General features: G+C 38.5%; 1 protein-coding gene across 3 annotated transcripts; it reads right to left on the reverse strand.

Annotated features, from left to right (window-relative positions):
* Positions 1-9,909: 9,909 nt before the first annotated feature.
* Positions 9,910-110,042, reverse strand: PCTP (phosphatidylcholine transfer protein). 3 transcript variants are annotated; one of them, XM_053708200.1, is made up of 8 exons: positions 109,868-110,042; positions 80,514-80,631; positions 76,570-76,649; positions 72,958-73,129; positions 69,730-69,797; positions 15,274-15,361; positions 10,105-10,138; positions 9,910-9,939 (listed from the first exon to the last, which is right to left on the reverse strand). In XM_053708200.1, the coding sequence occupies exons 1-6, from the start codon at positions 109,994-109,996 to the stop codon at positions 15,281-15,283; spliced, it is 648 nt and encodes a 215-aa protein (XP_053564175.1). In that variant the 5' UTR covers positions 109,997-110,042; the 3' UTR covers positions 9,910-9,939; positions 10,105-10,138; positions 15,274-15,280. The 3 variants fall into 3 exon arrangements, with proteins under 3 accessions (XP_053564175.1, XP_053564183.1, XP_053564166.1); XM_053708208.1 differs by lacking the exons at positions 9,910-9,939; positions 10,105-10,138 and adding an exon at positions 13,506-14,261; XM_053708191.1 differs by lacking the exons at positions 9,910-9,939; positions 10,105-10,138 and having other exon boundaries at positions 14,308-15,361.
* Between the last annotated feature and the right edge of the window lie 34,137 nt (positions 110,043-144,179).

Raw genomic sequence — 144,179 nt, forward strand, 5'->3', positions numbered from 1 at the left:
TGGGCTGGAGCCCCATGCTCTATTTGCAACCTAGCAACTACATTAAAACACTTTTATTAACAGTAAGAAAGAACAATATTCATTAAGTTTAAATTGTAAAGACGATCTTCTAATCACCTATATTATTTTCTTCTAATACACAGACATTCAGTATTTCTACATAAAACAACAAGAACAAATTAAAAACACATGGCTTCCTCACAGGTGTCCAAAAATTACAAATTGACAATCCAGCAGACAGTTTGGCACAATCCTACATGGAAGTTATCTTATCCAGGCTTGTCAGCAAAAATGCAACAAACAGGATTTAGGAGCATGAGGTGACAAATCATAAAAATCAAAGTATTTTTTTAAATTATATGCATTTAAAGTACTAAATATCTATTTTTCTTTAAAAAAAATGTTTTAATACTCTGGGCTAGATTACGAGTGGCCCGCTAACTGTTGTGCACGAGCAAAAAGGGGTTTATCGCAGGAGATTCCACGCGTCAGAAGTAATTAATAATATAATTTATATATGTATTTATGTGTTTTACTGTATATTTTCTGTACATATTTCAGATTCCAATGTTCTTCCACTACAGGATAATGTCCTTTTTATTCTTAAATACATATTTCTATATATATATGTGTATATACCTATACCTGCATATCTATTCCTATAGATATATAAGTAAAGATGTGGTTTTTTTACATAAACGTTATCAGATATATATATATATAGAACTATATATTTATTAATAAAAAGTAAACTCTTTTCTATGTGAAGAACATAGGAAGAAAGAAGATTGAAGATGCCGTTGATAGAAGACTTCATCCGGATCATGGACCTCTTCAGCTCCCGCTTGGATGAAGACTTCAGCCGGATCATGGACCTCTTCAGCTCCCGCTTGGATGATGACTTCAGCCGGATCATGGACCTCTTCAGCCCCCCGCTTGGGCTTGGATCAGGACATCGGAGGAGCTCTTCTGGACCGATCGGTGAACCTGTTATGGTGAAGATAAGGTAGGAAGATCTTCAGGGGCTTAGTGTTAGGTTTATTTAAGGGGGGTTTGGGTTAGATTAGGGGTATGTGGGTGGTGGGTTGTAATGTTGGGGGGGGTATTGTATGTTTTTTTTTTACAGGCAAAAGAGCTGAACTTCTTGGGGCATGCCCCGCAAAGGGCCCTGTTCAGGGCTGGTAAGGTAAAAGAGCTTTGAACTAGTAATTTAGAATAGGGTAGGGCATTTTTTTTATTTTGGGGGGCTTTGTTATTTTATTAGGGGGCTTAGAGTAGGTGTAATTAGTTTAAAATTGTTGTAATATGTTTCTTATGTTTGTAAATATTTTTTTATTTTTTGTAACTTAGTTCTTTTTTATTTTTTGTACTTTAGTTAGTTTATTTCATTGTAGTTATTTGTAGGTATTGTATTTAATTAATTTATTGATAGTGTAGTGTTAGGTTTAATTGTAGGTAATTGTAGGTATTTTATTTAATTTATTTATTGCTAGTGTAGTGTTAGGTTTAATTGTAACTTAGGTTAGGATTTATTTAACAGGTAAATTTGTAATTATTTTAACTAGGTAGCTATTAAATAGTTCTTAACTATTTAATAGCTATTGTACCTGGTTAAAATAAATACAAAGTTACCTGTAAAATAAATATAAATCCTAAAATAGCTATAATATAATTATAATTTATATTGTAGCTATATTAGGATTTATTTAACAGGTAAGTATTTAGCTTTAAATAGGAATAATTTATTTAATAAAAGTTAATTAATTTCGTTAGATTTAAATTATATTTAACTTAGGGGGTGTTAGTGTTAGGGTTAGACTTAGCTTTAGGGGTTAATACATTTATTAGAATAGCGGTGAGCTCCGGTCGGCAGATTAGGGGTTAATGTTTGAAGTTAGGTGTCGGCGATGTTAGGGAGGGCAGATAAGGGGTTAATACTATTTATTATAGGGTTAGTGAGGCGGTTTAGGGGTTAATAACTTTATTATAATAGCGGTGCGGTCCGGTGAGCAGATTAGGGGTTAATAAGTGTAGGCAGGTGGAGGCGACGTTGTGGGGGGCAGATTAGGGGTTAATAAATATAATATAGGGGTCGGCGGTGTTAGGGGCAGCAGATTAGGGGTACATAGCTATAATGTAGGTGGCGGCACTTTGCGGTCGGCAGATTAGGGGTTAATTATTGTAGGTAGCTGGCGGCGACGTTGAGGGGGGCAGGTTAGGGGTTCATAAATATAATACAGGGGTCGGCGGTGTTAGGGGCAGCAGATTAGGGGTACATAGGGATAACTTAGCTGGCGGCGCTTTGCGGTCGGCAGATTAGGGGTTAATTATTGTAGGTAGCTGGTGGCGACGTTGAGGGGGCAGGTTAGGGGTTAATAAATATAATACAGGGGTCGGCGGTGTTAGGGGCAGCAGATTAGGGGTACAAAAGTATAACGTAGGTGGTGGTCGGCAGATTAGGGGTTAAAAAAATTTAATCGAGTGGCGGCGATGTGGGGGGACCTCGGTTTAGGTGTACATAGGTAGTTTATGGGTGTTAGTGTACTTTAGAGCACAGTAGTTAAGAGCTTTATGAACCGGCGTTAGCCCAGAAAGCTCTTAACTACTGACTTTTTTCTGCGGCTGGAGTTTTGTCGTTAGATTTCTAACGCTCACTTCAGACACGACTCTAAATACCGGAGTTAGAAAGATCCCATTGAAAAGATAGGATACGCAAATGACGTAAGGGGATCTGCGGTATGGAAAAGTTGCGGCTGAAAAGTGAGCGTTAGACCCTTTTTTGAGTGACTCCAAATACCGGCGGTAGCCTAAAACCAGCGTTAGGAGCCTCTAACGCTGGTTTTCACGGCTACCGCCAAACTCCAAATCTAGGCCTAAGTGTTTTTTATTTTTCATAATTTAGTGTTTATTATTTTTTGTAATTTTAGATTTTTTATTTTTTTTTCGTAATGTTAGTTTTTTTTAAATTTGTAATTTTGATTTTTTAATTGGTAGTATTTATTTTATTTTATTAGAATAGTAATGTTAGTTTAATTTATAGTTTAATGTTAGGTTTATTTTTATTTCACAGGTAAGTTTTTATTTATTTAAATATAGTTATATTGTAATAAGGGGGGGGTGTTAGGTTTACGGGTTAATAGTTTAATTTAGTGTTTTGCAATGTGGGGGGCCGGCGGTTTAGGGGTTAATAGGTTTATTTAGTGGCGGCGGTGTGGGAGGCCAGAGGTTTAGAAGTTAATAGGTTTATTTAGTGGCGGTGATGTGGGAGGCCGGAGGTTTAGGGGTTAATAACTTTATTATAGTGGTGGCGATGCGGGAGGCCGGAGGTTTAGGGGTTAATAACTTTATTATAGTGGTGGCGATGTCGGGGAGCGGCAGATTAGGGGTTAATATATTTAAATTGTGTTGGCTGTAGTTATTAAAAATGTATATCTAGATTTTTAAATTTAAACTAAATATAATTCTAATTTAGTACTAAATCTAATTCTATGGTAAAACCACTAAACCAATACAAGTAAGTTGTGAAATAAACACTATAAAAGGATCTCCATTGTTTCCAAAGAATTTATTAGGAATCAATATATGTTAATAATAAGAGAAATATATTTACAGATATATATATATATATATATATATATATATATATATATATATATATATATATACACACACACATATATTTTACAGCAAAACAGTCCAAATAATTATTACAGGGCAACTACCACAACCCCAATTTGTGCAACACTGCTTAAATGATCACATAATTTTATCCCAGAAATACTTAGCCAAATTCTTTAATGTGTCCAGCATCATCCATCTTTTCAGCAGGAGCATAAGACAGAGAGCAAGAAAGAAAGTGTTTCCCAATTTCCCTAATACATGCCAGTCAAGGCTAATGGGAGTGTCTTTAATTAAACACCTAGCTCAGACAAGGTGTATCTGGGTGGAAGGGATTTTAAAATCAGCTATGTGAATATGCCAGGGAATAAAATCTGTGAGTTTATGTCACCACATTGGGGATGTGGGTGGGCGGCAGATTAGGGGTTATTAGGTTTATTTAATAGTCGCAATGTAGGTGGGCGGCAGATGAGGGGTAATAAGTTTGAAATAGTGTTTGCGATGCAGGAGGGCGGCGGTTTAGGGGTTAATAGGTAGTTTATGGGTGTTAGTGTACTTTGTAAAAGTTTAGTTATGAGTTTTGTGAAACATTTTTGTTTTCACAAAATCCATAACTACTGGTCTCAGATGGCGGTACGGATCGTGTCGGTATAGGCTATAATACAAGCTTTTTAGCCTCAACGCACAACCTGTAATACCAGCGCTATGAAAATTCCACACAAACATCATTTTTGGAGTGTGAAATGGACGTTGCGTTACAGGCTAAAATGCTTGCGGTATAGCTATAGCAACACGACTCGTAATATGCGTTACAGGCCATTACACTGGAATGGCCATTTTTTCAGCGTTAAAAGTCATACCAAAACATTTGTAATCTAGCTGTATATGTTTTGTCCATCACCCATATTCTAAACTTTAGTGATGATATCTCTTTAAGCGAAATGAAGCTAAGTCAATAGTCCTAACAATAGGCTAACCCATATAAAACGGAAGAAGTATGCCTCAGCACTAGTATATATTTAGGTATTATAACCATATATGTTGAACCTGTTCAAAATGTGCCATACTATTCAGCTTATGATAAAGTGACAGGATATACTCTCTGTTCTTAATAAGAATCCAATGACATGTTCATCTTACGTCTACATCATACGCATGCTCTGTTTTTGATAATGAATGTCATGACATATTCAGCTTATGTTTATTTATTTATGCTTGCTTATACATGGGGCAAGATATAGCAAAGTGAGAATAAGAAAATTCTCACATTTGTCTTAAAAAAAAACGCCTCACAAATGATATCACCATATTTATGAAAGGCAATGCGCCAATAAAGTCACAGCTTTTCATATGTGCAAACAAATTGACTCATAACCATTCGCAAGTCTTAAGTATATGCGAATAAGTTGTCTGGAAATGCCTAATTCTTGTATTAATCTCTATTGGCATTTTAAAATGCCTGTATATATTTGCAGTTCTCATATATTTTTGAAAAGTGGTGCATGCAATATTCACTGCTTTTAATCTCGCCAATTTGTAGGTTGCGAGGAGTGAAAAATAAAGAGCGATATTGTTGTTTGTCTGGAGGGAAAATGGAAATATGTCTTTTTCTTGCTGTATCTAGGGTTAGAAATTGCACACAACAAGGCGCAGATCCTGAATAATAATATATATTATAAAAAAGTAAAATAATGTAAGTGCAATTGAAATAAGTGTATTAAAAAGAACGAAGATGAGGTCCAAAAAACAGGCAACCTTTCTTAATGAAAGAGAGCCAAAGAAGGGGCAAAATAAAAATAACTTTAATATATAAGAAATACTATTCTTACAAACGATCACTTGATTAAAACAATAAACCACTTACTGGTATCTAAAATTAAGATTGATAAATAAAGTGAAAATTAAATTTTCGCAAGCAAACTAGAATCAGCCATTCGCTTGACATCGCAAAAAAGGTTTGCCCCAAAAATGTCTCTAGAATTTTGATAAATACTGGCGAAATTTGAAAAAAAATTGCGAACTATTACGAAAATAATCGCAACTTTTTAGGCGCATTTTTTCGGGGATTGATAAATTTTGTCCATGATGTAAGTAGGTAACCATAGTCTAGGTTATCACCTGTGAACCTTCTAGTAATTATTAAAGTGAATAAATTCGGGTAGGGAAAATGGATACTAGCTATGCTCTTTAAATGTGTCCATCCAATAGGGAACATATATCATACAGACTAATTATATCATATTAATTGTAAATGTAGATGCCTTGCTCTGTGATACTGTCTGTTTAACAGGCAACATACAGAGATCGGTCATATTACCACATAGATTTGTTATATCACACTGATTGTAGATGTCGATGATTTCAAAGACTATCCGTCATAGACAATTAAGACACAACCATAACAGATACTGTCAGATCAGAAAGTAGAGAAAAATATACATTGTAACAATGATCTAAGGAGATTCTGCCGTAATAAGCAAGTTATAATTTAGTAAATACGCCCTTCAACACAGTCAATCTATGACCGTTCACCATTGATAACCAATGCTTGAGTAGGGGAGTGACCTGTGAACTGATAAAAAGACTGAATCTATGACCGGCGTGTATCCCCTCTGAGGAAGCGTGACAGTGAAACACGTGTCAGGGGACCAGCTTTTAAGAATTTTTACTTGTGTGTGTACTTAATCTGCTTGTTTAGTACATCGTAATATTCACCAGCTAATAGGGCTAAGTTTAATCTTTAAATTAACTCCCACTATAGAAGGAGTTTGGTTGAGGGCTGATTGCAGGGTTATATGAGTGACTGTGAACGTTCAGTTTTAATTTACACGCTCTTATATTAGGAGTAATGAGAGATATATATACAAACTATTACAGTGTTATCATATTATCTCCTATGGCTCTCTAACGGTATACCAATTGTGTGTCTTTAATTTAACTGGAGCTTAAGCAGGCTCTCACTATTATACGTTTGATCACATGCACCACAAATATATGACATGTACACAAGAATTAAGCTATTACTCCGAATCTGTCATATAATATATGGTGTTTACGATTAACACTCAATCTAGCCACTGACACTGATTATAGTCTGAATTTATCCTTAACCCTTCACACACTGTATCAAGCCAGTGTGTCTTTACTTATGATCCTGTATATTGTATCAGACAATTACACTATGGGGCCTATTTATTAATGTGTGAGCGGACATGATCCGATATTGAGGATCATGTCCGCCACACATCGATAAATGCCGACAGCATACACTGTCAGTATTTATCATTGCACCAGCAGTTCTTGTGAACTGCTGGTGCAACACCGCCCCCTGCAGATTCGGCCGCCAGCAAGGGCTGTCAATCAACTCAATCGTATTGGATCGGGTTGATTTCCGGCGATGTCTGTCCGCGGCTTAGACCGCTGCTCCATACAGAGCTTGATAAATATGCCCCTATGTCACACCACTTTATTTAATTAGCGGTTGACTTTAAGTAATTTTAAAAGTTGTGTGTCTGTATTCTGTGTTAATAAAGTGAAATTATGAATTATTATATTTAATTCACATGTACATACATTAAATCTATAATTAATTCTAGGGGCTAGCACTTTTTCTTGTTGCTTGCTCTTGCAACTAATATTTGAATGATTTAAATATTGTCCCTAAAAAATGGATCCTCATGGACTTAGTCTGTATGTTGTATTACTAAATATAGATGAAATACTCATATATATTGAAAAAGAATCAATGTTCATAAGGTCCGTACGGAGTATCCAATGACCAAATGTATAGCTGTTAATACTGAGCAAAACAATTAGAAAATAATTATATTTGTTTGGTTCTTTTAGTCTTTTTTTTATATATCTAAAACATATATGTAGATTATATTAAAAAAAAATAACTTCTTAAAGAAAAACAAGGAAATTAATTGGCAAAAAAACAGCACAATGTTTGCTTACCTGATAAATTAATTTATTTCATGATGGTAAGAGTCCACAAGCCATCATATGTGGGATTGAAGTCCAGTACTACAGGAAGACGCAAAACACCACACACAAACAAGCTTTAATCTTTCCCACATTCCCATGATTCCTTAGTCATACATAACCTGATACATTAATTTATTTCATGAAAGTAAGAGTTCACGAGAAATCACATGTGGGATTGAAGTCCAGTACTACAGGAATAAGTAAAACACCCCACACAAATGAGCCTTTATCTTTCCCATAATCCCTTAGTCATACATATGGCCAAGAGAAAGAAGAAAATAGTAGGAAAGCAAAAGCAGGGCAAAAGGAGTGCAACTGTTATGGAAAAAAACAAGAATGGGCCTTGTGGACTATAACTAGCATGGAAGAAATAAATTTATCAGGTAAACATAAATTTTGTTTTCAGAGTCCACAAGTCATCACATGTGGGAACCTATACCCAAGACGTGAATTCCACAAAACACCATTAAATAGGGAGGGGAAAACAGGTCTAGAGAGACACTGTGGCCTGCAGAACTTTCCTACCAAAAACAGCCTCAGAAGAGGCAAACGTGTGAAATTTTAGAATTGGTAAAGGTATGAAAGAATGGCCAAGTAGGTGCCTTGCACATGTGTTCAATGGAAGCTTAATTTCTAAAAACACAAGAAGTGGTGACTACTCTAGAAGAATGAGCAGCAATTCATTCAGCGATAGACTTCTCTGCGACTAGGTACACTACGTGAATCAAAACTTTAAGCCACGTTGCAATGGTAATTGCAGTAGGTTTTTGTCCTTTGTGGGGGACCTGAGAAATGGATAAACAAGGAAGAAGAAATTGTGAATTATTTAGTGGCTTGAAGATAAAATTTCAAGTCCCATTCATCCAAGATAAGAAGACCACTCTTTAGCATATTTCCTAATTGATGTTTTTATAAGAAACAAATTTAGGAAGGAAAGTATAGTTCATTCTTAATACTGCTTTAATCACAAGGTTGCTCTTGCTCTTCTGGTGAGTAAATGGCAAAGAGAACCTTTCAAGACAACAGTTGAATGTCCACACTATAAATAGGTTTAAATGGCTGAGCCTGAGAAAATCCTCAAAACCAAGTTAAGCTTGGTTTTAATAGATGAATCATAACTAATAGTTTAAGCTACAGAGGAATCTCAGTAGGCTGCTTTTTCTTCTCCCCTTATTTCTTCACTCTCTCCTCCCCCCACTCTTCCTCCTCCTTTTTTTCTCTCTCTCTCTCTCTCTCTCTCTCTCGGAGGGCCTCCTGACTAGATGTCATATAGCCCTACTACACTCATAATCTGAGACGTATTCCAAGACTTACAATTCCAGGAAGCACAATAGTTAGTACTTTTTGAGTGGTCATGCTACTATAGTAACTTATATGACGTGATGGAAAGTTTCAAAAGGTATTCTATGTCTAAGACTCCTGATATGTACTTAGCTTTACAGAGTGTCAGATTGGGGCTGTTATTACAGAAGTTATCCTTCCACAATATACCAGTAGTATTTCCCATCCTCTTCACCTCCGCAGTAGAATAATGTAATATTATCTAATGTTTCTGATAATTACCTTAAAATTATTTGAAAAATGGAGGTGTTAATAGCATTTGTGATTGACTCATTTTTCTATCATAGACACAGAATTTGGCTTACGCGTCTACAATATCATGTATTTCAGCAATCTGTGTATCCGACCTTTTGCAAACTATTTATATTGTATTTATGTTCCTGACCCAATAATTGTTTACTGTGTATAATACCTCAATAAAGAAAATATTAAAACAAAAAAAAACAACAAGTTAAGCTTCCACAGAGGGTAATCAGGCTTGTTAAAAGGTCTTATCCTGACCAAATTTTGAACAAAGGCTTGAATGTCAGGAAGTCTCGAAATCTGGTTAAAAAAGTTGGCCAACAGCTAGTGGTCCAATGAAATTTCTTAGTGGTCCCACTTTTTCAACTCCAAATTTTAACAGTGTCATACGTAAACATGTAATATGCAGTTAGACACTTTTATTACACATTTGTTTTAAGAATAAAATACTTTGTATATAGTTATAAACCTATTAAAGGGACAGTATACACTAATTTTCATAGAACTGCATGTAATAGACACCACTATAAGGAATCAGATGCACAGATACTGATATAAAATCCAGTATAAAACTGTTTAAAAACTTACTTAGTAGTTTTCACTTTAGCTCTGTTGAAAAGGTAGCTGGAAAGCCCACTGCAAGTGGGAAATAAGACACTCCCCCCCCTTCTTTTGCATATGAAAAGACCCTTTACACTAACAGGAGCAAGCTGGAGTAGGTATCTGTCGGTATTCTCATAAAACAGGAGTCTGAAAATCAGAACAATGTTATTTAAAAATAAGCAAAAGTATACATTTTAAAAAAACAAACAACTTTATGGGCTATATAAATAGATCATCTACAAAACATTTCTGCAAAGAAAAAATTAGTGTATAATGTCCCTTTAATTATTTAAAAAAAACGTATTATCTTACCTAAAGAGTCATTCCTGCCTCAGCTTTATGGCATCTGAAAAAATAAACAGGCACACAGTCAGGGACAGACACACACCCCTCACCCCCCCCCCCTCACACCCCTCACTCACACACACCCCTCACTCACACACACTACTTTGTATATAGTTATGTGCAGTAAATGCTGCTATGTCCCTTTAAGGTATAAATGTTTTAGGGGACACTACTATTAAGAATAATATGCACATATACTGATATAAAAATTCATTATGAAACCTTTTAAAAACTTACATAAAAGCTCCCAGTTTAGGCTGGGACACCCACAAAAAGGGGCTGAGAGCAGACACTCCCTCCTCCCTTGCATATGAAAAGACCCATTACACAAACAGAAGCAGTCTGAAGTTTGTATACATCAGTATACATCTAAAACTTTGGGGCTTGGTTAGAAGTCTGAAATCAGCACAAACACACCCAGATGAGCTATATAAATTGATCATCTACAACACACATATGAAAAGAAAAATCTGGGGCAAGATTATATATGCAGCGCAGGCTTCAGCGTAACTGCTGAAACCCACGTCGCAGCCTAAACCTGCCTGCCTAACTTCGTTATGGAGAGTCACAGTCTATAAAATTATCATCACTAGTTACACATAACTTTTTGAAGCACCAAAAAGGTCTTGTCCTCAAACTGTTTATTTTATTTTCTGGGAACAGGATGCTTTATAAATACGTAAAATATTTTGCGTTCATAACTCTTATAAAATGAAAAATAGCTACCCCTTCTTGTCATAGGTAGATAGACCCCATGTATCTCTAGTTGTGTAAGCAGTGCTACATAGTGAAACTATAATTAATATGATCATCTTATAAAAAAAATATATAAACAAACCTGAGTAAAACATATCTTCATATCTGTGAATCAATAAATGATGTGCTCACGTGATCCAATCATCATACACCATTGATCCTTCACAGATCAAACTTATAACAGACTGTCAGTAAATTGTGATGCACATATTATCATATAATACATATACACAAGAAAAACATTTTACTCCATCATTAAAACATTTAAGTATATTGTAGCTCCAAACTTAGCTGAAAAACTCATTACCTTTATTATCGTGTAGAGAGACCGATGTGTATATTACCAACAGCGGTGGTAAAACTGTCTACCGTGCATCAGTGACGTGACTGTCAAAATACCTATATAAATATATATTGTATAAACGTAGTCACATCACACCCGACATGCCACATTGCAACACAAATGCAACGTGATGCAATATACCTTCCCACGACGGGTTAGCGGTGCTGATCACACGCAGAGGCCACAGCCCACCCGGATCGCCTCCTTCACTGAAGCAGAGCTCCTATTTGCTGCAGGGACGCCCTGCCCTGCCAACCAACTCTTTTGCGTCTCAGAATGCTGCGTGTGGGAAATACATAGAACGGCAGTTAAATAGCAGGAAAAAAAACATTTGAAATAATTTTAAAAATTATATTAGCACAGAAAAATGGCTTTCCTGTGCCCAAGTAGCCCGGCCTAATTTTATAGTCGTACCGGACGACTGGGTTTTTCAACACCTGGTTATACATAACTGAAATGACAGAAATTTGGACTTTAAGGGAACTGGCTTATAAACCCTTATCCAGATCATCCTGCAAGAAAAACAAAGATTCAAGAAATCTGAAACAGTTCCAAGGTTAATTCTTAGTCTCACACCAGGACAGGAAAACTACGGCACTTTGAGAACCACCTTGGTGATTGATGTAATCCACTACTGTGATATTGTCTAACTGAAATCTCAGAAAAGATTCATGACTTAACATGGGGCAACTCTTGATTGCCCTGAAGATGGCATGGAGCTCTAAGAAGTTGATCGGAAAACTCCCTGAACTTTCTGAGAACCCCAGGCTGCATCCCAACCAAGCAGGTTGGTGTCCGCAGTAAATACTACCCAATTCAGATGGAGCAAAGAGGCTCCCTAAATCAAGATTAGTGAGTCTGCCACCAAGTTAAAGAAAGTCTTGTCTTGAACTCTAAAGAGATCTTCTGAGACAGACTGTTGAAATCTCCATTCCAATGTTGCAAAATTTGAAGCTGCAAAGAATGCAAGTGGAATCTGGCAAAAGGAACGGCATCTGAAGCCGCTATCAACTTCTTCCATGTATTAAAGAAGTATAGGACAAAGTTTGATGGAGAAGAGCACAGGGCTTCTAGAATTTGAGTTTGCAAGCATCTGTGATAGTCTCATTGTTACAGAGTTTATGATAAAGCCCCAAAAGGGGACTGGTATGTGGCAGTGGAAAGCTGTTCGGGGGGGTTGATTTTCCAACCATGGGAACGAAGGAACTGATCAAACTGTGTTTGTATGTTTTTGAGACATCTGAAAGAAGTATCCTGTACCAGAAAGGTAGTCTTGATAAGGAGTTACTGTCGAGCCCTGAGCACCGAGAATAATTGAGAAGTTTATTGGTTCTGGTACCATACCAAATGGGAGCAGCACGCATTGGTAATGCCTGTTAAGAAAGACAAATCTGAAAAATTTAGTATGATTTCTGTTAATCGGGATATGCAAATAGGAATCTTTCAAGTCTATGGTAAACATAAATTTACTCTTCTGCACTAAACATCTCCATTTTAAAGTTAGAAATATCAGAAATTAGTTCTGAGTTTTGAGATACAAGATGGGCCCTTAAGCCACTTCTTCCTTGAATCTGTTCCCCCACGGGGACTGAAGTTATCATTCCCATGGCTTTTAGGTCTGTTACACTAGCCAAGAAAGCACTGGCCTTTAAATGATATATTGGAACATAAGAAAGGATGAATCTTCCTTGAGGAGGGCCAGGCCAAAAGCCCATGCTGTACCTTTAGGAAATTATGTTCAGTACCCAAGAAACAGAATTTTCTCCTAAAAAAAAGTAAGGGGACACACCTTCATGCTGATTTGGAAGAAGGGACAGGCTTTTTTTGTTTGGTCTGTTTAGACTTCTGAGACACCGAAGAGGAGGATCTTTGCATCTTAGAATGACAAAAGGAGTGAAATCGTCTAGCAGACTTAACCCTGCCCTTAGCTTTTTTGCCTTGCGTCAGGAAAGCTCCTTTACCTCCAGTGACTGTAGCAATTCAGTGCAGGTCCAAACAAGATACTTTACTGGAATGGAAGGAAAATAAGTATATTATAAATAAAATCTAATAATGACAATTCTGTTTGATCAATTGGCATGTTTATATTGTTCATTCTGTCTACTACTGACACCTTAGAAACAATGGTTGGTGCCTTTAGCCTATATGACTGGGAACCGTTCTTGTCTAACCTTTATATAAAGTTGGGTTCATAAGGTTTGGGACAGTGACATCATTTTCATAATTTCTGGCTATGTATGGATTTGAAATTAAGCAATTAACATGAAACTGAGGTGCAGAATTTCAGCTTTAATTCAAATAATTTAAGAAATATATTGTATAAACCTTTAAGAATTATAGCATTTTTCATAGAAGTTTATTATAATCTATCAGAGATTTTCTCCAGAAATTACTTTTTGCTTTCCCCTCGAATTGGTCAAGTTTCTCGAGTGACCACAATGCAAAATGGATTAATTTGTTAAAAGCCCACAGCAAGAGAAGAGCTCCCAAAATGTTCTTTTTGTGTGTAAAGCACCTGTTTTTAAAACAGAAAATGGTGAGTCACCCAAAACTGACATATACAATAGCCTATTGAATCCTCCTGAGGTTACAGTACAGTTCTTTTGAATTAACTCCTTTCTTCCCTGTAGAAGGGAAGTACTCATTTGCATGTGTGAGGTTAACCTATTGTAATCCAAATCCCTCCTCACCACTGCTTAAAAATCTGAATGCTATTTGTATCCTGGCATGATTGGCATACTGGAAAAGTCAAATGAGTATCCCAACATCTACAAATGGCATGTAGTAATCTTTTAATGTGAAAGTTCAATTCTAAGTCACACTTGCGCTGTGGTATTTGTCGCTAGCAGTACAGGCATCTTCACAACCGGCTTTAGAACAGGATCACTTAATTGTGAGTTTCTTAGAAATCTACTGCAATCTGTTTCCATCCTCACCGCTACAAAACCATTTGGATGCCGATTGTATGTTGCAGGAGGGGCATACTGTACATTTTATATACATCCAGAATAGCCCCAAAATAGTTCTAAAACAAGAAAGGAACAGTTCCATGACACATGCCAAATCGGCTGTTTCTTAAAGATCATTTATATATTTTCAAATTTACATTGCATTTATTTAAATGCATACATTTTATTACATTAAAAAACCCATGCACTGTAATGCCCCATTAAAAGAAATTAATAGTCAGAAACTTTGCCAGAGCAGGTTATTTTTTGGCTAAAAACTCCATGCTCTAAGGGTAAAGCCTCAGTAGAAATACATAATACTTTAGCTAGCCTGCCACTAGCATGCCATAGTAATAACCCTCAGAAGTTCATCTGAGCTTATGCCTTCTTTGCGGTGGCAACAGACTAAGCGCACAAATTTTCAGCATTTGTTTTAAACTTTAGCAGTGGTTACATACATGGTGCAAGGAGAGATTAGTCAGAAAAAAAACCTGCTCTACTATTATGAAGCATTTAATTAATTATTTGATCATTATGTTCCTTTTAGTCATGTAGTGTTCTCCCCAGGACATTTTTAGCAGGTGTAAATTCAATTTTCCTGAACTCCGCTCCTGGCTCTATTGAGCAGATCTTTTTTTTCCGTAAGCGCTTTGCGGGCACACTGTCTAGTCACATCGCGCCATTAAACAGAATGTAGCTCGCTTCCGCTCTGGTCTGGTAAAATATCTGGAATCCTTTGATTTGTAAAGTTAGTGCAAACCTAATGTTATATAATTCTACACTATGTGCAGAATTATATAAGATTATTTTGTAGGTTTACTGTCCCTTTAAGCTATCATCAGCTTATATTAAAAAAGTAAAATTTTTATTGCACAAACTATCACTAAACACATTTATGTTAAAATATGCAATTCATTTGTGCTTTTGATAGCAGTACATGATATAATATTAGAAATTATTACACTGTCCCCACCCGGCTACTTCATAATGGCACCCGGCTAGCAAAATGTTCTGTGGAGAACACTGGTCATGCATAAAAATGGCAGTCAGATCAAATTTAAACCATTTATAATGAAGATAAGTCTTTACTCTTCTGTCAACTTGATGCCTTCCTTCTGGATGCTTCGTATCCGTTGCAGGCCTTCTGCATGTCTGTTAAAAAGGATGGTACTCCACTCTGTACAAAAACAGACATTAAGTGACTATAAGACCTAACATGCTGGCAGAAAAATACATTGAAATGTAGAACAAAAATTGTAATTATTACAGCAAAACACACATCGGAATAGATGTTTAATATGGGGCTGTTTCTGTGTCTTTTTTCTGGCACCAATTTGTAACTCTATAATTTTGTGTCAGAGCATTGGATGTATATTTATGCTATCAGTGGCTAACCTAAACTATCTGCAGTAGATGTTTTATAGTATAGTGGAGCATCGGGCTCTGATATTATATTGCTCCCCCGAGCTCCCAACTGTCACATCTTGAGGACAGTCACAGTTTGGAAGCTCTGTCCCACTGTCCTACCCTATAAATATTGCTTTGTGAAACCAGGGACTGACGTGTTATGTCCAATACACCCCTAACACCACATATTGCCAACCAAAACCTCCCTATCGAATAACTGACAATGCCAATGCCTGACTCCACCTCCAGACCTCCATTATTCAACCTGCTGGCAGTCCGGACTTTGTATCAAACCCATCAGTTCAGCATAATAGTCGAACAATGATGGGAGGTATGCTTTTCCCATGCACATCTACTAACTGACTCATTTATTTATATGACCAATAAAGTCAGGGAGACGCTTGTACCTATTCCATATACTTGGTTAATTCTGCCCCCACACATATGCATATCAATAAACAAAATGAATAGTGAGTGAACAGAAGAAAAACCTAAATCAAATCAATATTTGGTGAGGCCACCCTTCCTTGAAAACAGCATCAATTCTTCTAGGTACACTTGCACATAGTGTTTTAAGGAACTTGGGAGGTAGGTTGTTCCAAGCATCTTGGAGAACTAATCATAATTATTTTATGGCTTTAGGCAGCCTTGTTTGCTTCTGTCTCTTCATCTAATTCCAGGCACACTTGATGATGTGGAGAACAGGGCTCTGTGGGGGCCATACCATCACTTCTAAGACTCCTTGTTCTTTATGCTAAAGATAGTTCCTAATGACTTTGGCTGCATGTTTGGGCTCATTGTCATGCTGCAGAATAAATTCAGGGCCAATCAGATGCCTCCCTGATGTTATTACATGACGGATAAGTATCTGCCTGTACATCGAGACCATTCATTCTGATCAAGTCCCCAACTCCATTTGCAGAAATGAGGCCCCAAACTTGCTAACTGCCTTCTGCTACTGCCAAATATTTAAAATTTTGACTCATTAGTCCAGAGCACCTGCTATTTTTCAGCAACCCAGTTCCTGTATTTTTATGGATAGTTAAGTTCCTTGGCCTTGTTTCCATGTCAGAGGTATGGCTTTTTGGCCATAAGTTTCCATGAAGACCACTTCTGACCAGATTACTTCAGACAGTGAATGGGTGTACCAGGGTCCCAATAGTTTCTGCCAATTTTGAGCTGATGGAACCGCTGGACATCTTCCGATTGCATTATAACTACCTTGTGACTTACCATGGTGTATGACTTTTGACATTAAACTGTCTTCAGCATCCTCATCTTCTTAGCAGAATTTGGCTGTTCCTCATCCAGTTTTAATCCTCATAGCTGTTTTGATTGTTATTGTGTAAAACCTACATATTAAATTGATGATCATTAGCACCTGTATGGTATAGTTGTTCAATCAGGCACCTGACCTACAAAATCCCTGACTTTGTGCATGTGCACCTAGATAAATTGATGCTGTTTTGAAGGCAAAGGGTGGTCACAGCAAATATTGATTTGATTACATAGTTTGCGCGCCTAAACCTTTTCTTTAGTGATTTATTTTTAGAGTGCACTGTTTATCTTTCATTTGATGCTCTGCTGAGCCAGGGAGGAGCTATAGGCATGAGCTTTATAATTAATGCAATGCAGTTTACATATTTTGTATGTGCGTGTCTGGGTTTTTGTGTGTGTATCTGAGTGTTTCTGTGTGTGTGCCTAATTGTTTTTGTGTGTGTGCCTGAGTGTTTTTGTGTGTGTGTCTGAGTGTTTTGTGTGTTTTTGTTTTTGTGTGTGTGTCTAAGTGTGTTTCTGAGTGTTTGTGTGTGCATCTGAGTGAGTTTTTAAGTGTGTCTGAGTGTGTGTGTGTGTCTGAGTGTTTGTATGTGTGTGTGCCTGTGTATTTGTGTTTGTGTGTGTCTGCTTTCTGGGGGGTGGGGGGGGTAACCCCATAACTTACCGCACCGGGTGACACCAACCCTAGTAACGCCACTGGGCGGATAAAACATTTTTTCTTATTTATTTAAATCAGATCTTTTTTTATTTAAATAGGATTTTTTTTTAAATAAAATGCTTTTTGAAAAAAAAAAAAAAATCTATCTAAAGGTAGTTTCTATTTAAGATACATTATAATGTAAAGGTTATTGATCCTGAAAGATAGATTTTTTTTTAATTATATAGCAAGAAGATGCTGTATATTCATGGATATAATGTTTACTTTTTTGGTAAATTAATTCCATTAATCAATTTACAAAGTCATGCTCTCCTAGAGGTTTCTGTACAATTATTTTGGTCATTTTTTCTATCTTGAAGATATTATCACATATTTTTGCTTTCGTAATTCTCAAAACTGTGAATTTGTGTCTGCAGAAATAATATGGACCTTCTTCACAGCAAAGAAAGTAATAAAATAAGCATACAGAGCTGAGAAATAGATTTTAAAGGGCCAAAATTTCTGATAGAACATATACAGTTTTAAAATGTACTTCTATTATCAAATTTGCTTAATTCTCTTGGTATCCTTTGTTGACGGAGAGAAACGTTCTACAGTGGCCTAGCTGAACACATTGGGCGAGACAATGACAAGCAGCTAGCTCACAGTAGTGCATCGATTCTGTGCCTTCCTATGCATGCTTTTCAACAATTGATACCAAGAAAAAAACAGAATTTATGCTTACCTGATAAATTGCTTTCTCTTACAGGTGTATTCAGTCCACGGATTCATCCTTACTTGTGGGATAGTCTCATTCCCTACAGGAAATGGCAAAGAGAGCACACAGCAAAGCTGTCCATATAACTCCCCTCAGGCTCCGCCCCCCCAGTCATTCGACCGACGGTTAGGAGAAAAAGGAGAACCATAGGGTGCAGTGGTGACTGTAGTTATTGAAAAATAAATTTGAACCTGACAAACATCAGGGCGGGCCGTGGACTTAATACACCTGTAAGAGTAAGCAATTTATCAGGTAAGCATAAATTCTGTTTTCTCTTACTTGGTGTATTCAGTCCACGGATTCATCCTTACTTGTGGGATACCAATACCAAAGCAATAGGACACGGATGAAGGGAGGGAACAAGTCAGGTAACCTAAACGGAAGGCACGACTGCTTGCAAAACCTTTCTCCCAAAAACAGCCTCCGAAGAAGCAAAAGTATAGAATTTATAAAATTTGGTAAATGTATGCAGAGAAGACCAAGTCGCTGCCTTACAAATCTGTTCAATAGAAGCCTCATTCTTGAAAGCCCACGTGGAAGCCACAGCTCTGGTGGAATGAGCTGTAAGTCGTTCAGGAGGCTGCTTACCAGCAGTCTCATAAGCCAAGCGGATGATGGTTTTCAGCCAGAATGAGAGGTAGCAGTTGCTTTCTGACCTCTCCTCTTACCAGAATACACAACAAACAGGGATGATGTTTGTCTGAAATCTTTAGTTGCTTGTAAATAGAACTTTAAAGCACGAACCACATCAAGATTGTGCAACAGTCGTTCCGTCTTAGAAACTGGATTAGGACACAGAGAAGGAACAATGATTTCCTGGTTAATATTCTTATTAGAAACCACCTTTGGAAGGAAACCAGGTTTAGTACGCAAAACAACCTTATCTGCATGGAACACCAGATAGGGCGAATCGCACTGTAAAACAGATAGTTCTGAAACTCTTTGAGCAGAAGAAATGGCTACTAAAAACAAAACTTTCCAAGATAATAACTTGATATCTATGGAATGCAAAGGTTCAAACGGAACCCCTTGAAGAACTGAAAGAACTAAATTTAGACTCCATGGAGGAGACACAGGTCTATAGACAGGCTTGATTCTAACTAAGGCCTGAACAAACGCCTGAACGTCTGGTACAGCTTGTGTAACAGAATAGACAAAGCAGATATCTGTCCCTTTAAGGAACTAGCTGACAGACCTTTCTCCAACCCGTCTTGGAGAAAAGACAATATCCTTGGGATCCTAACTTTACTCCACGAGTAACCTTTGGATTCACACCAACAAAGATATTTCCGCCATATCTTGTGGTAAATTTTCCTGGTGACAGGCATTCTGGCCTGTATCAGAGTATCTATAACTGAATCAGAGAAACCCCGCTTAGCTAGGATTAAGCGTTCAATCTCCAAGCAGTCAGCTGCAGAGAAACTAGATTTGGATGCTTGAAAGGACCTTGGAGTAGAAGATCCTGCCTCGATGGCAGTTTCCATGGCGGGACCGATGACATGCCCACTAGGTCTGCATACCAAGTCCTGCATGGCCACGCAGGTGCTATCAGAATTACCGAAGCCCTCTCCTGTTTGATTCTGGCTATCAGCCGAGGTAGAAGAGGAAACGGTGGAAAGACATAAGCTAGACTGAATGACCAAGGCGCTATCAATGCATCTATCAATGCCGCCTTGGGATCCCTGGATCTGGATCCGTAAAGGGGTAGTTTGGTGTTCTGATGGGACGCCATCAGGTCCAACTCTGGAATGCCCCAAAGCTGAGTTAGTTGAGCAAAAACCTCCGGGTGGAGTTCCCACTCCCCCGGATGAAAAGTCTGACGACTTAGAAAATCCGCCTCCCAATTGTCTACTCCTGGGATGTGAATTGCAGATAGATGGCAGGAGTGATCCTCCGCCCATTTGATAATCCTGGATACTTCCTTCATCGCCAGGGAACTCTTTGTTCCCCCCGATGATTGATATACGCTACAGTCGTGATGTTGTCCGACTGAAATCTGATAAATTTGGCCTCTGCTAGTTGAGGCCACACCTGGAGCGTATTGAATATCGCTCTCAGCTCCAAAATGTTTATCGGGAGAAGAGATTCTTCCCGAGACCAAAGTCCCTGAGCCTTTAGGGAGTTCCAGACCGCCCCCCAGCCTATCAGACTGGCATCGGTCGTGACAATGATCCATTCCGGTCTGCGGAAGCTCAGCCCCTGAGACAGGTGATCTTGAGACAACCACCAGAGAGGAGAGTCTCTGGTCTTTTGGTCCATTTGAATCTGAGGAGATAAATCTGCATAATCTCCATTCCACTGTTTGAGCATGCACAGTTGCAGTGGTCTGAGATGGAATAGGGCGAAAGAGACCACGTCCATCGCCGCCACCATTAAACCAATTACTTTCATGCACTGAGCCACGGAAGGCCGAGGAATGGAATGAAGAACTCGGCAAGTATTCAACAGTTTTGACTTCCTGACCTCTGTCAGAAAGATTTTCATGTCTACCGAGTCTATTAATGTTCCCAGAAAGGGAACCTTTGTGAGCGGGGACAGAGAACTCTTTTCTACGTTCACCTTCCACCCGTGAGACCTTAGAAAGGCCAGAACGATGCCCGTATGAGCCTTGGATCTGTGAAAGGACGACGCCTGTATTAAGATGCCGTCTAGATAAGGTGCTACTGCAATGCCCCGCGGTCTTAGTACCGCCAGAAGGGACCCTAGAACCTTTGTGAAAATTCTGGGAGCGGTGGCCAGCCCGAAAGGCAGAGCCACGAACTGGTAGTGATTGTCCAGAAAGGCGAAACTTAGGAACTGATGGTGATCTTTGTGGATAGGAATATGTAGGTACGCGTCCTTGAGATCCACGGTAGTCATATATTGACCTTCCTGGATCATTGGCAAGATTGTCCGAATGGTTTCCATCTTGAAAGACGGAACTCTGAGGAATTTGTTTAGAATCTTTAGATCCAGAATTGGCCTGAAAGTTCCTTCCTTTTTGGGAACTACGAATAGATTTGAGTAAAAGCCCAGTCCTTGTTCTGCAATTGGAACTGGGTGTATCACTCCCATTTTTAGAAGATCTTCTACACAGCGTAAGAACGCCTGTTTCTTTGTTTGGTCTGAAGACAAACAAGAAATGTGGAACCTTCCCCTTGGGGGAGAATCCTTGAATTCTAGAAGGTACCCCTGAGCAACTATATCTAATGCCCAGGGGTCTGGAACATCTCTTGCCCAAGCCTGAGCGAAGAGAGAAAGTCTGCCCCCCACTAGATCCGATCCCGGATCGGGGGCTACCCCTTCATGCTGTCTTGGTAGCAGGAGCAGGCTTCTTGGCCTGTTTACCCTTATTCCAGCCCTGCAAGGGTTTCCAGGTTGCTTTGGGCTGGGAAGCGTTATCTTGCTTTGCGGCAGCAGAGGTTGCAACAGGTCCGCTCCTGAAGTTGCGAAAGGAGCGAAAATTAGCCTTGTTCTTGGCCTTGAATGGCCTATCTTGTGGAAGGGCATGGCCCTTGCCTCCAGTGATATCAGAAATAATTTCTTTCAGCTCTGGGCCGAAAAGGGTTTTCCCCTTGAAGGGAATGTTTAACAGTTTTGTCTTGGACGACACATCCGCCGACCACGATTTGAGCCAAAGTGCCCGTCGCGCCATGACGGCAAAACCAGAGGTTTTCGCCGCTAATTTAGCTGATTGGAGCGCGGCATCAGTGATAAAAGAATTAGCCAGCTTTAAAGCGTGAATTCTATCCATGACCTCATCGTATGAAGTCTCTCTCTGGAGCGACTCCTCCAGAGCCTCGAACCAAAAGGCCACTGCAGTAGTTTCAGGGATAATGCAGGCAATTGGTTGAAGCAAAAAGCCTTGCTGAACAAAAATTTTCTTTAGCAAGCCCTCCAATTTTTTATCCATAGGATCTTTGAAAGCACAACTGTCCTCTATTGGTATAGTTGTACACTTAGCCAATGTTGAAACAGCCCCCCTCTACCTTAGGGACCATCTGCCACGCGTCCCTCCTGGGGTCATTTATGGGGAACATTTTCTTAAAGATAGGTGGGGGAACAAAGGGTACACCTGGTCTCTCCCACTCCTTAGTCACAATATCCGCCACCCTTTTTGGAATCGGAAATGCCTCAGTGTATACAGGGACCTCTAAATATCTGTCCATTTTACACAATTTTTCAGGGACCACCATGGGGTCACAATCGTCCAGCGTAGCCAAAACCTCCTTAAGCAGTACGGGGAGGTGTTCCAGCTTAAATTTAAACGCTAAGGAATCTGACTCTGCCTGCTGAGAAACTTTCCCTGTGTCAGAAATTTCTCCCTCAGACAGCCCTTCCCTCACTGCTACCTCTGAGTTTTGTGAGGGTGCTACAGATACATTATCCAAAGCTTCAGATTGCTCATCCTCTATGTTTAAAACTGAGCTATCGCGCTTTCTTGGAAAAACTGGCAGTTTGGATAAAAAAGCTGCAAGGGAATTATCCATTACTGCCGCTAATTGTTGTAAGGTAACAGGGGGCAATGCGCTAGAGGTACTAGGCATCGCTTGCGTGGGCGTAACTGGTGTAGACACGTGGGCGGGGAGGAAGGAGGACTATCCTCATTAAACTCCGTTAAAGAATCATCTTGGGCAGCATTTTGTATTGTCACTGGATGATCTTTAAAATGTTTAGATGTTTGTGCACACTTTAAACATAAGTGCAATGGGGGTATTGCCATGGCTTTTGAACATAAAGAACAAGGTCTATCTGAAGACTCAGACATGTTTGACAGACTCAGAGAACACTAAAATGTTGAAAAAAATACTTTTTGAAAAAACGTTACTGTCTCTTTAAATAATAAAAAGGCACACACTTTTTACCAAATCATCAAAAAAACATCCGATCTTAATGAAATTTTCACCACATGATCCTCATGCCCTGAAATGATTGCACACAAGTTTTCAAAACGTTTAACCCCTTAATGCCCAAACCGGAGCAAAATGAGTAAAATAACCGGTTTAACCCACTACAGTACTCTGCCACAGTCTTCGCCGTGGCTTTACCTTCCTTTAGGGTTATTTGCAGGTGTAAATGAAGCCTCCCTGAAGTCCTCCTGTACTCTAAAGGCTCTGCACATGAAGCTGCGTGGAGCTGTGTTCCCAAATTAACTGCGCAATTGAGGCGCGAAAATGAGGCCTCCTCATTCTCACTCTAGAGATATGGGGCCTTTCTGAGTCAAAATAGCTGTCTATTACAATGCCAGGCGTAAAAAATACCCCAAAAGGTGTTTGCAAACGCTTAAAAACGTTCAATCACATCAGATTACCCAAATAAAGGAATCGATTAGCCCATCAAAGTGTCTGTCAGTATTAAGCCCTTAAGTGAAGCCCTCTTTCTGTACTGTGTCTGAGAAAATGGCTTACCTCCCTCATGGGATATCTGTCAGTTTTCTAGCACTACTAGGTCTTGTTAGAAATATGACTGAAACATACCTCAAGCAGAATAAGCCTGCAACTGTTCCCCCCAACTGAAGTTCTCCTGTACTCAACAGTCCTGCGTGGGAACAGCAATGGATTTTAGTTACAACATGCTAAAATCTTTTTCCTCTCAGCAGAATCTTCATCACTTTCTGCTGCAGAGTAAATAGTACAAACCGGCACTATTTTAAAATAACAAACTCTTGATTGAAGAAGTAAAACTACAAATCTAACACCACATACTCTTTACCATCCCCGTGGAGATGCTACTAGTTAGAGCGGCAAAGACAATGACTGGGGGGGGGGGCGGAGCCTGAGGGGAGCTATATGGACAGCTTTGCTGTGTGCTCTCTTTGCCATTTCCTGTAGGGAATGAGAATATCCCACAAGTAAGGATGAATCCGTGGACTGAATACACCAAGTAAGAGAAAAAGTAAATTTGATAAGAAAAGTAAGTTGGAAAATTGTTAATAATTGCAGGTTCTTTCTGAATCATGAATGTTTATTTTGACCTTACTGGTAGTGTCCCTGTTATGCCATTGCTCCCCTACAAATCTATGTACACAGAATCTGCACATACTAAGTTTCAAGAAGCTCAATAAATAGTAGATTGTTTGGAGTAAAATAGATTTGAACAAGGACCTAATAGTGAGGATGCATAATCAGGCATTAAATAATGTTATTAAGTTAAATAAAACTATTTAACTTATTATTAACCCCTTAACGACCAAAAGGACCAGCGATGTACCCTGCACGTCACTGCAGTCCTGGACTTCTCTCTGCCGCAATCTTGCTCAAAATAGCGAGATTGCGCTATTTCTGCATGCCCCACGAGCAGGGCACTGCAGAAATAGATTTGCAGAGTTATCGATGCACAACGGTGGTGCCGATCGTTGGTGGGAATGTAATGAGGGAGGCAGGAGGGTGGCCCATCGCTGGAGGAGGCGGGCGGGAGTGGGTGGGACTGCTAAGCCACGGTACAGGGAAGGCCAAAATAAAAAATAAAAACTGCATCATTGAGGGTGAAGGAGGCAGGAAGAGCAATGAGGGGGATCCCATGTGGGATCCGTTAACAGTAAGTGATCTGGGAGGGGGGCAGCTATACTACTGAAAAAAATTGGACTTTTTTTTTTTTAAATTGCCAATTTTGCAGTAAACTGGGTACTGGCAGACAGCTGCCAGTACCTAAGATGGTGGCAAATAGGTAGAGGGGGGAGGGTTAGAGAGCTTTTTTTGGGGGGGGGGGGATCAGGGAGGTTGGGGGATTAAGGGAAACCTACATGCCAGCAAATATATTTAAAAAAAATATATATTACAAAAAAAGGCTTTTATTTTAATACTGGCAGAATTTCGGCAAGTACTTAAGATGGCGGTGACAATTGTAAGGTAGGGGAGGGAATAGAGCTGTTTGAGGGGGGTCAGGGAGGGATCAGGGTGTGGGATGTGTCAGGTGGGAGGCTGATCTCTACACTAAAGCTAAAATCAACCCTACAAGCTACCTAATTAACCCCTTCACTGCTGGGCTTAATACAAGTGTGGTGCGCAGCGGCATTTTGCAGCCTTCTAATTACCAAAAAGCAATGCCAAAGCATGTATGTCTGCTATTTCTGAACAAAGAGGATCCCAGAGAAGCATTTTACAACCATTTGTGCCATAATTGCACAAGCTGTTTGTAAATAATTTCAGTGAGAAACTTGTGAAAAAGTTAAAACGTTTTTTATTTGATCGCATTTGGCGGTAAAATGATGGCATGATATATACCAAAATGGGCCTAGATCAATACTAATAGTGACCATAACTCAAATCAACAATTAAAAAAATCACCCAGTAGATAGTGTAATGGGTAAGGACAGTGAACCAGAAAACAACCCTTTTCCCACCAAACAGTAGGTTCAAATACCCAATGAACACACATAATTGTTTCTACTATATGAAATGTTAACTAGGGGAAATGTTTATTTACTTATATCCCTTCCTCTCCATTATGACAAATACTAATGAAACTTTTCTGTGAAAATCCAGAAACATCTACACGGAAAATACAGAAAATATATAAAGACAGATTCTTCTTCCAGAATCATCACGCTGTAAAAAAACTCTCATTTAGATTTTGATTTTTCAAGATATATAGATAATGGGAATAGGAATGAAGAAGTGGCCAAGTGGAATAGGAATGAAGAGGTGGCCAAGTGGTTATCATCATTCCATTTGGAAGATAAATTGTTTTTTGAACCGTAGGTTCGATTCCATCTGGAAGTAGACGTAACTTTTATACCAACATCTCGTTATTTATGTAAGTTATTTCTTTCATATTTTTATCCACACATCCACTGTAACGTATAAAATATATAAATACATATGTAACTGATTATATATATATATATATATATATATAAAATTCTCCTATGGCAAAATGAGATAACGACCCTTTATGAAGTCTTTTAAAGACAAAAAGCTGGAAAAAACTTACAAGGAAATAAAGACATATATCAACTTGATACAGAGAGGAACATAATGGAAGTTCACAACCTGCTAGAACCAATAGACACCATGGCCTCCACTCAATAACAGAGAAGATTTGGAAGCTAATTCACCTGGGTCAAATTACACCGATGAGAAATGCCTTGAAAGGGTTAAACCACACTCTACAAAAGGAGAAGCCCAACAGCCAATCAGGGACTCTTTGATAAAGGCTGACGTAGCCGAAACGCGTAGCAGGTGGACCCTGATTGGCAATCACATAGATCACACTGTGATCAGCTGGAGAAACAAGCAGGAGAAAAAAACAGACATCCAGGACAAATCTGTCTGTATCGGAAGAAGCCGACTGTAATAAGCACCTGGGAAAAGACTGGTTTGGACAAGGGAAGTAACCCTTATACACCTTAACACATTTTCACGAACTTCTATAGGATACAGAGCAACCGGCAATTAGTGTCGCAATACTCATTATTTAACGAAAAACAGTAAGTTTTAAAACAAGCTTCCTAACGCTTAACAACAGCGACCATAAAGCTAACGAGTACTTTTCATCACCACGGACTAGTCTGTCCTCACATATTCTTGATTAAGACTGTTTAGAAGCACTCCAAAAAACAACTTATACACTATATTTTTAAATATAGCAACACAGCACAAATCTAATATGTGTTGAAACCTAAGGAATAATTTAAGGAGAAACTGAAACTTAAAGACACTATTGGGAGTTAATAATCACCAGGAAGCACTAAGAAAGAAACACTGTATCACATCCCTTTTTAATTTTTTCTAATATTTTTTTCGAACCTTTTTTCATATCTTGCATCCCCCAAATTGTTTTTTCGTTTTTTCATTTTTATATTTTTTATATACATATTTTTCATTTCTTATTTTTTTATTACACATTTTTATCATTTTTATTTGTATTTCTATTGGCATTTTGATACATACATTTTTACCACTTGGTCCCATAGGAATAGCGATCTATATGTGATCAATAGGATTGTATTATCACAAAATAAGAGCTAGTGAAAGAATATCAAGAGCATCATCTTTAGTATTTACTACTTTTATAGGATTCTCATCTTATTTGTATTTTATTATTACATATATTTTTGTTATATATTGAATACTCAATAATAAATTATATATTTTAGCTTTTACCATATTTGTGTATTTATTGATATTGGTGCTATTTAGATAACCAGAAATTTATAACCATAGCTGCAGCCTATTTTTAAGCCAAGGATAATATATTCAATACTCAGCAATAAATTATATATAATAGCTTTTACTGTATTCATGTTTTTAATAATATTGGTGCTATTAAGATAACTAGACATTTATAACTATAGCTGCAGCCCACTTTTAAGCTAGGAAGAAATATCTTCACTTTTAACCCCATTTGATATATACGCTATATATTCCATAGTGGGTCCCCCAGTGGGTCCTTCAATAGCTTATCAGCGCTATCCCTAACCCTAGTTTGTTTCGCAATCATCTGTATACCGTCAGGGAGTGAGGGTTTATATTTAAGGGATCAGAAATATTGAAGTTTTGTAAATTTTCAGACCTCTTCTGTTGTATTTTACAGAAAAAAATGGGACTTATTTTTTTTTAATTGCCAATTTTGCAGCAAACTGGGTACTAGCAGACAGCTGCCAGTGCCTAAGATGGTGGCAAATAGGTAGAGTGGGGAGGGTTAGAGAGCTTTTTTGGGGGGGAATCAGGAAGGTTGGGGGGTTAGGGGAAACCTACACCCAAGCAAACATATTTAAAAAATATATATATTATAAAAAAAGGCTTTTATTTTAATACTGGCAGAATTTCGGCCAGTACTTAAGATGGCGGTGACAATTGTAAGGTGGGAATAGAGCTGTTTGAGGAGGGTCAGGGAGGGATCAGGGGGTGGGATGTGTCAGGTGGGAGGCTGATCTCTACACTAAATCTAAAATCAACCCTACAAGCTACCTAATTAACCCCTTCACTGCTGGGCATAATACAAGTGTGGTGCGCAGCAGCATTTTGCGGCCTTCTAATTACCATAAACCAATGACAAAGCATATATGTCTGCTATTTCTGAACAAAGAGGATCCCAGAGAAGCATTTTACAACCATGTGTGCCATAATTGCACAAGCTGTTTGTAAATCATTTCAGTGAAAAAGTTAACGTTTTTTATTTGATCGTATTTGGCGGTGAAATGGTGGCATGATATATACCAAAATGGGCCTAGATCAATACTTTGGGTTGTCTGCTAAAAAAATATATAGTTTTGATATGTAAATATAAAAAAGGCTCTATTTCTGTTTAAATGTAGTGATGGAAAAAATGCTAAAAATGTTCTGGTCTTTTAGGGAAGTTTTTGTCTGAAATGCCCAGTCCTTAAGGGGTCAAGGTAATCATTATTTTTCTCCTTCCAATAAAGTATGGCTGAAATTTTTTATCAAATATGAATGATTAACCTATTAAACTGGAGCTCACCTCCCAATAATTTCATTAATTACAATAATATATTTATCTATATCTAATGATATATAACCAAATCAGTAATGGTCTGATATAATTGGAAAAATAATCTGAAAAGTTATTTAAAAAAAATAAATTAAATTGATTTAAAATCTGTCTTACTGGCTAGTGATTTAAATCAAATCCACCCTGCTTGAAGGGACAGTCAACACCAAAATTGTTATTTATAGAAAATATAGATAACCCCTTTACTACCCATTTCCCAGCTTTGCACAACCAACATTGTTATATTAATAAACGTTATAACCTTTAAACCTCTAAATGTCTGCTTCTTTCTAAGCCACTACAGACAGCATCTTATCACGTTTGTTTTTTTATTAGCTTTCACAACAGGAGACTGCTAATCTATGTGGGCCATATAGATAGCATTGTGCTCTCTTCTGGGGAGTTGTGGCTGACACTGCACTAATTGGCTAAAGTGCAAGTCAAAAGATAATAAATAAATAGCCATGTGATAAGAGAGCAGGCTTAGATACAAGGTAATAACAGAGCTAAAAAGTGTAATAATATCACAGTGCTGGTTGTGTAAAACCGGGGAATGGGTAAAAAAGGGATTATCTATCTTTTTAAACAATAAAAAATTTGGAGTAGACTGTCCCTTTAATACATATGAGACAAAGGGTTAATAAAAAAAACACATAAGCAGTAATAAATTAGGCTAAAAACCAGTACACAATTATGTTTTAGATCAAATTGCGTGCAATGCATATGAATAATATTCATAGAAATTATATTTTGAAGAATGTGCAAACAATTATATTGAAACTGAAGTAAAGCTTAATTTTCACAATGTGTTTTATATTTGACCAAATAAATCTGCTGCTTTCATTATTACTTCAGGCCATAGAGCAGTTACCTCGATAAATTCTAATGTTAAAACATTCATAATATCTTGATTTTTCCACGGTCTCTTTCCCTGCTCCACCCTTCCCCTCTGAACACTGGAGACTGCCCTAATCAGATTTCGGACAATATCCTTTACTCCTTGCGTCAATCTCTTATCAAGAGAACAAGACTGCAGGATACAGAAGTTACATCAGTACGTACAATTGTTTAATTGTCACAGCATGCTTTAATCTGGCATTGCAGTGGTTTCTTATACCACTTACGCAAGACTCAGAAGGAAATTACTTTTATTACTTAAAACGGTCAGCTACAGGTTAAACTAGAAGAAACTGGGTTCTAATGAGCCATGTACAGAATATTCATAGAAAAACACTTGACTAATAAATAAAGTTTATTTCAGATTAAAGATTTAGGGGAATTATTGATGATACAGACATTTATTTCTGTATAAATATAAATACCTTGCGGGTTTGGATCCAGATCACCGCAATAAAGCAAATATAGCAATAAAGTGAGTCACACTAATTTTGTTTCCCAGTGTATATAAAAGTTATATTTACACTATACTGTAGTCTATTAAGTATGCAATAACATTATGAGGCCTATTTATCAAGCCGTCAACCGCAAATACGCTGGAATTCCGCAGCGTAATTGTGGCGAGCTTGATTCCCCTTAGTTATCAAAGCCTACAGACCAGCAAAAGTAGAAATCTGTGACGTAACATACGATCTGCTGGTCTTAGTCCGACACAGATCGATGCTTACGTCACTACAGATGTTCCGAATGCAAATTCGGCACTATCTGACTACTTTTGCTAGTTATCAAATTTCTACCAGGTACGCTCGCCACTATTTCGGCCCAGCGTACCTGGTTTTCAATCCACTGCCCTGGAGGCGGCAGATGCCATTGGAATCAATGGGAGTCTGAAAGCAGCGAAAGCTTATGTTCGCTGCTGCCCGATATCCCATTGATTCCTATGGGAGAATAAAAGTTATATTTACACCTAACACCCTAACATGTACTCCGAGTCTAAACACCCCTAATCTGCCTTCCGACACCGCCGTCCCCTACATTATACTTATTAACCCCTAATCTGCCGCCCTGACACTGCCGCCATCTACATTATACTTATTAACCCGTAATCTGCCGCCCCTACACCGCCGCCACCTACATAAAGTTATTAACCCCTATCCCGCCGCTCCCGGAGCCCACCGCAACTAAATAAATGTATTAACCCCATAACCCCTGGCCTCCCATATCACTAGCACTTACTAAACCTATTAACCCCTAAACCGCCAGCCCCCCACATCGCCATAAACTAAATTAAACTATTAACCCCTAAACCTAACAGTCCGCTAACTTTATATGAAATATTAACTCATCCCTATCTTATAATAAATTTAAACTTACCTTTAGATTTAAATAAACTAATAATTAATCTACCCTAACTGTTAGACTAAATTACATTAAACTATATTAAATTAATAATTAATCTATCCTAACTGTTATACTAAAATTACATTAAACTACAAATTAAATTAACTATATTATATATTTAAAAACCTAACCCTACTCAAATAATTTAAATATACACTAATTACTAAGTTACAAAAAAAATAAAATAAACACTGTTACACAAAATAAAAATAAATTATCAAGATTTAAACTAATTACACCAAATCTAAGGGCCCTATGAAAATAAAAAGGGCCTTTTGTGGGGCATTGCCCCAAAGAAATCAGCTCTTTTACCTGTAAATAAAAAATACAAATACCCCCCCCAACAGTAAAACCCACCACCCACACAACCAACCCCCCCAAATAAAAACCTAACTAAAAAAACCTAAGCTCCCCATTGCCCTGAAAAGGGCATTTGGATGGGCATTGCCCTTAAAAGGGCATTTAGCTCTATTGCACCCCAAACCCCTAATCTAAAATAAAACCCACCCAATACACCCTTAAAAAAATCCTAACACTGAACCCCTGAAGATTCACTTACAGTTTTGAAGATCCGACATCCATCCTCCAAGAAGCCGGCAGAAGTCTTCACCCAAGTGGCCGAAGTCTTCATCCAAGCCCGCAGAAGTCTTCACCCAGACGGCATATTCTATCTTCATCCATCCAGCGTGGAGTGGCTCCATCTTCAAGACATCCGACGCAGAACATCCTCTTCGTTCGACGTCTTCTTCTACAATGAAGGTTCCTTTAAATGACGTCATCCAAGATGGTGTCCCTTAGATTCCGATTGGCTGATATAATTCTATCAGCCAATCGGCATTAAGGTTGAAAAAATCCTATTGCCTGTTGCAATCAGCCAATAGGATTGAGCTTTCATCCTATTGGCTGATCCAATCAGCCAATAGAATGCAAGCTCAATCCTATTGGCTGATTGGATCAGTCAATAGGATGAAAGCTCAATCCTATTGGGGACGCCATCTTGGATGACATCATTTAAAGGAACCTTTATTCGGGAAGAAGACGTTGAACGAAGAGGATGCTCCGCGTTGGGTGTCTTGAAGATGGAGCCGCTCCGCACCGGATGGATGAAGATAGAAGTTGCCGTCTGGGTGAAGACTTCTGCGGGCTTGATTGAAGACTTCGGCCACTTGGATGAAGACTTCTGCTGGCTTCTTGGAGGATTGATGTCGGATCTTCAAAACTGTAAGTGAATCTTCAAGAGTTAGTGTTAGGATTTTTTAAGGGTGTATTGGGTGGGTTTTATTTTTAGATTATGGGTTTGGGCTGCAATAGAGCTAAATGCCCTTTTAAGGGCAATGCCCATCCAAATGCCCTTTTCAGGGCAATGGGGAGCTTAGGTTTTTTTAGTTAGGTTTTTATTTGGGGGGTTAGTTGTGTGGATGGTGGATTTTACTGTTGGGGGGGGGTATTTGTATTTTTTATTTACAGGTAAAAGAGTTGATCTCTTTGGGGCAATGCCCCGCAAAAGGCCCTTTTAAGGGCTATTTGTAGTTTATTGTAGGCTAGGTTTTTTTTATTTGGGGGGGATTTTTAATTTTCATAGGGCCCTTAGATTAGGTGTAATTAGTTTAAATCTTTGATAATTTATTTTTTACTTTGTGTAACTTAGTGTTTGTTATTTTTTGTAACTTATTTGTTAGTTTTTTGTAACTTAGTAATTTTTTAGTGTAGATTTAAATTATTTGAGTAGGGTTAGGTTTTTAAATATATAATATAGTTAATTTAATTTGTAGTTTAATGTAATTTTAGTATAACAGGGTAGATTAATTATTAATTTAATATAGTTTAATGTAATTTTAGTATAACAGTTAGGGTAGATTAATTATTAGTTTAATATAGTTTAATGTAATTTTAGTATAATAGGTAGGGTAGGTTAATTATTAGTTTAATATAGTTTAATTTAAATCTAAAGGTAAATTTAAATTTATTATAAGACAGGGATGAGTTAATATTTAATGTACAGTTAGCGGGTTGTTAGGTTTAGGGGTTAATAGGTTTATTTAGTTGCGGTGGGCTCCGTGAGCGGTGGGATAGGGGTTAATAACATAATGTAGGTGGTGGCAGTGTAGGGGGCGGTAGATTAGGGCTTAAAAACGTAATGTAGGTGGCGGCGGGGTCCAGGAGTGGCGGGATCGGGGTTAATACGTTTATTAGAGTTGCGGTGGGCTCAAGAAGCAGCGGTTTAGGGGTTAATAATTTTAATAATTTAGTTGCGGCGGTGTTGTGGAGCGGCGCAATAGGGGTTAATAAGTTTATTAGAGCTGCGGCGGGCTCCGGGAGGGGTTAAACAGTTTAGTATAGTGGCAGAGTTTAGTGACAGTATACAAATAAAGCTGTTAAAAAGCCGAATAGCAGCGAGATCGATGACTGTTAGTTAACAACAGTCCGCTACTCATCGCCCCGTACTTGGTGCGCAGCTTTTTGACAGCTTTTTTGTTAAATATGGAGAGCGTATTCAGGTCCGCAGCCACGATGTTAGGCGAGAGTATTGGTGCCGGCGAATGCAGCACAGTTGATGGCTTGATAAATAGGCCTCTATGTCTAAAAAAAAATAAAAAATGTACATACCTTAATTAAAAAATAATTTATAGCTAAAAATGTTAATCATCATCTCAGCCTTCAGTGAGTCATAATCTTTGTGCTGGTGGTGTGTTTATATAGGTGTGTGTATATATGTGTATTCATGTGTGTTTATATGTGTATATATGTGTTTATATAAGTATTTATGTGTATATATATATGTGTATGTACTGTATGTTTATTTATGTGTTTTTATATGTGTATATATATATATGTATTCATGTGTATTTATATGTGTATATATGTGTATTCATGTGTATTTATGTGTTTATATGTGTATTTGTGTTTAAATGTGTATTTATGTGTTTATATGTGTATATATGTGTATATATGTGTGTATATGTGTTTATATGTGTATTTATGTGTATTAATGTGTATATATATATATATGTGTGTATATGTGTTTATATGTGTATTTATGTGTATTCATGTGTATTTATGGGTTTATATGTGTATTCATGTGTATGTATGCGTTTATATGTGTATTCATATGTATTTATGTGTTTATATGTGTATTCATGTGTATTTGTGTTTATGTGTATTTATGTGTTTATATGTGTATTTATGTGTTTATATGTGTATATATGTGTATTCATGTGTATTTGTGTTTATATGTGTATTTATGTGTTTATATGTGTATATATGTGTATTCATGTGTATTTGTGTTTATATGTGTATTTATGTGTTTATATGTGTATTTATGTGTTTATATGTGTATATATGTGTATTCATGTGTATTTGTGTTTATATGTGTATTTATGTGTTTATATGTGTATTCATGTGTATTTATTATGGCCTAGATTTAGAGTTGGGCGGTAGCCGTCAAAACCAGCGTTAGAGGCTCCTAACACTGGTTTTTACCGCCCTCTGGTATTTGGAGTCAGTCATTAAAGGGTCTAACGCTCACTTTTCAGGCGCAACTTTTCCATACCGCAGATCCCCTTACGTCAATTGCGTATCCTATATTTTTAATGGGATCTTTCTAACTCCGGTATTTAGAGTCTTGGCTGAAGTGAGCGTTAGAAATCTAACGACAAAACTCCAGCCGCAGAAAAAAGTCAGTAGTTAAGAGCTTTCTGTGCTAACGCCGGTTTATAAAGCTCTTAACTACTGTGCTCTAAAGTACACTAACACCCATAAACTACCTATGTACCCCTAAACCGAGGTCCCCCCACATCGCCGCCACACGATTAAATTTTTTTACCCCTAATCTGCCGACCGCCACCTATGTTATACTTATGTACCCCTAATCTGCTGCCCCTAACACCGCTGACCCCTATATTATATTTATTAATCCCTAACCTGCCCCCCACAACGTCGCCGCCAGCTACCTACAATAATTAACCCCTAATCTGCCGACCGCCACCTACGTTATCCTTATGTACCCCTAATCTGCTGCCCCTAACACCGCCGACCCCTATATTATATTTATTAGCCCCTAATCTGCCCCCCTCAACGTTGCCTCCACCTGCCTACACTTATTAACCCCTAATCTGCAGAGCGGATCTCACCGCTACTATAATAAAGTTATTAACCCCTAATCCGCCTCACTCCCGCCTCAATAACCCTATAATAAATAGTATTAACCCCTAATCTGCCCTCCCTAACATCGCCGACACCTAACTTCAAACATTAACCCCTAATCTGCCGACTGGAGCTCACCGCTATTCTAATAAATGTATTAACCCCTAAAGCTAAGTCTAACCCTAACACTAACACCCCCCTAAATTAAATATAATTTAAATCTAACAAAAAAATTAACTCTTATTAAATAAATTATTCCTATTTAAAGCTAAATACTTACCTGTAAAATAAATCCTAATATAGCTACAATATAAATTATAATTATATTATAGCTATTTTAGGATTTATATTTATTTTACAGGTAACTTTGTATTTATTTTAACCAGGTACAATAGCTATTAAATAGTTAAGAACTATTTAATAGCTAAAATAGTTAAAATAATTACAAATTTACCTGTAAAATAAATCCTAACCTAAGTTACAATTAAACCTAACACTACACTATCAATAAATTAATTAAATACAATACCTACAATTATCTACAATTAAACCAAACACTACACTATCAATAAATTGATTAAATACAATACCTACAATTACCTACAATTAAACCTAACACTACACTATCAATAAATTATTAATAAATTATTAATAAAGTACAAAAAACAAAAAAGAACTAAGTTACAAAAAATAAAAAAATATTTACAAACATTAGAAAAATATTACAACAATTTTAAACTAATTACACCTACTCTAAGCCCCCTAATAAAATAACAAAGCCCCCCAAAATAAAAAAAAATGCCCTACCCTATTCTAAATTAAAAAAGTTCAAAGCTCTTTTACCTTACCAGCCCTGAACAGGGCCCTTTGCGGGGCATGCCCCAATGAATTCAGCTCTTTTGCCTGTAAAAAAAACACATACAATACCCCCCCCCCCAACATTACAACCCACCACCCACATACCCCTAATCTAACCCAAACCCCCCTTAAATAAACCTAACACTAAGCCCCTGAAGATCTTCCTACCTTATCTTCACCATACCAGGTTCACAGATCGATCCAGAAGAGCTCCTCCGATGTCTTGATCCAAGCCCAAGCGGGGGGCTGAAGATTTTCCATGATCCGGCTGAAGTCTTCATCCAAGCGGGAGCTGAAGAGGTCCATGATCCGGCTGAAGTCTTCATCCAAGCGGGAGCTGAAGAGGTCCATGATCCGGCTGAAGTCTTCATCCAAGCGGGAGCTGAAGAGGTCCATGATCCGGCTGAAGTCTTCTATCAACGGCATCTTCAATCTTCTTTCTTCCGGATCCATGTTCATTCCGCCGACGCGGAACATCCATCTTCACCGACGACTTCCCGACGAATGACGGTTCCTTTAAGGGACGTCATCCAAGATGGCGTCCCTCGAATTTCGATTGGCTGATAGGATTCTATCAGCCAATCGGAATTAAGGTAGGAAAATTCTGATTGGCTGATGGAATCAGCCAATCAGAATCAAGTTCAATCCGATTGGCTGATCCGATCAGCCAATCAGATTGAGCTCGCATTCTATTGGCTGATCGGAACAGCCAATAGAATGCGAGCTCAATCTGATTGGCTGATTGAATCAGCCAATCGGATTGAACTTGATTCTGATTGGCTGATTCCATCAGCCAATCAGAATTTTCCTACCTTAATTCCGATTGGCTGATAGAATCCTATCAGCCAATCGGAATTCGAGGGACGCCATCTTGGATGACGTCCCTTAAAGGAACCGTCATTCGTCGGGAAGTCGTCGGTGAAGATGGATGTTCCGCGTCGGCGGGATGAACTACATGGATACGGAAGAAGGAAGATTGAAGATGCCGTTGATAGAAGAATTCAGCCGGATCATGGACCTCTTCAGCTCCCGCTTGGATGAAGACTTCAGCCGGATCATGGACATCTTCAGCCCCCCGCTTGGGCTTGGATCAAGACATCGGAGGAGCTCTTCTGGATCGATCGGTGAACCCGGCATGGTGAAGATAAGGTAGGGAGATCTTCAGGGGCTTAGAGTTAGGTTTATTTAAGGGGGGTTGGGTTAGATTAGGGGTATGTGGGTGGTGGGTTGTAATGTTGGGGGGGTATTGTATGTGTTTTTTTTACAGGCAAAAGAGCTGAATTCTTTGGGGCATGCCCCGCAAAGGGCCCTGTTCAGGGCTGGTAAGGTTAAAATAGCTTTGAACTTTTGTAATTTAGAATAGGGTAGGACATTTTTTTATTTTGGGGGGCTTTGTTATTTTATTAGGGGGCTTAGAGTAGGTGTAATTAGTTTAAAATTCTTGTAATATTTTTCTAATGTTTATAAATATTTTTTTATTTTTTGTAACTTAGTTCTTTTTTATTTTTTGTACTTTAGTTAGTTTATTTCATTGTATTTATTTGTAGATATTGTATTTAATTAATGTATTGATAGTGTAGTGTTAGGTTTAATTGTAGGTAATTGTAGGTATTGTATTTAATTAATGTATTGATAGTGTAGTGTTAGGTTTAATTGTAGATAATTGTAGGTATTGTATTTAATTAATTTATTGATAGTGTAGTGTTAGGTTTAATTGTAACTTAGGTTAGGATTTATTTTACAGGTAATTTTGTAATTATATTAACTATTTTAGCTATTAAATAGTTCTTAACTATTTAATAGCTATTGTACCTGGTTAAAATAAATACAAAGTTACCTGTAAAATAAATATAAATCCTAAAATAGCTATAATATAATTATAATTTATATTTTAACTATATTAGGATTTATTTTACAGGTAAGTATTTAGCTTTAAATAGGAATAATTTATTTCATAAGAGTTAATTTATTTCGTTAGATTTAAATTATATTTAACTTAGGGGGTGTTAGTGTTAGGGTTAGACTTAGCTTCAGGGGTTAATACATTTATTAGAATATCGGTGAGCTCCAGTCGGCAGATTAGGGGTTAATGTTTGAAGTTAGGTGTTGGCGATGTTAGGGAGGGCAGATTAGGAGTTAATACTATTTATTATAGGGTTATTGAGGCGGGAGTGAGGCGGATTAGGGGTTAATAACTTTATTATAATAGCGGTGCGGTCCGCTCGGCAGATTAGGGGTTAATAAGTGTAGGCAGGTGGAGGCGACGTTGTGGTGGGCAGATTAGGGGTTAATAAATATAATATAGGGGTCGGCGGTGTTAGGGGCAGCAGATTAGGGGTACATAGGGATAATGTAAGTAGTGGCGGTTTACGCAGTGGCAGATTAGGGGTTAAAGAAAATATGCAGGGGTCAGCGATAGCGGGGACGGCAGATTAGGGGTTAATAAGTGTAAGGTTAGGGGTGTTTAGACTCGGGGTACATGTTAGAGTGTTAGGTGCAGACGTAGGAAGTGTTTCCCCATAGCAAACAATGGGGCTGCGTTAGGAGCTGAACGCGGCTTTTTTGCAGGTGTTAGGTTTTTTTTCAGCTCAAACAGCCCCATTGTTTCCTATGGGGGAATCGTGCACAAGCACGTTTTTGAAGCTGTCCGCGTCCGTAAGCACCGCTGGTATCGAGTGTTGAAGTTGCGGTAAATATGCTCTACGCTCCTTTTTTGGAGCCTAACGCAGCCATTCTGTGAACTCTCAATACCAGCGGTATTTAAAAGGTGCGACCAGAAAAAAGAACGCGTAGCTAACGCACCCCTTTGGCCGCAGAACTCTAAATCTAGGTGTATGTGTTTGTGTATATTTGTTGACAAAATGGCCCTGATAGACTTGCTAGACACAGGGTTGCTACAAACCTTCAATTTGTAAAAAGAGCAATATCTGCAAAGCGCAATAAAACAAGGTATTCCTGTATACAGAGTAATGCAAAAAGTCACTTGATAGTTAGACATTTATTAATGCAAGTTGAAATAAAACAGAAACTATAGTTACATTTTACATAACATTTCAGATTACCATCAGTGTTTAAACACTTCTGTAATCTGTCTCTAACAAACATGCATGAGGTCACTTGTAATGCAGACATTGTTTCCAGACACTCTGCTTAAAGTATCCATAATAGAAACAACTTTCCAGGCACTCAAGGGTTAAAGTTTGCTTCACTTAGTAAATATGAGCAAAAACGGCTGTGAAAAATTGTCTTTATTGTTTAACCTTTCAATCTTTTGTTTTAAAAAATACACAAAAATACTCTGCTCTCATGGATTTCAAACAATTCCAAACACAACACAGGTTTACAAAAAAAAAAAAAGAACTTTGTTAAGTATATGTGTGGCACAATTATTGGCACCCTAATGAATTCATATGAAAACAATATATTTGAAGTAATCCACACAGAGAGAAGCGCACTCACAGGAACGAACAACCAGCTCAATAACATTCGTCTAGATTATGAGTTTGCGGTACGGCTATTAACACTGAAAAATTGGCCAATACACTGGAATGTCCAAGAACGCATATTACGAGTTGCGGCGGTATAGCTATATCGCAAGCATTTTAGCCTGTAATGCAACGTCCATTCCGCACTCAAAACATGACGTTTGAGTGCAGGATTTCCCATAACGCCCTATTACAGGTTGTGCGGTCCAGCTAAAATGCTTGCGTTACAGTCTATACCGACACGATCCATACTGCCATCTGAGACGAGTAGTTATGGATTTTGCAAAACAAAAATGTTTCACAAAACTCATAACTAAAATGTTACAAAGTACATGAACACCCATAACCTATTAACCCCTAAACCACCACCGTTATGCTTTGCAAATACTATATTAAACCTGTTAACCCCTAATCTGCCACCTACCCACATCACGACTAATAAATAAAGCTATTAACCCCTAATCCGCTGCTCCCCGACATCGCCACCACTAAATATAATTATTAACCCCTATCCCGCCGCTCCCTGACATTACCGACACTAATAAAAGTTATTAATTACTAATCCGCCACCCCAACATCGTCGACACCTAAATAAACATATTAACCCACTAAACCGCCGGCCCCCACATTGCCAACACTATAATAAAGTATTAACCCCTAAAACTTCCAGTCCCCCACATAGTAACTACTAAACTAAATCCGTTAACCTCTAAACCGTTGCCCCTCCACATCGCAAAACACTAAATTAAACTATTAACCCCTAAACATAAAACCAACTGTAAATTAAAATTACAATATAACTATCTTAAAATAAATACAAACTTACCTGTGAAATTAAAAAAGGCTAAGTTTAAAATATAAATTAACCTAACATAACTATTCTAATAACATTAAAAAACTACCAATTCAAAAATCTAAATTACAATTTGAAAAAAGCCTAACACTACAAAAATTTTTACAAAAATTAAAAAAAAACTCTAAGCTAACAAAAAATAAAGCGAAAAGATAAAAAATAAAACCAATTACACCTAATAATAGCCCTATAAAAATAACCCCCCTAAAATAAAAACATCCCCTAACCTTCAATAAACTACCAATAGCCCTTAAAAGGGCCTTTTGTAGGGCTTTGCCCTAAGTTAAACAGCTCTTTTACCTTAAAAAAATTACCCCACTAAAAGTAAGCTCCTCCACCCAAGCAACCCCCCAAAATAAAAAAACCTAACTCTAAAAATCCTAAGCTACCTATTGCACCTAAAGGGGCATTTATATGGGCATTGCTTTTAAAAGGGCATTCAACTCTTTTACAAGTGCCCATCCCTAATCTAAAAAAACCTACCCCAAAAAAACCTCCCACTAACCCCATAAAATCTACTCACGGTTCCTGAAGTCCAGACATCCATCTTCATCCAGGCGGCGACACCTTCATCCATCTCGGGGACGTTTTCTATCTTCATCCCGGCGGCGCGGAGCTATCCTGGACAGCAAAGACATCCTGCGCAGAGCGTTTTCTTCATAGGGTCACCGCTGTACAATGAAGTTGAATGCAAGGTAGCCGTTTCAAAATGGCGTAACTTGTATTCCTATTGGCTGATTTGATTCTTCAAATTCAAATCAACCAATAGGATGAACGCTTATGAAATCATATTGGCTGTTCAAAATAGACAATATGATGAGAGCTACTGAAATCCTATTGGCTGTTCAAATACATAGGCCAAATTCCCTTTGTCATTCATCACAATGGGTAAAAACAAGGAATATAGCTGTTATGTATGGCAAAGTATTGCTGAGCTTCGCAAAATAGAAAGTAGCTATAAGAAAATAGCAAAAGCATTGAAAATGCCAATTTCCACCATCAGGGCAATAATTAAGAAGTTCCAGACACCTGGAAATGTTATGAATCAACTTGGAAGAGGAAAAGTGTCTATATTGTCTTAACGCACTGTAAAGAAGATGGTTCGAGTGGCCAAAATATCTCCAAGGATCACAGATGGAGAATTGCAGTTAGTTGCTTTTTGGGTTCAGAAAGTCTACAAAACTACAATCCGACCTCACCTTCATCACCACAATTTGTTTGGATGGTTTCAAGAAAAAAAAGCCTCTACTCTCATCCAAAACAAACTCAAGTGTCTTTAGTTTGCCAGACACTACTGGAACTTCAAATGGGATCGAGTCCTATGGTCAGATGAAACCAGAATAGAGATTTTTGGCAATAAACACCAGAGGTGAGTTCGGCACACAAGAGAGGTAGTCATATGGAAACGTACCTCATGCCCACAGTTACATTTGGTGGTGGCTCTTAAATGTTTTTAGGCTGTTTTTCTACCAGAGGACCTGGATATTTTGTTTTTTGTCAACAAAAAAATGGTTTACTGACCACAAAAGTCCTGTCATAGCCATCCCAGTCCCCTGACTTGAACCCCATAGAAAACCTGTGGGGTGAACTGAAGAGGAGAGTCCACCAGCATCGACCTCAAAATTTGAAGGATATGTAGAGATTCTGTATGAAAGAATGGTCTCAGATTGCTTTTATTCTCCAACTTCATCAGGCATTATAGGAGAATACTCAGAGCTGTTATCTTGGCAAAGGGAGGTAGCACAAAGTATTGAATAAAAGGGTGCCAATAATTGTGCCACACATATATTAAACAAAGATTTTCTTTTGATAAACTGGTACTGTGTTTGCAATAATTTAATATCCATGTGACCGGAGTATTTTATGTGTATTTTTTTAGCAAAAGTTAAAAAATTTAAACAATAAAGACAATTTTTCACAGCCTTCTTTGCTCCTATTTTTCAAGGGTGCCAATATTAGTAGAGGGCACTGTATATTAAAAACTAAACTTTAACCCTTGAGCGCCTGGATGAATGACTCAGGCCTAGATTTGGAGTTTGGCGGTAGCCGTGAAAACCAGCGTTAGAGGCTCCTAACGCTGGTTTTAGGCTACCGCCGGTATTTGGAGTCAGTCAAAAAAAGGTCTAACGCTCACTTTTCAGCCGCGATTTTTCCATACCGCAGATCACCTTACGTCATTTGCGTATCCTATCTTTTCAATGGGATCTTTCTAACTCCGGTATTTAGAGTCGTGGCTGAAGTGAGCGTTAGAAATCTAACGACAAAACTCCAGCCGCAGAAAAAAGTCAGTAGTTAAGAGCTTTCTGGGCTAACGCCGGTTCATAAAGCTCTTAACTACTGTGCCCTAAAGTACACTAACACCCATAAACTACCTATGTACCCCTAAACCGAGGTTCCCCCCACATCGTCGACACTCGATTACATTTTTTTTACCCCTAATCTGCCGACCGCCACCTACGTTATCCTTATGTACCCCTAATCTGCTGCCCCTAACATCGCCGACCCCTATATATTTATTAACTCCTAATCTGCCCCCCACAACGTCGCCGCCACCTACCTACAATAATTAACCCCTAATCTGCTGACCGCAAAGAGCCGCCACCTACATTATAGCTATGTACCCCTAATCTGCTGCCCCTAACACCGCCGACCCCTATATTATATTTATTAACCCCTAATCTGCACTCCCTAACATCGCCGACACCTAACTTCAATTATTAACCCCTAATCTGCCGACCGAATCTCGCCGCTATTCTAATAAATGTATTAACCCCTAAAGCTAAGTCTAACCCTAACACTAACACCCCCTAAGTTAAATATAATTTAAATCTAACGAAATTAATTAACTCTTATTAAATAAATTATTACTATTTAAAGCTAAATACTTACCTGTAAAATAAATCCTAATATAGCTACAATATAAATTATAATTATATTATAGCTATTTTAGGATTAATATTTATTTTACAGGTAACTTTGTATTTATTTTAACCAGGTACAATAGCTATTAAATAGTTAAGAACTATTTAATAGCTAAAATAGTTAAAATAATTACAAAATTACCTGTAAAATAAATCCTAACCTAAGTTACAATTAAACCTAACACTACACTATCAATAAATTAATTAAATAAAATACCTACAATTACCTACAATTAAACCTAACACTACACTATCAATAAATTAATTAAACACAATACCTACAAATAACTACAATGAAATAAACTAACTAAAGTACAAAAAATAAAAAAGAACTAAGTTACAAAAAATAAAAAAAAAATTACAAACATAAGAAAAATATTACAACAATTTTAAACTAATTACACCTACTCTAAGCTCCCTAATAAAATAACAAAGACCCCCAAAATAAAAAATGCCCTACCCTATTCTAAATTACAAAAGTTCAAAGCTCTTTTACCTTACCAGCCCTGAACAGGGCCCTTTGCGGGGCATGCCCCAAAGAATTCAGCTCTTTTGCCTGTAAAAAAAAACATACAATACCCCCCCAACATTACAACCCACCACCCACATACCCCTAATCTAACCCAAACCCCCCTTAAATAAACCTAACACTAAGCCCCTGAAGATCTTCCTACCTTATCTTCACCTCACCGGGTATCACCGATCGGTCCTGGCTCCAAAATCTTCATCTAAGCCCAAGTGGGGGCTAGACATCCATCATCCGACGGCTGAAGAAGTCCAGAAGAGGCTCCAAAGTCTTCATCCTATCCGGGAAGAAGAGTAGATCCGGACCGGCAACCATCATCTTCCAAGCGGCATCTTCTATCTTCATCCGATGAGAACCGGCTCCATCTTGAAGACCTCCACCGCGGACCCATCTTCTTCCGACGACGACTTCCCGACGAATGACGGTTCCTTTAAGGGACGTCATCCAAGATGGCGTCCCTCGAATTCCGATTGGCTGATAGGAACAGCCAATAGAATGTGAGCTCAATCTGATTGGCTGATTGGATCAGCCAATCGGATTGAACTAGATTCTGATTGGCTGATTCCATCAGCCAATCAGAATATTCCTACCTTAATTCCGATTGGCTGATAGAATCCTATCAGCCAATCGGAATTCGAGGGACGCCATCTTGGATGACGTCATTTAAAGGAACCGTCATTCGTCGTCTAGTCGTCGGAGAAGAAGGATGGATCCGCGATGGAGGTCTTCAAGATGGAGCCGGTCCTCATCGGATGAAGATAGAAGATGCTGCTTGGAAGAAGATGGTTGCCGGTCCGGATCTACTCTTCTTCCCGGATAGGAAGAAGACTTTGGACCCTCTTCTGGACTTCTTCAGCCGTCGGATGATGGATGTCTAGCCCCCGCTTGGGCTTGGATGAAGATTTTGGAGCCAGGATGGATCGGTGATACCTGGTGAGGTGAAGATAAGGTAGGAAGATCTTCAGGGGCTTAGTGTTAGGTTTATTTAAGGGGGGATTGGGTTAGATTAGGGGTATGTGGGTGGTGGGTTGTAATGTTGGGGGGGGGTTTTGTATGTGTTTTTTTACAGGCAAAAGAGCTGAATTTCTTGGGGCATGCCCCGCAAAGGGCCCTGTTCAGGGCTGGTAAGGTAAAAGAGCTTTGAACTTTTGTAATTTAAAATAGGGTAGGGCATTTTTTAAGTTTGGGGGGCTTTGTTATTTTATTAGGGGGCTTAGAGTAGGTGTAATTAGTTTAAAATTGTTTTAATATTTTTCTAATGTTTGTAGATATTTTTTTATTTTTTGTAACTTAGTTCTTTTTTATTTTTTGTACTTTAGTTAGTTTATTTAATTGTATTTATTTGTAGATATTGTATTTAATTCATTTATTGATAGTGTAGTGTTAGGTTTAATTGTAGGTAATTGTAGGTATTTTATTTAATTTATTTATTGATAGTGTAGTGTTAGGTTTAATTGTAACTTAGGTTAGGATTTATTTTACAGGTCATTTTGTAATTATTTTAACTATTTTAGCTATTAAATAGTTCTTAACTATTTAATAGCTATTGTACCTGGTTAAAATAAATACAAAGTTAACTGTAAAATAAATATAAATCCTAAAATAGCTATAATATAATTATAATTTATATTGTAGCTATATTAGGATTTATTTTACAGGTAAATAGCTTTAAATAGGAATAATTTATTTAATAAGAGTTAATTAATTTCGTTAGATTAAAATTATATTTAATTTAGGGGGCTGTTAGTGTTAGGGTTAGACTTAGCTTTAGGGGTTAATACATTTATTAGAATAGCGGTGAGCTCCAGTTGGCAGATTAGGGGTTAATGTTTTAAATTAGGTGTCGGCGATGTTAGGGAGGGCAGATTAGGGGTTAATACTATTTATTATAGGGTTAGTGAGGAGGATTAGGGGTTAATAACTTTATTATAATAGCGGTGCGGTCCGCTCGGCAGATTAGGGGTTAATAAGTGTAGGCAGGTGGAGGCGACGTTGTGGGGGGCAGATTAGGGGTTAATAAATATAATATAGGGGTCGGCGGTGTTAGGGGTAGCAGATTAGGGGTACATAGGGATAATGTAAGTAGCGGTGGTTTACGGAGCGGCAGATTAGGGGTTAAAAATAATATGCAGGGGTCAGCGATAGCGGGGGCGGCAGAATAGGGGTTAATAAGTGTAAGGTTAGGGGTGTTTAGACTCGGGGTACATGTTAGGGTGTTAGGTGCAGACGTAGGAAGTGTTTCCCCATAGCAAACAATGGGGCTGCGTTAGGAGCTGAACGCGGCTTTTTTGCAGGTGTTAGGTTTTTTTTCAGCTCAAACAGCCTCATTGTTTTCTATGGGGGAATCGTGCACAAGCACGTTTTTGAGGCTGGCCGCGTCCGTAAGCAACTCTGGTATCGAGAGTTGAAGTTGCGTTAAATATGCTATACGCTCCTTTTTTGGAGCCTAACGCAGCCATTCTGTGGACTCTCAATACCAGAGTTATTTTAAAGGTGCGGCCAGAAAAAAGCCAGCGTTAGCTACGCGGGTCGTTACCGACAAAACTCTAAATCTAGCCGTAAGAGAATTTGGCCCATGTGTTACCTCATATTTATACCCCTGTGAAACAGGAAGCATGGTTGAACAATTTCCTGTTTCTAGTCACCCAGGTATACAAAAAATTTAAAATTTCAATGGGAATATACTTTAAATATATTTTTCTCATATGAATTCATAGGGGTTCCAATAATTGTGTATTATTGTTCCAATAATTGTGTGTATGTATATATATATATATATATATATCATTTTTTAGAGCAGATAAAATAAAAAAAAGTTTTTCTGAATGCTTGAATTAGTTGATAACCATGGACAATAATCGTGATGCATCGCGGAATCGAATCGTTGACAGGATAATCGAAGCAAATCGAATTGTGAGACTAGTGAAGATGCGCACCCCTAATGTTTACGAAGGTTGCCAATGTCATGGAAGAGCACTGTATTCCACACTTTTAAAATAAAACTAAATTTATGCTTACCTGATAAATTTCTTTCTCTTGTGGTGTATCCAGTCCACGGGTTCATCCATTACTAATGGGATATTCTCCTTCCCAACAGGAAGTTGCAAGAGGAAACCCACAGCAGAGCTGTCTATATAGCTCCTCCCCTAACTGCCACCCCCAGTCATTCGACCGAAGACAAGCAAGAAAAAAAGGAGAAACTATAGGGTGCTGTGCTGACTGTAGTTTAAAAATAAAAAACACCTGCCTTAAAGTGACAGGGCGGGCCGTGGACTGGATACACCACAAGAGAAAGAAATTTATCAGGTAAGCATAAATTTTGTTTTCTCTTGTAAGGTGTATCCAGTCCACGGGTTCATCCATTACTTGTGCGATACCAATACCAAAGCTTTAGGACACGGATGAAGGGAGGGACAAGGCAGGAACTTAAACGGAAGGCACCACTGCCTGCAAGGCCTTTCTCCCAAAAATAGCCTCAGAGGAAGCAAAAGTACAGGGAGTGCAGAATTATTAGGCAAATGAGTATTTTGACCACATCATCCTCTTTATGCATGTTGTCTTACTCCAAGCTGTATAGGCTCGAAAGCCTACTACCAATTAAGCACATTAGGTGATGTGCATCTCTGTAATGAGAAGGGGTGTGGTCTAATGACATCAACACCCTATATCAGGTGTGCATAATTATTAGGCAACTTCCTTTCCTTTGGCAAAATGGGTCAAAAGAAGGACTTGACAGGCTCAGAAAAGTCAAAAATAGTGAGATATCTTGCAGAGGGATGCAGCACTCTTAAAATTGCAAAGCTTCTGAAGCGTGATCATTGAACAATCAAGCGTTTCATTCAAAATAGTCAACAGGGTCGCAAGAAGCGTGTGGAAAAACCAAGGCGCAAAATAACTGCCCATGAACTGAGAAAAGTCAAGCGTGCAGCTGCCAAGATGCCACTTGCCACCAGTTTGGCCATATTTCAGAGCTGCAACATCACTGGAGTGCCCAAAAGCACAAGGTGTGCAATACTCAGAGACATGGCCAAGGTAAGAAAGGCTGAAAGACGACCACCACTGAACAAGACACACAAGCTGAAACGTCAAGACTGGGCCAAGAAATATCTCAAGACTGATTTTTCTAAGGTTTTATGGACTGATGAAATGAGAGTGAGTCTTGATGGGCCAGATGGATGGGCCCGTGGCTGGATTGGTAAAGGGCAGAGAGCTCCAGTCCGACTCAGACGCCAGCAAGGTGGAGGTGGAGTACTGGTTTGGGCTGGTATCATCAAAGATGAGCTTGTGGGGCCTTTTCGGGTTGAGGATGGAGTCAAGCTCAACTCCCAGTCCTACTGCCAGTTTCTAGGAGACACCTTCTTCAAGCAGTGGTACAGGAAGAAGTCTGCATCCTTCAAGAAAAACATGATTTTCATGCAGGACAATGCTCCATCACACGCGTCCAAGTACTCCACAGCGTGGCTGGCAAGAAAGGGTATAAAAGAAGAAAATCTAATGACATGGCCTCCTTGTTCACCTGATCTGAACCCCATTGAGAACCTGTGGTCCATCATCAAATGTGAGATTTACAAGGAGGGAAAACAGTACACCTCTCTGAACAGTGTCTGGGAGGCTGTGGCTGCTGCACGCAATGTTGATGGTGAACAGATCAAAACACTGACAGAATCCATGGATGGCAGGCTTTTGAGTGTCCTTGCAAAGAAATGTGGCTATATTGGTCACTGATTTGTTTTTGTTTTGTTTTTGAATGTCAGAAATGTATATTTGTGAATGTTGAGATGTTATATTGGTTTCACTGGTAAAAATCAATAATTGAAATGGGTATATATTTGTTTTTTGTTAAGTTGCCTAATAATTATGCACAGTAATAGTCACCTGCACACACAGATATCCCCCTAAAATAGCTATAACTAAAAACAAACTAAAAACTACTTCCAAAACTATTCAGCTTTGATATTAATGAGTTTTTGGGGTTCATTGAGAACATGGTTGTTGTACAATAATAAAATTAATCCTCAAAAATACAACTTGCCTAATAATTCTGCACTCCCTGTATAAAATTTGTAGAATTTAGAAAAAGTATGAAGCGAAGACCAAGTCGCCGCCTTACAAATCTGTTCAACAGAGGCCTCATTTTTAAAAGCCCATGTGGAAGCTACCGCTCTAGTGGAAATAAGCTGTAATTCTTTCAGGAGGCTGCTGGCCAGCAGTCTCATAAGCTAAACGGATCATGCTTCTCAGCCAAAAAGAAAGAGAAGATGCCGAAGCCTTTTGGCCTCTCCTCTGTCCAGAGTAGACAACAAACAATGCAGATGTTTGACGAAAATCCTTAGTAGCTTGTAAATAAAACTTTAAAGCACGAACCACGTCAAGATTGTGTAATAGACGTTCCTTCTTTGAGGAAGGATTTGGACACAGTGACGGAACAACAATCTCCTGATTGATATTCTTATTAGATACCACCTTAGGAAGAAACCCAGGTTTGGTATGCAAAACTACGTTATCTGCATGGAAGATCAGATAAGGGGAATCACACTGTAAGGCAGATAACTCTGAAACTCTTCGAGCCGAAGAGATAGCTACCAAAACCAGAACTTTGCAAGATAAAAGCTTGATATCTATAGAATGCAGAGGTTCAAACGGAACCCCTTGAAGTACTTTAAGAACTAAATTTAAATTAAACTCCATGGCGGAGCAACAGGTTTAAACACAGGCTTGATTCTAACTAAAGCCTGACAAAACGCCTGAACGTCTGGAACATCTGCCAGACACTTGTGCAGAAGAATAGACAGAGCAGAAATCTGTCCCTTTAAGGAACTAGCTGACAATCCCTTCTCCAATCGTTCTTGGAGAAAGGATAATATCCTAGGAATCCTGACTTTACTCCATGAGTAACCCTTGGATTCACACCAATGAAGATATTTACACCATATCTTATGATAGATTTTCCTGGTGACAGGCTTTCGAGCCTGAATTAAGGTATCAATGACCGACTCGGAGAAACCACGTTTTGATAAAATCAAGCGTTCAATCTCCAAGCAGTCAGCCGCAGAGAAATTAGATTTGGATGTTTGAATGGACCTTGGAGTAGAAGGTCCTGCCTCAGCGGCAGAGTTCATGGTGGAAAGGATGACATGTCCACCAGATCTGCACACCAAGTCCTGCGTGGCCACGCAGGTGCTATCAAAATCACTGAAGCTCTCTCCTGCCTGATCTGGCAATCAGACGAGGGAGGAGAGGAAATGGTGGGAACACATAAGCCAGGCTGAAGGACCAGGGCATTGCTAGAGCATCTATTAGCGCTGCCTGGGGATCCCTTGACCTGGACCCGTAACAAGGAAGCTTGGCGTTCTGATGAGACGCCATCAAATCCAGTTCTGGTTTGCCCCATAGTTGAATCAGCTGGGCAAATACCTCCGGATAGAGCTCCCACTCCCCTGGATGAAAAGTCTGCCGACTTAGAAAATCCGCCTCCCAGTTCTCTGGGATATGGATAGCTGAGTGAACCTCTGCACATAGAATTATCTTTGAAACCTCCAACATTGCCAGGGGACTTCTTATTCACCCCTGATGGTTGATATAGGCTACAGTCGTGATATTGTCCGACTGAAATCTGATGAACCTGACCGCAGCTAGCTGTGGCCAAGCCTGAAGAGCATTGAATATCGCTCTTAGTTCCAGAATGTTTATCGGAAGGAGGGCTTCCTCCTGAGTCCACGAACCCTGAGCCTTCAGGGAGTTCCAGACTGCGCCCCAGCCCAGAAGGCTGGCATCTGTCGTCACTATAGTCCACTCTGGCTTGCGGAAACTCATTCCCCTGGACAGATGGACCCGAGATAACCACCAGAGAAGAGAATCCCTGGTTTCTTGATCCAGATTTAGCAGAAGGGACAAATCTGTATAGTCCCCATTCCACTGATTGAGCATGCAAAGTTGCAGTGGTCTGAGATGTAGGCGGGCAAACGGAACTATGTCCATTGCAGCTACCATTAGGCCGATTACTTCCACTGAGCCACTGACAACCGAGAAGTGGAATGAAGAGCACGGCAGGAAGTTTGAAGCTTTGATAACCTGACCTCTGGTGCCGTGGCTAACCCGAAGGGAAGAGCCACAAACTGGTAATGCCTGTCTAAGAAGGCGAACCTGAGGGACTGATGATGATCTCTGTGAATCGTAATATGGAGATAAGCATCCTTTAAGTCCACGGTAGTCATATATTGACCCTCCTGGATCATAGGGAGGATGGTTCGGATAGTCTCCATCTTGAAGGATGGGACCCTGAGAAATTTGTTTAGGATCTTGAGATCCAAGATTGGTCTGAAAGTTCCCTCTTTTTTGGGAACCATAAACAGATTTGAATAGAAGCCCTGCCCCTGTTCCTCCCTTGGATCTGGGTGGATCACTCCCATAATCAGTAGGTCTTGAACACAACGTAAGAATGCCTCTCTCTTTATCTGGTTTACAGATAATTGTGAGAGATGAAATCTCCCCTTTGGAGATGAAGCTTTGAAGTCCAGAAGATATCCCTGGGAAACAATCTCTAATGCCCAGGGATACTGGACGTCTCTTGCCCAAGCCTGGGCGAAGAGAGAAAGTCTGCCCCCTACTAGATCGGGGGCTACTCCTTCATGCTGTCTTAGAGGCGGCAGCAGGTTTTTTGGCCTGCTTCCCCTTGTTCCAAGCCTGGTTCGGGCTCCAGACTGGTTTGGACTGGGCGAAATTTCCCTCTTGTTTTGCATTAGCGGAAGCTGAAGCTGCGCCACTCTTGAAGTTTCGAAATGAACGAAAATTATTCTGTTTGGTCCATAATTTATTAGACCTATCCTGAGGAAGGGCATGACCTTTTCCTCCAGTAATATCAGAAATGATCTCCTTCAGGTCCGGCCCGAATAGGGTCTGTCCTTTGAAGGGGATGTTAAGAAGCTTAGACTTTGAAGTAACGTCTGCTGACCAGGACTTAAGCCATAGCGCCCTGTGCGCTAGAATGGCAAAACCTGAATTCTTAGCCGTTAGTTTGGTTAGATGAAAAACGGCGTCAGAAATAAAGGAATTAGCTAACTTGAGAGCTTTAATCCTGTCTATATATATATCATCTAACAGGGTCTCCACCTGTAGAGCCTCCTCAAGAGACTCGAACCAAAAAGCCGCTGCAGCAGTAACTGGGGCAATGCATGCAAGAGGCTGAAGAATAAAACCTTGATGGATAAAAAATTTCTTAAGGAGACCCTCCAATTTTTTATCCATAGGATCTAAGAAAGCACAACTGTCCTCGACGGGGATACTTGTACGCTTAGCTAGGGTAGAAACAGCACCCTCCACCTTAGGGACTGTCTGCCACGAGTCCCGTATAGCGATATCTATGGGAAACATATTTTTAAAAGCAGGAGGGGGAGAGAACAGAACACCTGGTCTATCCCATTCCCTAGTAATAATTTCCGAGAACCTCTTAGGGACTGGAAAGACATCAGTGTAAACAGGCACTGCAAAGTATTTGTCCATTTTACACAATTTCTCTGGAACTACAATGGGGTCACAGTCATCCAGAGTCGCTAAAACCTCCCTGAGCAATAAGCGGAGGTGTTCAAGCTTAAAATTTAAAGGCTGTCATTTCAGAATCGGACTGAAGTAACGTCTTCCCTGAATCTGAAATCTCACCCTTAAATAGCAACTCCCTTGCCGCGGCTTCGGAGCATTGTGAGGGTATATCGGACATAGCTACTAAAGCGTCAGAAAGCTCTGTATTTGTTCTAGCCCCAGAGCTGTCTCGCTTTCCTTGTAACCCTGGCAGTTTGGACAATACAAAGCAGATAAAAAGGGCGCCTCCTAGTGTAGCCAATATATCACAAATGAGGAGTATATGACAATATACATACTCACAATATAGAAAGGCAGAGATAATGCCTAGGAGAACGGTCTGGGAACTTCACAGTGTCCCAGCAAACTGTGCACTTTACTGTGGCTGCTCCTCCCAAAACAGAGTGATGATCTGTAGAAACAGAGATATAGAGAACAAGAGGGCGACCCCTAGTGCAAATCAATTATGAAGATATAGTGGATGTTAAGTTGTGGTCACAAAGGAATACTCACAGATTGTGTTGCACACTGTAGTGCAAATGGGGCGTACTAGGTATATTGCGGTGACCTAGTGCACATGTATACCAAGGCTATGCTGCTGCAGTGAGATGAATGCCCCAGGACAACTGCTGATAAACGTCAGATGAATATAGAGAAGGACTCCAGTATAAGATTAAAAGAGTTTTAATAAAATATTTAAAAACAAACACAGGTCAAACAATAGATCTGTGTGAATAATGCTACGCGTTACTAAGCGCTGACCGCGCTTTTTCCTCAGGCTGATAATACTAACAGGACTGGAGACTCCTTCTTATATACTGGTGCACCCTAAATGTTGAACAGCTGAACAATCGTTAAACAGGTGCTATACTAATTACATACGTCAGTTCCTGACAACATGTCAGAGAGATACAAAGATATTTTCTAAACATTCTAATACTAATATACAAATTCTATATACATTGTAATGCTAAACAAATTTGTCAAAGGACTGAAGCGGTGGATACCATATATATATATAGATACAATGTTAATCGTAAATATTGTAAAGCAAAAAAACCCTCTTATCTCAACATGCTTACACTAATGTGTGATATTCATACTATAAAAGCATATATAATTAACCACATTTTCATTCTATAAATTCATTTTAAAATAGACACAGTGAGAAACTAATAAGAGGATATGTCTCGATTCTAAAAGTGAATAGTTTCAACCTAATAGGAGAGGTGTGTCTGGCTACACCAATGAAATTGCTCTGTCTGTAGCCGAAAAAAGACATTAATAAAATTGAAATATTTGGAACTTATAAATAGAAAAAAATGGTTATGAATGCAAAAATAACCTAGATGAAGTGATAAAGATAATAAATGTGTTTGATCGTGAACTATATCGATACTTAGTTTAGTTCTATTGTTCCTGTACATAACACTTATATATAACATTCTTCATCACATCATCTCATAATATTCCATAATCGCACAGTCATAGCTTACATCCTATAATTCAGATAATACATTCATAGAAACACATTTCATATATCGTGATATCACGATATTTAGTTACACTCGAGAACTTCGTTGCAAGTCATAGTATCGATATAGTTCACGATCAAACACATTTATAATCTTGATCACTTCATCTAGGTCATTTTTGCATTTATATATATTCCAATTTTATCAATATCTTTTTTAGGCTACAGACAGAGCAATATCATTGGTGCAGCCAGACACACCTCTCCTATTAGGTTGAAACTATTCACTTTTAGAATCGAGACATATCCTTTTATTAGTTTCTCACTGTGTCTATCATATATCACATTAGTTTAGTTATATTCCAAAATATTGCATATACATTGTAATAACACAATACATTCCTATGTATTGCATATTATATATATATCACTATATTGTGATTTTCTAATATGGATCTTTTCCATATATATATCTATCTATCGAGTTATAGTCTCATAGTTCCCTTCACATATCACCTGAGACACGTTTACACTTAGTTTAGTTCTATTGTTCCTGTACATAACACTTATATATAACATTCTTCATCATATCATCACATAATATTCCACAATTGCACAGTCATAGCTTACATCCTATAATTCAGATAATACACCCTTAGAATCACATTTCATATATAGTGATATCGCGATATTTAGTTACACTCCAGAACTTTGTTGCATGTTATAGTATCGATATAGTTCACGATCAAACACATTTATTATCTTTATCACTTCATCTAGGTTATTTTTGCATTCATAACCATTTTTTTCTATTTATAAGTTCCAAATATTTCAATTTTATGAATGTCTTTTTCGGCTACAGACAGAGCAATTTCATTGGTGCAGCCAGACACACCTCTCCTATTAGATTGAAACTATTCACTTTTAGAATCGAGACATATCCTCTTATTAGTTTCTCACTGTGTCTATTTTAAAATGAATTTATAGAATGAAAATGTGGTTAATTATATATGCTTTTATAGTACGAATATCACACATTAGTGTAAGCACGTTGAGATAAGAGGGTTTTTTTGCTTTACAATATTTACGATTAACATTGTATCTATATATATGTTATCCACCGCTTCAGTCCTTTGACAAATTTGTTTAGCATTACAATGTATATAGAATTTGTATATTAGTATTAGAATTTTTAGAAAATATCTTTGTATCTCTCTGACATGTTGTCAGTAACTGACTATGTAATTAGTATAGCACCTGTTTAACGATTGTTCAGCTGTTCAATATTTAGGGTGCACCAGTATATAAGAAGGAGTCTCCAGTCCTGTTAGTATTATCAGCCTGAGGAAAAAGCGCGCTCAGCGCTTAGAAACGCGTAGCATTATTCACACAGATCTATTGTTTGACCTGTGTTTGTTTTTAAATATTTTATTAAAACTCTTTTAATCTTATACTGGAGTCCTTCTCTATATTCATCTGACGTTTATCAGAAGTTGTCCTGGGGCATTCATCTCACTGCAGCAGCATAGCCTTGGTATACATGTGCACTAGGTCACCGCAATATACCTAGTACGCCCCATTTGCACTACAGTGTGCAACATAATCTGTGAGTATTCCTTTGTGACCACAACTTAACATCCACTATATCTTCATAATTGATTTGCACTAGGGGTCGCCCTCTTGTTCTCTATATCTCTGTTTCTACAGATCATCACTCTGTTTTGGGAGGAGCAGCCACAGTAAAGTGCACAGTTTGCTGGGACACTGTGAAGTTCCCAGACCGTTCTCCTAGGCATTATCTCTGCCTTTCTATATTGTGAGTATTTATATTGTTATATACTCCTCATTTATGATATATTGGCTACACTAGGAGGCGCCCTTTTTCTCTGCTTTGTTTCTCTACAGTGATTTCCTCTGCATTTGGGATCATTTGTTTGGAAGGAGCTGCCTGCCTGTTTTTCCTGCTTTATCTGTGATTTGATTGAAAGACCACACCACATATCCATTATACATCGATCCTTCTCCAATTTGGATTTACACATATATTTGTGGACTCTCACTGTGGACTTTCACTACCATATACCGGGTTTGGGTGCTCTATTATTATTACTTTTTTATATATTTATATATATTCATTTTGTTTATTATCATTTATTTTCATGTTGATGATTTCATTTTAATTAACACTATTATTATTTTTTGATTTACAGTATTATAAGATTTGGCACTTTTGCAGCATTTATATATTGCACAAATATTGTGAATCATGTTGTCTGTCACTGAAAGGGCTAACAAGAGGTCTGTACATCAGCCCAATTCCCATCCTTTGAGTTCAGATCCCACCACTGTTTTATCAATTAAAAAACTCTTTTCACAACTAGAGGAATACCTCAAAACAGAGCATAGACACTGGTGGGATCTAGACTCACTAAAAACAATATAGAGATAGAAAACAGATCCCACGTGGTCTCAGAATTCTAAAGAATTGTTCATTTAAGGAAGATGAGACACAACTGGCTAAGTGGTTTTCAGCTTTAGACAATTGCTCATTTAACCTTATTGATATCCTTATTACCCATAGAGAGAAATTAGTTGAGGAAATAGCAACAAAAATTGAAAATACACAGAAACTTTTAGAACAATATAGAGATCATTCTGAATATCATTCTCTAAATGAGAGAACTATTAAAGCTACAGATGATTATCAAGATGAAATCATTTTGAGAAAGAATAAGAAAAAGGAGAGAGATGAGGGTGACTATATTAAAGGCACAGTTTACACATATAATAAGATAGACAACAAGAATGAACCTAAAGAATCTAAAGAATCAACCTGGACTAAAGTTTCATATAACAATAAAAATAAAAATAAAAATGTAAATCAATTTAACAGACAAAGATTTCCAAATTCAGGATATAGATTACACTACACTCACGAGTCACCTAATGCCTATGGATCTAATAGAAACCACGAAAGATCCTATATTTCCACTCATAATAGATATTCTCCTCTTATAGAACAAGATTACAGATATCAACATAATCAAAGAGATCAATACAGATCAAATACTTATGTTCATTATAAAGACCAACCATCACAACAATATAATACACACACAAATTCTAGAGACTTACCACAACAGTGTCATATACCAAAACCTCCTTCCAGTTCTCACCATGATAATCCAAATAACCAACAGCCTCAGAAATCCAATAGAGAACACATATCTGGTTTCTCTAACACACCAATTGACCATACTAATCATAACAGAGAAATTATATCTTTCCAAAATTCACCCACCCCTCACAATTCTGTTTCTTTTTTAGAAGAACGCATACCACTAGCACCCCTTTGGAGGAGAGAAGGTCAAAATACCCCATACCAACAACCCGGAAAAAACAAAAGAACCCACACAAACGGGGACACAGGGGAAGGGGAGTTTCCACCAAGGAAAAGAAGTTACAACAATTAAGTAAAGGGATATTCAATCTATCAGATAGAACATTGTCTAACGATGAAATTAGAATTTTAGGAAAAGGTCTTAGCTTTTGCCCCTCCAATTCTCATCAAATGTTTGAACTGTTTGTTGATTTAAACAAATACACAAGAAAATTAGCTTTACAGCGCTATTTTGCCAACAAAAAACTAAAAACACAGCACACTATAGGCCTCCCTGTCCTTACAGACAATATGATAGCACAAAGAAATATGCCAGTTCTTTATATAGACCCTGAAGATCTTTCTGAACAACTGTTTGAAGGAGTGGTTCACACTGATTTAGCCCCCCCCCCCCCCTCATCATTCTATCCAAACAGAGAAAATCTAGCTTATTTAGATGTATTTCAGAATCTGGTACTAGAGGATTTTGAGAAACTCCCTTCACAAAATAGTAAGCATAGTAATATATGGCCCAATGAACAAAGGGCTTTGCGTAATCTTACAAAAGACAATACGATTATAATTCGCCAGGCAGATAAAGGCGGCGGCTTAGTAATACAGAACTATGAGGACTACATATGTGAAGCAAATAGAATTCTATTGGATAAGGATTACTATAAAAAACTTGGAATAGACCCCACTAATCCATTTACCAAAGAACTTAAAAAATTAATTACCTATGGATATGATCATGGTATTTTGACCAATAAGGAAAGAAAATGTTTAACTCCTATTAACCCTAATACTCCATACTATTACCATTTACCAAAAATCCATAAGCAAATCCAGAACCCACCCGGTAGACCAATCATTGCAGGGATGAATAGTCTAACTGACAATCTCTCACTATATATTGATTTTTTTCTTCAAAGGTACGTCTGTCAATTAAAATCCTACATCAAAGATACTACAGATCTTTTGCTTAAATTATCCAACATCAGAAAAGAACAACAGTTGTTTTGGGTATCTTGTGACGTCAGTTCATTATATTCAAATATTACACATAGTATAGGCATTAATTCTCTCGATAGTTTCCTTAGTGATGATCCATATATGCCTGATATCCAAAAGAACTATCTGCTTGAACTTATACACTTCATATTGACTCATAATTATTTTAAGTTTTTAGATAACTTCTATCTTCAAATTAAAGGAACGGCCATGGGGACTAGATTTACTCCAAGCTTCCCAAATTTATTCATGGGAACTTTTGAATCCAATTACATCTATAATGTGAGGTGGGAGCAAAATCTGGTCTTCTATGGCCGTTACATAGATGATCTGTTGTTCATTTGGAGGGGATCATTGGAATCTCTTTCCTCTTTTCAAAATGAACTCAATAATAACAACATGGGTATCCAATTTACTTGGAACATCCAAAGAGATAAGATTGATTTTTTAGATGTCACCCTAATGTGGGGCAACGACAATTGTGTTCAGTCATGCACTTTCTTCAAGAAAGTAGATAGTAATAATTTTTTAGATTATTACAGCAATCATTACACTAGTTGGAAAACAAATATTCCATACAGTCAGTTTCGGAGAATTCGGCGTAATTACACTGATATTAAAACATATGACTCACAAAGCCTTATTCTCAAGAACAAATTTAAAGAAAAACATTACCCAAACGAATTAATAGAATTTGGTTTTCAAAAAGCACGTTCTCTTAACAGAGAAGATTTATTAAAACCCAAAGTAAAAAATATTACGACCAAAGAAGATTCAAATTATGAATCCTCATTCATAACTAGATATAATGATAATCATAAAGAAATTAAAAAAATCTTATCAAAACATTGGCCATTACTTAAACGAGACCCCATATTTAGATCTATCTTACAAGAAAAACCTAGATGTTCTTTTAAAAGAGCTCCCACAATAAAGGAGAAGTTGGCACCCAGTAAGGTTGTAATGTGTAGACGTATGTCCAATACCTCTCACCACAGCTCTCCAACTTCAATGACGTCCAATATAGGAACCTTCAGATGCAATACAAGTAGATGTCATATGTGCAGATACATCACCAATGGTGTAAAAAATATTATCTCCAATAGCACAGGGGAATCTTTTGCGATTAGTCAAAGAATAACATGTAATTCCAACTATGTAATCTACTGTATAACATGTTTGTGTGGCCTACAATATATAGGCCGCACCTGTAGAAAAATCAGACAGAGATGGTCAGAACACTTGAGATGTATTCTTAAAGGATCTGACAAATACAGCACTTCTAGACACCATTTTTCTATACATGGCAAAAATAAATGTGTAATGAATATTACCCCTTTAGAAACTATCCCCGCTGTTAGTTATCAGAACAGAATGACCAAGTTACGCCAGAGGGAAACATTTTGGATTTACAAATTCAAAACTTTATATCCTGAAGGTCTCCATGAAGTTATAGACTCTGCTGCTTTTTAATCCATCCATTTTATACATTACCAATAGCGTTCCCCCTTTTTTTAATTCCATATATCACATTTATAGTTTTACACATATGTATATATATTCCCATCATTAACACATATACCCTCATCTACACACATACACATACATTTCCTTTAAACATTGCACATATCACTTATTTTATATCACTCCCCTTCAACACCAACCACCATACAGCTATACACTCATTCACTCACATTTTTCACTTACACTTGCATTATCCCTTACACCTGTTCAACAACACCACCTTATACCCAATCAGGTACACAGACACACATGTCTCATGTCTCAAGTTAGCATAACATCAACATATAAATCAATATATGATTACAGATCACAACCTATATGTTAATGGGTTCCTTATATATATTTTTATTTTCACTGACATACTATCATTTATCACATTAGTTTAGTTTTATTTCAACACATCACATACACATTGTAATAACACAATAAATTCCTATGTATTGCATATTATATATATATCACCATATCGTGATTTTCTAATATGGATATTTTCCATATATATATCTATCGAGTTATTGTCTCTTAGTTCCTTTTACATATCACCTGAGACACGTTAACACTTAGTTTAGTTCTATTGTTCCTGTACATAACACTTATATATAACATTCTTCATCACATCATCTCATAATATTCCATAATCGCACAGTCATAGCTTACATCCTATAATTCAGATAATACATTCATAGAATCACATTTCATATATCATGATATCGCGATATTTAGTTACACTCCAGAACTTCGTTGCAAGTCATAGTATCGATATAGTTCACGATCAAACACATTTATAATCTTGATCATTTTTGCATTTATATATATTCCAATTTTATCAATATCTTTTTTAGGCTACAGACAGAGCAATATCATTGGTGCAGCCAGACACACCTCTCCTATTAGGTTGAAACTATTCACTTTTAGAATCGAGACATATCCTTTTATTAGTTTCTCACTGTGTCTATCATATATCACATTAGTTTAGTTATATTCCAAAATATTGCATATACATTGTAATAACACAATAAATTCCTATGTATTGCATATTATATATATATCACTATATTGTGATTTTTTTAATATGGATCTTTTCCATATATATATCTATCTATCGAGTTATAGTCTCAAAGTTCCCTTCACATATCACCTGAGACACGTTTACACTTAGTTTAGTTCTATTGTTCCTGTACATAACACTTAAATATAACATTCTTCATCATATCATCACATAATATTCCACAATTGCACAGTCATAGCTTACATCCTATAATTCAGATAATACACCCTTAGAATCACATTTCATATATAGTGATATCGCGATATTTAGTTACACTCTAGAACTTTGTTGCATGTAATAGTATCGATATAGTTCACGATCAAACACATTTATTATCTTTATCACTTCATCTAGGTTATTTTTGCATTCATAACCATTTTTTTCTATTTATAAGTTCCAAATATTTCAATTTTATTAATGTCTTTTTTCGGCTACAGACAGAGCAATTTCATTGGTGCAGCCAGACACACCTCTCCTATTAGGTTGAAACTATTCACTTTTAGAATCGAGACATATCCTCTTATTAGTTTCTCACTGTGTCTATTTTAAAATGAATTTATAGAATGAAAATGTGGTTAATTATATATGCTTTTATAGTACGAATATCACACATTAGTGTAAGCACGTTGAGATAAGAGGGTTTTTTGCTTTACAATATTTACGATTAACATTGTATCTATATATATGGTATCCACCGCTTCAGTCCTTTGACAAATTTGTTTAGCATTACAATGTATATAGAATTTGTATATTAGTATTAGAATTTTTAGAAAATATCTTTGTATCTCTCTGACATGTTGTCAGGAACTGACGTATGTAATTAGTATAGCACCTGTTTAACGATTGTTCAGCTGTTCAACATTTAGGGTGCACCAGTATATAAGAAGGAGTCTCCAGTCCTGTTAGTATTATCAGCCTGAGGAAAAAGCGCGCTCAGCGCTTAGAAACGCGTAGCATTATTCACACAGATCTATTGTTTGACCTGTGTTTGTTTTTAAATATTTTATTAAAACTCTTTTAATCTTATACTGGAGTCCTTCTCTATATTCATCTGACGTTTATCAGCAGTTGTCTTGGGGCATTCATCTCACTGCAGCAGCATAGCCTTGGTATACATGTGCACTAGGTCACCGCAATATACCTAGTACGCCCCATTTGCACTACAGTGTGCAACACAATCTGTGAGTATTCCTTTGTGACCACAACTTAACATCCACTATATCTTCATAATTGATTTGCACTAGGGGTCGCCCTCTTGTTCTCTATATCTCAGTTTGGACAATACCTCTGTGAGGGTATTAGTCATAACTGCCGCCATGTCTTGTAAGGCTAGATGTACTTGGCGTCACTTGAGCGGGAGTTATAGGTTCTGACATGTGGGGAGAGCTAGATGGCATAACCTCCCTTTTGTCAGTCTGAGAAACCTCTGGTGATAAATCTTTAAATGCCATAATATGGTCTTTATAATTTATAGAAATTTCAGTACATTTGGTACACATTCTAAGAGGGGGTTCAACAATGGCTTCTAAACATATTGAACAAGGAGTTTCCTCTATGTCAGACATGTTTAACAGACTAGTAATGAGACCAGCAAGCTTGGAAAACACTTTAATAAATGTAAAACTGCAATTAAACAAAAACGGTACTGTGCCTTTAAGAGAAAAAAACTATCACATAAACTGCAAAACAGTGTTAAAAAGTAGTAAACTTCGAAATTTTTACAGTGTGTATAATGGACTAAAGCAGCATTGCACCCACTTGCAAATGGATGATTAACCCTTTAGGCCCCGAACCGGATTTGAAAAACGTTAAAAAACGTTAATAAACAGTTAAACACCTTGCCACAGCTCTGCTGTGGCTCCTACCTGCCCTCAAATACAATTTAGGGAAGAAATAAGCCCTCTATAGTGGTCCTCAGATGCCAGAGGACTCCTTTAGGGAAGCTGAATGTCTCAGTCTGAATAAGAACTGCGCATCCAGAGTGCGAAAATAGGCCCCTCCCACCATGCACTTGATGTCAGAGGGCCTTAAGAAAATACTCCTAGGAGTATCTGACTAGCCATGTGGAAACTAGGCCCCAAAAAACAATTTATCACCCTCAGAGAAAAAACGTTCTTACTATATAACATGCAAACGTTTTGTCACTAAGAAATATGAGTATTAACATGAATATTACCCTTTTTTGTAAGCATGATCCCAGTCTTGTTAAATCACTGCATCAGGCTTACCTCAATTATACAAGGCTCTGTCAGCATTTTCTAGATCTTATCATCTCTCTAGAAATAAATATACTGAACATACCTCAAAGCAGTTAATCTGCAAACCGTTCCCCCAACTGAAGTCTTTCCCATACTCTTCAGTTATGCGTGAGAACAGCAATGGACCTTAGTTACAAACCGCTAAGATCATCAACCTCCAGGCAGATTCTTCTTCTAATTTCTGCCTGGGAGTAAAACAGTACGACGTCGGTACCGTTAAAAAATAACAAACTCTTGATTGAAGGTAAAAACTACACAAAGTCACCACATATCTCTTATACTTCCTATCTTGTCGAAAGTTGCAAGAGAATGACTGGGGGTGGCAGTTAGGGGAGGAGCTATATAGACAGCTCTGCTGTGGGTGTCCTCTTGCAACTTCCTCTTGGGAAGGAGAATATCCCACAAGTAATGGATGAACCCGTGGACTGGATACACCTTACAAGAGAAATAAATATTTTTTTTAAATGTACCATTTCCATATAGTTTCAGCTCTACCACAAGCATATATCAAATAGAGCAACATAAAACAAAAAGTACATTTATTTTAGTGTGGAACACATTAAAAGCAAAGTTTTAACACTTGAGTTGAGTGGCTGGAAAAGTATTTCTTCTAAGGATACTTAAACAGAGGAAACAATAATAATCTGCATATCAATGTTATCCTTGATTGACGTGGTGAATGCCGTTACAATCAAGGACAATATATATACTCATTTGTAATATGCTGGAGATAAAAGCATGAGGTTAAAATCCTATATTTCATAAGAGACATAGAATTATTGTCCAAAAAATTAACAAATTTAGGCAAGTATTCCTGCTTGCTTTTCCGAAGAGCTACTCTGTATACATCGTTACCAGTGCACCAGGGAACTAAGGGTAAAATATGCAAATTAGATATATATTTAAACCTACTTTAAAGCAGTACTTGGAAGTACTATAATATATCTCATTTGTATATCTTACTCAGAGTTCCCTGGTGCATTGGTAATGGTATATACAGAGTACTTCTGAGAAAAAGCAAGTATGGATACTTGCCTATATTTTCTATACAATAATTCTGTCTCTTATGAAATGGGGGATTTGTATCTCATGTTTTTATCTCCACCATAACTCAAATGAGCATTGCTTTTTCTCAGGAAAACTTTTGCTGATCCAGACTTTTTTTTTCTTGCTGTATACTGTAGAAATATGAGTCTCTAGCGCTGAATTAGAGTTGGTGCTGTTCCAAAGGAGAATCCATTTACACCAGTGGAGAAAAGAGATTGTTGTGTTGCTGTATTTGCACATAAAGTAACAAGGAAGAAGAAATACAAACCTGGTTGAACAATGAAACAGAATCTTTAAATGCTCCATGTATCAAACCTCATTGATAGGAGGTTTATAAAAAACCCAGAAGGGGCTATAAATCCCTGTCTGTATTAGATATGAGCTTACTTAGTATATATGTATGGAGAATTAAAAGTAACAGCTTTTTTAATAAAGTAACTTTTTGCCTCCAATTTTCTGTAAATGCTAATTTGTTTAAAAAAAAAAAAAAAAAACAACAACAAAAAACATTTATTTGATGTTTAAATTAAATTAAAAGTTGAGAAATCCCAGTACAAATTAAGGGCTAGATTACAAGTGGAGCTTTTATTTATCGGCTTGCTATTGCTACCACGAGCTGCACGACTTACCCCTTTGCTGTGGTAGGTTCTCTGCAGTATCTGACGGGATGAGAATGAGGCTCCCATTGGAGCCTATGGAAGAACGCTCTTGTAAATGTAAAACTTCCCTGCAATGCGAATGCGAGGTCGCATTGGCATTGCACCTAACTTGTAATAACAGTGCATAACATTTGTGTGTGCTGGTATTACTGAGTGGAGTTCAAATATCGCTTTGCGTAAGCGATATTTTTCGCTCCACTCATAATCTGGTCCTAAATGTTAAAAACCATGGTGGTAAAGATTGAAAGTAAAATTAAAATAAAATTACTAGTAGTATTGTGCAAAAAATATATATAAAAGGATGCTGCTAAACGGTACAATGAATATGTGTCTCCAAAAACGTTTGTAGATCATTGGTGGGTGGCAGTTAGTGTTAGCGTGATGGTCGGGTGTCCACATACTTTTAGCCATGTAGTGTGTATGTACAGTTTCTCACAAAAGTGAGTACACGCCTCACATTTTTGTAATTTTTTTACTATAGCTTTTCATGTGACAACACTGAAGAAATGACACTTTGCTACAATGTAAAGTAGTGAGTGTACAGCCTGTATAACAGTGTGAATTTGCTGTCCCCTCAAGTGGAAATGTCCAAATTGGGCCCAAAGTGTCAATATTTTGTGTGGCCACCATTATTTTCCAGCACTGCCTTAACCCTCTTGGGCATGGAGTTCACCAGAGCTACACGGGTTGCCACTGGAGTCCTCTCCCACTCCTCCATGATAACATCATGGAGCTAGTGGATGACCTTGCGCTCCCCCACCGATGCTCAATAGGGTTTAGATTAAGAAGACATGCTTGGCCAGTCCATCACCTTTACCCTCAGCTTCTTTAGCAAGGCAGTGTTCAACTTGGAGGTGTGTTTGGGGTCATTATCATGTTGGAACACTGCCCTGCGGCTCAGTCTCCGAAGGGAAGGGGTCATGCTCTGCTTCAGTATGTCACAGTACATATTGGCATTCATGGTTTCCTCAATGAACTGTAGCTACCCAGTGCCGGCAGCACTCATGCAGACCCAGACCATGACACTCACACCACCATGCTTGTCTTTATACTTTTCACCTGGTTGCCGCCACACACGCTTGACACCATCTGAATCAAATAAGTTTATCTTGGTCTCATTGGACCACAGGACATGGTTCCAGTAATCCATGTCCTTAGTCTGCTCGTCTTCAGCAAACTGTTGGTGGACTTTCTTGTGCATCATCTTTAGAAGAGGCTTCATTCTGGGACGACAGCCATGCTGACCAATTTGATGCAGTGTTCGTTGTATGGTCTAAGCACTGACAGGCTAACCCCCCACCTCTTCAACCTCTGCAGCAATGCTGGCAGCACTCATACGTCTATTTCCCAAAGACAACCTCTGTATATGACGCTGAGTGTGTGCACTCAACTTCTTTGGTCGACCATGGCGAGGCCTGTTCTGAGGGAAACCTGTCCTGTGAAAACGCTGTATGGTCTTGCCACTGTGCGGCAGCTCAGTTTCAGGGTCTTGGCAATCTTCTTATAGCCTAGGCCATCTTTATGTAAAGCAACAATTCTTTTCTTCAGATCCTCAGAGAGTTATTTGCCATTAGGTGCCATGTTGAACTTCCAGTGACCAGTATGAGTGCGAGAGCGATAACACCAAATTGAACACACCTGCTCCCCATTCACACCTGAGACCTTGTAACACCAACGAGTCACATGACACCGGGGTGGGAAAATGGCTAATTGGGCCCATTTTGGACATTTCCACTTAAGGGTGTACTCCCTTTTGTTGCCAACGGTTTAGACATTAATGGCTGTGTGTTGAGTTATTTTGAGGGACAGCAAATTTACACTGTTATACAGGCTGTACACTCACTACTTTACATTGTAGCAAAGTGTCATTTCTTCAGTGTTGTCACATGAAAAGATATAATAAAATATTTACAAAAATGTCAGTGGTGTATTCACTTTTGTGAGATACTGTATATATCTCTATGGCTCCCCTAATTTGTTGATCCCTCATTTATACAGTACCAATCATACATTACTTGAGAATTAAATCTGCAAATTATTGTTGAAGTCTACAATTAAATATGTTGTGCTTGAATAGTGCAGGGATGGACCTTGATACATTAAAAGGATGATACAACTAGGATGGATTATTTTTGACCAACAAAAAAATGCATTCGCCCCATTTCATCCCACTGGTAGTTAAATGGTTAATAACTAATTGTGAAAATCTGCATAACTAAAGATAAGATAAGCTAATGTTTAGCCACGTGAGCTATGCAAAAAGGACATAGAGGCCAATTTAACAAATGTCTGTCGGACCTGATCCGACAGTGCGGATCAGGTCCGACAGACATCGCTGAATGTGGAGAGCAATTTGCTCTCCGTATTCAGCATTGCACCAGCAGCTCACAAGAGCTGCTAGTGCAACGCCACCCCCTGCAGACTCGCGGCCAATCGGCCGTCAGCAGGGGGGTGTCAATCAACCATTTTGGCGATTCCTGTCCGCCTTTAGACTGCTGCTCCATAACTTGTATTTCTGGCGAGTCTGAAGACTCGCCAGAAACACGGGCCTTCAAGCTCCGTTCGGAGCTTGATAGATAGGCCTCATAGGCCCCAATTACAATTGATCAGGATTCCCATGTGAAGTGCATTGCAGGACTTTTCATGTGGTTCTCCAATTTTTAATCCATTCCAAATTGTTCAAAACCACTTTCATTTGAGTATAATACGTGTGTGGTGTGTGTTGTCTTTAGAGTACAGAATGTAATTTTATAACAATCCATTACTAATAGCAATGGCATGGGAAAGGGAACTCACGTCTTTCCTAAATGGTGTCTCATGTCCGTCTGTGTTCTTCATAGGAGATAATGAAACCACTTCTTTTGTCATGTTTATTCTTATTCAAAAGAGGAGATTCTCCTCTTTCAAATAAAAAAGCAAAATGAGAGGTATCCTAAAACGTCCATGTCTACCTAAAAAATTAAACTCTCTGGCGTCCAGTAGAACAGGATATTACATTCCTCATGGTGACCACCTGCATCTTATTTAAATGATTTTTAATTCAGAATAAGGGGCCTATTTATCAAATGTCTGTCCGACATGATCCGATCAGCAGATCATGTCCGACAGACATCGCTAAATGAGGACAGCAAACCCATCTCCGCATTCAGCATTGCCCAAGCACTTCTGGTGAACTGCTGGTGCAATTCCGCCCCCTGCAGATTCGCGGCCAATCAGCCGCTAGCAGGGGGTGTCAATCAACCCGATCATATCTGATCGGGTTGATTGCTGTCCGCGGCCTCAGAGCAGGCGGACAGGTTATGGCGCAGTGGTCTTTAGACCGCTGCTTCATAACTTGGTGTTTCTGGCGAGCCTGAAGGCTCGCCAGAAACACGGCGCATCAAGCTCCATACGGAGCTTGATAAATATGCCCCTAAGTATTATCCTTCTTTGAAATGAAAAGTCACTTTTCATTCTAGGACTGGGGTGGCTAACTTTTTTTTAAATAGTGTATCACTAATGTATACTTAAACTTAAGTTAAGATAAATTAACCTGTTTTATACCAACACATTTTCTAATCCATATTAACCCCTTAAGGCCAGGAATGTTAAACAAAAACTTGCCCAAAGTACCCAGGAATTGTTAGCATTTTTGCTATCACTCCATTTAAACAGAAATAGAACCTTGTTTTATATTTTTTTATTTAGCCATCAAAACTATATATTTTATTTTAGTATACAACCCAAGGTATTGATCTATGTCCATTTAGGTATAATTCATGCCACTGTTTCACCACCAAATCTGATCATATAATTAAAATTGTTAACTTTGTCACAAACTTTGGGTTTCTCACTGAAATTATTTACACACAACTACTGTAGTTATAAAACAAAAATGGTTGTAAAAGCTTCTCTGGAGTCCCCTTTATCAACCTTATGACACGGACTAGTCTTGTTGTCTGCTGACTAAAGCCCAGATTGGCTACTCCAAATAAGGAAAAATTGGGTAGAGTTCAGCTATTTAAAAAGTAAATGCAGTTAAAAAGATGTTATTTTAATTTAAAAACGTTAAGACTTGGCTGATATGTTATTCTATAGCAACACAACAGAAATGTCTTATAATTACAAGGTGTCTACTGTTCCCTTAATAAAGACGTCTCATAATAAGTCTTGAATAATATATGCAAAAAATATTCAGCAATTTGAAAATATAAAAAAACCTAACAGCCAATAAAGGGTTACATATTTAATAAATTGCATTGCTGGCAATGAGGAAAAAGTCAAACGTTACCAAATTCTGAGATCTGGGACTTCTATAGTCTTTAAACAGAGATGCATAGTTCATGTTAGTTAATACAAAGTGCATTTTTATTTTTGCTAATATTCTGACTCCAAATAAAATCTCTTTCATTTTTAAACAATAAAAAAAGACTAACAATGTTTATAAACAAAGAGTATCTGTGTTCACAACATTCAAAATCGTATTCAAGATATTGATTGTATACCGATACTCTCCCGAAAATGAATTTGAATTAAAGGGATAGTCTAATCAAAATTAAACTTTCATGATTCAAATAGAACATGCAATTTTAAGCAACTTTTTAATTTACTCCTGTTATCAATTTTTCTTCGTTCTCATGGTCTCTTTATTTGAATGTAAGCTTAGGAGCTTGCCCATTTTTGGTTCAGAACCTGGGTAGCGCTTGCTTATTGGTGGCTACATTTAGACACCAATAAGAAAGCGCTACTCAGGTGCTGAACCAGAAATGGTCAGGCTCCTATGCTTACATTCCTGCTTTTTCAAATAAAAATAGCAAGAGGACAAAGAAAAAATTATAATAGGAGTAAATTAGAAAGTTGCTTAAAATCACATGCTCTATCTGAATCATGCAAGTTTAATTTTGACTAGACTATCCCTTTAAGTAATTGGTTTTAAAAGTTAATTCAGATAATTAATTAACAAACTCTTTACAGTACCTTGGCTGCCCAGTTTATGAGCCACGATGGAATCATTCCTCCAGGATTATCAAAGTAGCACATGAAAACTACAAGGAGCAAGAAAACAGAGACTTGGTAAGTGCTGGTATTTTTGGATTACTTATTTTAATTCTTTATTAACAACTAGTCCTAAAGCCTGTGTACAGGGGCCAATTTTTGCAGTACAGCAGTTCCACCCCTTGCTCTCTCTCTCCCCCCCCCCATCTATTTGGCTCTCTCTGCCCCCTCTCTTTTGCTATCTCTCTCCCCCCTCTCTTCTGCTCTCTCCCCCTCTCTCTATTTTGCTCTCTCTCCCCTCTCTCTTTTGCTCTCTCTCCCCCTCTCTTTTGCTCTCTCCCTCTCTTTTGCTCTCTCTCTCCCCCCTCTTTTGCTCTCTCTCCCCCATTTCTTTTGTTCTCTCCCCCCTCTGTTTTGTTGTCTTTCTCCCCCCTCTGTTTTGTTGTCTCTCTCCCCTTTTCTTTTGATCTCTTTCCCCCTCTCTTTTGCCGTTTCTCTCCCCCTCTCTTTTGCTCTCTCTAACCCCCCCTCTTTCACTTTCTCTCTCCACATTTTTTTTCTCTCTACCCCCTCTCTTTTACCGTCACTCTTTCTCTCTCCCTATCCCCCTCTCTTTTGCTCTCTCTAAACCCCTCCTTCACTCTCTCTCCCCCTTTTTTTGCTCTCTCGCCCCTCTCTTTTGCTGTCTCTCTCCCCCTCTCTTTTGCTCTCCCTCTCCCCCTCTCTTTTGCTCTCCCTATCCCCCTTCTCTTTTGCTCTCTCTAACCCCCCTCTTTCAGTCCCTCTCTCCCCCCTTTTTTTGTGCTCTCTCACCCCTCTCTTTTGCTGTCTCTTCCCCTCTCTTTTGCTGTCTCTCCCCCTCTCTTTTGCTGTCTCTCCCTCTTTTGCTCTTCCTATCCCCCCTCTTTTACTCTCTCTCTCCCCCCTCTTTTTTACTCTCTCTCCCCCCTCTCTTTTGCTGTCTCAACCCCCTCTCTTTTGCTCTCTCTCCGCCCTCTTTTGCTCTCTCTATCCCCCCTCTTTTGCTCTCTCTATCCCCCCTCTTTTTCTATCTCAATCCCCCCTCTTTGCTCTCTCTCTCCCCCCTTTCTTTTGCTCTCTCCCCCTCCCTCACTTTTGCTGTCTCTCTCCCCCCTCTTTTGCGCTCTCTCTCTCTCCCCCCTCTTTTGCTCTCTCTTTACCCCCCTCTTTTGCTCTCTCTCTATCCCCCCTCTTTTGAGCTCTCTCTCTATCCCCCCTCTTTTGAGCTCTCTCTCTATCCCCCCTCTTTTGAGCTCTCTATCCCCCCTCTTTTGAGCTCTCTATCCCCCCTCTTTTAAGCTCTATCTCACCCGACCCTGCCCGCGTCACGCCCGACCCTGCCCCCTGTCAAGCCCGGTCGGCCCCAGATGCCAGGAGGTTAGTCTGCTGAAGGCTAGGTGTGTTTGTCCCTGCGCAGCCTCTACAGCGCATGACAGCTTTGGACAAACACACTTGGCCTTTTATATTATAGGATTGGAAGGGTAACATTTTATTTAGCATTTGTTTAGTTAGTGACATAAAATAAAAATGTAAAAGTTATGGTTAGGACAGTGCATGCAATTTTAAACAGACATAAAAATGGAAATATTGCTCTAATATGTTATATGCCAGCAACATTGCAGTAATAAAATGTTCTAGCTATGTGTTTAACCCCTGCAAAGAAATTAAGCACATAGTTAAATTCAGCTAAACAGCCACAATGTATTAATATGATATAGCTGAACACATATTGGGAGCCAATGACATGAGATATACGTGAGTAGCCACCAATAACCAGTTTGCTCTCAGTAGTGCACTGCTGCTCCTCATCCTATTTAAGTATGTTTTTCAACATAGGATTCCAAGAGAACAAAATAAATTTGATAATTAAATTTAAAAGTGTCTGAAAATGACACGCTCTGAATTATGAAAGTTTCTTTTTGACCTTCGTGCTCCTTTAGCAAACTTTTAAATTTACTTTTTTTTATTAAATGTACTTTGTTCTCTTAGTATCCTTTTTAAAAAAAAGGCATATCTAGGTAGGATGAGGAGCAGTGCAGCACTGAGAGCACACTGCTGATTGGTGGCTACTCACATGTGCCTGTTGTCATTGGCTCACAAGATGTGTTCAGCTAGATCCCAGTACTGCATTGCTGCTCTAAAGCTGACATTAACTATGGGCTAGCAAGTGGAGTGCAAACTATAGCACAGGGTACCTTATCTTTAGCACTACCGTGTGCAAGAATAGCGCACAAGCCGTACTACAAGTTGATGGTAAAAAGGTTTAGCAGAAAATCTTACCATGGCAGACATTTATTTAGTTCAACTTACATAACAACCCCATTTATATTATTAAAATAAAGTATTTTTACTCATATTTAGGGTTTTTTTGCCCACTTTTTTGCTCCATTGACTTCTATGGGGGAAAACATTATCGCGCACTGATATTCTAAGTTCGGCTTTTTGCGCGCATTGGGTTAAAGTGTGAGCAAATTTTTTTTATTTACAACTTGTAATACGAGCGCTACCCGACACGTGTAAAAAACTTCTAGTGGGGTTAGCGCTGAAGCGGGAGCGTTAAATACCGTTCCACTTGTAATCTGTGTCTTGAGGTTTAAACATGTTAATTATTAAAATACTCAAAATCCAATTAATTGATATTAATCGTTTTAGTGAAAAAATCTGCATCTATCATCAATATTAATATAATTAAAGGACCATAATAGTTAAAAATAAATTTACATAATTTGTCAGAGAATGTAATTTTAAGACTAATGAACCTGCGCTACTGTCCTGGTCCCAAGTGGAAACCAGCGCTGATCCAATCGACAGCGCTTGTAATTAGCTCTGCTGACTGGATTAGCGACAGATTCCTCTTGGGACCAGCAGTGCTCTGTGGGTCTTGAGCGGTACTTCTACTGTGTGTTTAACCTCTGCGCAGGGGTTAAACACATGGTGCACGGTCGCTAGTCTTAGAATTACATACATATAATGAATTAGAGCATGCAATCTGTTTATTATTCTGGCCTTTTAACTGCAGTGTTTTTCTTTACCACAGATCTTTATATTCCCCCGAAAAGTTAGTGAAAAACCTTGAAATAAACTTGCTTGAAAATTCTACGATATCCACGTTTTTAATATTTTTTATGCGTTTAACAAGTGCATTAAAAAAGTGAACTAGTAAAACATAGATTTTGTACGCTCTCTCACCTTTGCACCCATTTTTGCCATTACTCTCTATGGCTAAGCTTTGTTTGTAACTGTTGACGCGGATGATTCCAGACTTCTCTGGGCAGTGCGGAACGGTTACGCTCTTCGCCAATATCACATAGATCTTCCTTCCATCAATGTCTAAATTGCGTCTTTCACGGACATACACATACTTTGCTCAGATATAAAGAAAATGCACATAATATCGCATTTAAATACCGTTAAATCTGTATGGAACTATCGGGTGCAAACGTAAACAATGTAAATATACATACATAAAAATAATCAGCTGAAGTATAATTAAAGGGATAGGAACGTCAAACTTAAACTTGCAATACTCAGATAGAGCATGTTTTTTATAAACACTTTTGAATTCACTTCTATTTTCAAATATACTTTGTTCCCTGGGTATTCTTATGTTGAAAAAGAATATGCTAGCTAGCTAGTGATTTGTGGCTACACATATTTATCTCTTGTCATTGACTCACCATATGTGAGGTTCTGGTCATCTTTGAACCAAAAAACATTATTTCTAACGATTAGGACCCAAATTAGAATTGGAGCGCTACTGATAGTGTAGGATGTAATTAATATTACAAGTCCATTGTAAAGAAGAATCACCAAAGAACATATTACAAGTTGAAAGTTATGTGTTTAGCTCAAGCACATCACATAACAGCGCTAAAAAAAGGTAGCACAACATGAGACCTAAAACAAAGTGTTAGGGCTATAAGAAAAGTTTTACAAAACATATGGAAAACATATTAAAATAAATTATAACACATATATATACACACAGTATATATATATAATGATCAGTAGAAAGAAATCCAGGGTCAAAGTAGTAAAAAAGTACATACAGCACTCAGCACTTGTTGTTTAGCTGGAAACAACAAGTGCTGAGTGCTGTATGTTTTTGACCCCCATGGTTTTTTATCCACAAGTGGACTTCAATAAAGTTTGGATTTTATTTTTACTACTTTGACCCTGGATTTCTTTCTACTGATCATTTCATTACGCCAGTATCTGGGGTCCTTAGGCTCGGAAGCCTCTCACTTAGCAGGCTGGGTTTGGACTCGCCTGCACCTACAGCCCTGATTACGTCTGCTGGCTACCTACTGAAGACGAGACAAGGGATACACCGATTGGACACCGCATACCACGTGACCGGCTGTGCATACGTCATCGGACACGCACTGTGTGAATTGAGAAACACACTGAATCGGCACAGAGGATTCTGCAAGAAGCGGTGAGCAAAGGGGATCTGTTTGCAGCACACGGAGCCGGAAGGATTGTGACAACGCAGCACCGCATTTGATGCAGTGAGTATAGCCAGCGAATTTACTGTGGCAATGTTAATCTCATATGGCATACTCCTTTTGTGCTGTTGGTTTGTCTGAAGAGTCCGGGGCAAGAGTGTGCAAGCATTTGAACTCTGTGTTAAGTTTACTTTTTCAACGGACTGCTTAATCCCTTGTCTCTGGGCATATATTGCAATCTTGCAAGTGAGAGTTGAGAATCATTCCCACAATGGGAGCTTTCTAATATAGTGCACTTTACTAACTTTCCTTTACTCATATATATATATATACACAGTCATATGCAAAAGTTTAGGCACCCCTGACAATTTCCATGATTTTCATTTATAAATAATTGCGTGTTTGGATCAGCAATTTCATTTTGATCTATCAAATAACTGAAGGACACAGTAATATTTCAGTAGTGAAATGAGGTTTATTGGATTAACAGAAAATGTGCAATCTGCATCAAAACAAAATTAGCCAGGTGCATAAATGTGGGCACCCTTGTCATTTTGTTGATTTGAATACCTGTAACTACCTAGTGCTGATTAATTGGAATACACAATTGGTTTGGTATTATATACATACATACATATATATATACTCAGTAAACTCTCAGTTAACCAGAACTCAAGAAACCAGAAAATAAAAATTGAAGATACTGTACATTAAAATTAACACTAACTTTTATCTGCAGCTTCCTTTCTCTATAGTGGTTTCTCAAAGATGAAAGCTTGCCCTTTTAATGCCACCAGACCCTACCTAACTGCTCTTGAAAATTGTGAGCACAAGGCAGTCTGAGAATTAGACATCACGCTGCCACTGGGTGCCCGGGACTGAACGGAGGCGGCATTAATATTAATTAACAGTTTGTTTTTATTTACTGTATTTAAATATTAACATCAAGTAAATACAGCGTTTATAGTATAGTATGGGTTATAGAACCTAGTTAGGCCTATTTTTAATAGTAACTCTCAAGCAACCAGAAACTACAGTTATCCGGAATCTACCAATCCCCATGGGTGCCGGTTAGAGAGAGAGAGAGAGAGAGAGAGAGAGAGAGAGAGAGAGAGAGAGAGAGATATGTGTATATATTTGTTAATATGTTTACATATACATACATATAGACACATGTATCACCATGTATACATATATATAATATAATAATTATATATTACATATGAAGAGGAAGAGAGAGAGAGAGAGAGAGAGAGAGAGAGAGGGAGGGAGAGGGAGAGAGGGAGAGAGGGAGAGAGAGAGAGAGAGAGAGAGAGAGAGAGAGAGAGAGAGAGAGAGAGAGAGAGAGAGAGAGAGAGAGAGAGGGAGAGAGGGAGGGAGAGAGAGAGAGAGAGAGAGAGAGAGAGAGAGAGAGAGAGAGAGAGAGAGAGAGAGAGAGAGATGTGTATATATTTGTTAATATGTTTACATATACATACATATAGACACATGTATCACCATGTATACATATATATAATATAATAATTATATATTACATATGAAGAGGAAGAGAGAGAGAGAGAGAGAGAGAGAGAGAGAGAGAGAGAGAGAGAGAGAGAGAGAGAGAGAGAGAGAGAGAGAGAGAGAGAGAGAGAGAGAGAGAGAGAGAGAGAGAGAGAGAGAGAGAGAGGGAGGGAGAGGGAGAGAGGGAGAGAGGGAGAGAGAGAGAGAGAGAGAGAGAGAGAGAGAGAGAGAGAGAGAGAGAGAGAGAGAGAGAGATGTGTATATATTTGTTAATATGTTTACATATACATACATATAGACACATGTATCACCATGTATACATATATATAATATAATAATTATATATTACATATGAAGAGGAAGAGAGAGAGAGAGAGAGAGAGAGAGAGAGAGAGAGAGAGAGAGAGAGAGGGAGGGAGAGGGAGAGAGAGAGAGAGAGAGAGAGAGAGAGAGAGAGAGAGAGATGTGTATATATTTGTTAATATGTTTACATATGCATACATATAGACACATGTATCACCATGTATACATATATATAATATAATAATTATATATTACATATGAAGAGAGAGAGAGAGAGAGAGATATGTGTATATATTTGTTAATATGTTTACATATGCATACATATAGACACATGTATCACCATGTATACATATATATAATATAATAATTATATATTACATATGAAGAGAGAGAGAGAGAGAGAGAGAGAGAGAGAGAGAGAATTATTAACTTGAAGGCACTTTCGATATCTTTAAAAAACAATCTTTTATTCATATTGCATGCATAAGAGAACTAGTAAAAAAAAAAATATACTAATTCACCCATTCATGCTCAAATAGAAGGATACATCCCGGTTGGACAAAGGGAATGGATATTTCACTTCCCAGTAGATAACCTTATCCTCTCCACTTGTGTCTTCCTGTAATGCTGGAAAATGAAATATTTGTTCATTAAAAAATAAATAATAATTAATACTGTATCTACCAGACTAGCAATATATATGCATACAAACAAGAAAATATGGTGACTCTATTAGGGTTTATGACGTGTCTTTTAAAGGGTTGCAACACAAACTGCTTCTGTGTGTTTATGTTAAAATGAAATACAAAAAAAAATACTATTTACACAGATAATTTCTTTTACGTGGTGTAAGCACAAAAACAAAACCTCTAGGTAAAATCATTTGCATTGAGATGTTGTTTATTAATATATTTCAGCTGTTTGATAAAGAAGTAGCGGCATGTATAAAGAAAGCTGTCTTGTACCTGCTCTCACTAAGGCCCTGATATTCAAAACCTCTCTGCTCAGGTGAGATATTCTAAAATGATCCCCAGTACTGGTTAATTGGGTGTGTTGGGGTTACAGGTAATTTAAAGAGACATTAAACACCTATTATCTGTAGTAAAAAAATTGCAATAGACTTTTTATTATTTATTGTGACCTTTTCTTGTAAAAAAAAAAAAAAAAAAACATTGGTTACCTCTGGCCGCTCCCCCAACCCACAGTCTTCTTTCCTTATAAGCATCATCAGGGGGTACAACCAATGAGAAGCTGTACAGCCTGCTCCATAGGAAACATCAACATGAGTTCCTGGTCACCTGCTATGCGTTCTGTCTCCATATTTTGCTATTCAGGCTCCAGCAGAGGACCATGCATTCAGTTTCAGGTTTCAAATGGGTATATGCAAGTTATGTACTGAATATAAGGTCTCACTATACAACTGGAATAACAGGACAGCAAGGAATAGAAGTTCTCAGTAGGGTGTATACTTTATATAATACCTCGGAAGAGGCTGGGTATCTGTGATATTTATGGTATCTGCCTACAACTGTCACATGTGGGGTTCCTTACTCTTTTGAAACTGTTGGAAGTTAAAAGAGTGAAAGACAGTTTAGAGTTGCCCAAATCACAGGAAAGCTGAGAACAGCACAGGCTCCCTGGCAGTTTTATAACAATGATCATAGTTTGCTTTAATATTGCGGTGGAGGCTGCAGAGGAACCTTCAAAACAAGGAAGGACACTGGTAATTTATATCCAGCTAAAATGCAGTGAAGAAATATTTCATGCTGCAGTCTCAACTCTGTCAGCTGATTGTGAGTACAGCATTGTATACAAGGCTGAGGTCATGCACTTGCAAGGAGGTTCAAGAACCAAATCAGGAGACCAAAGGCAAGTCAAAGTAAAAAACAGTAAGGTATGGCAAAGCCAAATCAGGATCCCGAAGAGTAGTCAGGAAAGAGCCAACTTCATTTGGTAACCAAAAACTGACAAACTAGGAGTACGCCCTTGAACAGCAACACTAACATACGGGCAAATGAAAATGACACTCCATCATATTCAATGTTCCAAAAGTGCAAGAAGGATGACCTCCAAATTACAATGCACGTGTAAAAGACAACTGATGTATCACCACAGAAAAACAAAGGTATGTCAGAATGGAAGGCTGATATAGATGCATGGCATTAAATTATTCACTATGTCCTGTTTTGTATATATGTTTTATTTGTGTAATCAGAACTATAAAGCACTTACTATGAAAATGGTGTATTACAAGATTAAGATTATACCATATAGTTATCATAAATCTATACCATAAAGAATGATGCACAGATATGGCTGCATGATATTGTTAATATTTTTACCAGTGGTGACTGCGTTCTGTATAGAAACAAAAAAAGAAGAGGCGCTCTGGTGCAGATGATCCTTGGCTACAAATGATTCTAAACTAACAGTTCAGAGTAATACTCACAAAGATGTTTGCACATGCAGTGCAATAACAGGTGAGCCGAAGCTTCAGAGCCGCTCGGCTGACTCGCTAGAGGGTGAAATCAGCTGTTCACTGGGTAATCACTTCACCAACGATGTGGGGAAAAAAGATACCTATGACATAAAATATAGATACCGCCCTTGGTGCAGATTATCCCAGGCACAGAATACACATACAACAGATGTCGAGAAGTTATACTCACAAACGGAGTTGCACAAGCAGTGCAATATCAGGCGTGCCGAATCTTAAAGAGCCGTTCGGCTGACTCCCTGAGGCCTGTACAGCTGCTCCTGGATCGTTGGAGGAGTGGTGGAAAATAAAGGTGGATATGCCGATAGAGGTTAATCCAAGCAAGGGATCAATAAGGCAAATAGAACAATTCACCAGCAAGGTAGACAAAATAAAGTATTTATTAAAAATATAAAAATTACTTAGCAACGCGTTTCTCGGCTAACATGCCGTTTCATCAGGCTACATAATTCTAAGAGCTACCTTGCTGACTTTTTGAAATAGCATAAATTAGGCGCACCTTATTTCTGGACACACTACTTAGATATAGTAGAGCCCCATTGTTTTTTTTTACCAGTGGGACAAATGTTAATCAAAATTCTTCCACCAGAGGATGCTGCTATGCTGTCTATTTATGAATAGAACTTCTAATTATAAGCAACTTTCTTAAAATCGATATTCTAGTGCATAGTGTTTTCGTCATGAAATTTGAACCTCAATGTATACAAAAAAATAGATTTTCTCAGGACGATTTTTTTCTTTTTAATTAGAACATATTTTTTTCCAGAGTATTTTTTATGACAAAAAAGGAATAGATAAAGATTCTGAATAAATGCACCGTTTCCTTATTTGCGTGTTCACATTCCATGCTCACGCTTCATATTGTCAGTATGATCAGGAGAGAATTTCATCACACTACACATTTAGCGAGGGATGTTCTTTAAATTAATAAAGGTCAGAATAGATTTAAAACAGGAAAATGAAAACTTTCCTGATTCACAAAGAGCATGTTAAGGCACATTGAGGGCCAGATTATGAGTGGAGCGTAAAATTTTGCTTTTGTGAGTGCGCTGTAATTACTAGTTGAGCGCAATGCGAACGCAACCTTGCGATGGGCAGCAAAGTTTAAATATATATGTAATTTTTACATATATATTAATGTTTATATGTGTATATACACATATTAAAGGGACAGTCAAGTCGCAAAAAAATCTTCATGATTCAAATAGGGCATGTCATTTTAAACAATTTACTTTTATCACCAATTTTGCTTTGTTCTCTTGGTATTCTTAGTTGAAAGCTAAACCTATGATGTTCATATGCTAATTTCTTAGACCTTGAAGGCTGCCTCTTAAGTGAATGCATTTTGACAGTTTTTCACCACTAGAGGGCATTAGTTCATGTGTTTCATAAAGATAACATTGAGCTCATGCACATGAATTTATCGATGAGTGAGCACTGATTGGCTAAAATGCAAGTCTGATTTAGATACAAGGTAATCACAGAGGTAAAAAATATATTATTATAACTGTGTTGATTTTGCAAAACTGGGGAATGGGTAATAAAGGGATTATCTATCTTTTAAAACAACAAAAATGCTGGTGTTGACTGTCCCTTTAACACATAAATATATATGTATAATATCATATACAATTACATATATATATATTTATACTAAATATTTTGTTCTGGGGGACAAGTAAATCAGTGAAAAGAAAAAAGAAAATAAGCATAAAAAAACAAAAAAATAAAGTTTCATTATTCATTTCAAAATTCTCAGCTACGAAGGTACATTATCATGCGTTTGATGTCCCTTTAAGGGTTTGCTACACTATAACTGAATAAAGTATGAAAAAAGAACCTTAAACTTAGATTCTAAATAAACTCCTTGGAGGCCAAACACAGCTGCAGCAAAATGATTTCTTATAGAAAAAAAAGAAAAATATTCTAGCCTTGTGCTAAACAACCTCTTTCAGCAGTTGTAAAATGTTACTGCCCATTTCTCAAACACAAACCTTTTACGTACTGGTCCCACTGTTTCCTATAATTTAAATCCATGTAGACATCAGCGCAAAGCTCAGGAGAACAGTCCTCCAAAGCACCATAGATTTTATACTCGTACAGTCCAGATTGCTGAAAAACACAAGAGAAAATATAGCATCAACATATTAACGAGGCGAGTGATTATCACATTAATATCACAACTCGTGTGACTTCACACATCACCACGAAATACTGAAAATGCTCTTTACTTCAACTACTCAAAGGCTGAAAGAAATTTTCAGTATCTTGACAGTTTTCATAAATTCTTTTATCAAATCTGCTTTGTTCTCTCTGTGACATCTGTTGAAGAGCATACCTAGGTAGTTGGGTTTTTTTACACTCCCTTTTATTGGAGACTATTTTTATTGTTTTCTTTCTTGTTTTGTCAATTAAGTGTTAAATTGAGTATGTTCATATGATGTTTATTATCCCATAAAAGGTAAAATTATGCTATTTAAAGAAAGATGTGTTAATCGTTTGTAGGTCTTTGATGAAGGCATGAGCCGAAACGCGTCAGCCCATTTTCACCCTACTTCTTACAAGAGGGATGTTTTATCTGTGTGTTTTATGTGCCCTGAATAAAGAATAAAATCTTCATTTTTCGTGCTCAGCTACAACTTTTTTTCTATCTTGTTATACTCTTGACAGAACAAAGCAAATCTTATAAGAGGTAAATTGAAAATTGTTTAAAATTGTACAATCTATCTAAATCATGAACATTTCATTTTGACTTTACTGACTCTTTAAAAATGTGTTTGTTTTTTTAAGATAGAACCTTTTAGTTATTAATCGCGTGTCAATTATTATCGTGTTAACTAATTTAGAGGAAAAATGTGTGCTAAAATATATTTTAAAAACTCTGTTTTAAAAATGATCAAATTGAATTGAAAGTTACAGAGCTGTAACTATTTGATTTTGACATAAAACCAACTAAATTTCAAACTAATGACAGCACAGTCGCGGTCTCAGTGGAAATAAGCAAGAAGCGATTCCTTAGGGTTAAAAAGTTCCATTTATTGTATATATCTAAAAACATGTGCCTTTTTCGTTTTTAGATATATACAATAAATGGAACTTTTTAACCCTAAGGAATCGCTTCTTGCTTATTTCCACTGAGACCGCGACTGTGCTGTTATTTGTTTCTTTCTACTATCCTGGGGGCGTGGAGGGTCCCGGCGGTCTCATTGGAGGAGCCATTGCTGGTTTGACTTTGCCGGCATCAGAACGAGGCTATGTGCTGCATGTAAGTTTGGCGATACACACCGCATACCAGGAACAAGCAGTCACCATGTATATACGGAGGATTCCATTTGGAAAAGGACTTTGCCTGTCATACTCCAACCGGACTGCAGCTAGTGTGGTAAGCCTCTTATTTCTAACTACTGTATATCTTGGGAGAACTGTTGTGAACATTTCACTAACCCTGTGAAAACCGCATTAGTGGGGCTCTGAGTTGAGTAGTATTCACGGGGAGAGCTGTTTAAAGGCTGTTACACATGCACAGTTTACAATATTGTTGGGCTGTTTAAATTTCAAACTAAACTGAGGTGCAAAGATTCAAGACAGTGGCGGAACAGGTTAAAGGACACTGAGTATTTGCGGTTAAAGGGACAGTCTGCACCAGAAGTTTTATTGTTTTAAAGGATAGATAATCCCTTTATTACCATTCCCCAGTTTTGCACAACCAACACAGTTATATTAAAACACTTTTTACCTCTTTGATTACCTTGTATCTAAGCATCTTCGGACAGTCCCCTGATCACATGACTTTTTAGTTATGATCTATTGATTTGCATTTTAGCCAATTAGTGCAGTGTCTGCCACAAGCCATGGCCGTGATCATAATGTTATCTATATGGCTCACATGAACTAGCAATCCCCTGTTGTGAAAAGCAAATAAAAAGCATGTGATAAGAGGCTGTCTGTAGTGGCTTAGAAACAGGCAGACATTTAGAGGTTTCAATGTTATAAAGTATATTAATCCTTTGAGTGCTAGCGACGGCTCTGAGCCGTTGCAAATTTTTCCAGTCAGGTGCTGACGACGGCTCAGAGCCATCGCTAGCACTCACCCACCTCAAGGGCAATCTGGGGGCTCCCATCGACTCCCACCCCGGTTATCGGGCCTGTATAGTGACAGGCATCGCCGGGGCTTCATGTTTTGCGCAGTGACGTCACGCGCAATGACGTGATGACGTCACCGCGCAACTTTATTGAAATATTACAATGGACAGTATAGGGAAATGAGGACAAGCTGCTAAGAAGCCTGTATCTCAGGCATCTAAGCAACTACGGACCCCCAAGACCCACCGTTGGAAAGGTAATCGCTAAATAAGAAAATTGTTATAGCGGGAGAGGTGAAAAACCCCATGGGGGCTGATCATAGTAAACAGCCATCAGATGCCACTGTTATTTAATGACATGCAATAGTGCACACTCGCTTAATAATAACAATTTGAGTATGATTCACTCACTACTAAAGCTACTAAAAAAAAAAAAGAACAAAATCTAGTGTTGCACGATTCGCATAGGATTTAGGCCTTTAAAAACAAATTCTCTAAACCAGATCATTTCCAAAATAACAGGGATTTATTTATATTAATGGGGTACATTGCCCTAAATAAACCAGTCACGCCTCTAATAAATCAGCTGGGTGACAAACCTAATTGTGTTTATTTTACCCTCTGCTCTGATCGTCTGAAACACCCTCAGTTGGGGGCCGTGAGACTTTAAGGTGACCACAGATCCTGGCTGTAATTCATGAATTTAATAAATCCAACATAGCTCATTATTTTCCACAGATATTTCCAAGTTCATATGTAACAAAGCCAAGAGCTGTCTTTCTGGGCTTAGCATCATGAGTGACAACTATAGGTTTGTAGGGATGTATAAGTCACCAGCATGGTGTACAGTTCCAGCAAACTCTAGTAAGACAGTTTTTTATTACAGGCCAGTTTTTTTATTATAGCTGAACCAGTGCACAGGTAAAAAAAAAAATCAGTTGATGGGTGAGAGTAGGTTAGTTACCATGGTTACTGATCAGCTGAATATTTCACCTGTGCTCCAGTTCAGCTATAACGAAAACCTTTTGGGGGTAGATTTTATGTAGATTTCCAATTTACTTCTATAATCTAATTAGTTTTGTTCTCTTGTCTCTTGTTATCCTTCATTGAAAAGCATATCTAGGTAGGTTCAGGAGCAATAATGCCCTACTGGGAGCTAGCTGCTGATTGGTGGCTGCACATATATGTGTTCAGATAGCTCCCAGTAGTGTATTGCTATTCCTGAGCCTACTATTTTACAAAGATAACCATGAGAAGGAAGCATATTTGATAATAGAAGTTAATTGGAAAGTTGTTTAAAATTGTTTGCGCTATCTGAATCATGAAAGAAGAAAAAATTGAGTTTCGAGTCACTTTAAAGGGACAGTCTACTCCAGAATTGTTATTGTTTAAAAAAAGATAGATAATCCCTTTATTACCCATTCACCAGTTTTGCCAACACGGTTATATTAATATAGTTTTTACCTCTGTGATTACCTTGGGGCATATTTATCAAGGTCTGGCGGACCTGATCTGACACTGCAGATCAGGTCCGCCAGACCTAGCTGAATACGGCGAGCAATATGCTCGCCGTATTCAGCATTGCACCAGCAGCTCACAAGAGCTGCTGGTGCCACGCCCCCCCTGCAGACTCGCGGCCAATGGGCCGCCAGCAGGGAGGTGTCAATCAACCTGATCGTACTCGATCGGGTTGTATTGTGGCGATGTCTGTCCGCCTGCTCAGGCGGACAGGTTATGGAGCAGCGGTCTTTGTGACCGCTGCTTCATAACTGCTGTTTCTGGCAAGTCTGAAGACTCGCCAGAAACAGGGGCCATCAAGCTCCGTACGGAGCTTGTTAAATAGAGCCCCTTGTATCTAAGTCTCTACAGACTGCCCACTTATTTCAGTTCTTTTGACAGACTTGTATTTTAGCCAATCAATGCGGGAGAGAGCACAATGTTATTTATATGACACACATGAACTAGTGCTGTCCATCTGTGAAAAAAACTGTCAAAATGCACTGAGATAAGAGGCGGTTCAACCACTAGCATATGAGACTACCTAGGTTTAGCTTTAACAAAGAATACCATGATTACAAAGTAAATTGGAAAGTTGTTTAAAATCCCATGTTCTATCTAAATCTTAATAATGAAAAAAATTGGGGTTTCATGTCCCTTTAAAGGGTCATGAAACCCAAAAATTTTATTTTGTGATTCAGACAGAGTAAACAATTTTATCAAAGTTTCCAATTTATTTCTATAATCAAATTTGTTTTCCCCATCATATTCCTTGTTTAAGATGTACCGGTTTATCTGTGTGGAGCACAAAATGGCATGAAATAGTGCTGTAATGTAGTGCTCTTGTAAACAAATCAATAACATTATTGTAAAACTGCTAGCAAATAGTGCTCCCGACACATCCTCGCTTCTGACCTTACATACCTGTCTTTGTATATATTTTAAATATTGTAGCAAACAAAGGTTTAAATGGTGTGGGAAAAGTTCATTCTTCCAATTTCCTTTACTTCATATCAAAATGGGTTTCCTTTTAATTACGGTAATTTATCTACTAAATTTGATTCTAATCCATTGTGTGCAGTTTTGCAATCAGTATTCATATTTTCCCCATTTTCCTTCCCCAAGAAGGAAAAATAAAACATAATTTCCTTTGTGTTCACTAATAGGACTAATTCCTTTTTAATAAGAATAAAAAAATCAAAATAATTAAAATTCTGGCTATGCGTCATTATTTTCATTAATGGTATAGTTTGAGAATAAGTTTCTACATTTATAGTAGTGCAAAAATGACATGGTCTAATTTGCTAGCAATATTGACCCTGCAAGTCTATGATCCCATTTAATATTTGACGGGGTCAACATTATTCCCAGCTAGGGAACCTGTACACCTGTGTTCCCAGCAATTGGGCAGCGGGTGCTATTTGTCTGGTGCCCACAGTTTTCATTGCACAAGAAAATTCACATGGGTATTAAACACATAGATAAAAGCCGCACTCAGGAGCCCCAAGTACTGTAGTTCCCAAGCAGAACATAGCTGGTGATTGACAAACTTGTGCCACTGTAGCTGCCAATTGACCAGCATTTCTCTGAGAAAATACTTCATCTATATGATTAACCTCTTTGTGGGGGGTTCCACCGTTCTAGATTGAGTGGTGAACAAATAACAGCATAACATTTTTCCACCACTATGTCCCTTTAAGATAGAAAAAAGTGCATGCTAGATTGGCGTGCCGCATTCCAGCTTCCTAAGCAAAGTGTTAATAGTTACCATCATGTCAAACAGACTAAGGGCTTATTTCCATTGAGCCGTAATTAGGTTTCCGCGAGGTCGCAAACCAATAAATATACGGTCGGAAGCAATTTCGTGTATCAACTGCTCCCGTTGGCACATTATACTACAATATCGGCTGCCGGAAATATTTTTGCGTCCCATAGAAAGTATGAGAAGCTGTAAAGCGCAAACTTACACCAGGTTTCCAATGAATACACTGCCAGAGACTGTCGATACACGGAAAAAAATTACACCCAGCTCAACTAGGTGTAAAAGAGGAAACATAGGCCTAGATTTGGAGTTCGGCGGTAAAAGGGCTGTTAACGCTCCGCAGGTTTTTTTCTGGCCGCACCATAAATTTAACTCTGGTATCGAGAGTTCAAACAAATGCTGCGTTAGGCTCCAAAAAAGGAGCGTAGAGCATTTTTACCGCAAATGCAACTCTCGATACCAGAGCTGCTTACGGACGCGGCCGGCATCAAAAACGTGCTCGTGCACGATTCTCCCATAGGAAACAATGGGGCTGTTTGAGCTGAAAAAAAACCTAACACCTGCAAAAAAGCAGCGTTCAGCTCCTAACGCAGCCCCATTGTTTCCTATGGGGAAACACTTCCTACGTCTGCACCTAACACTCTAACATGTACCCTGAGTCTAAACACCCCTAACCTTACACTTATTAACCCCTATTCTGTCGCCTCCGCTATCGCTGACACCTGCATATTATTATTAACCCCTAATCTGCCGCTCCGTAAACCGCCGCTACTTACATTATCCCTATGTACCCCTAATCTGCTGCCCTAACATCGCCGACCCCTATGTTATATTTATTAACCCCTAATCTGCCCCCACAACGTCGCCGACACCTACCTACACTTATTAACCCCTAATCTGCCGAGCGGACCTGAGCGCTACTATAATAAAGTTATTAACCCCTAATCCGCCTCACTAACCCTATCATAAATAGTATTAACCCCTAATCTGCCCTCCCTAACATCGCCGACACCTACCTTCAATTATTAACCCCTAAACTTCCGATCGGAGCTCACCGCTATTCTAATAAATGGATTAACCCCTAAAGCTAAGTCTAACCCTAACACTAACACCCCCCTAACTTAAATATAATTTTTATCTAACGAAATAAATTAACTCTTATTAAATAACTTATTCCTATTTAAAGCTAAATACTTACCTGTAAAATAAATCCTAATATAGCTACAATATAAATTATAATTATATTATAGCTATTTTAGGATTAATATTTATTTTACAGGTAACTTTGTAATTATTTTAACCAGGTACAATAGCTATTAAATAGTTAAGAACTATTTAATAGTTACCTAGTTAAAATAATAACAAATTTACCTGTAAAATAAATCCTAACCTAAGATATAATTAAACCTAACACTAGACTATCAATAAAATAATTAAATAAACTACCTACAATTACCTACAATTAACCTAACACTACACTATCAATAAATTAATTAAACACAATTCCTACAAATAACTACAATTAAATAAACTAGCTAAAGTACAAAAAATAAAAAAGAACTAAGTTACAGAAAATAAAAAAATATTTACAAACATAATAAAAATATTACAACAATTTTAAACTAATTACACCTACTCTAAGCCCCCTAATAAAATAACAAAGCCCCCCAAAATAAAAAATTCCCTACCCTATTCTAAATTAAAAAAGTTACAAGCTCTTTTACCTTACCAGCCCTGAACAGGGCCCTTTGCGGGGCATGCCCCAAGAATTTCAGCTCTTTTGCCTGTAAAAAAAAACATACAATACCCCCCCCCAACATTACAACCCACCACCCACATACCCCTAATCTAACCCAAACCCCCCTTAAATAAACCTAACACTAATCCCCTGAAGATCTTCCTACCTTGTCTTCACCTCACCAGGTATCACCGATCCGTCCTGGCTCCAAGATCTTCATCCAACCCAAGCGGGGGTTGGCGATCCATAATCCGGTGCTCCAAAGTCTTCCTCCTATCCGGCAAGAAGAGGACATCCGGACCGGCAAACATCTTCTCCAAGCGGCATCTTCGATCTTCTTCCATCCGGTGCGGAGCGGGTCCATCTTGAAGCAGGCGACGCGGATCCATCCTCTTCTTCCGATGTCTCCCGACTAATGACTGTTCCTTTAAGGGACGTCATCCAAGATGGCGTCCCTCGAATTCCGATTGGCTGATAGGATTCTATCAGCCAATCGGAATTAAGGTAGGAATTTTCTGATTGGCTGATGGAATCAGCCAATCAGAATCTAGTTCAATCCGATTGGCCGATCCAATCAGCCAATCAGATTGAGCTCGCATTCTATTGGCTGATCGGAACAGCCAATAGAATGCAAGCTCAATCTGATTGGCTGATTGGATCAGCCAATCGGATTGAACTTGATTCTGATTGGCTGATTCCATCAGCCAATCAGAAAATTCCTACCTTAATTCCGATTGGCTGATAGAATCCTATCAGCCAATCGGAATTCGAGGGACGCCATCTTGGATGACGTCCCTTAAAGGAACAGTCATTAGTCGGGAGACATCGGAAGAAGAGGATGGATCCGCGTCGCCTGCTTCAAGATGGACCCGCTCCGCACCGGATGGAAGAAGATCGAAGATGCCGCTTGGAGAAGATGTTTGCCGGTCCGGATGTCCTCTTCTTGCCGGATAGGAGGAAGACTTTGGAGCACCGGATTATGGATCGCCAACCCCCGCTTGGGTTGGATGAAGATCTTGGAGCCAGGACGGATCGGTGATACCTGGATGGTGAAGACAAGGTAGGAAGATCTTCAGGGGATTAGTGTTAGGTTTATTTAAGGGGGGTTTGGGTTAGATTAGGGGTATGTGGGTGGTGGGTTGTAATGTTGGGGGGGGTATTGTATGTTTTTTTTTACAGGCAAAAGAGCTGAAATTCTTGGGGCATGCCCCGCAAAGGGCCCTGTTCAGGGCTGGTAAGGTAAAAGAGCTTGTAACTTTTTTAATTTAGAATAGGGTAGGGAATTTTTTATTTTGGGGGGCTGTGTTATTTTATTAGGGGGCTTAGAGTAGGTGTAATTAGTTTAAAATTGTTGTAATATTTTTATTATGTTTGTAAATATTTTTTTATTTTCTGTAACTTAGTTCTTTTTTATTTTTTGTACTTTAGCTAGTTTATTTAATTGTAGTTATTTGTAGGAATTGTGTTTAATTAATTTATTGATAGTGTAGTGTTAGGTTAATTGTAGGTAATTGTAGGTAGTTTATTTAATTATTTTATTGATAGTGTAGTGTTAGGTTTAATTATATCTTAGGGTAGGATTTATTTTACAGGTAAATTTGTTATTATTTTAACTATTTTAGCTATTAAATAGTTCTTAACTATTTAATAGCTATTGTACCTGGTTAAAATAATTACAAAGTTACCTGTAAAATAAATATTAATCCTAAAATAGCTATAATATAATTATAATTTATATTGTAGCTATATTAGGATTTATTTTACAGGTAAGTATTTAGCTTTAAATAGGAATAAGTTATTTAATAAGAGTTAATTTATTTCGTTAGATAAAAATTATATTTAACTTAGGGGGGTGTTAGTGTTAGGGTTAGACTTAGCTTTAGGGGTTAATACATTTATTAGAATAGCGGTGAGCTCCGGTCGTCAGATTAGGGGTTAATAATTGAAGTTAGGTGTCGGCGATGTTAGGGAGGGCAGATTAGGGGGTTAATACTATTTATGATAGGGTTAGTGAGGCGGGTTAGGGGTTAATAACTTTATTATAGTAGCGCTCAGGTCCGCTCGGCAGATTAGGGGTTAATAAGTGTAGGCAGGTGTCGGCGACGTTGAGGGGGGCAGATTAGGGGTTAATAAATATAATATAGGGGTCGGCAATGTTAGGGGTAGCAGATTAGGGGTACATAGGGATAACGTAGGTGGCGGCGATTTGCGGTCGGTGGATTAGGGGTTAATTATTTTAAGTAGCTTGCGGCGACGTTGTGGGGGGCAGGTTAGGGGTTAATAAATATAATACAGGGGTCGGCGGGGTTAGGGGCAGCAGATTAGGGGTACATAAGTATAACGTAGGTGGCGGTCGGCAGATTAGGGGTTAAAAATTTTAATCGAGTGGCGGCGATGTGGGGGGAGCTCGGTTTAGGGGTACATAGGTAGTTTATGGGTGTTAGTGTACTTTAGGGTACAGTAGTTAAGAGCTTTATGAACCGGCGTTAGCCAGAAAGCTCTTAACTCCTGCTATTTTCAGGCGGCTGGAATCTTGTCGTTAGAGCTCTAACGCTCACTGCAGAAACGACTCTAAATACCAGCGTTAGAAAGATCCCATTGAAAAGATAGGCTACGCAAATGGCGTAGGGGGATCTGCGGTATGGAAAAGTCGCGGCTGAAAAGTGAGCGTTAGACCCTTTAATCACTGACTCCAAATACCAGCGGGCGCCCAAAACCAGCGTTAGGAGCCTCTAACGCTGGTTTTGACGGCTACCGCCGAACTCTAAATCTAGGCCATAAGCTTTTTGAGGCCTAGTTCCCATTACAATTTTAAAACTTGTAATATGTAATATTTATTGTTTTTAATGTTAAGGAATAGTTGCACTTATATTATGGAAATATCAGAATGTATTTAAATATAAAAATACTAGTCCTAAAGCCCTGTACACGGGCTATTTTTTGCAGTACAGTGGTCCCACCCTTGCTCTCTCTCTCCCACCTCTCTTTTGCTCTCTCTCTAACCCCCTCTATTTTGCTCTCTCTCTCCACACTCTCTTTTGCTCTCTCTCTCCCCTTCTTTTGCTCTCTCTCCTCTCCCCCTCTTTTTCTTTCTCTTCACCTCTTTTGCTCTCTCTCCCCCCTCTCTTTTGCTCTCTCTCCCCTCTCTTTTGCTCTCTCTCCCCCTCTCTTTTGCTCTCTCTCCCCCTCTCTTTTGCTCTCTCTCTCCCCCTCTCTTTTGCTCTCTCTCCCCCTCTCTTTTGCTCTCTCTCCCCCTCTCTTTTGCTCTCTCTCCCCCTCTCTTTTGCTCTCTCTCCCCCTCTCTTTTGCTCTCTCTCCCCCTCTCTTTTGCTCTCTCTCCCCCTCTCTTTTGCTCTCTCTCCCCTCTCTTTTGCTCTCTCTCCCCTCTCTTTTGCTCTCTCTCTCTCTCCCCCCTCTCTTTTGCTCTCTCTCCCCCCTCTCTTTTGCTCTCTCTCCCCCCTCTCTTTTGCTCTCTCTCTCCCCTCTCTTTTGCTCTCTCTCTCCCCCCTCTCTTTTGCTCTCTCTCTCCCCTCTCTTTTGCTCTCTCTCTCCCCTCTCTTTTGCTCTCTCTCTCCCCTCTCTTTTGCTCTCTCTCTCCCCTCTCTTTTGCTCTCTCTCTCCGCCTCTCTTTTGCTCTCTCTCCCCCCTCTTTTGCTCTCTCTCCCCCCTCTTTTGCTCTCTCTCCCCCTCGTTTGCTCTCTCCTCTCTTTTCCTCTCTCTCTCGTCCCTCTTTTGCTCTCTTGACCACGCCCACTCCAGCCCAGCCACGCCCCCACCACGATTGCTCCTGTCGGACACGCCCCATCACACACATGCCTGGTCACGCCCCTCATCACGCCCACATCACTGCGCTCCCGTCTGTCCACGCTCCCCACCACGGCCACCACTCTCTGCTGCTCAAGGCCAGGTATGTTTGTCCTTGTGCAGTCTTTACTGCGTATGACTGCATCTGACAAACATACCTGGCCTTTTATTATATAGGATATGCAAGCACATATCTACAGAATGCAAACTATACCTTTAGCTAGGGCAGCAGTAAATAATACTGCACTATATGACAGGAAATAGTGCTACCATCTACTCCATTTGCTAATCTATAACATTGTTGCAAAACTGCTGCCATATAGTGCTGCAGACACGTGCACACTCCTGAGTTTATGTCACTGCTTTTCAACAAAGGATTAAAAAAAATACAAAGAAAATGTAATAATAGAAATAAATTGGAAAGTTGTTTAAAATGATATGCTCATATGCATCATAAATCATGAAATACATTTTTGGATTTTATGTCCTTTTAACCCCTTGGCTGCAGAAGGGGCTGCAACTCCTAACCCCATCCTTACCCTGTGATCATTTGATTGGTAAAATTTGAAGCACTGCACCATTATCACTGCAACATTATGAATTACTTAAAAAAATGTTACTGCTTAAAGGGATAGTAAACATTAAAATGTTATTGTTTAAAAAGCTAGATAATCCCTTTATTTACCATTCCCCAGTTTTGCATAACCAACATAGAATTATACTTTTTTCCCCTGTAATTACCTTGTATCTAAGCTTTTGCAGACTGCCTCTTTATCTCAGATCTTTTGACAGAATTGCATTTCAGGCAATTAGTGCTAACTCTTAAATAACTTCACGTGCGTGAGCGCAATGTTATTTATATGAAACACATGAGCTAACACCCTCTAGCTGTGAAAAACTGTCAAATGCATTCAGATGAGAGGCGGCTTAGAAATTAGCATATGAGCCTACCTAGGTTTAGCTTTCAACTAAGAATAACAAAAGAACAAAGCAAATTTGATTATAAAAGTACATTAGAAAGTTGTGTAAAATGGCATGCCCTATCTGAATCATGAAAGTTTAATTTGGGCTTTACTATCCCTTTAAACACTATTTCAAGTTATATTTCATTGAGTGACCCACACAAATGCATTTATTGTTGACATCATCAGGTCCAGCAGATTTAAAATATATTATTATATATTGTTATATTTATATTTCATAACGTCAATTGATTACTGTCACCACAGGCAAAATAGAATTTTTTTAAAGGAATTTGTCCACTGTAAAATAAACTTTATTGGGGGTCTATAAAAAATTCAATTTTTTTAATATGTGTCCCCAGTAAAACCTCATGTAGCGAGTTTAAAACCATTGCTAAGGGAGCTATGATCAGGGGTGGCTAAATGTAGACGCCAATCAGCAAGCGCTACCCAGATGCTGAACCAAAAATGGGCCTGCTCCTATGCTTACATTCCTGCTTTTTCAAATAAAGATAGCAAGAGAATGAAAAAACTATAAAAGGACTAAATTAGTAAATTGCTTAAAATTGCATGCTGTATCTGAATAATGAAAGAAAAAAAAAATAGTTTTGTGTCCCTTTATTTTACCAGATATATTAATGTATTAATGAACTGACACGGCAATGGTTTTTATTTTGTAGTGATAAAAATGCACAGCAGTACTACACTATACAGTGGTCGTACCAGTGCCCCGTACAGTTTAAGCATTTTGCTTTAAACACTATAATAAATCACCTATTTCCCTCCAATTTCCTTTTCACACGAACTAGGATGACCTATAATGTTTGCCTTCTTTATATTTGTTTCTCTAAGGAAAGAACAACACACGTGATATGGCACTGAGACACTGGAAGTCAAGAGGTTTTGCTTCCTTAACCTAAATCTATCCTTTGATATTGCTCTTAGCCCTAGTATAGTTAAAGGACATGAAACCAAAAAAATATTTTCACGATTCAGCTAGATCATACAATTTAAAAAAAAAAACTTTCCAATGTACTTCTACAATCTAATTTGCTTCATTCTCTTGATATCCTTTGTTGAAAGAGCAGTAATGCACTACTAGAAGTTAGCTGAAAGCCAATAACAATAGACATATATGTGCAGCCACCAATCAGCAACTTCTGAGCCTACCTAGGTATATTTTTCAACAAAGGATACAGAACACATTAGATAATAAAAATAATTTGCAGTTATATAATATTGCATGCTCTATAGGAATCGTTAAAGAAAAATGTGGGTTTCATGCCCCTTTAAGGTGAAAAAAGGCTTCTATGGTAGAATTTTGCAGATTTTGAAGCATTTGAAAATAATTTAGACCAGAATCCAGAAAGAAAATTGCATTGTATAAAAGTCTGTTGTACAAATGTAACTGCAGCATAAGTCGTATGCAGTGTTAGCCCCTCCCTTCAATTCACCTATCAAGTCTTGATACACGATACTGCTGTACAGCTGCTGATAGGATGGTCAAATTATAATCAGTTTGTAAAATTAACATGGAGCTGTTATAATTTGCCTGTGGTGCAAAAGAATATTTAAATACAGATCAAAATCTGCTCTTTTAAATATCCCTCTCGGAAAGAAGCTCTTGGTATTCTTTGTTGAAAAGCATATCCAAGTAGGTTCAGCCGCAGCAATGCACTACTGGGAACTAGCTAGTCATTGGTTGCTACACACATATGCCTCCTGTCTTTGGATCACCAGATGTGTTTATCTAGCTCCCCAGCAGTGCATTGCTGACCTTAACTATGTCTTTAACCCCTTTGCAGAAGTTTAACCCCTTTGCAGAAGTTTGATAAAACCCACATTTTTTCATTTCATAGAGATAGATCATGCAATTTTAAGTAACTTTCTAATTTACTCCTATTATCAATTTTTCTTCTTTCTCTTGGTATTTGTATTTGAAAAGCAGGAATGTAAGCTTAGGAGCCAGCCTATTTTTGGTTCAGCACCTGGGTAGTGCTTCCTGATTGGTGGCTGAATCATGAAAGAAAAAATGTGGGTTTTATATCCCTTTAAACAAATAGTTACTGTATTTGCGAGTAACAGTGCGATAATAAAAATGTTCTGACATATTTGAGCCTTTTCTTTTGCTACATGCACCCTTTAATGCTGCAGTGATGTATAAGAACTGTGCCAGCCAGGCCACATGATTTGAGGAGCTACAATGGCATCATATTTAATCATTTTATATGATTCATTCCCGCCAAAATGTGAGGTAAACTAAATTAAAACAGCTGTATCACTGAGTGCTTACTGGCAGACAAACAATTCTTATTGGCTGCTAGGTATATAAAGCCCTTGAACCAATTAGCCAATGAACACAGCAACTGATGATGTTGCATTAGTTACAGTTTACATTTAAACACATTTGACTTCTATGGAGCGCTGCCGGGGTCACTGCTAACAATACAAGTAGAAACTTTCCTTTCGCTGTGTATAATATTGATCAAAAGGTTTAACTATTTCATGCGCACGGAACAATCATTAAGGCGAACAAAATAATTGGTCCCAATGAAGCAGTTACATCAGACTCATGAAATAGTTAATTCATGCGCACAATGTAACTGTTTAACTATAGCCAAAGCTTCCTCTTCATCCGAGTCGGGTGATGTCACTAGTAGGCGGAAGTGTATCATGTGACACAAGGTTTTGCTTCAAGCGTGTGTGTGAACTTTGGGGAAGTCACTAGCACACTATACTCTTCAGCAAGTCATTGTAATCTCTAATACTGCACCCCTCATTTATCATAAAACTGCCCAATATCTCATACTGAAATTTCTGACCCAGCTGGCAGCTCCCTTGCAACCATGGTACTCAGTAGAGCCCACTTACTATAAAGTCCCCAGACCCTTAGTTATCAATTTCACTTATTTTAATGGTGGAACTCATTTATTTATAAATAAAATAGTATATATATATATATTAGTTAACAGCCTTTCTCCTACATAGATTCATTGACCCATTATAATTTTTGCATTTCAAATTCTGCCTCCATCTACTTTGTGATACTTTGTTAGGGAGCAAGAAAATTGCCTTAGGAAGTAGATGGTGGCAGCATTTGAAATGCAAAAATTATAAGAGGTCATGAAATGTATGGGGGTTTCTGAGGGGATTTTGGTTACAGAATGAGGGGTTCAGGGTTTTGGTGAGAAGTTTGGGTGCATAATGAGGGGTTCAGGGTTTCCGGTGAGGAGTTTAGGTGCATAATGAGGGGTTCGGGGGCAGGTTAAGGAGTTTGGGTGCAGAATGAGCAGTTCCCGGGTGACTGGGTGTAAGTGCTACAATATGAAGTATTTTAAGTACTGAGGCTGTAAGAACAAACAGGTTGCAGTAGAAGGAATAAAGGGTGTAAGCGTTTGGGTATGTATGTATTGGGTAATTGTAAAGCGTGGCTAATCACCCGTAAGGGTCTCAAGGTGCTGCTCATTTTATCGACCTCGGATGGATGAAAGGCTGAGTGGACCTCGCCAGGGATCGAACCTGCAACCCTTGAGTTGCTACAGAGCTCAGCGACAGTCCCTTAGCATGCTTAGCTATCTGTCTGGGTAAGAAGCAGAAAGAATAGAGTACAGAGACTGCTGTAGTGATTTACATCCCCAAGGTTCATGTACAATTGAAGCAATGCCTCTTACAGGCATAACAGCCAATCACAAAAATGCCCTTAGCCGGTAAGTGTCACGTAATACACTACTGCCTACTAGTCACATGACCCGACCCAGATAAAGAGGAAGCTGCAGCCATATTTAAACAGTTACATTAACTATTTTGTGCGCAAAATGTAACTGCATCTTTGCGACAGTATGGTCACCCATGCCAAATTCATTGCGTGGATGAAGACCACATATCGTCATTCAGACTCAAAGGGACATGAAACCTAACATTTTTCCTTTAATGATTCAGATAGAGAATACAATTTTAAACAAGGTTCCAATTTACGTATATTATCTAATTTGCTTAAAGGGACACTAAACCATGAAAAAAAGTAATCTTCAATTGCAAGTTTATTATAGATTACATATATTTGTAATAGGCTTTGTGTTTACAATTAATACCATTTCTTATAAAATCAAGATTGAAAATGTAACAAATTCCAAACCCACCGCCAGCTAGTATTTTTCAATCTTCAAATACGGACCGATAACCCAGGTTATCAAAATGGATGAAAAATGCCGCTATGCGCATGTGCGATATTCAGTCCATAGTATACGTCACCAGCAGACCCTCTGTATCGGGTAAGAACTGAGCGCTGCGCTGAGAGAATCTCCCTAACAATAACGAGCATTAGGGTTAGAAATAAGCGCATGCGTCTGGTGACGAGATAGGATATGCGAGTCAAGGAACACAAAGCGCATGCGTCTGGTGACGACATAGTCACTTAATGATATGCATGATATGCATAAAATGGGAATCGGATTGGCGATTGTGTTTGGTAGTGCACGGCCCATATTAGAGGGTTGACTGTACTGACGTCATGCTCTAAATATAAATTATAATTTTCAAGTCTTCTGAAAAATCGTTTTACTGAAAAAATAGGTAAGATATGTTATATAAACGTTTGTTGTTTGAAAACGATAGTCAGGTTGGGCTGAAAATAGTAAAGTTTTGGAATCCTTTAATTCTTTTGGAATCATTTGTTGAAGAAGCAGCAATGCACTACTGGGAGCAAGCTGACTGTGTTTGGTGAGCCAATAACATGAGGCATATATGTGCAGCCACCAACCAGCAGCTCCTGAGACTACCTAGGTATACTTTTCAACAAAGCATGTCAAAAGATCAAAACAAATGACATTATAGAAGTAAATTGGAAAGTTTATTAAAACGACATGCTCTTAACGATGAAAGGTTAAATTGCAAGCTCTTTCTGAATCAGATTTTATTTAAATTTTTAGGTCCCTTTAACAATAACACAAGGAATACATTGCTAATAGACAAATGAAAAATAGCATTACAGGACATTAAACATTTCCTGCTTTTGTGAAAAAAAACGGTGCTTGTCCCACGCTCCCTAGAGAGGCCAAAAAGTAAATTCTCTAACCTGTAAATGATTTAAACTAAAACGAGGCGCTAGCAGAAAACCCAATGCATTATCCGATTAGTTGTGCATCAGGTGACCTCACAGATATACGGACCAATCAGATCATGCATTAACGCCCCTCATTGCTTTACTTCTGTTTGGGGATTTAGGTTCTGTTTTGACTCCCGCCATCTGATTTCGTCTCTCCACATATGTGCCCATACATCTCAGCCCTGTTTACCTTTTCTGTGGTGTGACTACAAAAAAAATTGTTACGTGCATATTTGGTTTCCAAAATAGGTGTCCTGAACCTAAGTTTATCAATTTTGATAGCTTTTATTAGAAAAAATGACAAATTAATATATAAGGGTACGTATGTGAGTGATGGGAGTTACATTCTGACATAAATACAGAACGGAATGCAAGTCCCATCCAGTTTACTGTATAGTAGGGATGCCTGTAAATGATTGTAGTTACAGTGTGGCTTATCTGTATGCCACAATGCAACCTCATTCACTCACATACACGTAACATGTATGTTTAATGTATAATGGCTCATATACAGGGAGTGCAGAATTATTAGGCAAGTTGTATTTTTGAGGATTAATTTTATTATTGAACAACAACCATGTTCTCAATGAACCCAAAAAAACTCATTAATATCAAAGCTGAATAGTTTTGGAAGTAGTTTTTAGTTTGTTTTTAGTTTTAGCTATTTTAGGGGGATATCTGTGTGTGCAGGTGACTATTACTGTGCATAATTATTAGGCAACTTAACAAAAAACAAATATATACCCATTTCAATTATTTATTTTTACCAGTGAAACCAATATAACATCTCAACATTCACAAATATACATTTCTGACATTCAAAAACAAAACAAAATCAAATCAGTGACAATATAGCCACCTTTCTTTGCAAGGACACTCAAAAGCCTGTCAGTGTTTTGATCTGTTCACCATCAACATTGCGTGCAGCAGCAACCACAGCCTCCCAGACACTGTTCAGAGAGGTGTACTGTTTTCCCCTCCTTGTAAATCTCACATTTGATGATGGACCACAGGTTCTCAATGGGGTTCAGATCAGGTGAACAAGGAGGCCATGTCATTAGATTTTCTTCTTTTATACCCTTTCTTGCCAGCCACGCTGTGGAGTACTTGGACGCGTGTGATGGAGCATTGTCCTGCATGAAAATCATGTTTTTCTTGAAGGATGCAGACTTCTTCCTGTACCACTGCTTGAAGAAGGTGTCTTCCAGAAACTGGCAGTAGGACTGGGAGTTGAGCTTGACTCCATCCTCAACCCGAAAAGGACCCACAAGCTCATCTTTGATGATACCAGCCCAAACCAGTACTCCACCTCCACCTTGCTGGCGTCTGAGTCGGACTGGAGCTCTCTGCCCTTTACCAATCCAGCCACGGGCCCATCCATCTGGCCCATCAAGACTCACTCTCATTTCATCAGTCCATAAAACCTTAGAAAAATCAGTCTTGAGATATTTCTTGGCCCAGTCTTGACGTTTCAGCTTGTGTGTCTTGTTCAATGGTGGTCGTCTTTCAGCCTTTCTTACCTTGGCCATGTCTCTGAGTATTGCACACCTTGTGCTTTTGGGCACTCCAGTGATGTTGCAGCTCTGAAATATGGCCAAACTGGTGGCAAGTGGCATCTTGGCAGCTGCACGCTTGACTTTTCTCAGTTCATGGGCAGTTATTTTGCGCCTTGGGTTTTCCACACGCTTCTTGCGACCCTGTTGACTATTTTGAATGAAACGCTTGATTGTTCGATGATCACGCTTCAGAAGCTTTGCAATTTTAAGAGTGCTGCATCCCTCTGCAAGATATCTCACTATTTTTGACTTTTCTGAGCCTGTCAAGTCCTTCTTTTGACCCATTTTGCCAAAGGAAAGGAAGTTGCCTAATAATTATGCACACCTGATATAGGGTGTTGATGTCATTAGACCACACCCCTTCTCATTACAGAGATGCACATCACCTAATATGCTTAATTGGTAGCAGGCTTTCGAGCCTATACAGCTTGGAGTAAGACAACATGCATAAAGAGGATGATGTGGTCAAAAATACTCATTTGCCTAATAATTCTGCACACAGTGTACATGTTACATGTGATGGTGAAGGGGGCTGTCTTGGAGTGATGGGAGTTGCATTGTGCCTTAGTTGTACACCACTATGCAACTCTATTTGCTCGCACACGTGTAACATGTATGTGTGGTGTATAATGCCTCACATTTATGTTACATGTATGTGTACTGTGTAGGGGGGCTGCCTGGGAGTGATAGGGTTTTAGTGTGGCTTTTCTGTATGCTACAATGCAACCTCATTCACTCAAATATTAAATATCTATATCGGGTACTAGCACTCCGCAAATCTCACAGACCAATCAGATCATACATAGGAGATAGGCGTTAATGCATGATCTGATTGGCCAGTGTCTCCGTCAGGTCACCGGATGCACAAACAATCAGATAATGCATTGGGTTTGCCGCTAGAGCCTCGTAAACTAAATAGCTGGCTTAGGCAATTTGCAGCTTTTTAAAAACCTAGCTTACAGATTGCTTTCTGGCTTCTAAAGGGAGAGTGGGACAAAGCACAATTTTTATACACAAGTTTATTTAAAGGGATACTAAAAACAACCAAAGAAGCGTACAATAGCTGTGCTGCCTCTTGTAACCTGCATGCTTGATACAGTCAAGCAGATCATTCCAATTAGACAAGGGATATTAGTGGGAGATAATCCGTCTTATGGCAGATAAGCAGCTGTATTAAATCAGCAGGACACAGCTTTCTTCAAAAAAAAAAAATTATGAGCCTTACAAGTAAATGTAGGATTTCATATAATTCTACTCTTTGGGGTCCATTTATCATTGTGTGGACGAACATGATACGCTATGGCGAACAATGTCCGCCGCACATCGATAAATGCCGACAGCATACGCTGTTGGCATTTATCATTGCACCAGCAGTTCTTGGCAGTGCATGAGTTAAGGAGCAGTGGTCTTAAGACCGCTGCTTCTTAACTCCTGTTTCCGGTGAGCCTGAAGGCTCGCGCGGAAACAAGGGGAACAGGGGCCATTCGACCCTTGTTAAATAGACCCCTTTCACATTCATCTGTAAACCTGAAATACAAAGGGGCATATGTATCAAGCTCCGAATGGAGCTTGATGCCCCGTGTTTCTGGCGAGCCTGCAGACTAGCCAGAAACAGCAGTTATGAAGCAGCGGTCACAAAGACCGCTGCTCCATAACCTGTCCGCCTGCTCTGAGCAGGCGGACAGACATCGCCGGAAATCAACCCGATCGAGTACGATCGGGTTGATTGACACCCCCCTGCTGGCGGCCGATTGGCCGCGAGTCTGCAGGGGGCGGCGTTGCACCTGCAGCTCTTGTGAGCTGCTGGTGCAATGCTGAATACGGCGAGCATATTGCTCTCCGTATTCAGCGAGGTCTGGCAGTGCGGATCAGGTCCGACAGACCTTGATAACTAGAGGCCAAAGTCTTCCCCATCTGCAAAAAAAAGACAAAGAATAACCTTCACGTTTTCTCACATGCATTTGGTTAGTGTGTTTTTTGGTAAAGAGGAATTGTTTTAATCCATCAGAAAACAAATACACGTTTTATGGGTATATCTGACAAGTAAAGTGGTTAACCGTAATATGTGAAAGATACTGTGTGGCTGAAATGTGTCAGCTAAAATGAGTACTAATAATATGTGAAAACGAATATGAAGATGAAATGTGTCAAGTAAAGTGTATTACTGGGAGATGTGTATCAGATGCGTGCTCAGTAAAACATGCCAGGTAAAATGTATCCCAGTGATAAGGGCCAAATTCACCATTAGTTAATGTGTTACGGGAAATATGTCTGTTTAAATGAGTAACAGTGAAATTTGGTTTAAAAAAAATAAAAAATAAAAAGTGTATAAGGAGACATAGGCCCCTATTTATCAAGGTCTGGCGGACCTGATCCGACAGTGCGGATCAGGTCCGCCAGACCTCGCTGAATACGGCGAGCAATACGCTCGCCGTATTCAGCATTGCACCAGCAGCTCACAAGAGCTGCTGGTGGCAACGCCGCCCCCTGCAAACTCGCGGCCAATCGGCCGCCAGCAGGGGGGTATCAATCAACCCGATCGTACTCGATCGGGTTGATTTCCGGCGATGTCTGTCCGCCTGCTCAGAGCAGGCGGACAGGTTATGGAGCAGCGGTCTTTGTGACCGCTGCTTCATAACTGCTGTTTCTGGTGAGCTTGCAGGCTCGCCAGAAACACGGTGGAACATCAAGCTCTATTCGGAGCTTGATAGATAGGCCCCATAGTAAATTTGTTATGGTGCTTGGGGCTAGAGATATGCAAATATTTTGCATATTTGTTAAAAATAACTATTGCCTGTGTTCTTTTGTTCTATTTAAAAATAAATTAATTCTTCCCTTTTATCGAATGTAACATTTCAATATTCATAGCTCAGCAATTGAATGATGACTCTGATGAACCTGAAAGATAAGTCTATGGGAATCAATAGTCTATGGGAACATGGGAATAGAAAATTTGAATGTTCACATTTGATATTTTGGTGTTACCATTTGATATTTGACTATAGCATCATGCTACAAGGCTATTGAGTGAAAGATGCATATTCTTTCAAATGATCAGTCCATTGTCTCACAAAGCCGCCTTTTCCTCTGAACTAAAACCCATTCAAGGGGTCATTGACCAGATAAATTATTAATATCTCTCTCCAGATGATTATGTCCTCATCAAGCTCAACGAAATTTGTTTTCCCTAAGTGGCTTTTTTTAAATGCAATGTTTTGTTAGGACAAGACAAGAAACATTGATGTGATGTTAGGAACTTTTTTCTAACGTAATTAAAGGGATATTAAACAGTCTGTTTCCTTTTTGTAATAAAAAAGCATTAAGCAGTTGGTTATATGTAATAGAACCCATTGCAATATGTATTTTTCTTCAATTTAAAAGGATTTTAGCTTTTTTCCTATTTTTAACTTTCATTTGTGCAGTGTCCATTACTCCCTGTCACAGCCCTTCAAGGAGGCTGGGGTCTCTACAGGAAGGCTTGTCTACCTTGATGTCATTAATCTTCTAGAGTAACTTGAGCTGGTTTACTATTCTGATAATGCTAGCGATACAGTAAATTGGTTTTGCTCATGCTCAGAAGAGGCACAACACAACTTACGTTCAAAAAATGTCTTATCTCCTATTCCTGAGGGCAGTGGCTACAATGAGAAATTCTAAGCGCTTATTTTGCAAGAAGTTCAAGTAAGTTGTTTGCTGTTTTTACACAATCTGTTTCGTTTTATGTTTACTTTGATTTAACATATGTGTTTTTATAAAGCAGTATTGTTTCATATCCCTTTAACATTTTACTAATTAGACTAGAAATGTGAATCTGGATCTCAGTCTACTAAATTAAGGAATCCCAACGCAGACATTGCTTTGCTATATATCTACCCATCCCCAACTACTCCTCCACTTTATCTAATTGCAACTCATAGAATGATACTTTTATCTAGAAATGGTTTCATAGTAACAATCAAATGTATGTTTGAGGGTCTTTGAGTACAGGTAGCCCTCAGTTTACGCCGGGGTTAGGTTCCAGAAGGAATGGTTGTAAATCGAAACCGTTGTAAATTGAAACCCAGTTTATAATGTAAGTCAATGGGAAGTGAGGGAGTTAGGTTCCAGGCCCCTCTCAAAATTCTCATAAGTGACACCTAATACATTATTTTTAAAGCTTTGAAATGAAGACTTTAATGCTAAACAGCATTATAAACCTAATAAAATAATCACACAACACAGACTTCACTTGCATTTTTCTGCAAACAGTTCTTTCTATGCATTCCAATCTGGGCTGATTTATAGACAGGAAGATCTTGTTCCTTTGAAATCTGCTCAATAGCTCAGGTCTGGTTAAACTGATTAATTTCAGCTTGCATAGCTTTGCTGCAACACAAGCGGACAGCTCCACCTACTGGCTATTTTAATAAATGGACTGCTTCTCAATGCTTTTCAATAGCAGTCACATGACTGGAAAAAAAGGTTGTTATTCTGAAACGGTGTAAATTGAACCGTTGTAAAACGAGGGCCACCTGTATATGTGTGTTTTGTTACTTTTCTTGCTAAAAATTGCTAATTTATATTTCTCTTTCTTTAAAATAATTGTAATACCTGTTCATTGGCCCTGCAAGCACAAACATATTCCTATGTGTCCTATATGAAAAGGTTCCTCAGCATGTGGTACTTGTACTCTTTGTGTTATTTGGGCCACTATCAAGTGGTATTTAACCACTTCACTACCGGAATTTTTATAAAAGAACTTGCCCAAAATATCTGAGAATTTTTTACATTTTTACTATCACTCCATTTAAACAGAAATAGATGCCTTGGTTTTATCTTTATTTACCTGTCAAAACTATATATATATTTTTTAAGTAGACAACCCAGGGTATTTATCTAAGCCCCTCTTGGTATATTTCATGCCACCATTTCAACACCAAATGCAATCAAATAAAAAAAATTGTTACCTTTTTCACAAACTTTAGGTTTCTCACTGAAATTATTTACATACCGCTTGTACAATCATAAATCCAACAGCTCAGTTCTGCACATTAGCAGACCAGACCGTGCAAGCTGCCAAGAGGGAGACACTCCAAGAAATCCAAAAAGTACAAAACGGCAGCAGTGACAAGATTAAGGGTTGAATCCGGAAACGTTTTTATTTTTCTCTGTACCCCTAAATAAATGTATTTGATTTATTGGGACAAGTGCTGCTGCCTTTTAGTACTGCTTGTACAATCATGGCACAAATGGTTGTAAAGTTTCTCTGGGATCCCCTTTGTTTAGAAATAGCAGACATATCTAGCTTTGGTTTTTTGGTAATTAGAAGGCCGCTAATTGCAGCTGCACACGACACTTCTAGTTATTTGCGGCAGTGAAGGAGTTAATTAGGTAGCTTGTAAGGTTAATGTTAGCTTTAGTCTAGAGATTACCCTCCCGCCTGACACTTCCCCACCCCCTGATCTCTACCTAACCTCTCCCAAACATCTCTCTTCCCTCCCTCACCCCTCACTGGTCACTCCTATCTTAGGTAAAGGCAAACTTTCTGCCAATGTGAAAATTAAAGGCATTTTTTTAATTAAATATTTTTTAATATGTTTTAGTATGTTCCACAGTGTAGGATCCCCTAAAAACCTCCAACCTCCCTGATCCCTCCCAAACAGCTCTCTAACCTTCCCCCCTCTAACTAGTTTTGCCATCTTATGTTCTGGCAGCTGTCTGCCAGTACCTATAAAACACTTTTTTATGTAATTTTATTTTTTTCTATGGTGTAGTGGTCCCCCTTCCCGCAATCCCAAGTTAGGGACCCCCACCACACCTTTTTTTTGTAGCGAAGCGCCCCTTCCCTCCCTCTCACTTTATTTTTATTTTCTGCAGTGTAGGGCCCTCCCCTTCCTCCATCGTTTGGCCACCCACCCCCGGCCTCACGGATTCCCTCCATTGCACCAGCAGGTGATCGGTGTGCACACAGTGACACAGACAGTATAACTGTGTGTAACTATCTGGCATCTGCCCTCATATGGAACTGGAGCACCAATCACACTCCATATGCAGGCAGATCCCTGGAGCTCAGGAACTCCAGCTCTCGGCTGTAACATAACATATATGTTGTGCGGTACGATTGCCAAAGTACCGCACAACGTATATATATATATATATATATATATATATATATATATATATATATATATATATGTCTGTGTATGTATGTATGTATATGTCCAAATGGGTGAAGGGGTTAATGTAACAGTAAAATAACAATTAAACATTAATGATTCAGAGAGAACAAACAATTTTAAGCAAATTTCTATTCTTCTATTATGAAATTTGTTTTCTTCTTAGTATCCAGTGTTCTCCCAGGCACACCACCCAAACATGTTTACCGACAACCCAGCTAAAATGTATGCCAATATTAAGCTAAAATGTGCTAATATTTACAATGTCTGTTGCATAAATTATCTTTAAATCTATTTATGTGTAAACATACATTTTTAGTACTTTGAATAGCTTAAAGGGACACTGAACCCAATTTTTTTCTTTCGGGATACAGATAGAGCATGCAATTTTAAGCAACTTTCTAATTTACTCCTATTATTGTCTTCGTTCTCTTGCTATCTTTATTTGAAAAAGAAGGCACCCATGCTGTTATTTGGTTCTGAACCCTGGACAGAACTTTCTTATTGATGGATGAATTTATCCACCAATCAGCAAAGACAACCCAGGTTGTTCACCAAAAATCGGCCGGCATCGGAACTTACATTCTTGCATTTCAAATAAAAATACGAAGTAAATGATGAAAATTTGATAATAGGAGTAAATTAGAAAGTTGCTTACAATTTCATGCTCTATCTGAATCACAAAATAAAAATTTGGGTTCAGTGTCCCTTTAAGTATTACACTGTCCCCACATGGACACTTTAAAAGGCCACCTGGTATCCTTTGTTGGAGAGCATACCTAGGTAGGCTCAGGAGCAGTAATGCACTGCTATGAGTTAGCTGATGATTGGTTGCTGCACCCATATGCCTCTTGTCATTGGCTCAACAGATGTGTTCAGATAGCTCCCAGTAGTGCCTTGCTACTCCTGAGCCTACTCTTCAACAAAGATTACTGAGAGAAGAAAGACAATTATATAATATAATTAAATTGGAAAGTTGTTTAAAATTTTGTGTTCTATCTAAATCATTAATCAAGTTTAATTTTGACTTTACTTTCCCTTTAAAGGAACATGAAACCCAAAATGTTTCTTTCACGATTCAGATTGAGAATTCTAATTTGCTTCATTCCGTGAGTATCCTTTGTCAAAGAAACAGCAAGGCACTTGGGTCAGCCAAATAACATGAGGCAGCCACCAATCAGCAGCTCCTGAACCTACCTAGGTATGGTTTCCAACAAAGGAAGCCAAAAGAACAAAACAAATTTGATAATAGAAGTAAATTTGAAAGTTGTTTAAAATTGCACACTGTATCTGAATCACCATCACCATCATGTCCCTTTCGCACACTTGTTGTATAAAAAAAACCTTATCTCTCATACATACTGATACAGGGTTTATTAAACAAAAGGGGGTTCTTGTTTTCAATGTTTAATGTCCCTTTAAATTGTGTGATGAAAGTATTTTTACCCCTTTCAGGGCCAGATTACGAGTGAATCGCTATTGAACGCTTTCGCTAGAGTGCTAATTGCGCTTGAAGTAAACTTTTTGTGAGCGTCGGGTGGCGCTCTATTTTATCAGTTAAAAGTAAAAAGTTATCGCTCTCATGCTAACTCGACACGCGCAAAAAGCCTAACCTATTCCCCCTATAGAAGTTGGGGGGAAAACTAACACCCAACTCGCACGCAAACCCATGGCATATTCTTATGTGGGCTAACCCGACGTGAAAATATGAATATTCACATTCCAATGTTCCGCACATAGGCAGAATATGATCTATTTATTTATAAATACATATTTCTATTTATTGACCACAACACGAATACAGTGGCACCACTTCGGCAACCTTTTCTATTTTTATATATAAGCTGACATAGAACCGTGTTTATGTTGTGAATAATTATTAAGACAAAAAGGTGGTGCTGTGCAGTATGTAATATACTGGACAAAATTAGAGGAAAAGCCTCACAAAAGACTGCACGTATAGCACTCTGTGCCTCGACTTTGAGTGGAGAAATCGGGAATGATAAAATATAACTTTTATTACAATAATTTAAAATAGCAATCTCAAATTAAAAACAACCAAAGAACTGTAGGCCTTTTCCTTGATTTTGAATAAGCCTTTGATATGTCAAAAATAATTGTAGGAAAATGTATAGGCGGGATACTGCCTCTCAGACCACAATGGGAACCTCCTCTTGCCAAATTAAATGGTTAATAAAGAGGATTTGTGTCTCAGTATCCAGCTATGGATATCTATGTATCAACCAAATGTATTACTGGAGTAACAAAGAATCCCATGTATTTGGACTTGGTGGACAATATTGTCAACCTTATATTAATAAGGCTAGAGTTAATCATAAATGGTAGGTCAGCAATCTTGATATCAAATATAATATTATACTTTGAGTTAGATATGAAAGTGATAATACACAGTATACAGTGGAGAAATAATACTTGTAATATTATGGTTTCACTTTATTAATACATGTAGTATCGTCTTTGTGTTATACTTGGATTGATATTGGATGTTGAAGATTTCAGATCATCCAAATTACATATATCACCTTGTGATTGTTTTTATACTTGATCCATAGTATGGATTCAAATGTAACCTGAGTATAATAGTATCAGCTCTTGTATCTTGTTTTAAAGATCTTATTCTGATCCCTAATTTAGATTTGAATGTGACTTGAGTGTAATAGTATCAGTTATTGTTTCTTGTTTTAGAGAAATTCTTCTGACAAGCCTAAGTATATCTGTCTGGGATAACTTGTTATAAGTTAAATAGGTAATTCATATGTAACATATCGTTTACCCAGTAAAATACAGTTGTGTGGATACTTAATATTATGTGCTACAATAATTATTACAAGTTTGCTGCACAGTAGTATATGTAAGATATTTGCGCTGAAGACATCAATTATAATGGATTAATTACAGACCACAAGAGAGTAGGTTTATGAGAATAAACCAAGTAAAATAATCTCCAGCATGTAGCTTTAAATTCTACTGGTATAGTTAGATCTTATAAACCATAATAATGTACCAGTATGTGTTGGTTTGTAATTATCGTAATAGATATATTATAATCTTTGTTCAACTAAATATAATTGCTGTGCTTATGTTACAGGTAATCTAGTAACAGTGTCCCATGCACCTATATCTATAAAAGTAGCAGCCAAGTTATTAGATAGTAGCGATATTGTTAGGAGTTCACAAGCAGACTCAGTATCTGTTTGTGCTCGTGTGTAAATTGAAGCTGGTATTCAAATTAGCGCTCAGTAATAACTGAATAACTATATACCGCTAATAAAGCTCTTTAGTTATAGTGTGGCACTGAATGTGAGCTGAACGCTGGGACCGCACTGAGCGCTAATTTGAATACCAGAACATAGAAATATGGAATATTTACAGTAAATACACAGCATAACACTTTATTAAAAATGAATATTGCATAAATATAATTTTACATGCTTTCATCTACTTAACTGCAAAGGGCTCCAATGCGCATATATGTATACATATGTATTTATGTGTTTATGTGTAGATACACATATAAATACATATGTATAGATGTAGACATCTATATATACATACATATACATCAACATTTATGCATACATATACATCTTTAGATATGTATATGTATGTATCTCAATGTTAAAGTCCTTTGGCTGCCTTTTTTTTTCTAACACCTGAGATTTCATATAATGTTTGAGCCTTTATAACTTTTTTATGCAATATTTTTTTAGAAAACAAATTTATTAGATAATTTTATTATGAGTGTAACTTACTTTATAATGTATTGTTGATTTGTTTTGTGAGACTTTTTTGTTTTGCAAAACAGTTAACCACAGCTCTGAGGACGTGCTAACTTGTATTGCACTCAAGCGATCGCGTTTACTTTCAACTTGTAATACCAGCACAATTTAACCTGCACGCGAAGACGAAAACCTGATATTGCTTGCGTGCAAATGTTTGCGCTCCACTCATAATCTAGCCTAAAGTATTTACATAAAGTTTATACCTTAGCAGCTAAAATGGACTCTATAACACTTTAAAAATAATGTTCAGGTGGTTAAAATGAATGATAATAAACTATAATCTCAAATAAATTTGTATCATCTATAGAATTAAAGGGACAGTAAATGCTCAATGGAAAAACCTGTGATGTGCAAAGTGTGTTCATAATAAGTTATTAAAATACTTATTACAAGTAATAAATGTATCACTGGCCATACACCCCTGCCACTCTTTTTTCCCTAAATATTAGCAGTGGGAGTTTTGTTTTTGTTTTGTTTGTTTTTTGTTTTTTTGGGGGGGGTGTAAATTTATCTTGTAGCAAGTGCATTCATTTACACTTTATATATTGAAGAGCTTTTATCCGTGTACTGTCCCTTTAAGTCCATAAGAATAAATTAACTGACGCAATAGATACCTATTTGCATTATATGGTTTATTTCTACATTCCATTAGAATATGAATAGTAAATAGTAAACACCAAAATAATCCACATAACATTTATTTTGCTGTAATGGATCAGCAAAATTATTATATGTAGAATTAAAGTTTATTTAAATATTTGTCACGTTGTTTGTAACTGTCACTGTAACATACTGCAGATGACTTCTGTATTTTATGAGACTGTTTATAATTATTATTATTTTTATCAATGAACTGTTAAAGCGTAAACTGGGTAAAGTATGTACCTCATCGTATAGCCGGTAAATCTTTATCCCCATCGTTTCAGTGAATAACTGCCATGGTTCCGGTAACACCGGTTCGTCCAATTCACTCCAGGCCCCCTGAAATTGGTCATCAGAAAAGCGCAGCTCCATAACCACAGGTTAACCCAAAGAGCAACTGCTGACAGGACACTGTAAACGTCACCGATAGAACGCGCGTTATCCAATCAGCGCTTTCCGAACTATCAGCAAGCCAATCGCAGACAAGGTTTACTTCCGTGTTTGGTGCAGTGATGAGTGAAATAGTTGTTGTGTATGATGTTGCAGGTTAATACTTGTTTTAACTAGGAACCAATTACTTTAATCAGATTTTTCATCCGGTTACTTTTTTATTAATTTATAGGTTAAATTGGCGTATTAATTTACACAAAAGCAAATGTTACTGAAAACATTATATATTTATTTGTCTATATAATTGTATACTTAGCTGTTTTATGTTTAAACAGAATATTAATTGTACACGGATTGAGCATGAAGCAGGCAGCAAACAGTTGGTGACACAATCATGTAGTCAAGCTTTAACAGATAACCCATTGACTACCAGAAGTGTAATATATTTATGTTGCAAGTATTTTTAGTGACAATGCTAATGTGATGCTGAATATCTTTTGGATTCACTTCCCCTAGCTTGTGTTCTTGCATGTCACTGCTAAAATGCATTCCCTGTTGGTAACCTACATAAATACCTGCCTAAAATTCAATACATTCTGCAGCACACTGTCTAAATTGGATGTAATGGACAAACAAGTGCATTGAATGTCAATTTATGCGGAAGAGAAGGTGCCCACTTGCATAACAAGGACTGCATTCTGGCTGAGTAGCAAAACTCCTGTACTAGGGGCCCAATCCGATATGCAGCGTCGCCCGCAAAAGCCGGCGACGCCAAATTCTGCGCTGGTTTGGTATCCTATATACGGCGTAACATAGAAGTTACGCTTGTATATTTCTTCCTTCGCCCGTAGTTTTTTGCCCCATAGACTGACATACACAACAGGTGCAGTTTGGTATCCAATATACAGCGTAAGGACTTACGTGGCGAAAATGGAGAAATCTTACTCCATTTTCACCTCGCCACAAAATGCAGGCATAGCAAGCCTTACGCTGAGTTTTGGAGCACCGTAACTCCCTAAACTGCCTGCAAAATAAAACCTAACACCTAATGCATGCGCAATGTCTATATACCTGTCAACCGCAATCCCCCACCGCAATACCTAATAAAGTGTTTAAACCCTAAACCGCCGCTCCCGGACCCCGCCGCCACCTACATTAAATGTATTACCCCCTAATCTGATCCCCCTACACCGATGCCACCTACATTATATGTATTACCCCCTAATCTGATCCCCCTACACTGCCGCCACCTATATTAAATATATTACCCCCTAATCTGATCCCCCTACACCGCCGCCACCTATATTAAATATATTATCCCCTAATCTGATCCCCCTACACCGCCGCCACCTATATTAAATATATTAATCCGTAATCTGATCCCCCTACAACGTCGCCACCTATATTAAATATATTAACCCCTAATCTGATCCCCCTACACCGCCGCCACCTATATTAAATATATTAATCCCTAATCTGATCCCCCTACAACGTCGCCACCTATATTAAATATATTAACCCCTAATCTGATCCCCCTACACCGCCGCCACCTATATTAAATATATTAACCCCTAATCTGATCCCCCTACACCGCCGCCACCTATATTAAATATATTAACCCCTAATCTGATCCCCCTACACCGCCGCAACCTATATTAAATAAATTAACCCCTAATCTGATCCCCCTACACCGCCGCCACCTATATTAAATATATTAACCCCTAATCTGATCCCCCTACACTGCTACCACCTATATTAAATATATTACCCCCTAAACCTAAGTCTAACCCTAACACCCCCTAACTTAATTATTATTTAAATAAATCTAAATAATATTAATATTATTAACTAAATTATTCCTATTTAAAACTAAATACTTACCTATAAAATAAACCCTAAGATAGCTACAATATAATTAATAATTACATTGTAGCTATTTTAGGGTTTATATTTATTTTACAGGTAACTTTGTACTTATTTTAACTAGGTACAATAGCTATTAAATAGTTAATAACTATTTAATAGCTACCTAGTTAAAATAATTACAAAATTACCTGTAAAATAAATCCTAACCTAAGTTACAAATACACCTAACACTACACTATCAATAAATTAATTAAATAAACTACAATTATCTAAACTAAAATACAATTAAATAAACTAAACTATATTACAAAAAAAACAAACACTAAATTAAAAAAATTAAAAAATATTACAAGAATGTTAAGCTAATTAACCTAATCTAAGCCCCCTAATAAAATAAAAAAGCCCCCCAAAATAATAAAATTTCCCTACCCTAAACTAAATTACAAAAGTAATCAGCTCTATTACAAGCCCTTAAAAGGACCTTTTGCGGGCATTGCCCCAAAGTAATCAGCTCTTTTACCTGTAAAAGAAAGAACAATCCCCCCCTTTTACAACCCACCACCCACACACCCCTACTCTAAAACCCACCCGATCCCCCCTTAAAAAAACCTAAGTCTAACCCCTAAGTGGTCCTTACCTGTCCTGAAGACCGGCAGAGAAGGTCCTGTTCCAGGCGGTGAAGTCTTCTTCCAAGCGGCGACCTCTTCTTCTTCCAGGAACCAGCCGGAGCGGAGGAGTTGAAGACCGATGACCGTGGAGCTGAAGACCGTCGACTCTGTAACTGAAGACCGGCCACGCTGGAACTGAAGATCAGCCATGCTGGAACTGAAGACCGCGGAACCATGGAGCGTGGAGGATCCTCTTCATACGATCTCTGCCGTACACTGAATAGGAATTCAAGGTACGCGATTAAAAATGGCGTTCCTTGAATTCCTATTGGCTGATTTGAGCCTTCAAATTCAAATCAGCCAATCACATAGTGCAGAATTATATAACATTATTTAGGTGCTATAGCTATAAAACCCTTTTTTCACTTTTAATATTTAAAAAACATACCGCTTTTACAGACCCGCCTCTCTGCTGAGCGGGTCTGTTTTTTTTAGTCAGCGCATCGGGCCAGCTGTATAGTCATAAGACTAAGTGCAGCTCGCTCCTGCTCTGTCTGACAGCAGGAGCGAGCTTTACTTAATGCTATGGCGCGGTCGAGCCGGGCTGTGACTATACAGCTGGCCCGATGCGCTGACTAAAAAAAACAGACCCGCTCAGAGAGAGCGGGTCTGTAAAAGCGGTATGTTTTTTAAATATTAAAAGTGAAAAAAGGGTTTTATAGCTATAGCACCTAAATAATGTTATATAATTCTGCACTATGTGCAGAATTCTCTAACATTATTTTTTAGGTTTACTGTCCCTTTAAGTTAGGATTTATTTTACAGGTAATTTTGTAATTATTTTAACTAGGTAGCTATTAAATAGTTATTAACTATTTAATAGCTATTTACCTAGTTAAAATAAATACAAAGTTAACTGTAAAATAAATATAAACCCTTAAATAGCTACAATGTAATTACAGGGAGTGCAGAATTATTAGGCAAGTTGTCTTTTTGAGGATTAATTTTATTATTGAACAACAACCATGTTCTCAATGAACCCAAAACGTTATAGCTATTTTAGGGGGATATCTGTGTGTGCAGGTGACTATTACTGTGCATAATTATTAGGCAACTTAACAAAAAACAATATATACCCATTTCAATTATTTATTTTTACCAGTGAAACCAATATAACATGTCAACATTCACAAATATACATTTCTGACATTCAAAAACAAAACAAAAACAAATCAGTGACCAATATAGCCACCTTTCTTTGCAAGGACACTCAAAAGCCTGCCATCCATGGATTCTGTCAGTGTTTTGATCTGTTCACCATCAACATTGCGTGCAGCAGCAACCACAGCCTCCCAGACACTGTTCAGAGAGGTGTACTGTTTTCCCTCCTTGTAAATCTCACATTTGATGATGGACCACAGGTTCTCAATGGGTTCAGATCAGGTGAGCCATGTCATTAGATTTTCTTCTTTTATACCCTTTCTTGCCAGCCACGCTGTGGAGTACTTGGACGCGTGTGATGGAGCATTGTCCTGCATGAAAATCATGTTTTTCTTGAAGGATGCAGACTTCTTCCTGTACCACTGCTTGAAGAAGGTGTCTTCCAGAAACTGGCAGTAGGACTGGGAGTTGAGCTTGACTCCATCCTCAACCCGAAAAGACCCCACAAGCTCATCTTTGATGATACCAGCCCAAACCAGTACTCCACCTCCACCTTGCTGGCGTCTGAGTCGGACTGGAGCTCTCTGCCCTTTACCAATCCAGCCACGGGCCCATCCATCTGGCCCATCAAGACTCACTCTCATTTCATCAGTCCATAAAACCTTAGAAAAATCAGTCTTGAGATATTTCTTGGCCCAGTCTTGACGTTTCAGCTTGTGTGTCTTGTTCAGTGGTGGTCATCTTTCAGCCTTTCTTACCTTGGCCATGTCTCTGAGTATTGCACACCTTGTGCTTTTGGGCACTCCAGTGATGTTGCAGCTCTGAAATATGGCCAAACTGGTGGCAAGTGGCATCTTGGCAGCTGCACGCTTGACTTTTCTCAGTTCATGGGCAGTTATTTTGCGCCTTGGTTTTTCCACACGCTTCTTGCGACCCTGTTGACTATTTTGAATGAAACGCTTGATTTTTCGATGATCACGCTTCAGAAGCTTTGCAATTTTAAGAGTGCTGCATCCCTCTGCAAGATATCTCACTATTTTTGACTTTTCTGAGCCTGTCAAGTCCTTCTTTTGACCCATTTTGCCAAAGGAAAGGAAGTTGCCTAATAATTATGCACACCTGATATAGGGTGTTGATGTCATTAGACCACACCCCTTCTCATTACAGAGATGGACATCACCTAATATGCTTAATTGGTAGTAGGCGTTCGAGCCTATACAGCTTGGAGTAAGACAACATGCATAAAGAGGATGATGTGGTCAAAATACTCATTTGCCTAATAATTCTGCACTCCCTGTATTAATTATATTGTAGCTATCTTAGGGTTTATTTTATAGGTAAGTATTTAGTTTTAAATAGGAATAATTTAGTTAATATTATTAATATTATTTAGATTTATTTAAATAATAATTAAGTTAGGGGGTGTTAGGGTTAGACTTAGGTTTAGGGGTTAATATATTTAATATAGGTGGCGGCGGTGTAGGGGGATCAGATTAGGGGTTAATATATTTAATATAGGTGGCGGAGGTGTAGGGGGATCAGATTAGGGGTGATATATTAAATATAGGTGGCGGCGGTGTAGGGGGATCAGATAAGGGGGTAATACATTTAATGTAGGTGGAGGCGGGGTCCGGGAGCGGCGGTTTAAGGGTTAAACACTTTATTAGGTATTGCGGTTGACAGGTAGATAGACATTGCGCATGCGTTAGGTGTTAGGTTTAGGGAGTTACGGTGCTCCAAAACTCAGCGAAAGGCTTGCTACGCCTGCATTTTGTGGCGTCCTTACGCTGTATATTGGATACCAAACTGCGCGTGTTGTGTATGTCAGTCTATGGGGCAAAAAACTACGGGCGAAGGCAAAAATATGTGAGCGTAACTTCTATGTTACGCCGTATATAGGATACCAAACCAGTGCAGAATTTGGCGTCGCCGGCTTTTGCAGGCGACGCTTTATATCGGATCAGGCCCCTGGAACTTAGATACAATTATCCCTAACTGCATCTGGCATGCAGCCTCAATTAATTCTAACTACAACCTTCCCTAACTTGCTTGAATTAGTACATCTTACTGTGATCAACAGACTTTGTCTGAAAACCAGTGACCAGATCATTGGAGAGGTTCTCAAATAAGTAGCACCTCTACAGGGAGTGCAGAATTAGTAGGCAAGTTGTATTTTTGAGGATTAATTTTATTATTGAACAACAACCATGTTCTCAATGAACCCAAAAAACTCATTAATATCAAAGCTGAATAGTTTTGGAAGAAGTAGTTTTTAGTTTGTGTTTAGTTATAGCTATTTTAGGGGGATATCTGTGTGTGCAGGTGACTATTACTGTGCATAATTATTAGGCAACTTAACAAAAAACAAATATATACCCATTTCAATTATTTATTTTTACTAGTGAAACCAATATAACATCTCAACATTCACAAATATACATTTCTGACATTCAAAAACAAAACAAAAACAAATCAGTGACCAATATAGCCACCTTTCTTTGCAAGGACACTCAAAAGCCTGCCATCCATGGATTCTGTCAGTGTTTTTATCTGTTCACCATCAACATTGCGTGCAGCAGCAACCACAGCCTCCCAGACACTGTTCAGAGAGGTGTACTGTTTTCCCTCCTTGTAAATCTCACATTTGATGATGGACCACAGGTTCTCAATGGGGTTCAGATCAGGTGAACAAGGAGGCCATGTCATTAGATTTTCTTCTTTTATACCCTTTCTTGCCAGCCACGCTGTGGAGTACTTGGACGCGTGTGATGGAGCATTGTCCTGCATGAAAATCATGTTTTTCTTGATGATGCAGACTTCTTCCTGTACCACTGCTTGAAGAAGGTGTCTTCCAGAAACTGGCAGTAGGACTGGGAGTTGAGCTTGACTCCATCCTCAACCCGAAAAGGCCCCACAAGCTCATCTTTGATGATACCAGCCCAAACCAGTACTCCACCTCCACCTTGCTGGCGTCTGAGTCGGACTGGAGCTCTCTGCCCTTTACCAATCCAGCCACGGGCTCATCCATCTGGCCCATCAAGACTCACTCTCATTTCATCAGTCCATAAAACCTTAGAAAAATCAGTCTTGAGATATTTCTTGGCCCAGTCTTGACGTTTCAGCTTGTGTGTCTTGTTCAGTGGTGGTCGTCTTTCAGCCTTTCTTACCTTGGCCATGTCTCTGAGTATTGCACAACTTGTGCTTTTGGGCACTCCAGTAATGTTGCAGCTCTGAAATATGGCCAAACTGGTGGCAAGTGGCATCTTGGCAGCTGCACGCTTGACTTTTCTCAGTTCATGGGCAGTTATTTTGCGCCTTGGTTTTTCCACACGCTTCTTGCGACCCTGTTGACTATTTTGAATGAAACGCTTGATTGTTCGATGATCACGCTTCAGAAGCTTTGCAATTTTAAGAGTGCTGCATCCCTCTGCAAGATATCTCACTATTTTTTACTTTTCTGAGCCTGTCAAGTCCTTCTTTTGACCCATTTTGCCAAAGGAAAGGAAGTTGCCTAATAATTATGCAAACCTGATATAGGGTGTTGATGTCATTAGACCACACCCCTTCTCATTACAGAGATGCACATCACCTAATATGCTTAATTGGTAGTAGGCTTTTGAGCCTATACAGCTTGGAGTAAGACAACATGCATAAAGAGGATGATGTGGTCAAAATACTCATTTGCCTAATAATTCTGCACTCCCTGTAAGTTATATCATTGCTAGACACATCTGCTTCTGTCAATGGGCTTTTTAGGCTTACAACTAACAGGCTTACAGCTGACTGACCTTTCTGCTGTGCAGGTGCCTAGTTCTTACTGGGTTCCAGTTTGAAGAGTGTATACATATTTTTGAGTGTGAGTTTCTGTGTGTGTTATATGTTACTTGTGTGAGTAATTTATGTGTGTCTAAATGTATTTTATTTGTTTTTTAATATATATGTAGGTTTTTCCAGTAATGTATGTTCAACAAATCAAATTTAAAGGGACAGTGAGTCTACTCTAAAATATTGTTTAAAGAGATAAAGCCATTACTAAATATTCCCCAGCTTTGCACAACCAACATTGTTATATTTACTTTATAACTATGTAACCTCTAAAATGTTTGTCTGTTTCTAAGGCCCTGCAGTCTGCCTTTATCTCAGTGCATTTTTATAGCTTTTCAAAGCAAGACACTGCTCGTTCATGTGTGCTCGTTTATAGCTTTTCAAAGCAAGACACTGCTCGTTCAGCGCTAATGTTTTTTGACAAGACAGGAGGCTTCATATTTTGCATCAAATCTTTACTGAATCCAAACAGCAGCAATGAAAACATAAAGAGAAAAAAATAATAACATAGTAACAAGACTGCACCAATCAGCACATAGCAGCCTAATAAACTGTAATGAACAAATCCAGCACTTCCTCTTTTCTTTGCTGCTTCCAGACAGCAGGTCATGTATTCATTTTTTCCCTCAAATTGTAATGTATTTTGATTATCTTTGCTTAAGATCAATAATCTGTTTATCTGTGTTTTAGAATATACTATAAACCATTATATAGGTTTCTTTCCTAGGTTCTTTAGTCTATTCTGTTTATCTTGTTTTAGACTTTTCTGTAAAACTATTATATATGGGTTCTTTCCTAAGTTCTTTATATTCTTATCCCTTTATGATTCATATTCTTATCTTATATGTAATTGTTTGTCTTATATTGGAACAGGCAATAGGTTTACAGCCTGCTTGCCTGCATGATGTTTGTATATTATTTCTTTTCTTGCAAAGCTTTATTTAGTAAAGTGTGCAGAGTGTGTGGCCAGTAGCCAGGCTAAATTTTTTAATTTTTTATAGAACTTATTTGGCAGCTTGGCGGTAGTGTTTTAGGCCCTTTTTATTCATACTAGGATCTTGTATTATCTTAGTATGATGTCAGCCTTATGGTCTAAGATTATATATAGTAATTTTAGGGCCGGGTCACTCCTTTTCTAGCAGCCCCTGGCAGCACCATCTGAGTGACCTATCTATTTATATAACAATCTCTCTTAATGATATGAAAAACTTTATTCCTTGCCTTCCATAGCTTTCATATAGGGGATTTTTAGACTGATTTAATCTAAGCCCTTTCACTTCTTAGACCCAGGTTTGATGGCCCTCTGGGTCTGACAGAATTAAAAAGTATTTCTTGTTATAGATTGTAAAGTATTATAGACTCAGATGCTTATCTAAGGATCCAGTATTAACCTTTTTAAAAGCCTGCAGAAATCTGTATGTAGTTGAATATGTGTGTGTATATATAAATTATATATATATATGTATATAAATATATAGGCTTACCATACGTCCCGTTTTTACCGGGATTATACCTGTTTTGAGCCCCTGTCCCAGTGTCCCTCCCATTTTTCCATTTTGTCCCGGCCGCCGGTGTTCTATCAATCATTCTAGCGAATTCATCAGACTAGCGTAGTCTGATGAATTAGCTGGAATGATAGAACACCGGCAAATCCATGAACTTAGCTTGGTTGCGCATGTGCTGCCTTTTACAGCTGTCTCTGTCTGCTGCCTATCGGAATGTGCGACCGTGACGTCACCACATTCCTGCAACAGACGGGTTGCAGAAACCGACCAATAAATTGTGCTACGCCTCTGCTTCACACTGTTTAGGTTAGGCGCCTTCAAGGAGAAAGTATCGTGCGGCTGCACACTGTGGCTTCCTGTTACCTGAAGCATTAGAAATACATTGCAGGGCGCTGCAGCAAATAAAAAGAAAAAAAAAAACATTTTTCTTGCTGATCTTCTTGCGGATAATGACTCTGTGGATTTTATGTTCTCCCTTATCTACGGACCAGGTCATCTGTTGTTTCTCCGTTCATGGGTATCGCTGTTGCATTTTGGTCTAGGATGGATATTTTGGAGTTTGTTTTCTTAATGACTGGTTCCGCTGTCTTATGATCAAAGAAAAGAGGAAGTGCTGGACTTGTTCATTACAGTTTATTAGGTTGCTCTGTGCTGATTGGTGCAGTCTTGTTACTATGTTATTATAATTTATTTATTTTTTTAGTTTTCTTTGCTGCTGTTTGGATTCAGTAAAGATTTGATGCAAAATATTCGCCTCCTGTCTTTAATAAAATCAAGATTATTTATTCACCATAGGCTATAATAATCTGTTACCTAAAATACAAGTCTGTAAATAGCACTGAGATAAGGGTTCAGTCTGCAGAGAGGCGTAGATACAAGTTAATCAGAGAGGTAAAAAGCATATTAATATAACCATGTTGGTTGTGCAAAACTGGCGAATGGGTAATTAAGTAAGGGATTATCTATCTTCTTAAACAATAACAATTTTGGAGTAGACCATCCTTTTAACTTTTAGAATTCTTCTACATTTACTTTCTAGCAAACCGTGAACTCCTTGCCAAATTCTATGGGCATCACTCACTAGAATAACAACACAGTTAAGGTATTTCTCTCCAAACACCTCATATTACAGCACATTTAAAAGTATATACCTGATATTTGTGTATATTTTTTAAGTTACTGAAAGCCACACACATTCTCAGTGTTACACGGTTCCTGTTAACATCATTTGCTGCTTGGTTATTCATATGGTAGTCCTGACATTTTTGTCCCTGAGCTGCATTCTGACCCCTGCTTATGTCCTGGTTTATCCTCCCTGCTTGTGCTTTGAAATATGTACTAATAAACTGGTAGCTTATTATTTGAACAGAACATTTGACTATTCTTTTGCCTGCTTCTTCTGCTGTGTCTTTGGCTACTAATTGATACTCTGGATTGGCTGCTGATTATTCTTCTGGTAGGCATTTGGTGCTGTTCATTTGGTGACGACCTCGGGCCTGTTCCTGATATTCGTCTGTAACACATCTCTTGCAAGCTTGGTTCCAGATTTAATAAAATTGCATCCCTCATTAGCTTATACCATAACTTATCATACATGAGCCGCTAGCAGCGAGAAAAACATATAACATTTGTCATTGTAAAACAGAATTTCTGTTTTTGATATAGTAAAGTAGTCTTGCTGGATATAACAAGAGATGTCTCAAGGTTTTTCTGGCTGTTGACTTTTCAGGACGTTTTGGAGGCATAGTTGAGATTTCTCCAGTGAAGTATCTTGTCTCACTATTTCAAAGTAACAAGGTCGTCTAGTTTTTATTATTCCTTATCCTCTAACTTTTTTACTTCTTTTTTGTATATGTTAGCATTTAGCCACCAATCAGCGAGCGCTACCCAGGTGCTGAACCAAAGATGGGCCTGCTCATAAACTTACATTCCTTTTTCAAATAAAAATACTAAGAGAACAAAGACAAATTGATAATAGAATAAATTATAAAGTTGCTTAAAATCGCATGCTCTATCTAAATCATGAAAGAAAAAAAATGGGTTCAGTATCCCTTTAAATTACAAGTTGCTGCTGTAAGATGGGGCAGTACAAATCTTTTTTGATGACACAACTTTCAAGTTACAATGTTACAGCAAGATATTTTTCACAATATAATATTTCACAAATGGCTTTTATTGAATCTAAGCCTTTAACTGTATGAAGGCTTCAAGTAAATTTTCTGATAAAAATGATGTTGGCTTTCATTACGCATGGCCCTCTAGAAATAGTTCCTTAAAGGGACATAAATCCCAATAATTCATGATTCAGTAAGGGCACCATTTTAAAAAAAATTTAATTCTCATGCTATTCTTTGTTGAAGAGCATGCTTATGTAGGTAGCATGCATCTGTAGAGATCATTACATGGCAGCAAACACTGCTGCCATCTAGTGCTCTTGAAAATGTATAACTTTTTTGAAAGTATTCTTGCAAAACTGCTTCCATATAGTGCTCCAAACCCTTGCACGCTCCTAAACCCACCTACCTGCATTTCAACAAAAGATAAATTTGATAATAAAAGTAAGTTAGAAAAAAAAAAATTAAATGTCAGAATCATAAAAAAAAAAAATTGGGTTTAATTTTCCTTTAATTATTTTTTATATTTTCTCTTCCTATTTGAGCTAGCAGTGACATCATTTAGTACGGAGCTTTCTGGTAGGTAACCAGGATATTTTGCCACCATTGCCTATGTTTTATGAAACAATTTCTGTTTTATCTGAGTACGAGAAAAATAACAATAACGTATGCTTTTTTATCCCATAACTTATGACAAGTATCTATTTTTTAGGATGCATAACATTGTATATAATAGTAGAAATGTTCTAAATAAAAATTATTTAAAAAATGCAAGATTGGAAAAATATTTTTTGTATGTCTTGCTGGGAGCCAGAGGTTTAAGTGTCAGCTGATAAACATGCTGAACATTTAGATGCTACCTGAATAATTCTGACTTCAGTTAGTAATCCTACGCTGATGTGCGTGCTGTTGCTTATATTAGAAAATGAGTGAGCTTTCCCTCTAATGATTTATCTCTGGTGATAGACGGTATGACTTAAATGATGACCCGGGGCATAAGTGAGCTAAGGACAGTGGTATCCTGAATAGGGTAAAGGAAGCTGGCTGACTGTAAAGAGGAGATAGAAGCCCTTTGCATTTTGAATCTAACTACGAGTTACTGGAAGCAGATAAGGGCAATCTTTTTAATTTGTTGATTAAAGAAATATTAAAGGAACAGAACATTTAAAATTAAACTTTTATGGAATTTTAATCTACTTTGAAATGAATTTCTATTATTAAATTTGCTTTGTTCCTTTGGTATTTTTTGTTGAAGAGTAAATCTAGGTAGGCTGATAGGAGTTTGGGAGCGTGCACATTTCTATAGCAGTCTATGGCACCAGTGTCTTTAACTTCGTATAAGACTGCTAGAAACAATTTTACTGCTGCAAAATTGATTAAGACATGTGAAGGCTCCTGAGCTTGCCTAGGATTACGCTTTAACAAATTATACCAAGAGAACAAAGCAGAATTGATAATAGAAGTAAATTGGAAAAGTGTTTAAAATTTAATTTACTATCCAAACACACTCACTCACTCATCTTCATCCGGGTCGTAGGGGCAGCAGTTCTAGCAGGGAACCCCAAACTTCCCTTTCCCTGGCCACATTAACCAGCTCCGATTGGGGAATCCCGAGGCGTTCCCAGGCCAGTGTGGAGTTATAATCTCTCAACCTAGTCCTGGGTCTTCCCCGAGGCCTTCTCCCAGCCGGACATGCCTGGAACACCTCCCTAGGGAGACGGCCACGGGGCATCCTTACCAGATATCCGAACCACCTCATCTGGCTCCTTTCTACACGAAGGAGCAGCGACTCTACTCCGAGTTCCTCACTATCCAAAAAATGTAAGTTTAATTTTGATTTTACTGTCCCTTCAAGCTCAAAATTGTATCCCCCATAAAGGGCCAGATTATCAGTTCATCACAAAATATTGTTTCTGCGAAAGCGATATTTGCGCTTGTAATAATCTGTTTATAATTACTTAAAACTGGCAAACAGATTAAATGTAGCTGAAATGACTGAACACCAAAAGTTATGAACTTGAACAATTGGTAATCAAATCAACAGCAGTTAATACAATTAAATGTTAAGTATAGTCTCAGGGTGGAGTACAAGCAAGTTAAGTGAGACACAGGCAGGCAAGCAGACACAGTTGAAGAAAGCAGCTTAATGCAGTTAGTGGATTAGCAGATAAATATGAAACACACTGAGAGAGACAAGTATACTCCAAACATGAGCTAAAGTACTTTTGTGACAAAACCCAGGTAGGAGGTATCCAAGTAGATGCGGTTGTTCCAGAGATGAAATAGCAAACAGAGCAGCAAAGCGTGCAGGTGAGAGCTGTGTGAGCAGTATGCAGCGTGTGATCCTCAGCGTGGAAATGAGCAGAAGGATATGCCAGTAAGGTAGATCCGGATCCTTATACCAAAAATAGTCCACAGCCAGCGGAGCAAGGTGTAGTTGAAAAGCACAATGTATAGAAGAGGGCTAAGGTTACAATTAGCCACAAAGGTTCCAGTAAAGGAATCAAAGGAATATCAATTGTAACAAAAATAAGGACTTGAGACAAAGTGACTGAGTAGCCAGAGAGGAACTCAGAGTACACAAAATAATCAAGCAATGTGTACAAGGGGAAGTGGAGTTATAAAGGCTAAAGGGGTGGAGCCCAGTTAAAGGGACATTACAGATCCCCCCCCTCAAGGCATCAACTCCGGGGATGCCAAAGATGGCTTATGGGGATAGCGCTTGTGGAACGCAGCCACCCTCAGAGGGCATGCACCTGAGAATGAGGAACCCAAGAATCCTCCTCCACACCATAGCCCTTCCAACGGACCAGATACTGCAATCTCCTGCGCAATATCCTCGAGTCGAGTATACACCAACTTCGTATTCCTCATGATCATCCAGAATAACAGGAGGTGGAGGAATCTTTCCACGGGTGAACTCATTGCTAGTCCTGTAGGGTTTCAAAAGTGAAACATGGAATGATGGATGCAAACCATAAGTAGATGGAAGTTTCAAAACAACAGTTGAGGGATTGAGAATACGTGAGATTGGAAAGGGTCCGACAAATTGACTGCCCAGCTTTCTGGATGGTATTGAGAGTTTCAGATGCTTTGTGGAAAGCCAAACCTGATCACCCAACTTGTAATCAGGGCTCGGCCTATGAGTAGCATTGTAATAATATTGCTGATCAGACTTAGCCTTCTGTAAATGTTCTTTCAACAATTTCAAACTATTTTGTAGATTGGTAAGATAAGTAGTAACGGAAGGAGTATTGCTGCTGGTTTGGGTGAGTCTAAGAGATTGTGGATGATATCCATAGGTGGCATAAAATGGTGTCATCTTAGTGGAACTAGAAACTGAATTGTTATATGAATATTCGGCTAATGGAAGGTGATCAACCCAATCATCCTGCAGATGTGTAACATAGCATCTAAGGTATTGTTCCAGTATACCATTGACCCTCTCAGTAAGACCGTTTGTCTGGGGATGATAGGAGGTTGATAACCTCGGATGAATGGAGAGTGATTTACAGAGGTCTTTCCAGAAATTGGAAGTGAACTGAGACCCACGGTCTGTGATAATGGATTGTGGTAAACCATGTAACCTCACAATATGCTTTAGGAAAGCATCAGCTGTTTCGGTGGCAGTAGGTAAAGATTTCATAGCTATAAAATGAGCTAACTTAGTCAGATGGTCAACAACCACCATGATGGTATTGTGGTTCTGAGAGCTAGGTAGCTCAACAATAAAATCCATAGAAATAACACTCCAAGGAACCTCAGGAATAGATAGAGGAGTAAGGTAACCAATTGGTTTCTTTTTCTCTGTTTTATACCTTGCGCAAACATCACAAGTAGTTATATATTTCTGAATAGTTTCCCCCATGTGAGGCCACCAGAAATCTCGCTGTAAGAGTTCTTTCGTCTTAAAGATCCCTTGATGACCAGATATTGGGATATCATGGAAATGGTTAAGGAGTCTTTGCCTAAGAGTCTGAGGAACATATAATCTATTATGAAAAGTATATAAACCGGTTGGTTCTTTTATCAACTCAGTATGTGTGGGTATATTATCAGTTGTTAAAGCTGAAAGAATGTCCAGCTCTAAAGTACTCAAAGCTGCTATAATTTTGTGACTAGGTATGATTTTGAACAACAGTCTGCTAGTGGTTTATCGTCATATTGTCGGGATAAAGCATCTGCCTTACTGTTAAGTCTACCCGGTCTGTAAGTTATTTGAAAATAAATCTATCAAGAAACAAGGACCATCTTACTTGGCGGGATGATAGAGTTTTATTTTGTTTTAAGTATTGAAGATTTTTGTGGTCAGTAAATATTAAAAATGGTTTATCAACTCCCTCTAAAATATGTCTCCAGACTTCTAAGGCACACTTTATCGCTAACAGCTCTTTATCACCAACAGAGTAATGTGTTTCAGCTGGTAATAAGGTTCTCGAATAATAAGCTACAGGATGGGTATTATGTTTGTCACTGATTCTCTGAGATAAGACTGCTCCTATGCCAGTGTCAGAGGCGTCTACCTCCACAACAAATTGGCATGCATGGTCTGGTAAACATAGTATAGGAGCGGTGGTGAAGCAGTTCTTCAGATAATTAAATGAATGTTCTGCTTCTGGAGACCATTGAAATCTTATATTTTTCTTTGTTAATGATGTAAGTGGCTTTACTTTCATAGAAAAGTTCTGAATAAACTTACGATAAAAATTGGTAAAACCCAAAAATCGTTGGAGAGACCTTAAAGTTGTGGGTCTAGGCCAATTCACAATAGCTAATACCTTCTCAGGGTCCATTTCAACTTTGTCAGGTGTTATGATGTAACCTAGAAATTTTATTCTTTGTACATGGAATTGACACTTTTCAGCTTTTGCAAAAAGTCTGTGTTCACGTAAACGTGTTAAAACCCATCTCACGTGTTTAATGTGTTCAACAACTGTTTTAGAATATATCAGTATGTCGTCCAGATAGATTATGACGCATACATCTGTTAAATCTCTGAATATCTCGTTAATAAAATGCTGGAAGGTGGCAGGAGCGTTACAGAGCCCAAAAGGCATCACTCGATATTCAAAAAGACCATATCTGGTCCTGAATGCGGTTTTCCACTCATCCCCATCCTTGATCCGTATCAGATTATAGGCACCTTTTAAGTCAAGCTTCGTAAAAATATTAGCACCATTAAGGCGTTCAAGGAGTTCGGGGATGAGTGGTAAAGGATATCGGTTCTTCACTGTAACAGCATTAAGGGCTCTATAATCAATGATAGGTCTTAAGGTTTTATCTTTATTAGTAACAAAAAACAACCCTGCAGCTGCAGGGGATGTAGAGGGTACTATGAATCCTTTTCGGATATTATCATCAAGGTACTCACGTAAATACTGTAACTCTTTCTGTGAAAGTGGATAAACTCTCCCAAAAGGTACCCTAGCCCCTGGGAGTAAATCTATAGGGCAATCAAAAGACCTATGAGGTGGTAGTACCTCAGCCTCCTTTAAATCAAATACATCAAGTAAGTCTTGATAGTGAACAGGAATTTCTGTATTATTGGAGCTCAAAATCTGATGAGGGAAACAAGTTGAATTACAATAAGAGGAATTAAAAGTGATAGTGGGATTTACCCAATCGATACTGGGGTTGTGTTTCAATAACCAAGTATAGCCTAATATTACTGTATGTAGAGCAGTTGGGATTATGTCAAAACTGATATATTCTGTGTGCCCATCAGATGTAGAAATTAAAAGAGGTACTGTGTGTCGGGTAATAGGACCTTTATGTATAAGTGAACCATCAATTACTCTTATAAACACAGGATTCTGCTTAGTTACACACGGTATTTTATTGAGCTCTACATATGTAGCGTCTATAAAGCAATCAGAAGCCCCAGAATCTACTATAGCCTCAGTCTTGATTTGCTGTCGGTCCCACTGTAAAGAGAGAGAGAGTGTCAATGATTTTTGTCTTATGTGTGAGTTAGAAGATTTGATATTCAGTAGCTTGCCCTTTTTCTGTCGTTGTAAACTAGGACAGGATGATACTGCATGGTCTCTACTAGCACAGTACAAACAGAGGTTAGCTATGCGTCGTCTAGTCTTTTCCTCAGAAGTTAAGGGACCTTTAATGACTCCTATTTCCATAGGAGTCTGAGAATTAAGTGATTTTTCTGTAGGTGTCACAGGTAATCTTTTGAGTGGAGTCTCTGATGTGTATCTTTCTATAGTCTTTCCTTATTCTGCGGTCAAGTGTTGTTGCTAGTTTTATTAACCCATGTAAAGTATCAGGCATCTCCACTCTAGATATCTCATCTTTTAAAGCTTCATTTAAACCCAGTCTAAATTGATTTTTTAACGTTATATCATTCCAGAGTGAGTCAGTAGCCCACATCTGGAATTTAGTTATAAAATCTTCCACAGGCCTTTTTCCCTGTTTAAGAGCTCTTAGTTTAGTTTCAGCCTGTATTTGGGTGTTAGAATCCTCATACAGAGCACTCATAGCTGCAAAAAACTGATCTAAGGAATCCAAAATTGGGTTATTAGACTCAAAAAATCGATTTGCCCAGGACCTTGGCTCACCTGTGAGATATGAGATTGTTGCAAACTTTAATTTTTTCAGTACAATAGGTCTTTGGTTTCATTGTATACAACAGTAAACAAGCATTTTTAAAATCCCTGAAATCACTCCTTTTCCCTGAGAAAAGAGTTGGGGGATTAATCTGAGGTTCTGGTGGTTCTGGGGATCTAGTAACTGTCAGTTCTTTAACAAATTCCTTAAGGTGGTATTTTCAGTTTGTAAATCTGTGAGAGCTCTGGCAAGGTATTCCACCTTATGATTTAATGTGTCTAATTCTTTTTTCACAGCTTGTGGTTCCATACTTGCTGGTTTGTATGTTAGGCTTGATTATTATGTAATAATCTGTTTATAATTACTTAAAACTGGCAAACAGATTAATGTAGCTGAAATGACTGAACACCAAAAGTTATGAACCTGAACAATTGGTAATCAAATCAACAGCAGTTAATACAGAAAAGAACCAGCAATGGAATATATATATATAATATATATATATTATATATATTATATATATATAATATATATACTGTTTGAATATATATATAAATGGTAGAAACTGATTATAAGTAAAGTTATGTCAGAGAGCAGAGTTCTTCCAAGTTTATTCAACACTGGAGAGTAACAGGTTAATGCTTGCAAGCTGCAGTTAAATGTTAAGTATAGTCTCAGGGTGGAGTACAAGCAAGTTAAGTGAGACACAGGCAGGCAAGCAGACACAGTTGAAGAAAGCAGCTTAATGCAGTTAGTGGATTAGCAGATAAATATGAAACACACTGAGAGAGACAAGTATACTCCAAACATGAGCTAAAGTACTTCGTGACAAAACCCAGGTAGGAGGTATCCAAGTAGATGCGGTTGTTCCAGAGATGAAATAGCAAACAGAGCAGCAAAGCGTGCAGGTGAGAGCTGTGTGAGCAGTATGCAGCGTGTGATCCTCAGCGTGGAAATGAGCAGAAGGATATGCCAGTAAGGTAGATCCGGATCCTTATACCAAAAATAGTCCACAGCCAGCGGAGCAAGGTGTAGTTGAAAAGCACAATGTATAGAAAAGGGCTGAGGTTACAATTAGCCACAAAGGTTCCAGTAAAGGAATCAAAGGAATATCGATTGTAACAAAAATAAGGACTTGAGACAAAGTGACTGAGTAGCCAGAGAGGAACTCAGAGTACACAAAATAATCAAGCAATGTGTACAAGGGGAAGTGGAGTTATAAAGGCTAAAGGGGTGGAGCCCAGTTAAAGGGACATTACAGCGCTCAACTGAGTAATACCAGTGCACGCATGTGTGCGCTGGTATTACAAGTGAAGTGCAATGCGAACGTGACCTAACGTTTGCATTGCACGGAAGCATTGTGCTCAGGAGAGCGCGCTTCCATAGGCTCCAAAGGGAACCTCGTTCTCATGCTGTGCCTAGCGAAGGGGAACGTGCAATGTGCAGAGCAATTTTAAATATTTATGTTGTTAATATGTGTATAATATATATGAATTATATATGAATATATACATAACTATATATGCTATATTCATGTACATATATTTTACAGGGAGCACACAGTTCCCATAGAATGCCGTTTTTTTTTCTAATACTCCTCAGCCGCCACTTTTAGCCCCTTATAACTGCTTTTTGCAGTTACTTTATTAAAAAATAAGATGCTACCATTTTTTTTTTTTATAAACCAGCTTTATTAGATGGTTATTATAACAGAGTGGTATTCATACAAACTTAACGTGGGTGTTTGTACCCTAATACAAATGAGCATAAATCCCGTCTGAAGCAAAGTTCGATAAAGTCCAGTTCAGTTTTAGTGACGGAAGAGGGCCCTCCACGGTTATTCCATGGAGGGGGTTCTCAGCTCTGAGTGTATAATTAGCAAATTGTAAGTGAGCACATATAGGTAGGACATATTTGTTTTATGACAAAATGTTTTATCGATTATTTGAAACAAATTATACAGTCTTTCGTAATCTAAGAAAAATACAGACAATAAGGGGAGAGTAGAGTACACCGGGGGGGAAGGAGAGGAAAGTAGTTGCACAGAGGAAGAAGGGGGACCTTGCAAAAGATGAGGGAGAGGGGGACAGAAAAAAAAAAGTGCAGATGCAAACCTTTTCTCTTTTTGGCTGACTAGAAGAGGTAATCAGAGAGAGTGAGATGTAGCCATTAAGGGGTGTGTGTAGGGGGGGGGGGGTTCCAGACAGTCAGCATCATCTCATAGATGGCCAGTTGGTTGTTTTATGATAAATGTAGTTTTTCCAAGATTAGTAACTCCTCCACAGCAATATGCCAGTCGGAGACCCTAGGAATCTCCCTAGACTTCCACAGTCTAGGGATAAGTCTCTTGGCTCCAGTGAGCATAATCAGGAGAAGGGCCTGTGTATGTCTGCTTTTGGTGTCAGGGAGATGGAGGAATAAGATGTTTCGGGGAAACTGGAATGTGTGTGTTTAGCTTAGTGGAATTTCTCCAAGGACTGTTGCCCAATAATTTGTCAGCCTAGGACAATCCCACCAAATATGAATAAGAGTGCCCTGTTCACCGCACCCTCTCCAACAAGTGTCTTCGACTAAAAGGTAAATCTGGTGGAGTCTGGCTCGTTATAATACCATCTGGATACTAATTTGATTTGTATTTCTTGAACTAAGGCTGAAACCGAGGAACGCTCAATCAATCTGAACGATTTGAGCCATTCTTCGTCTTCTATGTTAGAATTAAGGGTTAGTTGATGGTATCTCAACCAAGAGGAAAGATATTTCCATACTGTTCCTGCATATCATGTTGTGCATAATGTAGAACCTCTGCTCTCAGGCTATGAGGGTATTTATACGTTTACTTAATTGTAGTATGGAATCTCAGGTTTTCCAAGATTGGAATCATTGGAGAGGTCCTAGATGAGATATGTGTGCTGGATGCAATTAATCTATCCCATTCTAGTATGGTTTCTGACGTTAGGTGGTATTTATTTAGAAGTTTTGGGTGCTTTGATACTTGAATCCATGCTAGGGTCGCTACGTTATTGGTGTGAAGTATCTGGCCGTCTATTCTGACCCATTGTTTTTGTGTTGTGTTATGAGACCACTCGGCCAGTCTCTGCAGCAAAATAGCTTTTCTATATAGTGCTAGGTCGGGAAATCCCAACCCTCCCCTGTCTCTGGGAAGATAGAGTGTTTTTTTGGGGATTCTGGGTTTACCCCGGACCAAATAAACTGTTCCAGGGATCTTTGTAGGTGAGGCAAGAACTCAGCTGGCAGGTGGATTGGTACAGTCTGCATGATATAAAGAATACGAGGCAATATGTTCATTTTAATTAGGCCTTATTTTCCCCATCGATGATAAAGATTTATTCCTCCATGAGGACATGTCGTTGATGATATCTTTGCGTAATGTGAGATAATTGTTTTTGTACAAGTCTGCTGAGTTGCTGATAAAAAGGTACCCAGGTATTTCAGTTTGGAAACGGCCAGGGGGACATTATAGTTTGTTGCTAGGAAATGGATTTGTTCGCGGGGGAGCGTTAATGTTAAGGAGCTCTGATTTTGATAGATTCAAGTGGAAATTCGAAAACTCTCCGTATTCCTTGATCTCATTCAGAAGCTCCGGTACGGACGTGTCATTGTCGGTTAGGGTATATAGAACATCATCTGCATATAATGCCTGTTTATATTCTGTGTTGCCGACTTTAATGTGTTCGATAATGTTCTGTTAATCCTGATCCGCGCGTTTGGGGCCGAATAAAGCGCAAAGGTCATATTAAGGAATGACTCCCCGAATTTCATTTCCTCATGACCTGACACAGAAAGACCAATCGACGCGGTCGAAGGCCTTCTCCGCGTCAGTCGAGAAGAGCGCCATAGGCACATCCTCGACCTGTGAAAAGTTCATTAACTGGATCACCTTATTGGTGTTATCTCGCTCCTCTCTGCAGCACGAAGCCCACTTGATCAGATGATACGAGAAGCGGTAAGTATTTGTTAAGGCGGTTGGCTAAGATTTTGGCTAAAATTTTAATATCTAAGTTTAATAACGAAATGGGGCTAAAGTTAGCTAGAGAGGTGGGAGGTTTACCCGTTTAGGGATAACTGTAATATACGCTTCGAGCATGGTGCTGGAAAGCAGAGGCTGCTCAATCAGGTTATTAAATAACTGAAGCAATAATGGTCCTAGTGAGGTGCTGAAAATTTTGTAATACTTAAGGGAAAACCCATCTGGACCCGGACTCTTCCCCGCTCGGGGAAGTCCTTGATAAGCCCTGCGCTAGTTCCTCTGCGGAGATGGGCGCGTCTAAGTTATTTCTTTGTTCGGAGTCTAGCTTTGGTAGGTCTAGCTCTGCTAATATTGGTCTAATTAGGAGATTCTTAGCGGACAAGTCCTCCGAGGTGTCGTCCGGGCGCTGAGGGGTGGGGCTATGTTATATAGTGATTGATAGTATGAATGGAAAGAACGTGCTATTTGTTTGCTACTCTTTAACACTGACCCGTCGGGGTTCCTGAATGTAGTGTACGTGTGTTTTTAGCTGCTTTCTGCGGACCTGCCCTAGCTAACAACTTGCCAGGCTTGTTGCCTCCTTCATAGTATTGTTGTTTTACATACAGGATCTTGCATTGATATGCCTCCCTAAGGTGTACATTTAAATCAGTCTTGGCCTTCTCTAGTATTTTCTTGGTGTCTATGTCTAGTGGGTTTCTTTTATGACTTTCTTCTGTGTTTGCAATAAGTTGTAATAGTTGGGTATGTTTTAGCCTATACTGTTTGTTGAGGCGCGCTTTGTGCTTGAGGAATTCTCCTCGTAGGACGCATTTGTGTGCTTCCCAGACAGTGATAGGAGATGTCTGTGAAGGGATGTTATGTACCAAATATTCATCTATTGACTTCTGAATGTCTGCTCTTACCACAGGGTTGTTTAGCAAGGTTTCATCCAGTCTCCAAGTGTATGTCATGGGGGGGAGGTCTGGCCACTGCACCGTGCATGACACGGTATCATGGTCCGACCATGTTATAGACCCAATTGAGCAGGAAGTGACCATGTCGAGGCCGTTCGAGTCAGTGTAGAGGTAGTCTATACGGGAATACTTGTTGTGTGGAGAAGAGAAAAAAGTAAAGTCTTTGCTTAAAGGATGTAATGTACGCCAGGTGTCGTGAAGTTGTAAGCTTGATAGTGTGTTTTTTATGGATTTGATTATTTTTGGTGGAGTGCTGACCGAACCATTCAATGTTTCTAATTGTGCGTCCATGGTTATGTTAAAGTCCCCGGAAAGGAAAAACCGTGCCCCTTGCAAGGTCTAAAAGCAGCTTTGAGATTTTAGTCATGAATGTATGCTGGTCAGAATTTGGGCTGTACTGAGTGGCCAGAGTTATAGGGTGTTCATATAACGAAACCCGTGATGATTAAATATCTGCCCTCTGGGTCTTTCTCAACATGTGTGATCCTAATGGGGATGGAATGATGTATCAGAATACCGACCCCACTTTTCTTAGATGAGCCGGAGGCAAAGAGGGCTGTGGGATATTGTGCATTGAACCATTTCGGTTCTCTTCCCTTGCTGAAATGCTTCTCTTGGATAAAGAGGACATGGTTGTATAAGTTTTTAAGAGCTCTAAAGGCTATGGACCTCTTACCAGGGTTGTTCAGTTCCCTTTGCGTTGACTGTAGTCAGTGTCAGGTCGTGCGAGCCAAATATGCTGGTTCGGGCGGTTCATTCTAAGAGAGAGAAAGAAAAAAAAAAAAAGGGGGAGAGAGGAAGAGGGAGGACTGCAGAGGGAAGTAAGGATAAAATGAGTTTAGAAGAGGAGAGAACAAAGTAATTAGAGGAGTAGGGGCGAAAAGAGAGTTACCCGGTGTAGGGGAATAGTTAGGAGGAGTGCAAAGTTAAAAAAGAAAGAGTATAAGAAAAAAGAAAGTTCGATTTACTGGAAATGACCAGACAAATGGATAATATAAAAAGTGGGAAAAAAGTCTCAATCGGGGTAGTAACCCCCAGGCTAGTACATATTCATGGGGAGTTTATGTCTTCCAGGGATGGGTAAACCATTCCTCTAGAGGCATTGTATATTAGGCATAGTGATTTATTGAATGTGTGAGGGGATATTGGAGGAGGGGAGGGGGGAGGTGGGGTGTAGGTGATATGAGGCGATGTGGTGATATGGGGGGGGAGGGGGGGGACAGGTGGTAAGGGGGAGGTTGACATTTGCGTTAAACAGTGACACCTTCAATTACCTTTTATAAATAAACTGGCATATAAACTGGAATCTAAACCTGTAAACATTCAATTTTGTAAAACCCCAACAAACCCAACTATGGGGTCACTATGTCACCCCTCTTTACGAATTGTGATAAAATATATTTATCTTATCACAGCAAAGTGAAAGAACTCAACAAACTATGAGACATGTAATACAGGCTTATCCTATGAAATGTCAGGATGGTTTATGTCATCTACATTCTGTGCGTGAGTCTATGTCACCCTCTGAAAGAGGGGGATCCAACAAACCTAAGGACCCTGCTCCTCTTCTCTGCCCCGCAAGGGAGCTTATGCATAGTACCGTGAAATATCCTTTTGTTGCTGGTGATAAAGCAAGCCTGATGCTTAAGAATAGAGCGTCTGTTGCACTTATCAGTCACAACCTGCTAAATTGAAAAAGGATACAACTGTAGGAAAGTTAGTCTTGGAACATCTCAGTCCCTGAAAAATAAACGGCCGGGGTGCTACTGTTCTAGATTCAAGAGGTTCAGGAGATGTTCCCAGAGGGATGTCCCTGCTGCTGCTGTTCTTCGGCAATGGAAAGGTTTGTGTAGAAGGCTTGTACATCAGATCCTGGGCTGAATATGGCTGATTTGTTCTGATGGGTGGCTATTAGTGAGACCGGGAAACCCCAGCGGTATTGGATTTTATGCGCCCTCAGTTTAGCTGTAATGTGGCCTAACTCCCTTCTCTTCTGAAGGGTAGTGGGAGACAGGTCTGAGAAGATTTGAATTTCTTCACCTGCGTGTTGGACCGGGTGTTTGAGGCGGGCGCATCTAAGAATCTCCTCCTTGTCCTTGTAATTTAAAAATCGGACAATAATGTCTCTTGGAGGTGCTTTGGGGGGTGGCTTGGCTCGGAGAGCTCTGTGTGCTCATTCAAGTATTATATCTGGGGCAGACGGAGAGTCTTTTAGGGTGTGAAATAGGCTCTGGAGGTAACCGTCTATGGCAGGAGGGTGTATGGACTCCCCTAAATCTTAAATTGATCCGATGGCCCCTGTTGTCAAGGTCCTCCATTTTGTCTGACAGTTGTTGGATTGCCTCAGTATTACTTTTAATTTCTTTGTGCATTGCCTGAGAAGAGGCCTCCTGGGTTAGTTGTTTAAGCCTCCACCTGAGTGACCCTGGTGTCTAAAATGGAGATATCTTTCCGAAGGTCATTAACCCCTTAACGACCGAGGACGTGCAGGGTACGTCCTCAAAAAAAAGGCAGTTAACGCCTGAGGACGTACCCTGCACGTCCTCGGTGTGGAAAGCAGCTGGAAGCGATGCTGCTCGCTTCCAGCTGCTTTCCGGTTATTGCAGTGATGCCTCGATATGGAGGCATCCTGCAATAACGCTAGATGGCCATCCGATGCAGAGAGAGCCACTCCGTGGCCCTCTCTGCACCGGACATCGATGGCCGGTATCGTTGGTGGGTGGGAGCCGACTTGGAGGCGGGGTGGGCGGCCATCGATGGGGCCGGGTAATGTAGAGGGGGGCGGGATCGGGGGCAGGGCCGATGGGGGCGCGCACGGGCGCGCAGCGCGTGCACGGGGGGCGGGCGCGTGCACAGGGCGGGGAGCGGGTGGGAACGCTACACTACAGAAAATCAAAGTGTGAAAAGTTTGAGAAAAGGGTATGTTAATTTAAAAAAATATATAAATCGAATGTTTCTTGGAGGGGGTGGGGGGTTGGTCTTTGGTGGGGCAGGGGAGCTACACTACAGAAAAGGGGAAAAAATGAAAAAATATAAGCAATTTTATTTGAAACTGGGTACTGGCAGACAGCTGCCAGTACCCAAGATGGCAGCCATTAAGACAGGGGGAGAGTTAGAGAGCTGTTTGGTGGGGGATCAGTCAGGTTGGGGGCTAAAGGGGGGTCCTACAGAGCAGCATATGTAAATATGCCTTTTCTTTAAAAAAAAAAAAAGCCCAAATATAGCTTTTATTTTAGTACTGGCAGAGTTTCTGCCAGTACTTAAGATGGCGGGGACAATTGTGGGGTGGGGGAGGGAAGAGAGCTGTTTGGGAGGGATCAGGGGGTCTGATGTTTCAGGTGGGAGGCTAAGCTCTACACTAAAGCTAAAATTAACCCTGCAAGCTCCCTACAAGCTACCTAATTAACCCCTTCACTGCTAGCCATAATACGTGTGATGCGCATTTAGCGGCCTAAGTACCAAAAAGCAACGCCAAAGCCATATGTGTCTGCTATTTCTGAACAAAGGGGGATCACAGAGAAAAATTTACAACCATTTATGCCATAATTGCACAAGCTGTTTGTAAATAATTTCAGTGAGAAACAAAAAGTTTGTGAAAAAGGGAACTTTTTTTTTTATTTGATCGCATTTGGCGGTGAAATGGTGGCATGTAATATACCAAAATGGGCCTAGATCAATACTTTGGGTTGTCTGCTACACTAGACTAAAGCTAAAATTAACCCTACAAGCTCCCTACAAGCTCCCTAATTAACCCCTGCACTGCTGGGCATAATACACGTGTGGTGCGCAGCGGCATTTAGCGGCCTTCTAATTACCAAAAAGCAATGCCAAAGCCATATATGTCTGCTATTTTTGAACAAAGGGGATCCCAGAGAAAATTTTACAACCATTTATGCCATAATTGCACAAGCTGTTTGTAAATAATTTCAGTGAGAAACCGAAAGTTTGTGAAAAAGTGAACGATTTTTTGTATTTGATCGCATTTGGCGGTGAAATGGTGGCATGAAATATACCAAAATTGGCCTAGATCAATACTTTGGGATGTCTTCTAAAAAAAAATATATACATGTCAAGGGATATTCAGGGATTCCTGAAAGATATCAGTGTCCCAATGTAACTAGCGCTAATCTTGAATAAAATGGTTTGGAAATAGCAAAGTGCTACTTGTATTTATGGCCCTATAACTTGTAAAAAAAGCAAAGAACATGTAAATATTGGGTATTTCTAAACTCAGGACAAAATTTAGAAAATATTTAGCATGGGTGTTTTTTGGTGGTTGTAGATGTGTAACAGATTTTGGGGGTCAAAGTTAGAAAAAGTGTGTTTTTTCCACTTTTTCTCATATTTTATAATTTTTTTTATAATAAATTATAAGATATGATGAAAATAATGGTATCTTTGGAAAGTCCATTTAATGGCGAGAAAAACGGTATATAATATGTGTGGGTACAGTAATTGAGCAAGAGGAAAATTACAGCTAAACACAAACACCGCAAAAATGTAAAAATAGCCTTGGTCCCAAACGGACAGAAAATGGAAAAGTGCTCTGGTCACTAAGGGGTTAAAGAGGTTGCACATTTCTTGGACAGCATTTTTGATATCTTCTTTTGAAGACAAGTGCCTTAAGTCCTCTTTAGTAATTGTATTGCTGTTGTTGACTTGATTGTCAATGTCCTGGTGCAGCGTGGTGTTATCTGGCCCTATGGCCTCCATATTCAGGGAGAGGGGGGCAGGGTTGGTCCACTAGCTTCAAATATTTATTTAAAGTACGTATGGGGGTATTTTTATCAGCCTTGGTTTGTTTTTTACAAGGCATTCCTCAGTTTTCCTTCTATGGAATGAAGCAGAGTCTGAAGTGTTTATTCTGGTGTGGCACTACTCTCCAGTATTAAAGCAGTGTAAATGTGTCAAGTTGTGTGATGGCTGTACATTTGGGCAATTAGATAGAGAGAGGCCCTGCTGTAACTCCTCTTGTATGTGCTATTTCAGATTGCTCTATTATATGCCGGGGTAAATTGTCTAGGTCCTGTGATATGTAGTGCGAGCTTAATAAAAGTATTATAGGAGACCTTGCATGGGAATGCTTATATTAGTGTGAGAAGCTCTCAATAATTTGCCCCAACAAAGTCTCTGCAGCTGGTACGTTAATTACAGTTCACACTCGTGAGTTTACTACCTCTTTTACATATAGCTTATTGTGCCGTTGTAAGATCGTTGCTGTTTGCGGCTTACAGGGAGTAAGGCTTCAGCTAACCCCTAGAGATAGGCTAGGTGCTAGAGAGGTTTCCCTGAGCGCTAAAGCGTGGTGCCTGTGAGTTGCATATGAATGGCTATGTCGCACTTAGGCCTTATCCTGTTTGGCGCGGCTCTGCCGCGGGCACTGCTAGAGGTCTTACCCTGATGCGAGCTGGGTGGGTATCGGGGTCCCCGTGTAGGTCGGTGGTGGGGAGTGTCTGTCCCTTTCTTTCTGGGGCCGGTTTGCCTTAAGAGGTCAGCTGCGGAGAAGAACTCTGATGCGACTGATGTTCAGCTTCCACCCTTCCGTGTTTGTGATCGCAAGTTCCAGCGATACCTCAGTCAGCGGGTCCCTGTTAGATTTTGTGAGTCTGCTGGTCTGTGTTGCCATTTTTATTTTTTAATAAAGATTACTATATTTAATTTTAGCGCCAATTGGCTGACTTTTAGAAAATTAACCAGATCTCTGTTTCTCTGATCTCTGGTGTAGTTTCTGAGCACTAATTGCTACCGCAAGCTCACGGTAGCAATAACCAACCACTTGTTGGTTAGTTACCCCATGTCCGCAAACTGTCACATTTGCCCATTTCCGGGCGCACAATAAATTTGTGCTCCACTTATAATCTAGCCCAAAATTAAGCTTTCATGGTTTAGAGAGAGCATGCAATTTTAAACAACTTTTCAACTATTATCAAATTGACTTAACTTTCTTGATGGTATTCATGTTCTATAGCATTTTAATTAGACTTAGCTCTTACTTTAGCTAATTATTTCTGCAATTAGAGAGTTTGTGTCCTTTGTAGCATTAAAGGGACACTAAAGTCAAATTTGAACTTCATGATTGAGAAAGAGCATGCAGTTTTAAAAGACCATTTACTCCATTATATGCATTCTTTCTCAGCCACCAGCTCCTACTGAGCATGTGCACAAGGTCACAGTGTATACATATACTAGTCTATGATTGGCTAATGGCTATCACATGATACAGGGGGCCGGCAAATGGGGGAGAATACATTTTTCAGAAAAAAATCTACTGCTTAATTTAAATTTAGAGTAAATGTTATTACATTGTCTATTTTATTTTGCACTTTTTAATTAGCAGTTCTACTTTATTTAAAGGGTTTCTAACTTTTACCATTTCTATCAAAAACCAAACCCACATTTCAAGACCTCTAGATAAACTATATTAAACTGACCTCCTTTGATCCAGAAACGAAGCTGCATAACGGCATAAAATAAATTTTTATTATTTGCTGATGACGTAACGTAATCCAGCCTCTAATACCTCTAATATGGGCAGTACTTGTGCCTAACCACTAACCAATCGGATTTTACTTTTTTGCATATAATTAAATGCCGATTGCGTAGAACTGCGCATGCACACTTTAATGCTTTCAATCGTGCATGCGTGATCTCTTCCTATCAACCCGAAATTACACATAAAGCAATAACATTCACGCTTGCACATTTGTCCCCAAAAATCCATCAGATCGGTTATCCATTATTTTTATATGCAATAGAAACCATATAAAGTTTAAATGCCATATCGCTACTGCTCTTTTTTAACGTTGTTTACGGTGCAGATACGATGATCATGAATTACACAATAAAATCATTTTTAATTCTACTTGTATTAAGTTTATTATTGTTAGACCTGGCATTTTATACATTTTTTATTTTATTTTTCTTTCATGTAATTAGCAAGAGACCATGAGCTAGTGACGTATGGGATATACATTCCTACCAGGAGGGAAAAAGTTTCCCAAACCTTAAAATGCCTATAAATACACCCCTCACCACACCCACAATTCAGTTTTACAAACTTTGCCTCCCATGGAGGTGGTGAAGTAAGTTTGTGCTAGATTCTACGTTGATATGCGCTTTGCAGCAGGCAGGAGCCCGGTTTTCCTCTCAGAGTGCAGTGAATGTCAGAGGGATGTGAAGAGAGTATTGCCTATTTGAATACAATGGTCTTCCTCTAGGGGATCTATTTCATAGGTTCTCTGTTATCGGTCGTAGAGATTTCTTCTCCTACCTCCCTTTTCAGATCGACGTTATACTCTTATATATCATTACCTCTACTGATTCTCGTTTCAGTACTGGTTTGGCTATCTACTATATATAGATGAGTGTCTTAGGGTAAGTAAGTCTTATTTTATTTATGACACTCTAAGCTATGGTTGGGCACTTTATATGTAAAGTTCTAAATATATGTTTTAACCTTATATTTGCCATGATTCAGGATATACAGTATTCCTTCTTTCAGACTGTCAGTTTCATTTTTTTGGGAAAATGCTTATGAATTAATATTTTTCTTACCTTAAAAATATTCAAATTTACTTTGTTCCTTGCGGGCTGTTAGGCTCGCGAGGGCAGAAAATGCTTTAATTTATTGCGTCATTTTGGCACAAACTTTTTTGGCGCAAAATTTTGTCATTTCCGGCGCCATAGTTGACGCCGGAAGTTTGTTCATGGTTGCGTCATTTTTTGACGCATGTGTGTTACAGACGTTTTTTTTGCGCCAAAAAATGTGGGCGTCATTCTTGGCGCCAAAGATGTGGGCGTCATACTTGGCGCCAAAAATGTGGGTGTTATACTTAGCGCCACTTTTTTCACATTATTTAGTTTCATTTTTAGTTGCTTCTGGTTACTAGAGGCTTGTTTGTTTTGCATTTTTTTCCCATTCCTAAAAACTGTCATTTAAGGAATTTGATAATTTTTGCTTTATATGTTGTTTTTTTCTATTACATATTGCAAGATATTTCAAACACTGTTCCTGTATCAAAAATGCTGAGGGATTCCTGTTGACTGATATCAGTCCTACCAAAGCTAAGTTCATTTATTTTAATGTTATGAATGGTTTATCTTAACTATGGTTTGTAATAAGTTATCATGATAAAACTTTTACATCAGAATCCTTTAGTATTTATGCTTTATATATTGCTATTCTTTTTACATCTTATGTACAAGATATACTTAGAAATTTATAAGAATATTTTTCTGATTCTATTTTAAAAGGCTTTGTCTGACATCCCGCCTTCTAATAAAATTTTTAGGTCTTTTTCAAACTTCTTTTTAGTTGATGAAGTTTCAAATGACCAACAACATAATGAATTATCCTTCTCTGATGGTGTTTTTTCTCATTCAGAATTTTTCTTCATCAGATATTGACACTAACAAATCTACTTTTTTATTTTTTAATAGAGTACATTTGTTCTTTTGTTCAAAAGGTGTTGATTATTTTGGATATTGAAGTAACTAGTTCTTTTGATTTTAAAGACTAGCTAACATTTAAATTCTGCTTATTTATCTTCTGGGGTTTCTTCAGAGGTTTTTTTCCAGTTCCTTATACTAGGGAATGGAATAGGCTGAGAATTTTCTTTTAGGTCCTTCTTTAAGGTTTTTAAATTGTATTCTTTGCCGGCAGTTAGTTTTCAGTTTTGAGGAAAGATTCCCCAAGTTAATGGAGCTATGGGGGGTAGTTATCATCGTGTCAACTTTCTGCCTTCGCCGGCCCAATACGCCCGCCTAAGGCTCGCCTAACTTCGCCGCCGCGGACCTGAAAAAATACGCCTAAGTTATCAATTAAATCTGTCAAAAAGCTGCGCACCAAGTACGGGGCGATGAGCAGCGGACTGTGAGAGTTTTCACTCATCGATCTTGCTGCTCTTCGGCTTTTTGACAGCTTTATTGCTAGCCTGTCACTAAGCACCCCACACGTAATACTACACTGTTCTACCACCTATACCGGCGCCCCTGAGCCCCCGCAACTAAATAAAGTTACTAACCCCGTAAACCGCCGCTCCTTAGATCCCCGCCGCAACACTTCTAAATGTATTAACCCCTAAACCATCGCTCACGGACACCGCCGCAACCTACATTATACCTAGTAACCCCCTATCCTGCCCCCCGTATACCGTCGCCCTCTATAATAAAGTTATTAACCCCTATCCTGCTGATCCTGCACCTCGCCGCAACTAAATAAATAGTTTAACCCCTAAACCGCCGCTCCCGGACCCTGCCGCAACCTATATTAAATTTATTAACCACTAATCTGCCCCCCTACACCGTCGCCACCTATAATACATTTATTAACCCTATCCTGCCCCCCACTACACCGCCGCCACTGTAATAAATTTATTAACCCCTAAACCTAAGTCTAACACTAACCCTAACACCCCCTAACTTAAATATTAATTAAATAAATCTAAATAATATTTCTATTATGAACTAAATTAATCCTATTTAAAACTAAATACTTACCTTTAAAATAAACCCTAATATAGCTACAATATAAATATAATTATATTGTAGCTATCTTAGGATTTATTTTTATTTTACAGGCAAATTTCAATTTATTTTAACTAGGTACAATAGCTATTAAATAGTTATTAACTATTTAATAGCTTACCTAGCTAAAATAAAGATAAATTAACCTGTAAAATAAAAACTAACCTAAGTTACAATTACACCTAACTCTACACTATACTTAAATAAATTATTCCTATTTAAAACTAAATACTTACCTGTAAAATAAACCCTAAGATAGCTACAATGTACTTAATAATTACATTGTAGCTATCTAAGGCCTAGATTTGGAGTTTGGCGTTAGCCTTGAAAACCAGCGTTAGAGGCTCCTAACGCTGGTTTTAGGCTAACTCCAGTATTTGGAGTCACTCAAAAAAGGGTCTAACGCTCACTTTTCAGCCGCGACTTTTCCATACCGCAGATCCCCTTACGTCATTTGTGTATCCTATCTTTTCAATGGGATTTTTCTAACTCCGGTATTTAGAGTCGTGTCTGAAGTGAGCGTTAGAAATCTAACGACAAAACTCCAGCCGCAGAAAAAAGTCAGTAGTTAAGAGCTTTCTGGGCTAACGCCGGTTTATAAAGCTCTTAACTACTGTACTCTAAAGTACACTAACACCCATAAACTACCTATGTACCCCTAAACCGAGGCCCCCCCACATCGCCGCCACTCAATTAAATTTTTTTAACCCCTAATCTGCCGACCGCCACCTACGTTATACTTATGTACCCTAATCTGCTGCCCCTAACACCGTCAACCCCTGTATTATATTTATTAACCCCTAATCTGCCACCCACAATGTCGCCGCCAGCTACCTACAATAATTAACCCCTAATCTGCCGACCGCAAAGCGCCGCCACCTACATTATAGCTATGTACCCCTAATCTGCTGCCCCCTAACACCGCCGACCCCTATATTATATTTATTAACCCCCTAATCTGCCCCCCCTCAACGTCGCCTCCACCTGCCTACACTTATTAACCCCTAATCTGCCGAGCAGACCGCAACCGCTACTATAATAAAGTTATTAACCCCTAATCCGCCCTCACTAACCCTATAATAAATAGTATTAACCCCTAATCTGCCCTCCCTAACATCGCCGGACACCTAACTTCAATTACTAACCCCTAATCTGCCGACCGGAGCTCACCGCTATTCTAATAAATGTATTAACCCTAAAGCTAAGTCTAACCCTAACACTAACACCCCCCCTAAGTTAAATATAAATTTAATCTAACGAAATAAATTAACTCTTATTAAATAAATTATTCCTATTTAAAGCTAAATACTTACCTGTAAATAAATCCTAATATAGCTACAATATAAATTATAATTAAATTGTAGCTATTTTAGGATAAATATTTATTTTACAGCTAACTTTGTAATTATTTTAACCAGGTACAATAGCTATTAAATAGTTAAGAACTATTTAATAGCTACCTAGTTAAAAAAATTACAAAATTAACTGTAAAATAAATCCTAACCTAAATTAGAATTAAACCTAACATTATACTATCATTAAATTAATTAAATTAAATACCTACAATTTATCTACAATTAAACCTAATACTACACTATCAATAAATTAATTAAATACAATATCTACAAATAACTACAATGAAATAAACTAACTAAAGTACAAAAAATAAAAAAGAACTAAGTTACAAAAATAAAAAAATATTTACAAACATAAGAAAAATATTACAACAATTTTAAACTAATTACACCTACTCTAAGCCCCCTAATAAAATAACAAAGACCCCCAAAATAAAAAATGCCCTACCCTATTCTAAATTACTAAAGTTCAAAGCTCTTTTACTTTACCAGCCCTGAACAGGGCCCTTTGCGGGGCATGCCCCAAGAAGTTCAGCTCTTTTGCCTGTAAAAAAAAACATACAATACCCCCCCCAACATTACAACCCACCACCCACATACCCCTAATCTAACCCAAACCCCCCTTAATAAACCTAACACTAAGCCCCTGAAGATCATCCTACCTTGTCTTCACCTCACCAGGAATCACCGATCCGTCCTGGCTC

The sequence above is a fragment of the Bombina bombina genome, chromosome 1, assembly GCF_027579735.1.
Source record: "Bombina bombina isolate aBomBom1 chromosome 1, aBomBom1.pri, whole genome shotgun sequence".
NCBI classification, from domain to species: Eukaryota; Metazoa; Chordata; class Amphibia; order Anura; family Bombinatoridae; genus Bombina; species Bombina bombina.

Excerpts from the sequence above, each read along its gene's own strand:
- PCTP (XM_053708200.1), bottom strand. The coding sequence starts at position 109,996 with ATGGAGCTGCGCTTTTCTGATGACCAATTTCAGGGGGCCTGGAGTGAA. Across the intron at positions 76,650-80,513 it reads GTGGGACCAGTACGTAAAAG|CATTACAGGAAGACACAAGT; the intron begins GTTTGTGTTTGA and ends TTCATTTTCCAG. Across the intron at positions 69,798-72,957 it reads TGGCAAAAATGGGTGCAAAG|TTTTCATGTGCTACTTTGAT; the intron begins GTGAGAGAGCGT and ends TGCTCCTTGTAG.